Source organism: Vicia villosa, linkage group LG4, assembly GCF_029867415.1.
Source record: "Vicia villosa cultivar HV-30 ecotype Madison, WI linkage group LG4, Vvil1.0, whole genome shotgun sequence".
NCBI classification, from domain to species: Eukaryota; Viridiplantae; Streptophyta; class Magnoliopsida; order Fabales; family Fabaceae; genus Vicia; species Vicia villosa.
The window spans coordinates 48,363,733-48,507,911 of record NC_081183.1 but is presented as its reverse complement, the minus strand read 5'-3'; the positions used below and the strand labels follow the sequence as shown (position 1 = coordinate 48,507,911).

The 144,179-nt window shown below is 34.1% G+C and overlaps 8 long non-coding RNA genes across 13 annotated transcripts; 2 read left to right on the top strand and 6 right to left on the bottom strand.

Moving 5' to 3' along the window:
- Positions 1-35,411: 35,411 nt before the first annotated feature.
- On the bottom strand, positions 35,412-36,553 carry LOC131599149 (uncharacterized). Of its 2 annotated transcripts, none has more exons than XR_009282595.1 (3): positions 36,333-36,553; positions 36,036-36,246; positions 35,412-35,934 (listed from the first exon to the last, which is right to left on the bottom strand). It is a non-coding gene; the product is annotated as an uncharacterized LOC131599149 (long non-coding RNA). The 2 variants fall into 2 exon arrangements; XR_009282596.1 differs by having other exon boundaries at positions 36,036-36,231.
- An 8,394-nt stretch (positions 36,554-44,947) lies between these two features.
- Positions 44,948-46,089, bottom strand: LOC131599148 (uncharacterized). Of its 2 annotated transcripts, none has more exons than XR_009282593.1 (3): positions 45,869-46,089; positions 45,572-45,782; positions 44,948-45,470 (listed from the first exon to the last, which is right to left on the bottom strand). It is a non-coding gene; the product is annotated as an uncharacterized LOC131599148 (long non-coding RNA). The 2 variants fall into 2 exon arrangements; XR_009282594.1 differs by having other exon boundaries at positions 45,572-45,767.
- A 16,395-nt stretch (positions 46,090-62,484) lies between these two features.
- LOC131599147 (uncharacterized) lies at positions 62,485-65,139 on the bottom strand. The gene is made up of 2 exons (XR_009282592.1): positions 64,942-65,139; positions 62,485-62,700 (listed from the first exon to the last, which is right to left on the bottom strand). It is a non-coding gene; the product is annotated as an uncharacterized LOC131599147 (long non-coding RNA).
- Positions 65,140-67,679: 2,540 nt separating this feature from the next.
- On the bottom strand, positions 67,680-70,344 carry LOC131599146 (uncharacterized). The gene is made up of 2 exons (XR_009282591.1): positions 70,137-70,344; positions 67,680-67,895 (listed from the first exon to the last, which is right to left on the bottom strand). It is a non-coding gene; the product is annotated as an uncharacterized LOC131599146 (long non-coding RNA).
- Positions 70,345-72,875: 2,531 nt separating this feature from the next.
- Positions 72,876-80,552, bottom strand: LOC131594792 (uncharacterized). The gene is made up of 2 exons (XR_009281534.1): positions 78,799-80,552; positions 72,876-73,091 (listed from the first exon to the last, which is right to left on the bottom strand). It is a non-coding gene; the product is annotated as an uncharacterized LOC131594792 (long non-coding RNA).
- On the top strand, positions 74,163-75,369 carry LOC131599145 (uncharacterized). Its single transcript, XR_009282590.1, has 3 exons — positions 74,163-74,460; positions 74,593-74,745; positions 74,887-75,369. It is a non-coding gene; the product is annotated as an uncharacterized LOC131599145 (long non-coding RNA).
- Positions 80,553-81,537: 985 nt separating the features above from the next.
- LOC131594790 (uncharacterized) lies at positions 81,538-104,662 on the bottom strand. 4 transcript variants are annotated; one of them, XR_009281531.1, is made up of 7 exons: positions 103,312-104,041; positions 103,008-103,159; positions 102,797-102,852; positions 102,639-102,728; positions 96,674-96,773; positions 83,995-84,155; positions 81,538-81,753 (listed from the first exon to the last, which is right to left on the bottom strand). It is a non-coding gene; the product is annotated as an uncharacterized LOC131594790 (long non-coding RNA). The 4 variants fall into 4 exon arrangements; XR_009281532.1 differs by lacking the exons at positions 81,538-81,753; positions 103,312-104,041 and adding an exon at positions 104,065-104,662 and having other exon boundaries at positions 83,483-84,155; XR_009281530.1 differs by lacking the exon at positions 81,538-81,753 and having other exon boundaries at positions 83,483-84,155.
- A 17,137-nt stretch (positions 104,663-121,799) lies between these two features.
- LOC131599144 (uncharacterized) lies at positions 121,800-123,987 on the top strand. Its single transcript, XR_009282589.1, has 3 exons — positions 121,800-122,002; positions 122,836-123,010; positions 123,265-123,987. It is a non-coding gene; the product is annotated as an uncharacterized LOC131599144 (long non-coding RNA).
- The last annotated feature ends 20,192 nt before the right edge of the window (positions 123,988-144,179 follow it).

The window sequence follows — 144,179 nt, the reverse complement described above, 5'->3', positions numbered from 1 at the left end:
TGCCTCTCTTGTTCCCAACAGTTAAATGAGGAATGATCAGAGGAACATAATATGGCATATGCACTCAAATGTAAAATAATAACAAAAACAAAGGTTTGGTGTCTAGACATATTTAAGGACAGTGGCGACTGAAGGTTAATGAATTTTCAAGCACAAGTTCTATATATATAGTAATTGTTTTATGGTAATGAAAACACACTTTTTGACTAATAATAATGAGAAACGCATTAGAAACTAAAAAGGAGCGACTTTTGGGATGAATGGCACTAAATGAAAAAGCACTATGTCCATTTGCACCGCACCGCACTGCACATGCACATGACATTGTTAAATCTGAATTTCTAATTTTACTCCAACATGTAAATTTTCTTTCCATTTACTTTATATATTTTAGGTAAGTTAATTGGGTTCTTCCAGGATCTTTCATGGAAAAAGTATAAACAACTTAAGTGGCTTCCCTTTGGCGTGTTTTAAAAGACATGGATAGTCAAGTAACTTTGCTTTCAATGCACTGTCATTCTGCACCGTATTCACAACGATAACGACTGATCATGAAAGTGTAAACCTCAATCTAGAACTAAACAGCATCTTTCTCATTCTGCACAGACATGTTTTTTTCTTTTCATTTACTTTATATATTTTAGGCAAGTGAATATATATTGGCTCTTTAATTAGGTTGTTAGTTCTCTATTTTCAGGGTTGGCATAATTTTTGTAAAACAAATAAAAAGATCAGTGATAGTAAATGTATAAGAACAACAGGTACAACAAAGAGTCCCACAAAAATGATAGAACATGTTATGTTGGAGTAATTCAACATCTGGAATAACACGTCACATGGGATGTTACGACATCATGCCTGAGCTGAAGTGAAGAGTTTAAAAAACATGGATAGTCAGGTAAATTTGTTTTCAATGCACTGGAATTCTCCACCTTAGTCACAATGATAACGAATGATCATGAGAGTATAAACCTCAATCTAGAACTAAACAACATCTTTCTCATTCTGCAAAGACATGTTTTTTTTCTTTTCATTAACTTTATATATTTTAGGCAAGTGAATAGTTATCGGCTCTTTAATTAAGTTGTTAGTTCTCTGTTTTTAGGGTTGGCTTAATTTTTGTAAAACAAATAAAAGGATCAGTGTATGTAAATGTATAAGAACAACGGGTACAACAAAGAGTCCTACTAAAATTATAGAACATGTTATGTTGGAGTAATTCAACATCTGGAATAACATGTCACATGAGATGTTACGACATCATGCCTGAGCTTAAGTGAAGAGTTTTAATTAAATCCGTGTGATTTAATTACTACAGAAGAATGCAGAGGATTCAGGGATATTGGGCAAATCATATAAAGGCTTGATATATTATTTGATAGGTTTGAAGAATCAATAAGAAGATTTGAGAAATCATTTAGAAGAATAAAATCATAATAATTGAAGATTATATAGTTTCTAATTATAGAGATATTCTCGAAAACTAACAGATTGAAGATCTTGTTTGTAGCAGAAGTTACTGCTATATTGTAACAGCAAATATGATGTGATTGAAGGCCCAAATCCAGTTGGGTATATGTTATAAATAGAAGACTTTGTAACCTAGAAAAAGAAGACAACCACCGAGTAGAAAAGATGTAATTTTTAGGGTTTGTTGAGGTAAACCTCCCGGGTTGTGGGAAGGTTACCGTTGTGATCCTCGAAGCATGTACGCACGAGGGGTATTGTTCTTGGAGGAAAATTTGAAGTAACAATGTCATGTGCAGTGTAGTGCGGTGCGGTGCAAAAGGACATAGTACTTTTTTCATTTAGTGTAGTTCATCCAAAAAGTCACTCATTTTTAGTTTCCAACGCGTTTCTCATTATTATTAGTCAAAAAGTGTGTTTTCATTACCATAAAACAATTACTATATATATAGAACTTGTGCTTGAAAATTCATTAACCTTCAGTCACCACTACCCTCAAATATGTCTAGACACCAAACCTTTGTTTTTGTTATTATTTTACATTTTAGTGCATATGCCATATTATGTTCCTCTGATCATTCCTCATTTAACTGTTGGGAACAAGAGAGGCAAGCACTTGTTGAACTCAAAGGAAGTTTTAACGATCCATCGTTAAGACTTTCTTCTTGGGAAGGAAATGATTGTTGCAAATGGGAAGGTATAAGTTGCAGCAACATTACTGGACATGTTGTCAAAATTGACCTAAGTAATCCATGTTACTCTCGACCTTCAGATTCTAACGGTTCCTTCTCAAAAAATATGGTAGAAGCTCAACATCTCCATCCTTCTCTTTTAACTTTCAAATATCTTTCTTATTTGGACCTTAGTCGAAACAATTTCAATTCAAGTCCAATACCATCGTTTCTCCATTTTTTAAACCATTTACAACATCTTTCTCTCTATGACTCCAATTTTAATGGCATGATCCCAAACAGTTTTGGAAACCTCAAAAAATTGATCTTTCTTCATCTCAGTTTGAATCCTTGGTTATACTCTGATGAAATCTATTGGGTTTCAAAGCTTTCTTTGCTTCAATGTCTTTCCCTAAATGATGTTTTTCTCGGGAGGGCACATAATTTATTTAAGGTACTTAACATGATTCCTTCTTTGCTACAATTAAAATTGTAGAACTACAGCATAAACAAAATAGAGAGTGATTATCATCAAATTGTTAGTTACGCGAATTTATCTAGCATTAAATATCATAATCTTCCAGATAATGAATTTTATGGTTCAGATCTGAATGTTTTTAGAAACAAGAGTACTTCAATTGAATATATTATTCTTTTTAACAACAATCTCAGTTCAATTCCATTTTGGTTGAGTAATTGTGCCAAACTTAAATCTCTTTAGCTTAGAAGCAATGCTCCTCGTGGCTCACTTCCATTCCCATTTCTAATACTTGACCTTTCTCAAAACAAATTTGAATCTATTCCACATATTTTGGGAAAACTGGCAAGCTTGGAATATTTATGCCTTTCTAATATATTTGAGAGAAATGGTATGAAGGTATATTCCCCGACATTATATTCCCTAACAATATATTAGAAAGGCATAAATATTCCAATCTTTCCAGTTTTCCCAAAATATGTGGAATAGATTCAAATGTGTTTTGAGAAAGGTCAAGTATAATAAGAGGGGGTGGAAGTAAGCCATGAGGAGCAGTGCTTCCAAAATAAAGAGATTTAAGTTTGGCACAATTACTCAACCAAAATGGAATTGAACTGAGATTGTTGTTAGAAAGAATACTATATTCAATTGAAGTCTCGTGTTTCTAGAAACATTCAGATCTGAACAATAAAATTCATTATCTGCAAAACTAAGATATTCAATGCTAGATAAATTCGTGTAACTAACAATTTGATGATAATCACTCTCTGTTTTGGTTATGCTGCAGTTCTTCAATTTTAATTGTAACAAAGAAGGAATCATGTTAAGTAACTTAAATAAATTATGTCCCCTCCCGAGAAAAACATCATTTAGGGAAAGGCTTTGAAGCAAAGAAAGCTTTGAAACCCAATAGATGTCATCAGAGTATAACCAAGGATTCAAACTGAGATCAAGAAAGATCAATTTTGTGAGGTTTCAAAGATTGTTTAGGATCATGCCCTTAAAATTGTGAGTCATAAAGACAAAGGTGTTGTAAATGGTTCCAAAAATGGAGAAGCGATGGTATTGGACTTGAATTGAAATTGTTTCGACTAAGGTCCAAATAAGAAAGATATTTGAAATTTGAAAGAGAGAGATGGAGATGTTGAGCTTCAAGCATATTTGTTGAGAAGGAACAGTTAGAATCTGAAGGTTGAGAGTAACATGGATTACTTAGTTCAATTTTGACAACATGTCCAGTAATGTTGCTGCAACTTATACCTTCCCATTTGCAACAATCATTTCCTTCCCAAGAAGAAAGTCTTAACGATGGATCGTTAAAACTTCCTTTGAGTTCAACAAGTGCTTGCCTCTCTTGTTCCCAACAGTTAAATGAGGAATGATCAGAGGAACATAATATGGCATATGCACTCAAATGTAAAATAATAACAAAAACAAAGGTTTGGTGTCTAGACATATTTAAGGACAGTGGCGACTGAAGGTTAATGAATTTCCAAGCACAAGTTCTATATATATAGTAATTGTTTTATGGTAATGAAAACACACTTTTTGACTAATAATAATGAGAAACGCATTAGAAACTAAAAAGGAGCGACTTTTGGGATGAATGGCACTAAATGAAAAAGCACTATGTCCATTTGCACCGCACCGCACTGCACATGCACATGACATTGTTAAATCTGAATTTCTAATTTTACTCCAACATGTAAATTTTCTTTCCATTTACTTTATATATTTTAGGTAAGTTAATTGGGTTCTTCCAGGATCTTTCATGGAAAAAGTATAAACAACTTAAGTGGCTTCCTTTTGGCGTGTTTTAAAAGACATGGATAGTCAAGTAACTTTGCTTTCAATGCACTGTCATTCTGCACCGTATTCACAACGATAACGACTGATCATGAAAGTGTAAACCTCAATCTAGAACTAAACAGCATCTTTCTCAATCTGCACACACATGTTTTTTTCTTTTCATTTACTTTATATATTTTAGGCAAGTGAATATATATTGGCTCTTTAATTAGGTTGTTAGTTCTCTATTTTCAGGGTTGGCATAATTTTTGTAAAACAAATAAAAAGATCAGTGATAGTAAATGTATAAGAACAACAGGTACAACAAAGAGTCCCACAAAAATGATAGAACATGTTATGTTGGAGTAATTCAACATCTGGAATAACACGTCACATGGGATGTTACGACATCATGCCTGAGCTGAAGTGAAGAGTTTAAAAAACATGGATAGTCAGGTAAATTTGTTTTCAATGCACTGGAATTCTCCACCTTAGTCACAATGATAACGAATGATCATGAGAGTATAAACCTCAATCTAGAACTAAACAACATCTTTCTCATTCTGCAAAGACATGTTTTTTTTCTTTTCATTAACTTTATATATTTTAGGCAAGTGAATAGTTATCGGCTCTTTAATTAAGTTGTTAGTTCTCTGTTTTTAGGGTTGGCTTAATTTTTGTAAAACAAATAAAAGGATCAGTGTATGTAAATGTATAAGAACAACGGGTACAACAAAGAGTCCTACTAAAATTATAGAACATGTTATGTTGGAGTAATTCAACATCTGGAATAACATGTCACATGAGATGTTACGACATCATGCCTGAGCTTAAGTGAAGAGTTTTAATTAAATCCGTGTGATTTAATTACTACAGAAGAATGCAGAGGATTCAGGGATATTGGGCAAATCATATAAAGGCTTGATATATTATTTGATAGGTTTGAAGAATCAATAAGAAGATTTGAGAAATCATTTAGAAGAATAAAATCATAATAATTGAAGATTATATAGTTTCTAATTATAGAGATATTCTCGAAAACTAACAGATTGAAGATCTTGTTTGTAGCAGAAGTTACTGCTATATTGTAACAGCAAATATGATGTGATTGAAGGCCCAAATCCAGTTGGGTATATGTTATAAATAGAAGACTTTGTAACCTAGAAAAAGAAGACAACCACCGAGTAGAAAAGATGTAATTTTTAGGGTTTGTTGAGGTAAACCTCCCGGGTTGTGGGAAGGTTACCGTTGTGATCCTCGAAGCATGTACGCACGAGGGGTATTGTTCTTGGAGGAAAATTTGAAGTAACAATGTCATGTGCAGTGTAGTGCGGTGCGGTGCAAAAGGACATAGTACTTTTTTCATTTAGTGTAGTTCATCCAAAAAGTCACTCATTTTTAGTTTCCAACGCGTTTCTCATTATTATTAGTCAAAAAGTGTGTTTTCATTACCATAAAACAATTACTATATATATATATAGAACTTGTGCTTGAAAATTCATTAACCTTCAGCCACCACTACCCTCAAATATGTCTAGACACCAAACCTTTGTTTTTGTTATTATTTTACATTTTAGTGCATATGCCATATTATGTTCCTCTGATCATTCCTCATTTAACTGTTGGGAACAAGAGAGGCAAGCACTTGTTGAACTCAAAGGAAGTTTTAACGATCCATCGTTAAGACTTTCTTCTTGGGAAGGAAATGATTGTTGCAAATGGGAAGGTATAAGTTGCAGCAACATTACTGGACATGTTGTCAAAATTGACCTAAGTAATCCATGTTACTCTCGACCTTCAGATTCTAACGGTTCCTTCTCAAAAAATATGGTAGAAGCTCAACATCTCAATCCTTCTCTTTTAACTTTCAAATATCTTTCTTATTTCGACCTTAGTCGAAACAATTTCAATTCAAGTCCAATACCATCGTTTCTCCATTTTTTAAACCATTTACAACATCTTTCTCTCTATGACTCCAATTTTAATGGCATGATCCCAAACAGTTTTGGAAACCTCAAAAAATTGATCTTTCTTCATCTCAGTTTGAATCCTTGGTTATACTCTGATGAAATCTATTGGGTTTCAAAGCTTTCTTTGCTTCAATGTCTTTCCCTAAATGATGTTTTTCTCGGGAGGGCACATAATTTATTTAAGGTACTTAACATGATTCCTTCTTTGCTACAACTAAAATTGTAGAACTACAGCATAAACAAAATAGAGAGTGATTATCATCAAATTGTTAGTTACGCGAATTTATCTAGCATTAAATATCATAATCTTCCAGATATTGAATTTTATGGTTCAGATCTGAATGTTTTTAGAAACAAGAGTACTTCAATTGAATATATTATTCTTTTTAACAACAATCTCAGTTCAATTCCATTTTGGTTGAGTAATTGTGCCAAACTTAAATCTCTTTAACTTAGAAGCAATGCTCCTCGTGGCTCACTTCCATTCCCATTTCTAATACTTGACCTTTCTCAAAACAAATTTGAATCTATTCCATATATTTTGGGAAAACTGGCAAGCTTGGAATATTTATGCCTTTCTAATATATTTGAGAGAAATGGTATGAAGGTATATTCCCCGACATTATATTCCCTAACAATATATTAGAAAGGCATAAATATTCCAATCTTTCCAGTTTTCCTAAAATATGTGGAATAGATTCAAATGTGTTTTGAGAAAGGTCAAGTATAATAAGAGGGGGTGAAAGTAAGCCATGAGGAGCAGTGCTTCCAAAATAAAGAGATTTAAGTTTGGCACAATTACTCAACCAAAATGGAATTGAATTGAGATTGTTGTTAGAAAGAATACTATATTCAATTGAAGTCTCGTGTTTCTAGAAACATTCAGATCTGAACAATAAAATTCATTATCTGCAAAACTAAGATATTCAATGCTAGATAAATTCGTGTAACTAACAATTTGTTGATAATCACTCTCTGTTTTGGTTATGCTGCAGTTCTTCAATTTTAATTGTAACAAAGAAGGAATCATGTTAAGTAACTTAAATAAATTATGTCCCCTCCCGAGAAAAACATCATTTAGGGAAAGGCTTTGAAGCAAAGAAAGCTTTGAAACCCAATAGATGTCATCAGAGTATAACCAAGGATTCAAACTGAGATCAAGAAAGATCAATTTTGTGAGGTTTCAAAGATTGTTTAGGATCATGCCCTTAAAATTGTGAGTCATAAAGACAAAGGTGTTGTAAATGGTTCCAAAAATGGAGAAGCGATGGTATTGGACTTGAATTGAAATTGTTTCGACTAAGGTCCAAATAAGAAAGATATTTGAAATTTGAAAGAGAGAGATAGAGATGTTGAGCTTCAAGCATATTTGTTGAGAAGGAACAGTTAGAATCTGAAGGTTGAGAGTAACATGGATTACTTAGTTCAATTTTGACAACATGTCCAGTAATGTTGCTGCAACTTATACCTTCCCATTTGCAACAATCATTTCCTTCCCAAGAAGAAAGTCTTAACGATGGATCGTTAAAACTTCCTTTGAGTTCAACAAGTGCTTGCCTCTCTTGTTCCCAACAGTTAAATGAGGAATGATCAGAGGAACATAATATGGCATATGCACTCAAATGTAAAATAATAACAAAAACAAAGTGTCATACCCTAATTTTTGACCCCCCTGAGATGACATATCTTCAGGATTTTCATCAAGTCAAAGTAAGTACCCAGGGCAGTCTGACATTCAATCGAGGGTGTTCAAAGACAAGAAAACTCAGGCAAAGGATCAATCAATAGAGGGATTAGTCTCTAATACAATCATAAGACTCAAAAGCCTCATTATTTCACCTATGATTGATTAGACACCCAGTCATCTAAGTACAGAATTACTCAGATCAACAGACTAGGGTTTGGAGCCTATCAAGGACTAAAATCAGGGATCACCTTTGGGAAACCCTAAAAAGCCCCAGGAAACCATTCAAAGACATCAATCATCTTCAAATAACTCATATAACAAGATCCACTGGACATTACACCTCAATTCAAAGTCTACACTCATCATTGTCCTCTGGTCGACAATTAGGTTTTTTGACCTAATTCACCAAGATAGTTGACTTTTAATCAGGGCATGGATCCAAAACTCAAGACATGATTCAAGAATCTCTACTACCTCAATATAATCCATTTACATCATTCATTTGAGGAGAAGATCTTGATTCTACACAAAAATCCAAAATCTCACCTTACCAGGAAAAAGTCAACTGTATGGGATCACCATTGACTTTTGAGATTTTTGGCCAAACCATGACTTTCAAGGATCAATATCATCAATATATGGATATTAAAGTCATTTGACCAAAGAAATTCAAAGAAATTCATCAAGGAGCGAAAAGTCGGGAATTAGGGTTTTTTAAGGCATGGTGAGAACTCAAAATTTCACCTACACAACTCAAAAAACTTCCAACATGAAAGTTGTAGATCTTGCAAAATAAAACAACATCTTACAAAGGAACTTTTTTCAAAAGATCAATCATTTAAGAGTTTTGGAAATTTTGGAGTTTTAGGCCATAAACACTTAGAAATTTTTCTAAGTGTTTTAACCTAGTTTTCTTCCAAATTTGGCCTCATTTTTCACAAATTTGCCAAAAGATTTTGAAGAAACTCCAAACTAATGATTTGAAGTAGATGTTTAGGGCTTTCCAAATTGTGTTCAACCTTCTCCAAATTCATTTTGAGCTAAGAGTTATGCTTGTTCAAAGTTGGCCTCATGAAGTGAAATTATAGGTCATGCATCATTTTGAAACTTTGGAATTTTGTGCACATGACCTCAATTATGGATGCTACACGGCCCATAACACATCTGAAAACATGCCATGCATTCATTTTCCCCATGCCATAAGGATTGAAGAAGATTCTAAAAACAAGAACATGTGATTATGTAATGATTACATTTGTGAATTTATGGCAAATTGATGAATCACCCAAGGAATCTTCTCACCAACCAATTAGAGCTCATTTCTGGCTCAGAATTGTCCCCTAAGATCAAGCAAAATCGAGGGCTAGGGGATTGATCAAATGGAATCAAAATTCTCATCATTGCATAAGAGATATTTGCAAACTTCCTTCATGCTTAAGAAACCAAACTTCTTTCATTAAGCAAGCTCACTCTTCTGCAACTATACTGAACCAATTGCCTATAAATAGAGGCCTCATTCTCATTCAAAAAACACACCAAAGCAACAGAATTCTTGCTTTCTCTTTTCTTTCTTCATACTTAGTTTTTTCAAAGGTCCTTTGGCAAGAAGACTCGGATTCTTCAAACCAAAGCTCTCTCTTTGAAAATAAGTATTCAAACACATTGAGGGAGGCATTTAGAGGTGATCCAAACCTCTGGAACACTTTTGGGCGTGGAGAATCATCACCTCCACCTCTCATTTGGGGCACTTGCAGTTGGAGGACCATGGAGTAATTCAGGAGGTTTCAAGCCAAGCCAATCATCCAGGCACACTCCTCAGGTCATAGTGAAGCTAACCAGATGGCTGCAGCTCATCTGTAACTCCAAATTCAACAACCTCCATGTCTACTTGAAGCTTAAATCGAGGGAGGTCCATAGAGCAATTCAGAAGGATTCAAGCTCCAATAAGCATTCAATTAGCATCATTGAGTCTCAAGGAAGCTATTGAGATCATTCATTCAAACCCAGGTACTCTCAATCATCCTCACGACCTCCATTTTCAGAGGTAAGTTCTTGAACTTCACTTCTTTAATTTAAGCACTCTTTGAGTTAAAGCTCGATTCTATCTTGTTTAGCATCATCAGAGGATTGAAAACCCTCTATCATCATTCATTTATCTTTCAGTATAGCCATTTAATTTGATTTTTAAGTTTTAGGGTTCTTCACGATTTCTGGTAAATTAGTTAGATGTAGTTAATATCAGTCTATGTTAGTTACATATTTAGAATCGTGAGTGAATTTAGAACAAGTTTCATCTTTATATCGCTGCAAATGGTTGAGAATTGAGAGAGTTCAGAAATCCAAATCGTTGGAGCTTGAGGAAGAAGATGACAATGGTGGTGGCGCGCAAATTTCAAACCTCAGGGCAGATTTTATTTTATATTTAATGATAGGTGTTTCATAAACGACTGAATAACTTGCCCTAGTGGCCACACATGCGCTCTTAGTCTCCTCATGCCCAAAGTCTGGGGTTCGAATCCCCCTCGCCCCAGACTTTTTGTTCCTTTTATTTTTTTCATGATTTACACGCTTATTTGAAAATATAATGTGTTGGATGTGTATCACTATCACCATGCGCGCGCTGGCCCAGTGGTTTGTTTTGGGTATGTGACCTAAAGGGCGTGAGTTCAAGCCTTGGTGGAGACATTCCTAATTTTTTTATCACTTGTCACACCTATTTTCTTCACAACTTCACACAATTAATTCACCTATCAAATTAAATCATTTTCACTTCATTTTTCATACACCTATTATTTAATATATCTATTTTGTGAATAGTCAAAAAAATCATAAAAATATTATTTATTTCATGTATTTTAATTAGGTTTAAAATAGTATGTTTTTAAGTGTTATCTTAAATACTTTAAATATATATTGTCACTTTATTTTAACCTAATCATTTTGTAAATAATTTTATGATAAAACCCTAATTGTTTAGGTCTTAATTAGGTAAAGATCTTTATTTTTACCTTAATTAAGTTGACTTTTGTCAATTTTCAAAACTGTTTTCAATCTCTGAACAAATCAAATGATTAAGGTTCTTAAACAACAGAACCTTATATCATTTACAAATCATTTTCAAATTGCTCTCATAACCAGTACTGTAAAGTACTGGGCCTCTAATAGAGTGTAAGTCCCAAAAACCTTCTCTTCTTAGCTTGTTTTCAAAACTGTATTTTCAAAATCTTCTTTCTGTTTTCAAAACATTCTTCTGGTATTTGAAGGGCATTATTCCCGGTGAAACTCTTCAGATACCTATGTGACCTTTGTCCATCTTCACTTCTTCTGTTTTCAAAAACCCTTAAATGTTTATCATATATATATATATATATATATTCAACTGTTATCCACCAATAACTGTTGAGGCTTTGTACATACTTCTTCAAAGGCCTCCACTCCATCCAGGTTAGGCTTTACCAGCTTTCAATTTACAGTCTTTATTTTACTGTCAAATATAAACTGTGCATATATTAGTTTAGAACTACGTTTGAGTATAAACCCTAGGACAGTTAAACTATATATATATTATAGGAATATGACCTAGGATTGAGAATGTCTTCCCGGTGAAGGCTCTTTCCTAATTAGAGATCTGTAGTTCAAACCCCCAAGATGAATTATTCCCGGTGAAACATCTTGGTAAAAACCTTAGAATCCAAATAATAGGACACATCCACCCAAAGAGGAATTATTCCCGGTGAAACCTCTTACCCATTTGCTTAGAGCCAAAATAAGTTCAAAACTACATAGCTTTCTCTTGTGCTATAACAAGGACCCTCGATTAGCCTCCTCTTGGGCTTTGTACAAGGACCCACAGGCTTCTTAAAAGCATTTCCAGCTTCCTCTTGAGCTTGTATACAAGGACCCATCAGGTTTCTTATAAACATAGGAACAGTTCTTTAGTCACCTTTTAGCCTACCCTGGTGAGTTTCTTCCAATTTAAACCAGACTTTAAACAAGCTAAGTTTGTCTCAATTTTATATTGAGTACACCTTTTGGAATGAGAGACATGGACAGTCTCGGTCACCCTTATCTTCATCAATTTTCCTTAGTAGAGTCTAGGATCTATGTTTATTTTCTCCTCAACATGTGTCAGCCTTCATCTTGGGCTTTAAACAAGAAGTCTCCATTAGATAATCTTTTTGCCAATCATTTCAATAAAACCCCTGGAAAGGGTTAGCCTCCAAATCAATCAATCATTTCAATAAAATTCCCTGGAAAGGGTTAGCTTCCACACATTCCTCCATGTTAATAAAAACCCCTGGAAAGGGTTAGCCTCCAAATCAATCCATCATTTCAATAAAAACCCCTGGAAAGGGTTAGCCTCCAAAGTCAATTAATAAGTAAATAAAGATTTCATTTCTCTTAGGAGATAATTTCCCCAAAAGAGTCAAAACCCCTGGAAAGGGTCAGCCTCCAAAAACATGATAAAGTCAGTCTTTTACCAAACAATTCCTCCAGCTGAGTCAAAATCCCTGGAAAGGGTTAGCTTCCAAAGAAAAACAGTCTTTCAATAAATAAAATCTCCTCAATAGAGTCAAAACCAACAAAAAACAGTTAGCCTCAACCTTGGGCTTCATACAAGGCACCCAAACAATAAAACTCCCCTGTCAAGAGTCAGCCTCAACCTTGGGCATTGTACAAGGCAGATAATAGAGTCTCCCCAGTGAGTTCTTCATCACTCAGTAGCCACAACCTTGGGCTTTGTACAAGGCATATAAACCATATTTTCATGTGTCAAAGATTCCTAACACCTAGGATCTTTTCCCCATAGAGTCATCCATACTTAGTTTATTTAAGAGTCTGCCACAACCTTGGGCTTTGTACAAGGCAGAAAATAATGTTTTCCCTAGCTAGAGTCAGCCACAACCTTGGGCTTTGTACAAGGCACACAAAATAGAGTCATTCATAGTCTCAAAAATTCAGTTATCCTCAGCAGTTAGCCACAACCTTGGGCTTTGTACAAGGCACACAAATAAACACTCTCCAAATAGAGTCAGCCTCAATTCTGGGCTTTGTACAGAACACAAAAATACCCTGTAATTAATCCCCAGTGGAGCCATCTCCCAGAGTCAATAATATTAATTAATCAATCAAAAAGCCTCAAGCTTGGGCCTCATACAAGCCAGCTAAAGTCAAATCTTTTATACAGTAGATAGACATAGCTTATCTCTATAGAGAGATATTTTTACTACTCTACCACATTCAAACAAACATTTCAATTTCAATTTTAATCAAGTCTCCCATTTAGGATTTTGAAAGGCATGAGCTGGCAGTAAAACCCAGACATGTGGTAACTTTCCCTAATTTGGATGAGCATCTTTCTTTCATTTAAGAGGCATTTGACTGGTATACTTGCACATACACAAGTAAGGTCCCCCTCTTGAATGAAATGAATTCAGTTATTCTGTCACTCCTTTAAATGTTTGTGGTAGAATAGTACAAATACCTCTCTGTAGAGATGATTTCATGTCTCTTTACTGTAAACAGAGATTTAATTCAAGCTTCAACCTTGAGCTTTAAGCAAGGCACCAAAAACAATTAATTTCCCTAGTTAGTTCCCCGAACTACATTAAGCTCTGACTTCCACTAGGGATATGTAGGCATGAGGTTCACAAGGAATCTCAGCGAGCTAATAAAATACCAAAAATAGTCAGTTTGTCTATCTGTCTGTCTGTCTTTTAAAATTAATTCAATTCCTTCTCCTAATACAAAGGAGAAACTTTCCCAATCATTAGCAATAAGCACAAACACAAATGACACAGAGAAGGTTCCTGCAGAGTACTACAGATATGTAGGGTGTTTAAACACTTCCCTATGTATAACCGACCTCCCGGACTCCAGAATTTCTAGTCTAGGTGAAATCCCCACACTTAGCAAACTCCTAGGGTTTAGTTGAGATCTTTTTTCCCCTTTCCTACTCGTAGGACAAATAAGAAAGTTCGTGTGATATCGTAGGAAGAACTGAAATAAAATTCATCCCACCACGGGCGCATTCTCCTTCCAAATTTCGCGTGAAGGGTTTAGCGTGCCGTCCTCCCAAGTGAAACGGGGAGGTAAAGAAAACGACCACCACAGTAAAAATGGCGACTCTGCTGGGGATATAAGTGTTAAAAACCTTGGTTTTTCATCCAAACCAATGGTTGACCTGTTGCTGGTCCAGCCCCAATGAGGAATTAGGGATGCCAAATTCCCCCTCAAACAAGAGAGGTCCTGCCTAACCTCTGTGTCATTTCATGTGTTTGTTGCATATATATTTGTTTATTTTGTTTATTCTGTATCGGGAAAGGGCTTGATTCCCCTTTGTGGTGAGAAATCCTATACCCGGATTTGAGTGCAACATAAGATAGGATGGAGGATGTCTTCCCGGTGAAGACCCTCTAATCTTGGTTCACAATTCTACTCTTGGGATTTGCCTGGCTGGTTGTGATTAACTGCGCCACTGCATTCCGAGACTGATTTGTACCAGGAGGACCTAGAAACACATTAACCCCACTTAAAGCCTTTTTTTTTAGGACGTAGAGCGGTGATTACGGAAGTAATTGTCACGCAGATACTACACTCAGAGAAAAATCTCTTATAGATACCAATCAACGTATCTTTAAGGTTGAGCAAAAACTCTGAGACCCCTAGAACCCGTTCTACAGGTACAAAAATCCTTAACCTTAGTTTACCATTGGGGCGGGGATTGCGTTTTGACTTCATGACCACTATACCCTTCAACGCCATGTTTGTTTAAAACTCTTGTGTGTGCATTCATGCATTCATGCATCATTCATTAATAAACAACTAAAAACAAAATAACATTTTTCAAGTAGTTTACCATAAGAGTCTTTTTCGAGTCGTTTTTCAAGGAAACTAAATAACGAACGTTTTGAACTTCATAGAAAGAGAGAAACGGAGAAAGGACTTAATGATCTATACCATGGATTACGGAAGAAAGAGAGCTAGGAAATACACCTTCAAGATTCCCCAGGTCGAGGAACTGGGAAAGCTCGGAAAACTGGTGGTCAACCCCCAGGCTTTCAAGGAGAAGTATGGAAAACTTCTGCCTTTGCTCAATACCAACATGGTGGATGGAATCCTTCCCACATTGGTGCAGTTTTACGATCCAACGTATCACTGCTTCACCTTTCCAGATTATCAGCTCATGCCTACGTTAGAGGAGTACTCTCGTCTGATTGGAATACCCGTGTACGCGCAAGATCCGTACTCCGGTTTGGAAAAGAATCCTGACGACATTTTCATTGCTGCAACTACTCCTTTGAACGTAGTCGACATCAGAACTCATATGGTGAGTAGAGGAGGAATTCAAGGATTGCCCTCCAAATTCCTGTTTGATCAAGCTCGGTACTTCGTCAGCATCCAAGATATGAGCGCTTTTGAGGAAGTCTTGGCTTTGCTTATCTACGGATTGTTATTGTTCCCTAACATTAACGATTTCGTCGACATCAATGCAATTAAGATCTTCTTAATTGGAAATCCAGTTCCAACCTTGCTTGCGGATGCTTATCACTCTGTGCATTCAAGAAACCTGCAGCGAGGAGGATTAATCGCATGCTGCGTACCGTTGTTATACGAATGGTTCGTTTCGCACCTGCCAAAGTCTAGCACTTTCTGGAACATGAGGGATGGCCTTTACTGGTCACAGAAAATCATGTCTCTCACTCATACAGACATTGATTGGTGTAGTCCTGACAATGACGAAACCAAGATCATCTTCAGTTGCGGAAGTTTCCCCAACGTACCCCTTATTGGAACTAAGGGAGGAATCAGTTACAATCCAGCTTTAGCCCGTCGTCAATACGGCTATCGTATGAAAAATATACCAAGTAACATTCAATTGGAGGGTCTGTTCTTCAAGAACATCGACGATCATGGCAACATGCTGAAGAAGGAAATTGTCCAAGCCTGGCGTCTTGTTCACAGCAAAGGGAGAAGATTGTTAGGAAAACATCTTTGCATCTCCCTGGATCCTTACCTTCATTGGGTACGCGTCAGAGCATTCAAGCTCAGGATGCCATATCAACATCAAGAACCTATTCCCCTAAGGGAACCAATTTACCTTTTCTCCACCGATGTTGAAAAACTGCAAGCGGCATTAAACAAGGTATGCCAAGAAAGGAATGCTTGGAGGAACAAGTATCGAATCGTCAACACGGAAAACGTTGAGATTCATAACATCCTAAGAAGGAAGGATGAGTTACTTGAAGTACTCGATCGACAAGTGACACAATCATCACTTTCTCATCATATCCCTCCTGCTTCCTGGATCATCGATCAGCTCACGTCAGAGAACGCTCAGCTCAAGAAACAGAAGAAGATGTTAGAACGTGAAGTCGGCTCATCATCAAAGTTTTAGAGTCCTTTCTCTCAGTTTCTCTGTATTTCCATTTTCAAAGTGTGTAAAAACGGCGTTTTCGCTTAATTAATAAAGTTTGATGTTTCATAACTTAATTATGGTGTTTCCTTGAAAATATTAACTTAATTGCATATCATACATCGCTTTAGTCGTACGCACTGACACGAGAATTGTCGCGGATCTAAGAGTTACTTTCCTTTCTCCAGAAAGAGAGGAGGAGAAGGAGGTAAACCAAGACTTTCAAGCTGTCTCATCCATACAACACTCGTTCAAGTCGCAAGAAAAGAATGGAAGACTTTGAACAAGAGAATGAAGAACTCAGAGAAGAGATTAATACTCTCAAAGGTACTGTTGAAAGGCTCAATAGTATGGTAGAAGCCCTGGTAGTTGCGCAGAATCGACTAACGCCAGAAGAACCACAAAGGACTGTGGTTTCCGAGATTGTTTCTACTCCTATTCCTCAGTATACCATGCCGCCTGATCGACCTTGGGGCATGCCGTATAACTTTACTCCAGAAGGGTACATACCTCCAGCTTCTGAAGCTCCAAAAGTCACCATGGATATGCGTCCACCGGAGGGTTACAAACCTCTGGAAATTGAAGTTCCAAGAGCAACGGCAATGGGTTTCGCACAACAGAATGCTGAGATACCGAGATCTGCTGTCATGGCTTCTCCACAGCCCATTATGCATACTTTTCCCCCGCAAGGCGGACAAGTATATCATCACGCTCCAAGTGAGGATGCTGGCGTGTATGAAAGATTGGACGAGTTCCAAGAACAGTTTCTGCAAATGCAGAAGGAACTCAAGACTCTCCGAGGGCAAGATCTATTTGGAAAGAATGCTGCAGACCTCTGTCTGGTTCCAAATGTTAAGATTCCTCACAAATTCAAAGTACCAGAATTCGAGAAGTATAAAGGGAATTCATGCCCACAAAGTCATCTCGTAATGTACGCTCGAAGAATGTCAACTCAGACTGATAATCAACAATTGCTCATTCATTATTTTCAAGACAGCCTGACTGGTGCTGCACTCAAATGGTACATGAACTTGGACAGTTCAGAGATTCGTACTTTTCGAGACCTCGGAGAGGCCTTCGTCAAACAGTATAAGTACAATCTGGATATGGCTCCCGACAGAGATCAACTCCGGGCCATGACTCAAAAGGATAGAGAAAGCTTCAAGGAATACGCTCAGAGATGGCGTGAAGTTGCTGCTCAAATTTGTCCACCACTTGAAGAGAAAGAAATGACAAAAATCTATCTCAAAACTTTGAGTCCATTTTATTACGGACGAATGGTTGCAAGTGCACCAAGTGACTTTACCGATATGGTAAACATGGGTGTGCGTTTAGAAGAAGCAGTTCGAGAAGGACGCTTGAACAAAGAACCAGAATCTTCTATTGGTCCAAGGAAGTATGGAAGTTCTTTCCAGAAGAAAAAGGATCAAGATGTCAGCAATGTCTTGCACAAAATCAAGAAGAAATTCCAACCTCAAGTTGCAACAATAACTCCGGTTGTTAACTCAGCGCCAGCTCATAAACCTCAGGTTTCGCAACAACAAATTCAACAAAGGTCGCAGCAACCTCAGCAGCAGGTTCGACCTCCAAATTACAACAATCGGGCTCCAAGGTATCCTGCCTTTGACCCCGTACCAATGCCGTATGCAGAATTGTTTCCAACATTACTGGCAAAAGGACTCATTCAGACAAGGAGTCCTCTAAATCCTACAAACAGTTCCTCACCATGGTATAAGGCTGACAAATCTTGTCCCTATCATCAGGGGGCACCAGGTCACAATATTGAGAACTGTTTCCCTTTCAAGATTGACGTCCAACGATTAGTGAAGAGCGGAATGCTATCCTTCAAAGATACTAATCCAAACGTCCAAGCAAATCCTTTGCCGCAGCATAAAGAAGCTTCAGTAAATCTGATAGATCAACACCCCAACGTCATTCAAATCTACGACATTCGTCAGATAGGGGAAAATCTTGTCAAGATGCACGCTAAACAAGCGGGGTACGGTCATGTACCACCTCACAACTACTTCACATGTGAAATTTGTCCAAAGAATAATCAAGGATGTGCCGTAGTTCAAGCTGCATTACAAGAACAAATGGACTTAGGATGGATTCAACATATCCGAGTCAGAACTGAACATGACATCAACATGGTTCAAGGATGTCCAGGAGAATACAAAATCTACAAAGTTGAAGATCTTGAAGGATCGATAGTCAGGTTCCATAAAACTTTAAATGGACTTGCCTACTTTGGAACAGATTTCCACGCTTACAGTAGATGCAAAATCTGTCGAAGAAATTCACGAGGATGTTTGCGTGTTCGCAACGACATTCAAAAGCTGATGGATGACAATACCATTACTGTTCTTGCCAACAGAGAAGATGATGAAGTCTTTACTGTATCTCCTCAAATTAATCAAGATGAACCTATGCAAGTTAAGTATGATAGCAGGAAGACAGCAATTGCACCTCTAGTCATCTACTTACCAGGTCCTGTACCGTATGAGTCCAGCAAGGCTATACCATACAAGTACAACGCTACATTCATTGAAAATGGTAAGGAAATACCATTACCGTCTGTTGTCAACATTGCTGATGTTAGTCGAGTCACCAGAAGTGGACGAGTCTTCAACAGAACAACAGAAAGTGTGGAGAAAACTTCGGAGGAAGTACCACATAGGCAAGACAATCATCCGACCAATGCTGTTCAAGCGAAAGAAAATGATGAGATCTTGAAGTTAATCCAGAGGAGTGAATACAACATTGTAGATCAATTACTACATACTCCGTCTAGGATTTCTGTTCTTTCCCTGCTATTGAGTTCTGAAGCTCATAGGGAAGCTCTACAGAAAGTTTTGGAACAAGCTTTCGTAGAACCAAGTGTTACAATAAGCCAATTCAACAACATCGTTGCCAACATCTCCGCCGGAACTAACCTAAGTTTCTGTGACGAAGATCTTCCTGAAGAAGGAGTAGACCACAATCTTCCACTTCACATCTCAGTTGGCTGCATGGGTGATACACTCACAGGAGTCCTAATAGACAATGGATCCTCTCTCAACGTCATGCCTAAATCAACATTATCAAGATTATCTTTCGAAGATTACCCTCTAAGAAAAAGTCATGTCATCGTCAAAGCATTTGATGGATCAAGAAAGTCAGTTTTTGGAGAAGTGGATCTTCCCATAACTATTGGACCTCAGACGTTCAAAATCACTTTCCAAGTTATGGACATTCCAGCACAATACAGTTGTTTGCTAGGTCGCCCATGGATTCATGAGGCTGGGGAAATTACTTCAACACTTCATCAGAAACTGAAGTTCATAAGAAATGACAAATTGGTAACCGTATGTGGAGAACGAGCTCTGATCGTCAGCAACCTGTCATCATTCTCCGACATAGAACCAAAAGAAGTTGTTGGAACTAAATTCCAAGCACTTTCCTTGGACAAAGGAAAGGAGAAAGCAACGTCTATCTCTTCATATAAAGATGCAATCCAAGTTGTGAAGGATGGCACTACCAGTGGTTGGGGGCACATTAATATTCCTACCAACAACAAGAACAAAACGGGAATTGGATTCTTTCCAACATCATCAAAAGCTATCCCAGGGATTGAGGTAGTTCTCCCAATTCAAGAAACTTTCTGCAGTGGAGGTTTTCTTCAACCTGTTCAACAAACAGTCAATACCATCGGTACGGAAAACACCGATGAAGAGGAATGGTTATCCTATCTTAACAAAGCAGGATACATCTCCCTACCAGAGTCTGATTCACCTTGCTGTTATCCGACTAAAGGATCTGAAAGTAAGACTCAACCAAGCAGTGATGAAGTTACTGACAGCTTCACCACCAGAAGTCATGGTTCATCACAAGAAGTTCCTCCTATCCCCGAAGAGACTTGGGATACATTAGGAGAACCAAACGGAAAATTCGACTACATGGTGAAATACTCCGCTCCTGAAAGTTCAAGAATCTCTCTTGAAGATATTGTTCCAACTGGATGGAACATTGATTATGAGTACCTCTCTCAGCCAAAAGAGATGTATAACCCTTGCTATTCATCATCTACTGGTGAGGTCATCATTGAGGATTATATCCCCAAGTCACCTTCCGAGGCTACGGATTTAGAGTTCACATACCTGGTCAATGCCATCTTGGGAGAAGAGCAAGACCAAAATACAGAAGAGGATGATCTCGAAAGTGTCTCCGACAACGAGTCTCTCCATTCAGAAGATTGGAAGTTTCCTCAAAAGAAAAACCGACATACTCCACTTGGAAATGGGTATGCTCACACCGCTCAGTCTGCTGAAGTAGAAGAAGATCGTCTGAGTGTTGCAAAGACAGTGGTTGGTAAATCAAGACCTACCACAGGCCAGCTTAAGCCTAAGGTTCCAGATTACTTAGTGCACAATGGGGTTCGCCACTACTGGACAGCTGTTGAAGTTACAACTGTTGTTCGCACCCCTAAGTAGGAACTTTCACCGTTATTTTGTCCTCTCACCATAGCCCAGGGTGAAGAGATGTTTCATAGGGCTTTGCATTTTACTATTTCCTAGGAAAATGTCCCTCTTTGCTTCGCCCAAAGCAATAGAGTTTTGTTTTATAGGGTCTTTGTTTCAAGAAATGACTGTCCATAAATAAAAATGTCATTCTGTTCCTTCGTTTAGTTTTCCCTTTTCTTTTTTCGGAAATTGGTAATCCTAAAAAACATCCTTAAAAAACATCAAATAGTCCATTAACTGCATACACCGAGTCTTCCCTCGTTGTCTAAATAAAATTTATCACACATATGCAGATTAATCAGAAAATACCCCGTTGAAACGTGCGATCGTATGACTTCTCCAAGCTTTGAGTTTCATGTATTCGAGGCAGAGGAAGAAGAAGACGAAGAAATATCAAAGGAAATTTCACGATTACTTCAACAAAAGGAAGAGGCCATTCAGCCATACAATGAGCCTCTAGAGATCATTAACCTTGGTTACGATGGAAACAGAAAAGAGGTTAAGATTGGAGCTTCGCTCAGTTCAGAGATCAGAGAGAGTTTGATACAACTGCTCAAAGAATTCTCAGATGTCTTCGCTTGGTCTTATCAAGATATGCCAGGGTTGGATACTAGTATAGTGGAGCATCACTTGCCATTAAAAGCAGAATGCCCTCCGGTCAAGCAAAAATTAAGAAGAACTCATCCGGAGATGGCCATGAAAATCAAAGAGGAAGTTCAAAAGCAGATCAACGCAGGTTTCCTCGTCACTTCAGAATACCCTCAGTGGTTAGCTAACATTGTTCCCGTTCCTAAGAAAGACGGAAAAGTCCGCATGTGCGTCGACTACAGAGATTTGAACAAAGCTAGCCCTAAGGATGATTTTCCTTTACCACATATTGATATGTTGGTAGACAGTACAGCAAAATCCAAAGTTTTCTCATTCATGGACGGATTTTCAGGATACAACCAAATCAAAATGGCACCTGAAGACATGGGAAAAACAGCTTTCATCACCCCCCTGGGGCACGTTCTGCTACCGAGTTATGCCTTTTGGACTGAAGAACGCAGGGGCAACTTATCAAAGGGCCATGACTACGCTTTTCCACGACATGATGCATAAGGAAGTGGAAGTCTATGTGGACGATATGATTGCCAAATCAGAAAATGAAGAAGATCACATACAGAATTTGACAAAGTTATTTCAACGCTTACGGAAGTTTCAGCTTCGCCTGAACCCCAACAAGTGTACCTTTGGTGTCTACTCAGGAAAACTCCTTGGTTTCATCGTCAGCAAACGAGGAATTGAAGTAGATCCAGACAAAGTCAAGGCAATTCAAGAAATGCCTTCACCCAGAACCGAGAAACAAGTTAGAGGATTTCTTGGACGTCTGAATTACATCTCGAGATTCATATATCTCATGACAGCAACTTGTGCTCCTATTTTCAAACTTCTACGGAAAAATCAAAGTTGCATCTGGACAGACGATTATCAGAAAGCGTTCGACAGCATTAAGGAATATCTGCTCGAACCACCCATCCTGTCTCCTCCAGTGGAAGGAAGACCTTTGATAATGTACTTAACCATCTTAGAAGATTCCATGGGTTGTGTCCTTGGACAGCAAGACGAGACAAAGAGAAAAGAGCATGCCATTTACTACCTGAGCAAGAAATTCACTGACTGTGAATCCCGCTACTCCATGCTCGAGAAGACGTGTTGTGCTTTGGCCTGGGCTGCCAAGCGTCTCCGCCAGTACATGATTCGACATACTACTTGTTTGATCTCTCATATGGATCCAATCAAGTACATCTTTGAGAAGCCTGCCTTAACTGGGAGAATTGCCCGTTGGCAGATGTTGTTATCAGAATATGACATTGAGTATCACGCACAGAAAGCCGTGAAAGGAAGCATTCTAGCTGAGCACCTGGCTCACCACCCACTCAATGGTCATGAATCAACCAGTTTCGACTTTCCGGACGAAGACGTCATGTACCTCAAGATGAAAGATTACGACGAGCCACTACCAGACGAAGGACCTGAGATAGGATCCCGGTGGGGCTTAATCTTTGACGGAGCTGTCAATGCTTATGGACGAGGAATTGGGGCAATCATTGTTACACCTCAGGGTACCCATATTCCATTTACCGCCAGATTTACTTTCAAGTGCACAAACAATGAGGCCGAATATGAAGCTTGCATCATGGGTCTCGAAGAAGCCATGTAGGGATGGCAACAGGTGCCCGCGGGTGCGGGTTTCATACTACCCAAACCCGCACCCGAAATTACCACCCGAACCCGAACCCAAACCCAAAAACTATTCGGGTGACAAAATAATACCCACGCCCGTACCCGTTGGGTTCGAGTTTTTTCACCCAAACCCGAACCCGCAACAAAATACATAAAAAATATTTTTCCTATAATTTTCTTACAACTTTCCATAAAATATATATATATATATATATATATTATATTATATATATATATATTATATTATATATATATATATATATATATATATATTATATATATATTATATTATATATATATATATATTATATTATATTCGGGTGTGATTTCGGGTTTCGGGCGCGGGTTTCACACTACCCAAACCCAAACCCGAAATATCGGGTGACACCCGAACCCAAACCCAAACCCAGTCAACTCGGGTTTTCACCCGTTGACTCGGGCTCGGGTGCGGGTGGGCCCCGCGGGTTTGGGTCTGCTTGCCACCCCTAAAGCCATGGATCTAAGAATCAAACACTTGGATGTATACGGAGATTCTGCTTTGGTCATCAATCAAATCAAAGGAGAATGGGAAACACGCCAACCAGGGCTAATTCCTTACAAAGACTACGCAAGAAGATTGTTACCATTCTTCGACAGGGTAGATTTTCATCACATTCCTCGTGAAGAAAATAAGTTGGCTGATGCATTAGCCACACTCTCTTCCATGATTAGGATAAATCATTGAAATGACATTCCTCGGATCGATGTTATGCGCCTGGATAGGCCCGCTCATGTTTTCACAGTAGAAGCAATCATCGACGACAACCCGTGGTATCACGACATCAAGAACTTTCTTCAAAAGCAAGAGTACCCTCTTGGGACGTCAAAGAAAGATAAAAAGACTTTGAGAAAGTTAGCTTGTAGATTCTTCCTGAATGAAGATGTTCTGTACAAGAGAAACTTCGACATGGTTCTGCTCAGATGCGTTGACAGAAAAGAAGCAGAAATACTCATGAGAGAAATACATGAAGGTTCCTTTGGTACTCACACCAATGGACATACCATGACAAGGAAAATACTGAGAGCAGGATATTACTGGCTGACAATGGAGTCAGATTGCTACCAGTACGCAAAGAGGTGTCACAAATGTCAGATCTACGCCGATAGAATTCATGTGCCACCATCTCTTCTCAACATACTCTCTTCCCCTTGGCCTTTCTCTATGTGGGGAATCGAAATTGGAATGATCGAGCCAGAAGCGTCCAACGGACATCGCTTCATCTTGGTAGCCATAGACTATTTCACCAAATGGGTTGAAGCAGCTTCATATGCAAACGTTACAAGACAAGTTGTCGTCAGGTTTATCAAGAATCACATCATCTGTCGCTACGGCATTCCTAGCAAGATAATCACTGACAATGGGTCAAATTTGAATAACAAAATGATGAAGGAGCTTTGTGAAGAATTCAAGATCGAACATCACAACTGATCTCCTTACAGACCAAAGATGAATGGAGCTGTAGAAGCAGCTAACAAAAACATCAAGAAAATCATTCAGAAGATGGTCATTACTTACAAAGATTGGCATGAAATGCTCCCGTATGCTCTTCATGGTTACCGTACATCAGTACGTACTTCGACTGGAGCAACTCCTTTCTCCCTTGTATATGGCATGGAGGCAGTCCTACCAATAGAGGTTGAGATTCCATCAATGAGAGTCTTGATGGAAGCAAAATTAACAGAAGCCGAGTGGTGTCAAAGCAGATTCGATGAATTGAACTTAATCGAAGAAAAGCGCATGACAGCTTTATGCCACGGACAGCTATATCAACAAAGAATGAAGAAAGCTTTCGACAAAAAGGTTCGACCTTGCACAATCAAAGAAGGCGACCTTGTACTTAAAAAGATTCAATCTTTTCTCACAGATTCGAGAGGGAAATGGACTCCCAATTATGACGGCCCCTACGTGGTCAAGAGAGCTTTCTCAGGAGGAGCCTTAATACTCACGACTATGGATGGAGAAGAATTCACCCGTCCTGTGAACGTCGACGCAGTCAAGAAATACTTCGCCTAAATAATTAAAAGAACAGCTCGCTAAGTTGAAAACTCGCAAAGAGCGACTTAGGCAAAAAAGAGCGTCTCGGTGAATCGAAAACCCGAAAGGACGATTCAGGCAAAAGTTAGAGACATAAAAAAAAAATTTTCAATCCCGGTAGACTTAAAACCCGAAAGGGGTAGTTTACGCAAAAGTTAGGGATATATGGCAAGTAACTGTGTTCAGGACAAACTTGATCATTCAAAATCCATAGCGGAGTATTCATCAGCAGTAGGTCATCTTCTACGAAGCACGAATACAGCGCGACTTGGAGTGGAAGGGAAACATAACGGTCGTCACGTTTCATCGTAGCCCTTTTCCCGAAAATTACCAATTTCCAATTTTGTAAATACTCCATGGAATCAAGCATTTGGCTGATTACCATTCCATATATAATAATTTGAGCCTTGTGCTTTTCCTTTGCAATCTAGTCCTATTCAGTTTCTTGAAATGCATTTTAAGTTTAAACAGTCATTTTTCTTGAAACAAATGTTTTCATAAAAATAAAATGAATTTACTTGCAAAAATAAAGGTGAAATTTCTTTCTAAGGTTTACAAACAATAGGAAGAATGCAAATAGTTGCTCCGAGAACGGTTGAGACTCCGGGAACCAAGATTTCCCCATGAGGTCGCTTTGCGAACATCTCCCGATGACGGATCTTCACTTCACTTACTTCAGACAGCGGACAACTGATAACCAGATATTCCCAAGAGAGTTCGAACTACAAGAAGAGGACATCTTCTGATCAACAAGAATTCAAGTCGTATCTTAGGATTTTACATCCGCGACAATTCTATTCACATTCACTTTACATTTTATCATTGTCATAATATTCATGCATACATTACATCATAATTGCATAGCCGAATCAGGCTTTGATCCTGTGAATGCCTAAGTCATTGAGGCATGAACTCGAGTTTCCCCTGCAAGTTCCGGAGAAACTTTTTCCTTCGAGACAACAGTTCATACACAAGGATCTCCCTAAGCAAGTCAACAAATGGTTGTCTCCCTCAAGGAGATAGTTTGTTCACTTTTGGAATTCCTCAGCCGAGATTCTCCTGCAGAGCGACATTCAACAGTCTTCTTCAGATAAGATAGTCTGCTTCGCATTTTGGAATTCCCTACAGGTTTGGTATTTCCCCAGCAAGGTCGAGAGATGCCACTTTTTCGTCAAAGAAAATAATTCAGAATCTCCCAGCAGATCGACAAATGATTCCTCAGCAGAATCAGTGAATGGTAGTCTTCATCCAGAAGATAATTCATGATCCCCAGCGGAGTCAACAAATCGTAGTCTTTCCCCAAGGAAAGACAGTTTGTCTGTTAAATACTCAAGAGATCGACAAATGGCAGTTTCTTCAAACAGTTTGTCTGTTTCTGGGATGTTTAGTTCCCCACAGAGTCGATAAATGGTAGTTTTCCTCTTAGGAAAACAGTTTGTTGATTCCCCAGGTACAGAGTCGACGAATGGCAGTTTTCACCCCGAAAACAGTTCGTCCGCCTTCAAACAAAGTCATTAGCCCCTCAAAAGAGCGCGGGCCCATATGACAATCTTTCAAAGATGCCAAGTCAAAAGGGAAGATGTTGAAGTTTCTTTATTACCATCAAATGGTATCTTACCTCCAAGTGCTGGTGAGAAGTTTGATGAGGAAACAATCTTTGAAGTTTCTTTATTACCATCAAATGGTATCTCATCTCCAAGTGCTGATGAGAAGTTTGATGAGGAAACAAACCCTTGAAGTTTCTTTATTACCATCAAATGGTATCTCATCTCCAAGTGCTGATGAGAAGTTTGATGAGGAAACAAATCTTTGAAGTTTCTTTATTACCATCAAATGGTATCTTACCTCCAAGTGCTGGTAAGAAGTTTGATGAGGAAACAAACCTTGAAGTTTCTTTATTACCATCAAATGGTATCTTACCTCCAAGCGCTGGTAAGAAGTTTGATGAGGAAACAAACCTTTGGAAATTTTCTCTTTATCTGAGATATTGTCCAAACACAACTAAGGCCAGTTTCGAGATATGGACATCCGAAACAAGGGGGAGGTTGTTTACCTTTTTCTAAGTATCAACACTTAGTTAAAGAAGATGGATTGCGCATCCTACATTGCCATCCATTCACCAGGATCCACATCAAGTATTTCTGCAGGAGTTTGTCTCCTCATCCCCCGCCAAGTGCGACAATAGGATCAAATCATGCAAAGATTTTATCATCTCAGGAGCGCCCAAAATTCGGGCATTCTTTGATATTTAAGTCTCTTTTACGCGGGAGAGATCGAGATATCAATCTCTCTCCCTCCAGATAAAAGACACTTAAATAGGGGCATCTGTCATACCCTAATTTTTGACCCCCCTGAGATGACATATCTTCAGGATTTTCATCAAGTCAAAGTAAGTACCCAGGGCAGTCTGACATTCAATCGAGGGTGTTCAAAGACAAGAAAACTCAGGCAAAGGATCAATCAATAGAGGGATTAGTCTCTAATACAATCATAAGACTCAAAAGCCTCATTATTTCACCTATGATTGATTAGACACCCAGTCATCTAAGTACAGAATTACTCAGATCAACAGACTAGGGTTTGGAGCCTATCAAGGACTAAAATCAGGGATCACCTTTGGGAAACCCTAAAAAGCCCCAGGAAACCATTCAAAGACATCAATCATCTTCAAATAACTCATATAACAAGATCCACTGGACATTACACCTCAATTCAAAGTCTACACTCATCATTGTCCTCTGGTCGACAATTAGGGTTTTTGACCTAATTCACCAAGATAGTTGACTTTTAATCAGGGCATGGATCCAAAACTCAAGACATGATTCAAGAATCTCTACTACCTCAATATAATCCATTTACATCATTCATTTGAGGAGAAGATCTTGATTCTACACAAAAATCCAAAATCTCACCTTACCAGGAAAAAGTCAACTGTATGGGATCACCATTGACTTTTGAGATTTTTGGCCAAACCATGACTTTCAAGGATCAATATCATCAATATATGGATATTAAAGTCATTTGACCAAAGAAATTCAAAGAAATTCATCAAGGAGCGAAAAGTCGGGAATTAGGGTTTTTTAAGGCATGGTGAGAACTCAAAATTTCACCTACACAACTCAAAAAACTTCCAACATGAAAGTTGTAGATCTTGCAAAATAAAACAACATCTTACAAAGGAACTTTTTTCAAAAGATCAATCATTTAAGAGTTTTGGAAATTTTGGAGTTTTAGGCCATAAACACTTAGAAATTTTTCTAAGTGTTTTAACCTAGTTTTCTTCCAAATTTGGCCTCATTTTTCACAAATTTGCCAAAAGATTTTGAAGAAACTCCAAACTAATGATTTGAAGTAGATGTTTAGGGCTTTCCAAATTGTGTTCAACCTTCTCCAAATTCATTTTGAGCTAAGAGTTATGCTTGTTCAAAGTTGGCCTCATGAAGTGAAATTATAGGTCATGCATCATTTTGAAACTTTGGAATTTTGTGCACATGACCTCAATTATGGATGCTACACGGCCCATAACACATCTGAAAACATGCCATGCATTCATTTTCCCCATGCCATAAGGATTGAAGAAGATTCTAAAAACAAGAACATGTGATTATGTAATGATTACATTTGTGAATTTATGGCAAATTGATGAATCACCCAAGGAATCTTCTCACCAACCAATTAGAGCTCATTTCTGGCTCAGAATTGTCCCCTAAGATCAAGCAAAATCGAGGGCTAGGGGATTGATCAAATGGAATCAAAATTCTCATCATTGCATAAGAGATATTTGCAAACTTCCTTCATGCTTAAGAAACCAAACTTCTTTCATTAAGCAAGCTCACTCTTCTGCAACTATACTGAACCAATTGCCTATAAATAGAGGCCTCATTCTCATTCAAAAAACACACCAAAGCAACAGAATTCTTGCTTTCTCTTTTCTTTCTTCATACTTAGTTTTTTCAAAGGTCCTTTGGCAAGAAGACTCGGATTCTTCAAACCAAAGCTCTCTCTTTGAAAATAAGTATTCAAACACATTGAGGGAGGCATTTAGAGGTGATCCAAACCTCTGGAACACTTCTGGGCGTGGAGAATCATCACCTCCACCTCTCATTTGGGGCACTTGCAGTTGGAGGACCATGGAGTAATTCAGGAGGTTTCAAGCCAAGCCAATCATCCAGGCACACTCCTCAGGTCATAGTGAAGCTAACCAGATGGCTGCAGCTCATCTGTAACTCCAAATTCAACAACCTCCATGTCTACTTGAAGCTTAAATCGAGGGAGGTCCATAGAGCAATTCAGAAGGATTCAAGCTCCAATAAGCATTCAATTAGCATCATTGAGTCTCAAGGAAGCTATTGAGATCATTCATTCAAACCCAGGTGCTCTCAATCATCCTCACGACCTCCATTTTCAGAGGTAAGTTCTTGAACTTCACTTCTTTAATTTAAGCACTCTTTGAGTTAAAGCTCGATTCTATCTTGTTTAGCATCATCAGAGGATTGAAAACCCTCTATCATCATTCATTTATCTTTCAGTATAGCCATTTAATTTGATTTTTAAGTTTTAGGGTTCTTCACGATTTCTGGTAAATTAGTTAGATGTAGTTAATATCAGTCTATGTTAGTTACATATTTAGAATCGTGAGTGAATTTAGAACAAGTTTCATCTTTATATCGCTGCAAATGGTTGAGAATTGAGAGAGTTCAGAAATCCAAATCGTTGGAGCTTGAGGAAGAAGATGACAATGGTGGTGGCGCGCAAATTTCAAACCTCAAGGCAGAGTTTATTTTATATTTAATGATAGGTGTTTCATAAACGACTGAATAACTTGCCCTAGTGGCCACACATGCGCTCTTAGTCTCCTCATGCCCAAAGTCTGGGGTTCGAATCCCCCTCGCCCCAGACTTTTTGTTCCTTTTATTTTTTTCATGATTTACACGCTTATTTGAAAATATAATGTGTTGGATTTGTATCACTATCACCATGCGCGCGCTGGCCCAGTGGTTTGGTTTTGGGTATGTGACCTAAAGGGCGTGAGTTCAAGCCTTGGTGGAGACATTCCTAATTTTTTTATCACTTGTCACACCTATTTTCTTCACAACTTCACACAATTAATTCACCTATCAAATTAAATCATTTTCACTTCATTTTTCATACACCTATTATTTAATATATCTATTTTGTGAATAGTCAAAAAAATCATAAAAATATTATTTATTTCATGTATATTAATTAGGTTTAAAATAGTATGTTTTTAAGTGTTTTCTTAAATACTTTAAATATATATTGTCACTTTATTTTAACCTAATCATTTTGTAAATAATTTTATGATAAAACCCTAATTGTTTAGGTCTTAATTAGGTAAAGATCTTTATTTTTACCTTAATTAAGTTGACTTTTGTCAATTTTCAAAACTGTTTTCAATCTCTGAACAAATCAAATGATTAAGGTTCTTAAACAACAGAACCTTATATCATTTACAAATCATTTTCAAATTGCTCTCATAACCAGTACTGTAAAGTACTGGGCCTCTAATAGAGTGTAAGTCCCAAAAACCTTCTCTTCTTAGCTTGTTTTCAAAACTGTATTTTCAAAATCTTCTTTCTGTTTTCAAAACATTCTTCTGGTATTTGAAGGGCATTATTCCCGGTGAAGCTCTTCAGATACCTATGTGACCTTTGTCCATCTTCACTTCTTCTGTTTTCAAAAACCCTTAACTGTTTATCATATATATATATTCAACTATTATCCACCAATTACTGTTGAGGCTTTGTACATACTTCTTCAAAGGCCTCCACTCCATCCAGGTTAGGCTTTACAAGCTTTCAATTTACAGTCTTTATTTTACTGTCAAATATAAACTGTGCATATATTAGTTTAGAACTACGTTTGAGTATAAACCCTAGGACAGTTAAACTATATATATATTATAGGAATATGACCTAGGATTGAGAATGTCTTCCCGGTGAAGGCTCTTTCCTAATTAGAGATCTGTAGTTCAAACCCCCAAGATGAATTATTCCCGGTGAAACATCTTGGTAAAAACCTTAGAATCCAAATAATAGGACACATCCACCCAAAGAGGAATTATTCCCGGTGAAACCTCTTACCCATTTGCTTAGAGCCAAAATAAGTTCAAAACTACATAGCTTTCTCTTGTGCTATAACAAGGACCCTCGATTAGCCTCCTCTTGGGCTTTGTACAAGGACCCACAGGCTTCTTAAAAGCATTTCCAGCTTCCTCTTGAGCTTGTATACAAGGACCCATCAGGTTTCTTATAAACATAGGAACAGTTCTTTAGTCACCTTTTAGCCTACCCTGGTGAGTTTCTTCCAATTTAAACCAGACTTTAAACAAGCTAAGTTTGTCTCAATTTTATATTGAGTACACCTTTTGGAATGAGAGACATGGACAGTCTCTGTCACCCTTATCTTCATCAATTTTCCTTAGTAGAGTCTAGGATCTATGTTTATTTTCTCCTCAGCATGTGTCAGCCTTCATCTTGGGCTTTAAACAAGAAGTCTCCATTAGATAATCTTTTTGCCAATCATTTCAATAAAACCCCTGGAAAGGGTTAGCCTCCAAATCAATCAATCATTTCAATAAAATTCCCTGGAAAGGGTTAGCTTCCACACATTCCTCCATGTTAATAAAAACCCCTGGAAAGGGTTAGCCTCCAAATCAATCCATCATTTCAATAAAAACCCCTGGAAAGGGTTAGCCTCCAAAGTCAATTAATAAGTAAATAAAGATTTCATTTCTCTTAGGAGATAATTTCCCCAAAAGAGTCAAAACCCCTGGAAAGGGTCAGCCTCCAAAAACATGATAAAGTCAGTCTTTTACCAAACAATTCCTCCAGCTGAGTCAAAATCCCTGGAAAGGGTTAGCTTCCAAAGAAAAATTGTCTTTCAATAAATAAAATCTCCTCAATAGAGTCAAAACCAACAAAAAACAGTTAGCCTCAACCTTGGGCTTCATACAAGGCACCCAAACAATAAAACTCCCCTGTCAAGAGTCAGCCTCAACCTTGGGCATTGTACAAGGCAGATAATAGAGTCTCCCCAGTGAGTTCTTCATCACTCAGTAGCCACAACCTTGGGCTTTGTACAAGGCATATAAACCATATTTTCATGTGTCAAAGATTCCTAACACCTAGGATCTTTTCCCCATAGAGTCATCCATACTTAGTTTATTTAAGAGTCTGCCACAACCTTGGGCTTTGTACAAGGCAGAAAATAATGTTTTCCCTAGCTAGAGTCAGCCACAACCTTGGGCTTTGTACAAGGCACACAAAATAGAGTCATTCATAGTCTCAAAAATTTAGTTATCCTCAGCAGTTAGCCACAACCTTGGGCTTTGTACAAGGCACACAAATAAACACTCTCCAAATAGAGTCAGCCTCAATTCTGGGCTTTGTACAGAACACAAAAATACCCTGTAATTAATCCCCAGTGGAGCCATCTCCCAGAGTCAATAATATTAATTAATCAATCAAAAAGCCTCAAGCTTGGGCCTCATACAAGCCAGCTAAAGTCAAATCTTTTATACGGTAGATAGACATAGCTTATCTCTATAGAGAGATATTTTTACTACTCTACCACATTCAAACAAACATTTCAATTTCAATTTTAATCAAGTCTCCCATTTAGGATTTTGAAAGGCATGAGCTGGCAGTAAAACCCAGACATGTGGTAACTTTCCCTAATTTGGATGAGCATCTTTCTTTCATTTAAGAGGCATTTGACTGGTATACTTGCACATACACAAGTAAGGTCCCCCTCTTGAATGAAATGAATTCAGTTATTCTGTCACTCCTTTAAATGTTTGTGGTAGAATAGTACAAATACCTCTCTGTAGAGATGATTTCATGTCTCTTTACTGTAAACAGAGATTTAATTCAAGCTTCAACCTTGAGCTTTAAGCAAGGCACCAAAAACAATTAATTTCCCTAGTTAGTTCCCCGAACTACATTAAGCTCTGACTTCCACTAGGGATATGTAGGCATGAGGTTCACAAGGAATCTCAGCGAGCTAATAAAATACCAAAAATAGTCAGTTTGTCTATCTGTCTGTCTGTCTTTTAAAATCAATTCAATTCCTTCTCCTAATACAAAGGAGAAACTTTCCCAATCATTAGCAATAAGCACAAACACAAATGACACAGAGAAGGTTCCTGTAGAGTACTACAGATATGTAGGGTGTTTAAACACTTCCCTATGTATAACCGACCTCCCGGACTCCAGAATTTCTAGTCTAGGTGAAATCCCCACACTTAGCAAACTCCTAGGGTTTAGTTGAGATCTTTTTTCCCCTTTCCTACTCGTAGGACAAATAAGAAAGTTCGTGTGATATCGTAGGAAGAACTGAAATAAAATTCATCCCACCACGGGCGCATTCTCCTTCCAAATTTCGCGTGAAGGGTTTAGCGTGCCGTCCTCCCAAGTGAAACGGGGAGGTAAAGAAAACGACCACCACACAAAGGTTTGGTGTCTAGACATATTTAAGGACAGTGGCGACTGAAGGTTAATGAATTTTCAAGCACAAGTTCTATATATATAGTAATTGTTTTATGGTAATGAAAACACACTTTTTGACTAATAATAATGAGAAACGCATTAGAAACTAAAAAGGAGCGACTTTTGGGATGAATGGCACTAAATGAAAAAACACTATGTCCATTTGTGTCATACCCCAAATTTGTCCTACCCTTGATTTCTAACTGGCTTTAGCTTCACATTTCATCTGCATACCTCCATAGGCCATTAACATAACATGCATCATTAATCAATAAAATTGACAAGGGATCGAGGTCGTAGATAGAGCTGAGGTCTCATATGGCTTGAAGTTCATACTTCATGCAGGCTTGTTTCCATTGAGGTTTTCAACTAATAGTGGAGTAAGGTTCATTTTGTCGTGCTTGTGTCAACTGGCGGATTTTCAGGGTTGTTCCTATGATCATCTTACTGTTAGGGTTTCATTTGGTTCATCTTCAAAGTTTGGTTCAACAGATTATTCGGAATACAAGCTATTCGTATGAGGCTTCATTAAAAGGGCGTGAATTCGTTCATGTGAAGGTCGTATTAGGCTATTTTGAATTGAAAGACATTTGGCAAAATTCCAACTCTTGGTCAAAGTCAACCATGGACGGCCAACTTTGTTTCCGAAGTTCATACCGAATTGTCTTGGGCTTTTATTTTATGATAAATATTCAAGTTGCAAACCAAAAGAGTCAACAGTGAAAGTGGGTGCCCAAAAGCGATCTTCTTGATATTCAAAGCTTTATTCTAACAAGTTCAACACCGAAATTCTTCCCATCCATATTCTCCTGGAATCGATATTAAGATGGGATTAAATAAAGCCATGGAGGATTTATGATCGAACAAGGTTACATGACTATTAGCTCCATTGGTATTTATATATTTTTGCAACAAAAAAGGAGATAAGGAGGTATCATACATCTGACTCATCATTACATATAACCGTGCAAGCAACAAACCCATTGCAAAAAGAGTATAAAGAAAGTTACACAAAAATCTAAGTTTCTAGCTATCTCTATACTAATCCACTTGTCAATATGCCCTCATGTCGAAGTCTTTGAACCAAGCTGCCACCGCCACGATTCCGTCTTCATCATCTTGATTCCATGGTCATCTTGCCTAAATTGCCAAGCCATGCTTCAATTTCATTTGCAGCCAGTCACAATCTCTAGCCTGCATCAAAACAAAAAGGACCCAGAATAAATCACAACAACCAAGCTAGCAGAACTTTGTGTCATAACAGCACAGCCAGTATCCTGACGGCCCTAACAGTTACTAGCAATTTCTAACTTTACACAAAAAATAGCATAACCATATACCTTTCAAAAAACCAGTCCCTGCATTATATTTAAACCAAAGTTCAGCTCCATTGACAAACAAAATCCAAGCCACGATAGTTTGCAGTCAACACAATTTTGAACAAGCTGCCACAAAGACATTCAGAGGTTTTATTATTGTCCAAGACTCATTCAGCACATTAACACAATTAACATTCAGCCAACATCCATCACATTCAAAGCTCACTATTCATAAGTGCATAAGTCAAGATTCAGCACATACAGTTTGTGAGCCAAGACATTCAGTCAACACGGAAAAGAAACTCACAGATAAAACCATTTCAGTCCCTGTAAACCTGCAGCATTCCTACACATTGGTAAATCATATCCAAACAACACGTTATGCCACTTTCAGCATCATACACAAATTAAACCACACCTGCACATATCATACCAAGCTGCCAGTCAATATATTAGGTCTCTAACCACCAAAAACAATTACAAAACAAGTTCCAAAATTAACCACCTTTCGTGCCAACCTAACCGAATATAACTAATTCTCCTAATCATTCAATTAACTTGCTAATAGAACCTCAGCTATTACTAACTGTTTTACTAACAGTTCCGGCTTAACTTCAACTTCAATAATAGAGAATAACAGAATTGCAAACCTATAACTAATTCATTCTCCTAACAGAACTCAACTTCACAAAGAAAGCCGGTCCCGTGTGTATTCCATACCTCATGATCATGGCCAATAAGTTTCGGTCCTCCATCCACATTGTATTTCAGTCACAGCTCCAGGTTATCTACAGCACTGCCATATTTGTTTGTACCACCAAGAAACCTGCAGAGCCAAAGCTAATGTTAGTCCCACATTCAAGAAATTAAAAAAATTCATTGCAAGTTGTCATTTAGGTCCCACATTCAAGGATTTATCATCATTACCCAATCATTGCTCATATAAAAAGGCAGCTTCACACATCTAGAAAAGGCACAAGCACAAGCTTCCTCATCGTTTCGCTTGCAAACATTGAAAGAAGAAGTGCATAGTTAAAAGTTCAAACACCCACCATTCTTCATCATCTTACTCTCATCTTCTTCTCATCTCCTTCATTCTTCACACTTCACCATCACCAGCAACCTTCACCCCTCCGCACTTCAATTTCATCATCATCTCCGTGAAAAGGAACATAGGAAGAGAAGAAGAATTGTGTAACAGAAAAAAGCAATAAAGAGACTCACCGTGATAGAATTCTGAAGCTCCCCGACTTCTCTCGATTCATCGTCATCCCAAACTTCACACACTTCAGCACTCTCGATTCTCCACCATTTTTCTTATAACCTCCATTCATCATTTGCGCATATCTTGACCATCATCATCAACCACCACTCAACAACCTTGAATCTTCACCACAAAGCATCTTCATTCATCCACCAGCCTTCAACCCTCACACCATCATCAACGCGACATAATTCCAATTCTCAAGAATCTGCTAACAAGCAATTATCAACAACAACACCATAGCTCAGAATTGTTTCAAAGCAACGAAAGAGAAGAAGAAAAGAAGTGTAATATGCAAGATGCTTGTACCTAAAGAATCGGAAGCTCATTGTTTGGATTTTCTTGCTTCGACTCGCGTTTGAAGGAGACTGAGAGAGTGCGATTGACGCTGAGTTCCTGAATCAGGGAAGCGGGGCGATTCTTGCTTTCTTCCGTTGGTTCACGGCGACTGAGAGAGTTGATCGGAGTTGAAATCAGAAAATTTCCGCCGCGTCGTCGTAAGAAAGAGGAAGAAGGAGTCACGAGCAAAGTCCAATCGCCCTCAAGTAACCCTAATCCCCAAATTCTCTTCTTCTTTTATTTTTATTAATTTGTTTTATTTGTTTTATGTTTATTAAAAGTCATAACAAAAATCTGAAATGTGAATAAATGGATCAAAACCAAACCTTGGGCCTAATATGCTACTTCTCACACCCCAATAAGCCCACCACGCGCTCATTTTTTTGCCATAAAAGAAATCTGCCTTACAAAAAAAACCTCCTGGGCCTCATGGTATTCAGCCTGCGCCCCATTTGCTATTGCACCACCCAAAATCAAATTACACCTCCTGGCCCATACCACTTTCATATTAGATTTTACTCTTTTCTTAGTTTTTGCCACCACTTTTTGATAAATAAAAACAGTAAAATCAATAATACTTGTTAGATTTTTAGGCCACTTTTAGGATTAATTTTAGACATGAAAAACTCATAAAAATAAGTAGATTTTGGGTTAATTTTGACATTAATCTTTTGAGCTCATTTCTTTCATAGAATCAACATAAAAATAGTAGTATTTCTAGTCCACTTCTACTATATTTCCTACTTGTTCTTTTTCATGCTATTTTCAATATTCTACTCTTGCCTTAATTTTCATGTTCCTTTTAAATCCTAACCTTAGGTAGAAACCATGATAACATTAGGTAGAAATTCCCATTCATATTAGGCTAGTTCTCTTAGGCTAATTCTCTTAGGCTAGTTTCTTTTTCTTTTCAACCATAAAACACCTAATAAAAATGCTTGAATAAAATCCCCATAAAAAATACCAAGAAAACTCATAAAAAATGACTAATAAATACTTTGACTAATAAAAAGGGAATGGAAGCTCGTAACTTCCCTTGCTTAAGGGATGTTCGAGTGCTTGGAGTTTCCCTTGCTTAAGGGTCCCATTCAGGCGCAAGTTCCCGACTTCTAAAAAATACAAACCAAAGAGTAACTCGAGTTTCCCTTTGCTTAAGGGATTTCCTCGAAACACTCAAACTCTCTCTCTCTCTCGCTTTCTTAAGGGCACCGTTATTTCCGCTCCATTGCATCCTAGGCTGTCCCCTTGTGCAAGAGCGCGAACGTTAACGCCGCCCAACTAAAAAACACAAAAACAAACAAAACTATGGAGCCGAACTACGGCGCTCTGATTCCTGAAAAGGATACGTAGGCATCAAGTCGCGGGGCTTGAACGAGCACACTTGTAAATAATTCTTTATTTTCCCTACATTCTGCATTCATTCGCATTTAGACATAGACATAGTACACACCCTTTAGATAGAAACAGACATAGGTGGATACCATCGAGTACGATGGGCGTGAGGGGTGCTAGTACCTTCCCCTCGCGTAACCGACTCCCGTACCTTGATTCTCTGGTCGCAAGACCCTGTTCCTTCCTTTGTTAGGTTTTCTGATATTCCTTTCCCTTATGGGATAAATATATTGGTGGCGACTCTGTTCATTTTTCGCGAGCGTGCGACAGTTGGCGACTCTGCTGGGGATGTTGCTAGACCTGTTGCTGGTCCATCCTTAGTGAGTCGATCCTAGCCTATCCGTTTGTTTGTTTATTTACTGGGTGTTTATTTGTTTTTATGCCTATACCTTGTATATATGTTTGCATGTTTACTTTTCTGCTTGCATATCATGTTTATTTCTGTTTGCACATCATGCATATGGATTATATTCTGTGTTCCTTGGGGTCTTCTGTTCTGTTTTGCAGGTTGGGTGGGGATGTTCTATGAGGTAAAAGGCCCAATACCCAGGCCAGAGTGACACATAGGATACCTAGGATAGAGTGGATAGTCATGACGCCAAGAGAATGTCAGGTTCTGCTGATTGCGATCATGAGACCCACGACCAGTCGAGGTTCAAATGAGATACCGTTGTTGGCATGTATTTGCGACAATGATGGTGTTTCAGGAGAACTGATAACGCTGGAAGCCATTGACCTACCTTGACCTAGATTCACCTGTGAGTGGGGTGGGATATACATGACAGGTACCGTTGGTGACTATTCTGTTCTGTTGGTGACTATTGGTTTTCCTGGTATTCAAAAAGGTGTCGGACCTTTGATCCTGTGACATTTGACCTGTATCAGTTATTCAGAGGATTGTACAGTGGTTACTAAGATTATATGGACCGTTGATCCCATGCCTTTGCATTGCATAACATCATTGTTTTATCCACTCCATTTATGAAAGATCCTAAGGTCTATTTCCAAAAAAAAAAGGGAGGAAAGAAGGAAAAAGAAAAGAAAAGATACTCCATATAAAACAAAGCCTTGATTCCGAAAAAAAAAAGAAAAAAGGAAAAAGAAAAGAAAAGATACTCCATATAAAACAAAGCTTTGATTCCAAAAAAGAAAGATGAAAGTGTGGGAAAAGACTTTAGGATCTCTCATAAATGAAACATGCATTCATACTATCATGCATTTCATGGTTCTTTCAAAGACTTATGGGACCATTTCTATTCACATTCCAAGATCAACAAAAGTGACTTCTCACCGTTAAGTGCTCGAAAGTTAACAATGGAACAACTCCGTGAGGTTTTGACTGAGATAAGAACGGAAGTGGGGACTGACATAAATCTGTGTATGAAGGTTATTCAAGCCTTTTCTCTTAGACAAGAAGATTTGAGAACAGTTTCTTCAGAGGCCAAATGCAAATGTTAATCTCACACATGAGAAGTTCTTATGAATTAGAGTGTCTGAAGTGTGTTGAGGTTCCTATTACTGTTAAAGAGGCTCCACATCATAAGAACAGTTTGAGAATTGAAATCTTCAAGTTTCCGATTATTGAAATTGACAAAAAGATTCCACCTCTTGAAGACAAGGTTGAAAGCCATAAAAGATTGTGACTCCGTTGATTTAGACATCGTTGGATTGTGCCTAGTGCTTGATGTCAAGAGCTGCAAAGGTCATTTATTCTCTCTCTGGATAGTTTAGACATGCAAGCGAAAGTGGTATTCATCTCTTATACATACGTGGAAGTTGCTTGGGGCTCCCGCACGAGGGATAAGCAAGACGTACTCTTATCTTGAGCATTGCATCATTCGCATTGCTCGAATCCCTAAAAGTGAGGCAAAAATTTACAACTCATGGGTGACTTCGTTGGAGTTCTCTTTTGAAGTAATCTGAAGTGTTTGGAAAGAATTGCAAAAAGTATTCAAGATCAATAAGTCCAGACGGAGTCAAGTCTCCTCAACAATGGCATTCATTTAGTTTCTTTATTGCATTCTCATTTGTAACATTTCATTGTTTGTTTAAGCATTGCTAGCATGTAAAAGCTTGTTAATTTTTGAATGAAAATCATAATACATTGTTTATGTTTGTCTTGAAGTAATCCATTCGTTATCACTCATAAAATGTTTTGGGCATTACGATACCAACTTTACTAATTGCTTGCTTAGGCAAAAGCTGAGGGAGAATGATGAAAAATAAAAATACAAAATCTCTAATCATGTGTTTTCAAATAAAACCCTACTGAGGATGTACATGCATTGTTTCTAATCCCCAAACACCGGAGGAATAAGGGAGATAGACCCTCGATAACCCCTTTGAGCCTTGGAGAAGGAGTTTCTTTTGTAATCATAAAAACCCTTATTTTAACCTTGGGGCAAGGTAGTGTTCATTTAACTTGATCAAGCTTTCAAAACTCACCAAAAGGGTGTGCATATAAGGATACAACAATGGTTATCCTTCAAAAGGTTGAGGAATGTCAAAACCGCAATGATTATCCTTATTCCATCAAGAGATCAAAAGATGACGATACCACAATGGTAATCCTTCATCAAATCAAAGGAGTGAGGCAGTCGCAATCACCTTCAACGAATCAAAGACTATGCGAAGTCACACGACTTGTTCAAAAAAAAAAAAGAAAAGAGCAAAAAAAAATGGCGAAAAAATAATGAAAAAGAAAATTGGCAAAAGAAGCATGAGAAAAAAGACGATGAAATTGCCAAGCAAGAACAAAGTCATGTGACAATGAATCAGAAGAATAAAAGGTGAGTGACCGCCATGTCCAAAGAAGCTCATTGATTCCTCAAACATTTCAAAATTCCTTGTGAGGGATGAACACTCGTGTCGAGTTAACTGAACATAGGATTGGAGAACATCACGAAGGGGGTGGGTACAAATAATTTTGAGCCTAAAAATCCTTTGTTTTCTAAAAACCGTGAACCCGGCCAAATTACAACCCTTAAAAGTCCTAATTGAAGTAGGGTTTGTTTCGAAGACACACCCCGAAGGGATAGTGTTTAACTGACTCCCAATGAAGCGAGACTCATATCCATGCTGGTATCGTATGCCTACTTTATCTTCCATGTGCAAAAATCGAGGTTGTGTCAACTAGTGATTCGGTCACAAGAGGTCGCAACCTCATTTCATAAAAAAGTTTTACAACTTCAAGACTAACATAGGCTTTGCATTAGAATCATCATTCTTAGAATTAACATTCTTTTGCATACAAATATGTGCTTAACATCAAGGAAATTACCATGATGAGAATCAGTGAGTAACTTGATCATGTCAAACTACAAGAGACTTGAGAACTCCGATGAGTAAAAGGCTAATCATTTCAAATGTTGACCATCAAGGGGAAGATCCTCTAAAAACTCCGTTGGGCATGAACAGTTAATGCCTTCTTCGATTACCTTGAGGGGAAGAGTTTGAAGACTCTGTTGAGCATGGTAAAGTTGTTTCCACGTTTGTTTGACTTCAAAACAAAGAAAGCTTGAGGATTCTAAGTAAGATGTACCTAATCAGGGGCAATTGAATCGAGGTTGGACCTCTCAAATTCAGTATATCTGGGGCAATCATGTCGATAAATCTCTCCAAGCTTTGATCAATCTGGGGCAATCAAGTCGAGGAATCTCTCTTGAGCTCAACCAATCTGGGGCAGTTACGTCGAGATTCGACAAATCTCTCCAAGAATCCTTTAGGGAAAATTCCTTCATGGGTCATGAAACTTGGGGCACTATCTTCTGAGTTTTATTGTCCCCTCCCTAATCATAGGAGTTTATTTCTCCTAGAACCTTGGTCTCCCCCCAAGCATGGAGTTTATTTCTCCCGAGAGTTTGTTCCATTCCTCAAGCATGGAGTTTATTTCTCCCGAGAGTTTGTTCCATTCCTCAAGCATAGGGGTTTATTTCTCATAGGAGTTGTCCTACTTCCCTAATCAAGGCTCCTTATCTAGATTTCTCATCCCCAACATGGTGAATTAAGGGAATCTCCTCAAGCTGAAAATCCTCCAAGCAGTGGCACATGGTGAGAAGTCAGAAATCATTCTTCAAGTCAAAGAAAAGTGCATCTTACAAATCAAAGTCCAATATCTATTGGCACCTCCACATGGTCCTTAACACTAAGGGGATTCTCCCTGGTGTTTACCTCACTAATGCCTTTATTTGGCATCCTGCATATAGTATTCACCGCATATAACATTGCATCCTCAAAAGCGTAGCATATCCGTCAAAGCGGAGCATTACGCCACAGAAAAATTCAAACATGCATACAAAGCATAAGCCAGATAATACAAATCCGCACCCAGTCAAGACAATAATACATCCCCACACAAAAAGTTGTCCTTACAAATTCCGATTGATATCTGCTACTACATTTCAAATCTCTTCCAACCACGGTGCCGAGGCGAGGTATCTTCAATCTCTGATGGGTGTCTGACACAATGTCTTCTTTTGTCCCTGGTGTCGAGTCGATGTTGAGTCATAGATCGTAAGAGATCTTATTCTTTCAGTCCTGAAGATCATGCTTAGGTCTTCTCCTGGTGTCGAGTCGATGTTGAGTCATAGATCGTAAGAGATCTTATTCTTTCAGTCCTGAAGATCATGCTTAGGTCTTCTCCTGGTGTCGAGTCGATGTTGAGTCATAGATCGTAAGAGATCTTATTCTTTCAGTCCTGAAGATCATGCTTAGGTCTTCCCCTGATGTTGAGTCGATGTTGAGTCATAGATCGTAAGAGATCTTATTCTTTCAGTCCTGAAGATCATGCTTAGGTCTTCTCCTGGTGTCGAGTCGATGTTGAGTCATAGATCGTAAGAGATCTTATTCTTTCAGTCCTGAAGATCATGCTTAGGTCTTCCCCTGATGTTGAGTCGATGTTGAGTCATAGATCGTAAGAGATCTTATTCTTTCAGTCCTGAAGATCATGCTTAGGTCTTCTCCTGGTGTCGAGCCGATGTTGAGTCATAGATCGTAAGAGATCTTATTATTTCAGTCCTGAAGATCGTACGGGATCCTCTCCTGATGTCGAGTCGATGTTGAGTCATAGATCGTACGAGATCTTTTTCCTTTCGGTCATTGTTTCATACAACCATTCTCTTTGGAAACCCCGTGTCGGCACCGCTACCACGTTATAAGCTATCTCCATCCAAATCCATTGTTCACTGTAAATATATCCACCAGAAAAACAAAATCCTCTCTTTCCCCAGCAGATACCAAAGCAAAAACAAAAATAAGGATATCATTTACACCATCTTCTTTTTAGGACAAATTTCTGGTACTCTGATATTTAATCTTCTTCTACCTCGAATGTTCGAAAGGCTAACGCCAATCTCACCTTCAGGTTTAAGACGATTAAATAGGGGCAGCTGTCATACCCCAAATTTGTCCTACCCTTGATTTCTAACTGGCTTTAGCTTCACATTTCATCTGCATACCTCCATAGGCCATTAACATAACATGCATCATTAATCAATAAAATTGACAAGGGATCGAGGTCGTAGATAGAGCTGAGGTCTCATATGGCTTGAAGTTCATACTTCATGCAGGCTTGTTTCCATTGAGGTTTTCAACTAATAGTGGAGTAAGGTTCATTTTGTCGTGCTTGTGTCAACTGGCGGATTTTCAGGGTTGTTCCTATGATCATCTTACTGTTAGGGTTTCATTTGGTTCATCTTCAAAGTTTGGTTCAACAGATTATTCGGAATACAAGCTATTCGTATGAGGCTTCATTAAAAGGGCGTGAATTCGTTCATGTGAAGGTCGTATTAGGCTATTTTGAATTGAAAGACATTTGGCAAAATTCCAACTCTTGGTCAAAGTCAACCATGGACGGCCAACTTTGTTTCCGAAGTTCATACCGAATTGTCTTGGGCTTTTATTTTATGATAAATATTCAAGTTGCAAACCAAAAGAGTCAACAGTGAAAGTGGGTGCCCAAAAGCGATCTTCTTGATATTCAAAGCTTTATTCTAACAAGTTCAACACCGAAATTCTTCCCATCCATATTCTCCTGGAATCGATATTAAGATGGGATTAAATAAAGCCATGGAGGATTTATGATCGAACAAGGTTACATGACTATTAGCTCCATTGGTATTTATATATTTTTGCAACAAAAAAGGAGATAAGGAGGTATCATACATCTGACTCATCATTACATATAACCGTGCAAGCAACAAACCCATTGCAAAAAGAGTATAAAGAAAGTTACACAAAAATCTAAGTTTCTAGCTATCTCTATACTAATCCACTTGTCAATATGCCCTCATGTCGAAGTCTTTGAACCAAGCTGCCACCGCCACGATTCCGTCTTCATCATCTTGATTCCATGGTCATCTTGCCTAAATTGCCAAGCCATGCTTCAATTTCATTTGCAGCCAGTCACAATCTCTAGCCTGCATCAAAACAAAAAGGACCCAGAATAAATCACAACAACCAAGCTAGCAGAACTTTGTGTCATAACAGCACAGCCAGTATCCTGACGGCCCTAACAGTTACTAGCAATTTCTAACTTTACACAAAAAATAGCATAACCATATACCTTTCAAAAAACCAGTCCCTGCATTATATTTAAACCAAAGTTCAGCTCCATTGACAAACAAAATCCAAGCCACGATAGTTTGCAGTCAACACAATTTTGAACAAGCTGCCACAAAGACATTCAGAGGTTTTATTATTGTCCAAGACTCATTCAGCACATTAACACAATTAACATTCAGCCAACATCCATCACATTCAAAGCTCACTATTCATAAGTGCATAAGTCAAGATTCAGCACATACAGTTTGTGAGCCAAGACATTCAGTCAACACGGAAAAGAAACTCACAGATAAAACCATTTCAGTCCCTGTAAACCTGCAGCATTCCTACACATTGGTAAATCATATCCAAACAACACGTTATGCCACTTTCAGCATCATACACAAATTAAACCACACCTGCACATATCATACCAAGCTGCCAGTCAATATATTAGGTCTCTAACCACCAAAAACAATTACAAAACAAGTTCCAAAATTAACCACCTTTCGTGCCAACCTAACCGAATATAACTAATTCTCCTAATCATTCAATTAACTTGCTAATAGAACCTCAGCTATTACTAACTGTTTTACTAACAGTTCCGGCTTAACTTCAACTTCAATAATAGAGAATAACAGAATTGCAAACCTATAACTAATTCATTCTCCTAACAGAACTCAACTTCACAAAGAAAGCCGGTCCCGTGTGTATTCCATACCTCATGATCATGGCCAATAAGTTTCGGTCCTCCATCCACATTGTATTTCAGTCACAGCTCCAGGTTATCTACAGCACTGCCATATTTGTTTGTACCACCAAGAAACCTGCAGAGCCAAAGCTAATGTTAGTCCCACATTCAAGAAATTAAAAAAATTCATTGCAAGTTGTCATTTAGGTCCCACATTCAAGGATTTATCATCATTACCCAATCATTGCTCATATAAAAAGGCAGCTTCACACATCTAGAAAAGGCACAAGCACAAGCTTCCTCATCGTTTCGCTTGCAAACATTGAAAGAAGAAGTGCATAGTTAAAAGTTCAAACACCCACCATTCTTCATCATCTTACTCTCATCTTCTTCTCATCTCCTTCATTCTTCACACTTCACCATCACCAGCAACCTTCACCCCTCCGCACTTCAATTTCATCATCATCTCCGTGAAAAGGAACATAGGAAGAGAAGAAGAATTGTGTAACAGAAAAAAGCAATAAAGAGACTCACCGTGATAGAATTCTGAAGCTCCCCGACTTCTCTCGATTCATCGTCATCCCAAACTTCACACACTTCAGCACTCTCGATTCTCCACCATTTTTCTTATAACCTCCATTCATCATTTGCGCATATCTTGACCATCATCATCAACCACCACTCAACAACCTTGAATCTTCACCACAAAGCATCTTCATTCATCCACCAGCCTTCAACCCTCACACCATCATCAACGCGACATAATTCCAATTCTCAAGAATCTGCTAACAAGCAATTATCAACAACAACACCATAGCTCAGAATTGTTTCAAAGCAACGAAAGAGAAGAAGAAAAGAAGTGTAATATGCAAGATGCTTGTACCTAAAGAATCGGAAGCTCATTGTTTGGATTTTCTTGCTTCGACTCGCGTTTGAAGGAGACTGAGAGAGTGCGATTGACGCTGAGTTCCTGAATCAGGGAAGCGGGGCGATTCTTGCTTTCTTCCGTTGGTTCACGGCGACTGAGAGAGTTGATCGGAGTTGAAATCAGAAAATTTCCGCCGCGTCGTCGTAAGAAAGAGGAAGAAGGAGTCACGAGCAAAGTCCAATCGCCCTCAAGTAACCCTAATCCCCAAATTCTCTTCTTCTTTTATTTTTATTAATTTGTTTTATTTGTTTTATGTTTATTAAAAGTCATAACAAAAATCTGAAATGTGAATAAATGGATCAAAACCAAACCTTGGGCCTAATATGCTACTTCTCACACCCCAATAAGCCCACCACGCGCTCATTTTTTTGCCATAAAAGAAATCTGCCTTACAAAAAAAACCTCCTGGGCCTCATGGTATTCAGCCTGCGCCCCATTTGCTATTGCACCACCCAAAATCAAATTACACCTCCTGGCCCATACCACTTTCATATTAGATTTTACTCTTTTCTTAGTTTTTGCCACCACTTTTTGATAAATAAAAACAGTAAAATCAATAATACTTGTTAGATTTTTAGGCCACTTTTAGGATTAATTTTAGACATGAAAAACTCATAAAAATAAGTAGATTTTGGGTTAATTTTGACATTAATCTTTTGAGCTCATTTCTTTCATAGAATCAACATAAAAATAGTAGTATTTCTAGTCCACTTCTACTATATTTCCTACTTGTTCTTTTTCATGCTATTTTCAATATTCTACTCTTGCCTTAATTTTCATGTTCCTTTTAAATCCTAACCTTAGGTAGAAACCATGATAACATTAGGTAGAAATTCCCATTCATATTAGGCTAGTTCTCTTAGGCTAATTCTCTTAGGCTAGTTTCTTTTTCTTTTCAACCATAAAACACCTAATAAAAATGCTTGAATAAAATCCCCATAAAAAATACCAAGAAAACTCATAAAAAATGACTAATAAATACTTTGACTAATAAAAAGGGAATGGAAGCTCGTAACTTCCCTTGCTTAAGGGATGTTCGAGTGCTTGGAGTTTCCCTTGCTTAAGGGTCCCATTCAGGCGCAAGTTCCCGACTTCTAAAAAATACAAACCAAAGAGTAACTCGAGTTTCCCTTTGCTTAAGGGATTTCCTCGAAACACTCAAACTCTCTCTCTCTCTCGCTTTCTTAAGGGCACCGTTATTTCCGCTCCATTGCATCCTAGGCTGTCCCCTTGTGCAAGAGCGCGAACGTTAACGCCGCCCAACTAAAAAACACAAAAACAAACAAAACTATGGAGCCGAACTACGGCGCTCTGATTCCTGAAAAGGATACGTAGGCATCAAGTCGCGGGGCTTGAACGAGCACACTTGTAAATAATTCTTTATTTTCCCTACATTCTGCATTCATTCGCATTTAGACATAGACATAGTACACACCCTTTAGATAGAAACAGACATAGGTGGATACCATCGAGTACGATGGGCGTGAGGGGTGCTAGTACCTTCCCCTCGCGTAACCGACTCCCGTACCTTGATTCTCTGGTCGCAAGACCCTGTTCCTTCCTTTGTTAGGTTTTCTGATATTCCTTTCCCTTATGGGATAAATATATTGGTGGCGACTCTGTTCATTTTTCGCGAGCGTGCGACAATTTGCACCGCACCGCACTGCACATGCACATGACATTGTTAAATCTGAATTTCTAATTTTACTCCAACATGTAAATTTTCTTTCCATTTACTTTATATATTTTAGGTAAGTTAATTGGGTTCTTCCAGGATCTTTCATGGAAAAAGTATAAACAACTTAAGTGGCTTCCCTTTGGCGTGTTTTAAAAGACATGGATAGTCAAGTAACTTTGCTTTCAATGCACTGTCATTCTGCACCGTATTCACAACGATAACGACTGATCATGAAAGTGTAAACCTCAATCTAGAACTAAACAGCATCTTTCTCATTCTGCACAGACATGTTTTTTTCTTTTCATTTACTTTATATATTTTAGGCAAGTGAATATATATTGGCTCTTTAATTAGGTTGTTAGTTCTCTATTTTCAGGGTTGGCATAATTTTTGTAAAACAAATAAAAAGATCAGGGATAGTAAATGTATAAGAACAACAGGTACAACAAAGAGTCCCACAAAAATGATAGAACATGTTATGTTGGAGTAATTCAACATCTGGAATAACACGTCACATGGGATGTCACGACATCATGCCTGAGCTGAAGTGAAGAGTTTAAAAAACATGGATAGTCAGGTAAATTTGTTTTCAATGCACTGGAATTCTCCACCTTAGTCACAATGATAACGAATGATCATGAGAGTATAAACCTCAATCTAGAACTAAACAACATCTTTCTCATTCTGCAAAGACATGTTTTTTTTCTTTTCGTTAACTTTATATATTTTAGGCAAGTGAATAGTTATCGGCTCTTTAATTAAGTTGTTAGTTCTCTGTTTTTAGGGTTGGCTTAATTTTTGTAAAACAAATAAAAGGATCAGTGTATGTAAATGTATAAGAACAACGGGTACAACAAAGAGTCCTACTAAAATTATAGAACATGTTATGTTGGAGTAATTCAACATCTGGAATAACATGTCACATGAGATGTTACGACATCATGCCTGAGCTTAAGTGAAGAGTTTTAATTAAATCCGTGTGATTTAATTACTACAGAAGAATGCAGAGGATTCAGGGATATTGGGCAAATCATATAAAGGCTTGATATATTATTTGATAGGTTTGAAGAATCAATAAGAAGATTTGAGAAATCATTTAGAAGAATAAAATCATAATAATCGAAGATTATATAGTTTCTAATTATAGAGATATTCTCGAAAACTAACAGATTGAAGATCTTGTTTGTAGCAGAAGTTACTGCTATATTGTAACAGCAAATATGATGTGATTGAAGGCCCAAATCCAGTTGGGTATATGTTATAAATAGAAGACTTTGTAACCTAGAAAAAGAAGACAACCACCGAGTAGAAAAGATGTAATTTTTAGGGTTTGTTGAGGTAAACCTCCCGGGTTGTGGGAAGGTTACCGTTGTGATCCTCGAAGCATGTACGCACGAGGGGTATTGTTCTTGGAGGAAAATTTGAAGTAACAATGTCATGTGCAGTGTAGTGCGGTGCGGTGCAAAAGGACATAGTACTTTTTTCATTTAGTGTAGTTCATCCAAAAAGTCACTCATTTTTAGTTTCCAACGCGTTTCTCATTATTATTAGTCAAAAAGTGTGTTTTCATTACCATAAAACAATTACTATATATATAGAACTTGTGCTTGAAAATTCATTAACCTTCAGTCACCACTACCCTCAAATATGTCTAGACACCAAACCTTTGTTTTTGTTATTATTTTACATTTTAGTGCATATGCCATATTATGTTCCTCTGATCATTCCTCATTTAACTGTTGGGAACAAGAGAGGCAAGCACTTGTTGAACTCAAAGGAAGTTTTAACGATCCATCGTTAAGACTTTCTTCTTGGGAAGGAAATGATTGTTGCAAATGGGAAGGTATAAGTTGCAGCAACATTACTGGACATGTTGTCAAAATTGACCTAAGTAATCCATGTTACTCTCGACCTTCAGATTCTAACGGTTCCTTCTCAAAAAATATGGTAGAAGCTCAACATCTCCATCCTTCTCTTTTAACTTTCAAATATCTTTCTTATTTGGACCTTAGTCGAAACAATTTCAATTCAAGTCCAATACCATCGTTTCTCCATTTTTTAAACCATTTACAACATCTTTCTCTCTATGACTCCAATTTTAATGGCATGATCCCAAACAGTTTTGGAAACCTCAAAAAATTGATCTTTCTTCATCTCAGTTTGAATCCTTGGTTATACTCTGATGAAATCTATTGGGTTTCAAAGCTTTCTTTGCTTCAATGTCTTTCCCTAAATGATGTTTTTCTCGGGAGGGCACATAATTTATTTAAGGTACTTAACATGATTCCTTCTTTGCTACAATTAAAATTGTAGAACTACAGCATAAACAAAATAGAGAGTGATTATCATCAAATTGTTAGTTACGCGAATTTATCTAGCATTAAATATCATAATCTTCCAGATAATGAATTTTATGGTTCAGATCTGAATGTTTTTAGAAACAAGAGTACTTCAATTGAATATATTATTCTTTTTAACAACAATCTCAGTTCAATTCCATTTTGGTTGAGTAATTGTGCCAAACTTAAATCTCTTTAGCTTAGAAGCAATGCTCCTCGTGGCTCACTTCCATTCCCATTTCTAATACTTGACCTTTCTCAAAACAAATTTGAATCTATTCCACATATTTTGGGAAAACTGGCAAGCTTGGAATATTTATGCCTTTCTAATATATTTGAGAGAAATGGTATGAAGGTATATTCCCCGACATTATATTCCCTAACAATATATTAGAAAGGCATAAATATTCCAATCTTTCCAGTTTTCCCAAAATATGTGGAATAGATTCAAATGTGTTTTGAGAAAGGTCAAGTATAATAAGAGGGGGTGGAAGTAAGCCATGAGGAGCAGTGCTTCCAAAATAAAGAGATTTAAGTTTGGCACAATTACTCAACCAAAATGGAATTGAACTGAGATTGTTGTTAGAAAGAATACTATATTCAATTGAAGTCTCGTGTTTCTAGAAACATTCAGATCTGAACAATAAAATTCATTATCTGCAAAACTAAGATATTCAATGCTAGATAAATTCGTGTAACTAACAATTTGATGATAATCACTCTCTGTTTTGGTTATGCTGCAGTTCTTCAATTTTAATTGTAACAAAGAAGGAATCATGTTAAGTAACTTAAATAAATTATGTCCCCTCCCGAGAAAAACATCATTTAGGGAAAGGCTTTGAAGCAAAGAAAGCTTTGAAACCCAATAGATGTCATCAGAGTATAACCAAGGATTCAAACTGAGATCAAGAAAGATCAATTTTGTGAGGTTTCAAAGATTGTTTAGGATCATGCCCTTAAAATTGTGAGTCATAAAGACAAAGGTGTTGTAAATGGTTCCAAAAATGGAGAAGCGATGGTATTGGACTTGAATTGAAATTGTTTCGACTAAGGTCCAAATAAGAAAGATATTTGAAATTTGAAAGAGAGAGATGGAGATGTTGAGCTTCAAGCATATTTGTTGAGAAGGAACAGTTAGAATCTGAAGGTTGAGAGTAACATGGATTACTTAGTTCAATTTTGACAACATGTCCAGTAATGTTGCTGCAACTTATACCTTCCCATTTGCAACAATCATTTCCTTCCCAAGAAGAAAGTCTTAACGATGGATCGTTAAAACTTCCTTTGAGTTCAACAAGTGCTTGCCTCTCTTGTTCCCAACAGTTAAATGAGGAATGATCAGAGGAACATAATATGGCATATGCACTCAAATGTAAAATAATAACAAAAACAAAGGTTTGGTGTCTAGACATATTTAAGGACAGTGGCGACTGAAGGTTAATGAATTTTCAAGCACAAGTTCTATATATATAGTAATTGTTTTATGGTAATGAAAACACACTTTTTGACTAATAATAATGAGAAACGCATTAGAAACTAAAAAGGAGCGACTTTTGGGATGAATGGCACTAAATGAAAAAGCACTATGTCCATTTGCACCGCACCGCACTGCACATGCACATGACATTGTTAAATCTGAATTTCTAATTTTACTCCAACATGTAAATTTTCTTTCCATTTACTTTATATATTTTAGGTAAGTTAATTGGGTTCTTCCAGGATCTTTCATGGAAAAAGTATAAACAACTTAAGTGGCTTCCCTTTGGCGTGTTTTAAAAGACATGGATAGTCAAGTAACTTTGCTTTCAATGCACTGTCATTCTGCACCGTATTCACAACGATAACGACTGATCATGAAAGTGTAAACCTCAATCTAGAACTAAACAGCATCTTTCTCATTCTGCACAGACATGTTTTTTTCTTTTCATTTACTTTATATATTTTAGGCAAGTGAATATATATTGGCTCTTTAATTAGGTTGTTAGTTCTCTATTTTCAGGGTTGGCATAATTTTTGTAAAACAAATAAAAAGATCAGTGATAGTAAATGTATAAGAACAACAGGTACAACAAAGAGTCCCACAAAAATGATAGAACATGTTATGTTGGAGTAATTCAACATCTGGAATAACACGTCACATGGGATGTTACGACATCATGCCTGAGCTGAAGTGAAGAGTTTAAAAAACATGGATAGTCAGGTAAATTTGTTTTCAATGCACTGGAATTCTCCACCTTAGTCACAATGATAACGAATGATCATGAGAGTATAAACCTCAATCTAGAACTAAACAACATCTTTCTCATTCTGCAAAGACATGTTTTTTTTCTTTTCATTAACTTTATATATTTTAGGCAAGTGAATAGTTATCGGCTCTTTAATTAAGTTGTTAGTTCTCTGTTTTTAGGGTTGGCTTAATTTTTGTAAAACAAATAAAAGGATCAGTGTATGTAAATGTATAAGAACAACGGGTACAACAAAGAGTCCTACTAAAATTATAGAACATGTTATGTTGGAGTAATTCAACATCTGGAATAACATGTCACATGAGATGTTACGACATCATGCCTGAGCTTAAGTGAAGAGTTTTAATTAAATCCGTGTGATTTAATTACTACAGAAGAATGCAGAGGATTCAGGGATATTGGGCAAATCATATAAAGGCTTGATATATTATTTGATAGGTTTGAAGAATCAATAAGAAGATTTGAGAAATCATTTAGAAGAATAAAATCATAATAATTGAAGATTATATAGTTTCTAATTATAGAGATATTCTCGAAAACTAACAGATTGAAGATCTTGTTTGTAGCAGAAGTTACTGCTATATTGTAACAGCAAATATGATGTGATTGAAGGCCCAAATCCAGTTGGGTATATGTTATAAATAGAAGACTTTGTAACCTAGAAAAAGAAGACAACCACCGAGTAGAAAAGATGTAATTTTTAGGGTTTGTTGAGGTAAACCTCCCGGGTTGTGGGAAGGTTACCGTTGTGATCCTCGAAGCATGTACGCACGAGGGGTATTGTTCTTGGAGGAAAATTTGAAGTAACAATGTCATGTGCAGTGTAGTGCGGTGCGGTGCAAAAGACATAGTACTTTTTTCATTTAGTGTAGTTCATCCAAAAAGTCACTCATTTTTAGTTTCCAACGCGTTTCTCATTATTATTAGTCAAAAAGTGTGTTTTCATTACCATAAAACAATTACTATATATATAGAACTTGTGCTTGAAAATTCATTAACCTTCAGTCACCACTACCCTCAAATATGTCTAGACACCAAACCTTTGTTTTTGTTATTATTTTACATTTGAGTGCATATGCCATATTATGTTCTTGTGATCATTCCTCATTTAGCTGTTGGGAACAAGAGAGGCAAGCACTTGTTGAACTCAAAGGAAGTTTTAACGATCCATCGTTAAGACTTTCTTCTTGGGAAGGAAATGATTGTTGCAAATGGGAAGGTATAAGTTGCAGCAACATTACTGGACATGTTGTCAAAATTGACCTAAGTAATCCATGTTACTCTCGACCTTCAGATTCTAACGGTTCCTTCTCAAAAAATATGGTAGAAGCTCAACATCTCCATCCTTCTCTTTTAACTTTCAAATATCTTTCTTATTTGGACCTTAGTCGAAACAATTTCAATTCAAGTCCAATACCATCGTTTCTCCATTTTTTAAACCATTTACAACATCTTTCTCTCTATGACTCCAATTTTAATGGCATGATCCCAAACAGTTTTGGAAACCTCAAAAAATTGATCTTTCTTCATCTCAGTTTGAATCCTTGGTTATACTCTGATGAAATCTATTGGGTTTCAAAGCTTTCTTTGCTTCAATGTCTTTCCCTAAATGATGTTTTTCTCGGGAGGGCACATAATTTATTTAAGGTACTTAACATGATTCCTTCTTTGCTACAATTAAAATTGTAGAACTACAGCATAAACAAAATAGAGAGTGATTATCATCAAATTGTTAGTTACGCGAATTTATCTAGCATTAAATATCATAATCTTCCAGATAATGAATTTTATGGTTCAGATCTGAATGTTTTTAGAAACAAGAGTACTTCAATTGAATATATTATTCTTTTTAACAACAATCTCAGTTCAATTCCATTTTGGTTGAGTAATTGTGCCAAACTTAAATCTCTTTAGCTTAGAAGCAATGCTCCTCGTGGCTCACTTCCATTCCCATTTCTAATACTTGACCTTTCTCAAAACAAATTTGAATCTATTCCACATATTTTGGGAAAACTGGCAAGCTTGGAATATTTATGCCTTTCTAATATATTTGAGAGAAATGGTATGAAGGTATATTCCCCGACATTATATTCCCTAACAATATATTAGAAAGGCATAAATATTCCAATCTTTCCAGTTTTCCCAAAATATGTGGAATAGATTCAAATGTGTTTTGAGAAAGGTCAAGTATAATAAGAGGGGGTGGAAGTAAGCCATGAGGAGCAGTGCTTCCAAAATAAAGAGATTTAAGTTTGGCACAATTACTCAACCAAAATGGAATTGAACTGAGATTGTTGTTAGAAAGAATACTATATTCAATTGAAGTCTCGTGTTTCTAGAAACATTCAGATCTGAACAATAAAATTCATTATCTGCAAAACTAAGATATTCAATGCTAGATAAATTCGTGTAACTAACAATTTGATGATAATCACTCTCTGTTTTGGTTATGCTGCAGTTCTTCAATTTTAATTGTAACAAAGAAGGAATCATGTTAAGTAACTTAAATAAATTATGTCCCCTCCCGAGAAAAACATCATTTAGGGAAAGGCTTTGAAGCAAAGAAAGCTTTGAAACCCAATAGATGTCATCAGAGTATAACCAAGGATTCAAACTGAGATCAAGAAAGATCAATTTTGTGAGGTTTCAAAGATTGTTTAGGATCATGCCCTTAAAATTGTGAGTCATAAAGACAAAGGGTGTTGTAAATGGTTCCAAAAATGGAGAAGCGATGGTATTGGACTTGAATTGAAATTGTTTCGACTAAGGTCCAAATAAGAAAGATATTTGAAATTTGAAAGAGAGAGATGGAGATGTTGAGCTTCAAGCATATTTGTTGAGAAGGAACAGTTAGAATCTGAAGGTTGAGAGTAACATGGATTACTTAGTTCAATTTTGACAACATGTCCAGTAATGTTGCTGCAACTTATACCTTCCCATTTGCAACAATCATTTCCTTCCCAAGAAGAAAGTCTTAACGATGGATCGTTAAAACTTCCTTTGAGTTCAACAAGTGCTTGCCTCTCTTGTTCCCAACAGTTAAATGAGGAATGATCAGAGGAACATAATATGGCATATGCACTCAAATGTAAAATAATAACAAAAACAAAGGTTTGGTGTCTAGACATATTTAAGGACAGTGGCGACTGAAGGTTAATGAATTTTCAAGCACAAGTTCTATATATATAGTAATTGTTTTATGGTAATGAAAACACACTTTTTGACTAATAATAATGAGAAACGCATTAGAAACTAAAAAGGAGCGACTTTTGGGATGAATGGCACTAAATGAAAAAGCACTATGTCCATTTGCACCGCACCGCACTGCACATGCACATGACATTGTTAAATCTGAATTTCTAATTTTACTCCAACATGTAAATTTTCTTTCCATTTACTTTATATATTTTAGGTAAGTTAATTGGGTTCTTCCAGGATCTTTCATGGAAAAAGTATAAACAACTTAAGTGGCTTCCTTTTGGCGTGTTTTAAAAGACATGGATAGTCAAGTAACTTTGCTTTCAATGCACTGTCATTCTGCACCGTATTCACAACGATAACGACTGATCATGAAAGTGTAAACCTCAATCTAGAACTAAACAGCATCTTTCTCATTCTGCACAGACATGTTTTTTTCTTTTCATTTACTTTATATATTTTAGGCAAGTGAATATATATTGGCTCTTTAATTAGGTTGTTAGTTCTCTATTTTCAGGGTTGGCATAATTTTTGTAAAACAAATAAAAAGATCAGTGATAGTAAATGTATAAGAACAACAGGTACAACAAAGAGTCCCACAAAAATGATAGAACATGTTATGTTGGAGTAATTCAACATCTGGAATAACACGTCACATGGGATGTTACGACATCATGCCTGAGCTGAAGTGAAGAGTTTAAAAAACATGGATAGTCAGGTAAATTTGTTTTCAATGCACTGGAATTCTCCACCTTAGTCACAATGATAACGAATGATCATGAGAGTATAAACCTCAATCTAGAACTAAACAACATCTTTCTCATTCTGCAAAGACATGTTTTTTTTCTTTTCGTTAACTTTATATATTTTAGGCAAGTGAATAGTTATCGGCTCTTTAATTAAGTTGTTAGTTCTCTGTTTTTAGGGTTGGCTTAATTTTTGTAAAACAAATAAAAGGATCAGTGTATGTAAATGTATAAGAACAACGGGTACAACAAAGAGTCCTACTAAAATTATAGAACATGTTATGTTGGAGTAATTCAACATCTGGAATAACATGTCACATGAGATGTTACGACATCATGCCTGAGCTTAAGTGAAGAGTTTTAATTAAATCCGTGTGATTTAATTACTACAGAAGAATGCAGAGGATTCAGGGATATTGGGCAAATCATATAAAGGCTTGATATATTATTTGATAGGTTTGAAGAATCAATAAGAAGATTTGAGAAATCATTTAGAAGAATAAAATCATAATAATTGAAGATTATATAGTTTCTAATTATAGAGATATTCTCGAAAACTAACAGATTGAAGATCTTGTTTGTAGCAGAAGTTACTGCTATATTGTAACAGCAAATATGATGTGATTGAAGGCCCAAATCCAGTTGGGTATATGTTATAAATAGAAGACTTTGTAACCTAGAAAAAGAAGACAACCACCGAGTAGAAAAGATGTAATTTTTAGGGTTTGTTGAGGTAAACCTCCCGGGTTGTGGGAAGGTTACCGTTGTGATCCTCGAAGCATGTACGCACGAGGGGTATTGTTCTTGGAGGAAAATTTGAAGTAACAATGTCATGTGCAGTGTAGTGCGGTGCGGTGCAAAAGACATAGTACTTTTTTCATTTAGTGTAGTTCATCCAAAAAGTCACTCATTTTTAGTTTCCAACGCGTTTCTCATTATTATTAGTCAAAAAGTGTGTTTTCATTACCATAAAACAATTACTATATATATAGAACTTGTGCTTGAAAATTCATTAACCTTCAGTCACCACTACCCTCAAATATGTCTAGACACCAAACCTTTGTTTTTGTTATTATTTTACATTTGAGTGCATATGCCATATTATGTTCTTGTGATCATTCCTCATTTAGCTGTTGGGAACAAGAGAGGCAAGCACTTGTTGAACTCAAAGGAAGTTTTAACGATCCATCGTTAAGACTTTCTTCTTGGGAAGGAAATGATTGTTGCAAATGGGAAGGTATAAGTTGCAGCAACATTACTGGACATGTTGTCAAAATTGACCTAAGTAATCCATGTTACTCTCGACCTTCAGATTCTAACGGTTCCTTCTCAAAAAATATGGTAGAAGCTCAACATCTCCATCCTTCTCTTTTAACTTTCAAATATCTTTCTTATTTGGACCTTAGTCGAAACAATTTCAATTCAAGTCCAATACCATCGTTTCTCCATTTTTTAAACCATTTACAACATCTTTCTCTCTATGACTCCAATTTTAATGGCATGATCCCAAACAGTTTTGGAAACCTCAAAAAATTGATCTTTCTTCATCTCAGTTTGAATCCTTGGTTATACTCTGATGAAATCTATTGGGTTTCAAAGCTTTCTTTGCTTCAATGTCTTTCCCTAAATGATGTTTTTCTCGGGAGGGCACATAATTTATTTAAGGTACTTAACATGATTCCTTCTTTGCTACAATTAAAATTGTAGAACTACAGCATAAACAAAATAGAGAGTGATTATCATCAAATTGTTAGTTACGCGAATTTATCTAGCATTAAATATCATAATCTTCCAGATAATGAATTTTATGGTTCAGATCTGAATGTTTTTAGAAACAAGAGTACTTCAATTGAATATATTATTCTTTTTAACAACAATCTCAGTTCAATTCCATTTTGGTTGAGTAATTGTGCCAAACTTAAATCTCTTTAGCTTAGAAGCAATGCTCCTCGTGGCTCACTTCCATTCCCATTTCTAATACTTGACCTTTCTCAAAACAAATTTGAATCTATTCCACATATTTTGGGAAAACTGGCAAGCTTGGAATATTTATGCCTTTCTAATATATTTGAGAGAAATGGTATGAAGGTATATTCCCCGACATTATATTCCCTAACAATATATTAGAAAGGCATAAATATTCCAATCTTTCCAGTTTTCCCAAAATATGTGGAATAGATTCAAATGTGTTTTGAGAAAGGTCAAGTATAATAAGAGGGGGTGGAAGTAAGCCATGAGGAGCAGTGCTTCCAAAATAAAGAGATTTAAGTTTGGCACAATTACTCAACCAAAATGGAATTGAACTGAGATTGTTGTTAGAAAGAATACTATATTCAATTGAAGTCTCGTGTTTCTAGAAACATTCAGATCTGAACAATAAAATTCATTATCTGCAAAACTAAGATATTCAATGCTAGATAAATTCGTGTAACTAACAATTTGATGATAATCACTCTCTGTTTTGGTTATGCTGCAGTTCTTCAATTCTAATTGTAACAAAGAAGGAATCATGTTAAGTAACTTAAATAAATTATGTCCCCTCCCGAGAAAAACATCATTTAGGGAAAGGCTTTGAAGCAAAGAAAGCTTTGAAACCCAATAGATGTCATCAGAGTATAACCAAGGCTTCAAACTGAGATCAAGATCCATTTTGTGAGGTTTCAAAGATTGTTTAGGATCATGCCCTTAAAATTGTGAGTCATAAAGAGAAGGGTGTTGTAAATGGTTCCAAAAATGGAGAAGCGACGGTATTGGACTTGAATTGAAATTGTTTCGACTAAGGTCCAAATAAGAAAGATATTTGAAATTTGAAAGAGAGAGATGGAGATGTTGAGCTTCAAGCATATTTGTTGAGAAGGAACAGTTAGAATCTGAAGGTTGAGAGTAACATGGATTACTTAGTTCATTTTTGACAACATGTCCAGTAATGTTGCTGCAACTTATACCTTCCCATTTGCAACAATCATTTCCTTCCCAAGAAGAAAGTCTTAACGATGGATCGTTAAAACTTCCTTTGAGTTCAACAAGTGCTTGCCTCTCTTGTTCCCAACAGTTAAATGAGGAATGATCATAGGAACATAATATGGCATATGCACTCAAATGTAAAATAATAACAAAAACAAAGGTTTGGTGTCTAGACATATTTAAGGACAGTGGCGACTGAAGGTTAATGAATTTTCAAGCACAAGTTCTATATATATAGTCATTGTTTTATGGTAATGAAAACACACTTTTTGACTAATAATAATGAGAAACGCATTAGAAACTAAAAAGGAGCGACTTTTGGGATGAATGGCACTAAATGAAAAAGCACTATGTCCATTTGCACCGCACCGCACTGCACATGCACATGACATTGTTAAATCTGAATTTCTAATTTTACTCCAACATGTAAATTTTCTTTCCATTTACTTTATATATTTTAGGTAAGTTAATTGGGTTCTTCCAGGATCTTTCATGGAAAAAGTATAAACAACTTAAGTGGCTTCCTTTTGGCGTGTTTTAAAAGACATGGATAGTCAAGTAACTTTGCTTTCAATGCACTGTCATTCTGCACCGTATTCACAACGATAACGACTGATCATGAAAGTGTAAACCTCAATCTAGAACTAAACAGCATCTTTCTCATTCTGCACAGACATGTTTTTTTCTTTTCATTTACTTTATATATTTTAGGCAAGTGAATATATATTGGCTCTTTAATTAGGTTGTTAGTTCTCTATTTTCAGGGTTGGCTTAATTTTTGTAAAACAAATAAAAAGATCAGTGATAGTAAATGTATAAGAACAACAGGTACAACAAAGAGTCCCACAAAAATGATAGAACATGTTATGTTGGAGTAATTCAACATCTGGAATAACACGTCACATGGGATGTTACGACATCATGCCTGAGCTGAAGTGAAGGGTTTAAAAAACATGGATAGTCAGGTAAATTTGTTTTCAATGCACTGGAATTCTCCACCTTAGTCACAATGATAACGAATGATCATGAGAGTATAAACCTCAATCTAGAACTAAACAACATCTTTCTCATTCTGCAAAGACATGTTTTTTTTCTTTTCGTTAACTTTATATATTTTAGGCAAGTGAATAGTTATCGGCTCTTTAATTAAGTTGTTAGTTCTCTGTTTTTAGGGTTGGCTTAATTTTTGTAAAACAAATAAAAGGATCAGTGTATGTAAATGTATAAGAACAACGGGTACAACAAAGAGTCCTACTAAAATTATAGAACATGTTATGTTGGAGTAATTCAACATCTGGAATAACATGTCACATGAGATGTTACGACATCATGCCTGAGCTTAAGTGAAGAGTTTTAATTAAATCCGTGTGATTTAATTACTACAGAAGAATGCAGAGGATTCAGGGATATTGGGCAAATCATATAAAGGCTTGATATATTATTTGATAGGTTTGAAGAATCAATAAGAAGATTTGAGAAATCATTTAGAAGAATAAAATCATAATAATTGAAGATTATATAGTTTCTAATTATAGAGATATTCTCGAAAACTAACAGATTGAAGATCTTGTTTGTAGCAGAAGTTACTGCTATATTGTAACAGCAAATATGATGTGATTGAAGGCCCAAATCCAGTTGGGTATATGTTATAAATAGAAGACTTTGTAACCTAGAAAAAGAAGACAACCACCGAGTAGAAAAGATGTAATTTTTAGGGTTTGTTGAGGTAAACCTCCCGGGTTATGGGAAGGTTACCGTTGTGATCCTCGAAGCATGTAGGCACGAGGGGTATTGTTCTTGGAGGAAAATTTGAAGTAACAATGTCATGTGCAGTGTAGTGCGGTGCGGTGCAAAATGACATAGTACTTTTTTCATTTAGTGCAGTTCATCCAAAAAGTCACTCATTTTTAGTTTCCAACGCGTTTCTCATTATTATAAATCAAAAAGTGTGCTCTCATTACCATAAAACAATTACTATATATATAGAACTTGTGCTTAGAAAATCATTAACCTTCAGTCACCACTACCCTCAAATATGTCTAGATATCAAACCTTTGTTTTTGTTATTATTTTACATTTGAGTGCATATGCCATATTATGTTCTTGTGATCATTCTCATTTAGCTGTTGGGAATAAGAGAGGCAAGCTCTTGTTGAACTCAAAGGAAGTTTTAACGGGATTACACATTTCCATAAGGTAGAATACAACTTCACCTCTTCGTAGGCTCAAACGGTACGTCCAACTGATACTCGAAACCCAAGATACAAATCTCTAACGTTATTCGAATTGTAAACATCAACGTCAAGCATCGACAATTTTTATGTTATCTCCCAAACTCCTCAAATAACTTCGACGACAAACTACACCCCATCCCAACATCATCACGTCAAAATCAACTCTATTACGGTTGCAGAAATCATTCTTATAATACACTTCATCTCGTTATCTTTCTGATGCTTCCAACGGGAGTTCAAATCAGATATCTGAAACTCAAGCTACGCGCATTCTCGAGTTCCAAGTCGGATTTGCGATTCACAACACTTCACACATCGACTACGTCCATTAATCACTTATGCGAGTCTAACATAAAGTCAACCGCAGCTTTATCACTTTAACACTTGTCAAACACCGGCATCAGACGCAAAGGTTAAACACACCGACAAGTTCTCAGTCCTCAACCGTGCTGAACATCGCCACTCAGCATACTTGACCATCCCTTACAACAAAAACATCTTCAAGAAGTAAAACTTCTCCCCCACTTGTAATCGAACCAATCCCTACAACAAAGCAAACAAGTACTGACAGTGTTTCACACACATGTCGCGTACTAAGGAATAAAACACTGACAACATTCAACTGTCACACAACTCAACTGACTCGACAACTTGGCCGGACGGACCGACCTGCTCTGATACCACTAATGTAACACCCCATTTCTACCCGACAAATATATATAAATCAGAGTTTTCAAAATTTCTCAATAAACAAATGAGGCGTCACATAATAAAACAAAACAAATCAACTCGTCGCATAAAGCGGATACATAGCACCTTTGAAACAGAATAACTTATTTTATTAAAACACAGCGGAATCACTTAAACAAGTATTCAATAAAATATCTTCAGTTAACTTATCATTTTTGTTCAACCAAGATAACACAATTAAACAACAACATCATGAATGACATAAATCGTTCCCCCCAGAGTGCTACGTATCAGAGCGACAACCGACTCGAGTAACGACAACTAAATCTTCATACTTGAATACCTGCACGTTACCAATATAAGGCAACGGCGAAACAAGAGAAAAGGGTGAGATATCAAATCATATAAGTGGGCGCATGATAAATTGTATATTAGGATTCAGGCATATAAAATCATTACATCGCAAGTATCAATAGCTACTATACACATCATACTTCTACAGTTCATTAATCTCACATACTTTTCATCACACAACAAGTCATAATCATGTAAATAGTATCATCTAATAAATTTCACATATTCAAGTAAGCACAAAATTCAATAGTATAATACTCAAAAGATTCAATACTATTATCCCAAATATATACACAATCCATCATTATCACATATTCACACATTTAACCAATTATATATCAAAACATCACCAATTTCAATTATCACATCTCATGTACACATGACAATCACATAAATGCATATATTCAAACATCACTTAACCCCAATGTGACTCAATGCAAGACATGTGACTCTATGCATGTGGTACCCAATGTGGACCCAAAGTTCCACCGCTTCCGATTCATATAGAATCTAGCCACGCTTCAGATCCGGACAAGATCAAAGCCACCAAATGTAAACATATAGTTTACCGCTTTCCGAATTCACTCTAGAATCCAAGCCTCGCTTTTGTTTCAAAGCAAACCACCTTTGTTTCAAGGCACACCATGACATGAATGCATGTACAATGTTGACAAACATATGCAATTAAGATCATCTCTACCATCTTAATATTTAGCATATCACAATAATTCAACTCGATGAATTATCCACCAATTGTACACAACATTCACAACACATACATATCATTCACATATAAAAGGTCAATTAATCAATTACGATTCACAAAATCCAATTAACACTAGTAACCATACTATCTCATGTTAATTCCCATTTTGCCAATTATATATGAACATACACATTTAAAATCAAGCAATTAATCATTAAAATGAATGCTATCCAACTACCCACAGAGAATCAATATCAAAACAACATCATTGACATAATAATATATATTTCTCAACATACATATTCAAGTCAAAACACAATTACGGATAAATTCTCAAAATATCGTAATTTACCGACAAACCAAATAGTTAATCTAATTCCAAATTATATTTTAATCAATTAAACACATTGAAATTAATTCAACTATTAATTTAATCAACCAATTAATAATCACACTATATTAATTTAATTCACTTCTATTTCTACTCCATTTCCAATTTTCTAGCATTCTATTGCTCAAGACCATTTTTATTAAAAAGAATATCGCGCTAGCTTTCTAACGCCTCGAACGGAGACTCAAACGGAGTTACGGTTCAAAAGATATGAATTGTTAAAGTTCCAATAAAAAAACAAACACCGACGTTATACACTGACAACTCTAAACATGTCAGAATTACTCAAAACAAATAAAAATACGACTCTTAATAATTTAAAACAACTCTGACAACTTATTGTCGACTCTAACAACTCTATTGACAACTCTAACAACTCTATTGACAATTCTATTAAATTATTATAATTTATTTATAAAGAATATTTAAACCAAACACAATTTCAGTCGATTCGTAAAATATCACAATTTCAACAAAATAACACCACCACGTTAATGTACTAATTAAACTTAGATACCACGTCAATTTTCATTAAATTCCGGACAACTAATTATACCGTCTAATTCGGCTATTTCGGTTGCAGTCCTATTCCACTGTTTCTAATACATACTATTTCATTTATATAATGTTCATTTATATTGTTTTTACTGTTTTCAAATTATTTCATTTAAAACATGTTCCATTCTCATGATACTAAACCATTATGTATGTACCATGGCAATCAACGTGGAACAGTAAAGAAATAATTTATAGCACACACAGAAAGCTGCATCAAATGAACATAATAATGTAGGTAATGAGTGCCTCTCGGCAACCCTTCACAGCTGATGCCGCACGTCATGGCCACGCCGACTGTCAAGGTATTCTGTTCCAACTATATTGTTTTGCAGTCATTTCCAGAACGCATGGAGTAATCAATTTCTTTACAAATTAAATTCTATTTCAAACGCACAGCAAATTGGAAACAATAATAGTAACGGATTCAACATAGCAACTCAAAATCATTTACTCATGGTATAAATTCATAATTTCCAGCAATAATTGGCACAAGCAAATGCAATAAATCTACACACCCAATTTCCCACATACAATTGTTCATGAGCCCCATTATAGGAAGAGAACCCCACCCTTACCTTATCAATGGAAGCAACTCTATGGGTCTCCAATTGCATCATAAACTTGACACCATGGATGAAATCTCCAAGCTTGGAATATCTTCTTCAAGCCATAGTCTCCTTCTCTTCTATTCTTGTTTTCTCCCAAATGACAACACTAATCTTCAATCTCTAAAACCCTAGTATAAAATCCAATTTGGGCTTAGTGGTTAACAACTCTTCTTTATTTAATATCCTCCAAAATCAATTTAGGCCCAATAAGATAAATAACTCCAATTAAATCAAAACATCACTTTTATTAATATTCCAACGATATAATAAATTCCGACTTGTAAATAATATTATTCTTAATATTATTCTTCGACCGTCCGACTAAAATCCGACTTTTAACTTAATAAATTCAAATACGCTTCTTAAAATAACACCGACAATCCAAATTCGACCAATATATCATATTTCCGGTCTAATCTTAATTACTCGGAAAATTCCCAAAACTTCAAATATTATTCCAATGATATTTCTAATACTGAAAATATCAAAACTCTTGATCAAATATCGATCCGCTATCCCGAACTAATACCGACTAAATCGTCTCAAAATACAAAAACTTCACTAAAGATTCTGAACGTCTAGATTAAGCAAATAATCGAATTTCCGGGCGTTACAACTCTCCCCCACTTAGAATATTTTCGTCCTCGAAAATCTACTTGACAACACCACGCAACCAAATCCTGTATCCAAATATCAATCTCCAAATCGCGCTTGGTAACACTTCGATCACTACCTCTTCGTCACAACAATGATTCTCATGAACATAAACACATTACAGTTCTTACCAGTTTTGCAATAATCAACGACTCAATGCAGTATTTTGGCGCATCACACTTATTCCAACAGTCCATCAATCCAAATATCAAGATAACTCATCTTTACCGACTTCTAGCATATAGTTTCTTACTCCCTCAAGCCTTACAACAACAGTGTCACCTAAGGCTTCCGCTTATCAACTCTGATAATTCTCTTTTAAGTCACCATTCTCGATAAAATTCCGTCCACTTATATGGTTCACAAATTCTCGATCCAATACAAACTTTCTTCAATACTCATCCTCACATCGTTGTTTACTTGATAATTCCAATCTTTCACTTTGTGACACTCGCTTGCATAAAACGTACCACACTGATTGTTAATCTCATCTAATTCTAACTCAATCATCCCTCTTACCAATCTACACAAACTAATGGGCGACTATCTTCACGATAAAATATAGATATTCTTTCTACACTATTAAGACAACAAGACAAATCTATAACGTCCAACACGAGTTTCGTCTACCATTAACAATAGATTGAGGGTGATCAGTTCCCCAATTTGCCAATTAGTATCCGACAACCTTAGTGGAGTATAAATCGTTGTTACATCAAAATAACATCCTTTCCGAATTTCCACTTAAATCCATTAACACGACGTAATCCAGTGATTCACTTTAGGTTTTTACAATTCCTACAACATCTTACCTTATCAATCGATCTTGTCAATGAGACACCGACCTCCAAACATAATAAAAAAGTCTAATTCATAATCAGTTAGCATCACACAACAATTTTTTTTTCTGAACCGAAGTCATCCTCACGATAAACTGGCGATAGAAATTCCATACAGTCCTTTTATACACACCGCCACTTTTGGCATCCCAAATACGACTTCTATCATCCCTAAGTCTGAATTTTTCTTCACTACTACTTCACTCTTCCTTAAAAGTCATCAGTACTCAAATCATCTATAATACCGAACATCTCGTTCTCTCATCTTAATCATCAACAACAAGTTCTGCTTAACTTCGCTTCAGACATTTGCGGTTATAACCATTCTTATTCAACGGGATTACACATTTCCATAAGGTAGAATACAACTTCACCTCTTCGTAGGCTCAAACGGTACGTCCAACTGATACTCGAAACCCAAGATACAAATCTCTAACGTTATTCGAATTGTAAACATCAACGTCAAGCATCGACAATTTTTATGTTATCTCCCAAACTCCTCAAATAACTTCGACGACAAACTACACCCCATCCCAACATCATCACGTCAAAATCAACTCTATTACGGTTGCAGAAATCATTCTTATAATACACTTCATCTCGTTATCTTTCTGATGCTTCCAACGGGAGTTCAAATCAGATATCTGAAACTCAAGCTACGCGCATTCTCGAGTTCCAAGTCGGATTTGCGATTCACAACACTTCACACATCGACTACGTCCATTAATCACTTATGCGAGTCTAACATAAAGTCAACCGCAGCTTTATCACTTTAACACTTGTCAAACACCGGCATCAGACGCAAAGGTTAAACACACCGACAAGTTCTCAGTCCTCAACCGTGCTGAACATCGCCACTCAGCATACTTGACCATCCCTTACAACAAAAACATCTTCAAGAAGTAAAACTTCTCCCCCACTTGTAATCGAACCAATCCCTACAACAAAGCAAACAAGTACTGACAGTGTTTCACACACATGTCGCGTACTAAGGAATAAAACACTGACAACATTCAACTGTCACACAACTCAACTGACTCGACAACTTGGCCGGACGGACCGACCTGCTCTGATACCACTAATGTAACACCCCATTTCTACCCGACAAATATATATAAATCAGAGTTTTCAAAATTTCTCAATAAACAAATGAGGCGTCACATAATAAAACAAAACAAATCAACTCGTCGCATAAAGCGGATACATAGCACCTTTGAAACAGAATAACTTATTTTATTAAAACACAGCGGAATCACTTAAACAAGTATTCAATAAAATATCTTCAGTTAACTTATCATTTTTGTTCAACCAAGATAACACAATTAAACAACAACATCATGAATGACATAAATCGTTCCCCCCAGAGTGCTACGTATCAGAGCGACAACCGACTCGAGTAACGACAACTAAATCTTCATACTTGAATACCTGCACGTTACCAATATAAGGCAACGGCGAAACAAGAGAAAAGGGTGAGATATCAAATCATATAAGTGGGCGCATGATAAATTGTATATTAGGATTCGGGCATATAAAATCATTACATCGCAAGTATCAATAGCTACTATACACATCATACTTCTACAGTTCATTAATCTCACATACTTTTCATCACACAACAAGTCATAATCATGTAAATAGTATCATCTAATAAATTTCACATATTCAAGTAAGCACAAAATTCAATAGTATAATACTCAAAAGATTCAATACTATTATCCCAAATATATACACAATCCATCATTATCACATATTCACACATTTAACCAATTATATATCAAAACATCACCAATTTCAATTATCACATCTCATGTACACATGACAATCACATAAATGCATATATTCAAACATCACTTAACCTCAATGTGACTCAATGCAAGACATGTGACTCTATGCATGTGGTACCCAATGTGGACCCAAAGTTCCACCGCTTCCGATTCATATAGAATCTAGCCACGCTTCAGATCCGGACAAGATCAAAGCCACCAAATGTAAACATATAGTTTACCGCTTTCCGAATTCACTCTAGAATCCAAGCCTCGCTTTTGTTTCAAAGCAAACCACCTTTGTTTCAAGGCACACCATGACATGAATGCATGTACAATGTTGACAAACATATGCAATTAAGATCATCTCTACCATCTTAATATTTAGCATATCACAATAATTCAACTCGATGAATTATCCACCAATTGTACACAACATTCACAACACATACATATCATTCACATATAAAAGGTCAATTAATCAATTACGATTCACAAAATCCAATTAACACTAGTAACCATACTATCTCATGTTAATTCCCATTTTGCCAATTATATATGAACATACACATTTAAAATCAAGCAATTAATCATTAAAATGAATGCTATCCAACTACCCACAGAGAATCAATATCAAAACAACATCATTGACATAATAATATATATTTCTCAACATACATATTCAAGTCAAAACACAATTACGGATAAATTCTCAAAATATCGTAATTTACCGACAAACCAAATAGTTAATCTAATTCCAAATTATATTTTAATCAATTAAACACATTGAAATTAATTCAACTATTAATTTAATCAACCAATTAATAATCACACTATATTAATTTAATTCACTTCTATTTCTACTCCATTTCCAATTTTCTAGCATTCTATTGCTCAAGACCATTTTTATTAAAAAGAATATCGCGCTAGCTTTCTAACGCCTCGAACGGAGACTCAAACGGAGTTACGGTTCAAAAGATATGAATTGTTAAAGTTCCAATAAAAAAACAAACACCGACGTTATACACTGACAACTCTAAACATGTCAGAATTACTCAAAACAAATAAAAATACGACTCTTAATAATTTAAAACAACTCTGACAACTTATTGTCGACTCTAACAACTCTATTGACAACTCTAACAACTCTATTGACAATTCTATTAAATTATTATAATTTATTTATAAAGAATATTTAAACCAAACACAATTTCAGTCGATTCGTAAAATATCACAATTTCAACAAAATAACACCACCACGTTAATGTACTAATTAAACTTAGATACCACGTCAATTTTCATTAAATTCCGGACAACTAATTATACCGTCTAATTCGGCTATTTCGGTTGCAGTCCTATTCCACTGTTTCTAATACATACTATTTCATTTATATAATGTTCATTTATATTGTTTTTACTGTTTTCAAATTATTTCATTTAAAACATGTTCCATTCTCATGATACTAAACCATTATGTATGTACCATGGCAATCAACGTGGAACAGTAAAGAAATAATTTATAGCACACACAGAAAGCTGCATCAAATGAACATAATAATGTAGGTAATGAGTGCCTCTCGGCAACCCTTCACAGCTGATGCCGCACGTCATGGCCACGCCGACTGTCAAGGTATTCTGTTCCAACTATATTGTTTTGCAGTCATTTCCAGAACGCATGGAGTAATCAATTTCTTTACAAATTAAATTCTATTTCAAACGCACAGCAAATTGGAAACAATAATAGTAACGGATTCAACATAGCAACTCAAAATCATTTACTCATGGTATAAATTCATAATTTCCAGCAATAATTGGCACAAGCAAATGCAATAAATCTACACACCCAATTTCCCACATACAATTGTTCATGAGCCCCATTATAGGAAGAGAACCCCACCCTTACCTTATCAATGGAAGCAACTCTATGGGTCTCCAATTGCATCATAAACTTGACACCATGGATGAAATCTCCAAGCTTGGAATATCTTCTTCAAGCCATAGTCTCCTTCTCTTCTATTCTTGTTTTCTCCCAAATGACAACACTAATCTTCAATCTCTAAAACCCTAGTATAAAATCCAATTTGGGCTTAGTGGTTAACAACTCTTCTTTATTTAATATCCTCCAAAATCAATTTAGGCCCAATAAGATAAATAACTCCAATTAAATCAAAACATCACTTTTATTAATATTCCAACGATATAATAAATTCCGACTTGTAAATAATATTATTCTTAATATTATTCTTCGACCGTCCGACTAAAATCCGACTTTTAACTTAATAAATTCAAATACGCTTCTTAAAATAACACCGACAATCCAAATTCGACCAATATATCATATTTCCGGTCTAATCTTAATTACTCGGAAAATTCCCAAAACTTCAAATATTATTCCAATGATATTTCTAATACTGAAAATATCAAAACTCTTGATCAAATATCGATCCGCTATCCCGAACTAATACCGACTAAATCGTCTCAAAATACAAAAACTTCACTAAACATTCTGAACGTCTAGATTAAGCGAATAATCGAATTTCCGGGCGTTACAACTCTCCCCCACTTAGAATATTTTCGTCCTCGAAAATCTACTTGACAACACCATCGCAACCAAATCCTGTATCCAAATATCAATCTCCAAATCGCGCTTGGTAACACTTCGATCACTACCTCTTCGTCACAACAATGATTCTCATGAACATAAACACATTACAGTTCTTACCAGTTTTGCAATAATCAACGACTCAATGCAGTATTTTGGCGCATCACACTTATTCCAACAGTCCATCAATCCAAATATCAAGATAACTCATCTTTACCGACTTCTAGCATATAGTTTCTTACTCCCTCAAGCCTTACAACAACAGTGTCACCTAAGGCTTCCGCTTATCAACTCTGATAATTCTCTTTTAAGTCACCATTCTCGATAAAATTCCGTCCACTTATATGGTTCACAAATTCTCGATCCAATACAAACTTTCTTCAATACTCATCCTCACATCGTTGTTTACTTGATAATTCCAATCTTTCACTTTGTGACACTCGCTTGCATAAAACGTACCACACTGATTGTTAATCTCATCTAATTCTAACTCAATCATCCCTCTTACCAATCTACACAAACTAATGGGCGACTATCTTCACGATAAAATATAGATATTCTTTCTACACTATTAAGACAACAAGACAAATCTATAACGTCCAACACGAGTTTCGTCTACCATTAACAATAGATTGAGGGTGATCAGTTCCCCAATTTGCCAATTAGTATCCGACAACCTTAGTGGAGTATAAATCGTTGTTACATCAAAATAACATCCTTTCCGAATTTCCACTTAAATCCATTAACACGACGTAATCCAGTGATTCACTTTAGGTTTTTACAATTCCTACAACATCTTACCTTATCAATCGATCTTGTCAATGAGACACCGACCTCCAAACATAATAAAAAAGTCTAATTCATAATCAGTTAGCATCACACAACAATTTTTTTTTCTGAACCGAAGTCATCCTCACGATAAACTGGCGATAGAAATTCCATACAGTCCTTTTATACACACCGCCACTTTTGGCATCCCAAATACGACTTCTATCATCCCTAAGTCTGAATTTTTCTTCACTACTACTTCACTCTTCCTTAAAAGTCATCAGTACTCAAATCATCTATAATACCGAACATCTCGTTCTCTCATCTTAATCATCAACAACAAGTTCTGCTTAACTTCGCTTCAGACATTTGCGGTTATAACCATTCTTATTCAACGGGATTACACATTTCCATAAGGTAGAATACAACTTCACCTCTTCGTAGGCTCAAACGGTACGTCCAACTGATACTCGAAACCCAAGATACAAATCTCTAACGTTATTCGAATTGTAAACATCAACGTCAAGCATCGACAATTTTTATGTTATCTCCCAAACTCCTCAAATAACTTCGACGACAAACTACACCCCATCCCAACATCATCACGTCAAAATCAACTCTATTACGGTTGCAGAAATCATTCTTATAATACACTTCATCTCGTTATCTTTCTGATGCTTCCAACGGGAGTTCAAATCAGATATCTGAAACTCAAGCTACGCGCATTCTCGAGTTCCAAGTCGGATTTGCGATTCACAACACTTCACACATCGACTACGTCCATTAATCACTTATGCGAGTCTAACATAAAGTCAACCGCAGCTTTATCACTTTAACACTTGTCAAACACCGGCATCAGACGCAAAGGTTAAACACACCGACAAGTTCTCAGTCCTCAACCGTGCTGAACATCGCCACTCAGCATACTTGACCATCCCTTACAACAAAAACATCTTCAAGAAGTAAAACTTCTCCCCCACTTGTAATCGAACCAATCCCTACAACAAAGCAAACAAGTACTGACAGTGTTTCACACACATGTCGCGTACTAAGGAATAAAACACTGACAACATTCAACTGTCACACAACTCAACTGACTCGACAACTTGGCCGGACGGACCGACCTGCTCTGATACCACTAATGTAACACCCCATTTCTACCCGACAAATATATATAAATCAGAGTTTTCAAAATTTCTCAATAAACAAATGAGGCGTCACATAATAAAACAAAACAAATCAACTCGTCGCATAAAGCGGATACATAGCACCTTTGAAACAGAATAACTTATTTTATTAAAACACAGCGGAATCACTTAAACAAGTATTCAATAAAATATCTTCAGTTAACTTATCATTTTTGTTCAACCAAGATAACACAATTAAACAACAACATCATGAATGACATAAATCGTTCCCCCCAGAGTGCTACGTATCAGAGCGACAACCGACTCGAGTAACGACAACTAAATCTTCATACTTGAATACCTGCACGTTACCAATATAAGGCAACGGCGAAACAAGAGAAAAGGGTGAGATATCAAATCATATAAGTGGGCGCATGATAAATTGTATATTAGGATTCAGGCATATAAAACCATTACATCGCAAGTATCAATAGCTATTATACACATCATACTTCTACAGTTCATTAATCTCACATACTTTTCATCACACAACAAGTCATAATCATGTAAATAGTATCATCTAATAAATTTCACATATTCAAGTAAGCACAAAATTCAATAGTATAATACTCAAAAGATTCAATACTATTATCCCAAATATATACACAATCCATCATTATCACATATTCACACATTTAACCAATTATATATCAAAACATCACCAATTTCAATTATCACATCTCATGTACACATGACAATCACATAAATGCATATATTCAAACATCACTTAACCTCAATGTGACTCAATGCAAGACATGTGACTCTATGCATGTGGTACCCAATGTGGACCCAAAGTTCCACCGCTTCCGATTCATATAGAATCTAGCCACGCTTCAGATCCGGACAAGATCAAAGCCACCAAATGTAAACATATAGTTTACCGCTTTCCGAATTCACTCTAGAATCCAAGCCTCGCTTTTGTTTCAAAGCAAACCACCTTTGTTTCAAGGCACACCATGACATGAATGCATGTACAATGTTGACAAACATATGCAATTAAGATCATCTCTACCATCTTAATATTTAGCATATCACAATAATTCAACTCGATGAATTATCCACCAATTGTACACAACATTCACAACACATACATATCATCTACTATCTAACATTTACTAAACTATTGGCCAAACTGACTAATTTGTCCCTTGCACAAAATGCATTTACAAAGAAAAAAGGGCATTTCCGTAATCAACTAAATATAATACAATATTTTCACCTTTTTCAACAAGTGTTACATTCTCATTGGTCCAACTTAAATTAATCTACTTTCCCTCCATAACACCTTTTGACCAATACGTTTCAGATCTGTGAACCCTAAACTACTCTCTATCTCTTTCTCTGCTCATCTTCCCTTTGCAGATCCGTAGCAAGCCCCGCCGACGACTTCAGATCGGTGCACCACCCTTTCTCCGCTCCGCCCCTATTCCTTTAACTTTTCACCTCTATCCCTCTCATTTCACAAATCTGTTTCTCTCTCCAATAGCATATTTCTACCTCTCTCGTCTCTTTCTCTCCATACCCTAGAATCTTTGCTACCGAAATCAATGGAACCGAAGAAGGTGAATGTTGCAAAATATGTTTCCAATTTTTCTTCATATAGAGGGATTATTTGTCTATGGTGGTCGTTGCCCTGCTTGCGTAATCTAATGGTATATTTATTTCCTCTGGTACGGTTTATTTACTTCCTTTTTTCTTTGTTTACTACTGGTTTTCTTAAGGTTATAACAAAGATAGCATTTTGTATTGGATTTGTTGAACTGAAAATATTGATGTTGTTTTTGAATGGCTTCCCATTGCAGTTTGTGTGGAGCAACAATAAGTGGTTTACGAGGTTGCAGGTTGATGAAGAAGCTCATTATTTGTCTAATCTACAAAAGCATTTCTCTATGAAAGTTTAAACTGTTCATCATCTTCGACGGGTAGCAGTATATTTTGTTTCAAGGTTGTCTAAGGTATGTTCTATTCTCAATTTATTTGCAGAGAAATATTCATAAATTGTGAGATAAACTTAGATCTAGGGTTTTTTTTATAAACTTACCTACTTCTTCCATTTTCAACAAAAGATTTTATAGGTTATTTCTCTGCAATTCCAGGTACAATCCATGGCACAAGATACAATGTTGTTAAACTCCCAAATATTGATTTTAATTTCTTAAATTTTGATGGAGATTCAAGCTTCCTATCTCATTTGTATGGTAGAAACCCTTTAGATACTTTAAGTTTTGTGGTATTTTGATAGTACATTGTAAAAGAAAAGATGAAATGCTTTGTCAAATTACAACTGGGTTATCATCTATTCTTTTATTTTTCATTTTTTAATTAATTATGGATTTGGTTTTGATTTGAGAGCCAAATTGGAGTGATGTACTTTTTTTTACGGCTGCTGGTTTTATAGGTGGTACTGATGACTCCAACTAAGAAGAGACTTATGAGAGGTTTTAATAATTGCAACAAGATCCACCTACAGAGAGAAGTGATGCTCTTTAGGATAACAATATATTGTGGAATGCTATCATATTTGGGTGATTTAGATTGATAATTGTATAAAAGTTGCATATGATTATGTATACTTGTATAATTTAGTCACTTTTGTTTTATTTTATTTCACTTTTCCATTGTGTTAGTATGCAGAGATAAGCAATTTCTGATTTCTTGTCTGCTTTGGAGTACAGTCGGCTTTGTAGTACAATCCTGATGATACTCTATGGGATGGAGGTGAGTCAGTTCTTTACTACATCTCTTAACTAATTCTAAGTATTTTTTAACTTAGTTTTCTCATGGCATTAAAATTATGTTACAATGATCATTGTAATCCTTTCATCCTCTACAATATTTTGGGTTACTTGATATGTATCTAGGCTATCTTAAATTTGAGTTTCTTTCTTCTAAAACTGGCTTCTACTTTGTGGTTTGATGCTACTCTAAATCATATTGATTAGAACTGTAATAAGTCACACATCATGCATTTTCATAGTGTTCTGAAAATGCTTTTAATTTTTCTTAGGATTTGTGTGTCAAATGTCAGGTGGTGGTTCACCCAACATGCCCCCTTGCTTTTGAGAAATATAGGAAACGCAGGCAATTCTAAGTTCTAACTTACCTTAATTCACAAGAATCATATATTTCACAATCTGAAAGTTCTATCTGCTTAAGCTTATTACAAGCATGTGAATTGAAAGCACTGTATTATATGTGTATTCTAAATGGTATTAAATATACTTTTAGCTTTCAAAGTTGATACTACAATTAGATTAAAAGTTCTGCTATGTGGGTCTATAAATGTACATTGATTTGTTTTTATTGAGAATATGAGAGACGTACAGACTTGACATAATAAATGCAAATAATTACATGATATTCTTCTCTTACTTGCATGATATTACATCATTATTTGCACAATTTTATTTTATTCTTTAACACTTCCCCCTCATTATATTTGGTTATATGAAAGACAAGCATTCTTTTTCTCGATCAATCTATCGTAAAGTAAGTATTCAATAATTCTTTTTCAACTATAAATTAAATAAAAATATTACATCTATACATGAATCTGATTTTTTTCTAAAAGTTTTGGTGAATCAAAGATAATACAATAAAAATTGATCATATATGTAAAATATATATTAGATGATTAATTCATACTAATGATTTATTAAATGTGTTATTGATATAAATACGAAAACTATATATATTAATTATTCAAATTCGTGAAAAATAAACGATGATATTCAAAATATATTTTTATTTTTATTAATTCTCAACTAATAAAAATAAACCAAAACACTATTAGAAATACTCTGTTCCTACGGATTTGAGCTATATATCCGCTTTCCTGCGGTTTTTACCAGAAATTCTTATTTTAAATTTAAAATTTTTCTTTTTCTTTCTATCTCATTGGTCCCTTTTTATGTTTATTTAATTATAATTTTTATGATAATAAAATGTTTAATCTTACGGGTCACTATCAATACAATGTCTATTTTATTTTAATCAACAATGACCTTTAATTAAAAAGCAAAATCTTTATTTTGAATTTAAAATTTTCCCTTCTTTTTTCTTTCTCCACTGCTCCCTTTTTGTTTTTATTTTGTATGTTTATTTAATATAATTGAATTTTTATGTTAATAGTTTCTTTTATAATTAATTACTATCTCATTTCAAATTTAAAAATATTTTTAAAAATATTTTATACAATATTAAATAAATTTATCCGTCCGGGTCACTAGCACCATAATACTTAGTTTTTTTTTTTGAAGTGATCAAGCCTTATTAAATGAAAGATATGAACGAATTTATCTGTGTTGCTGCATGGGTCACTATCACCATAATACTTGTCATTTTGAAGCGATCAAGCCTTATCAAATTTTTTTGCGGATCATTATTTTAACTTAGAACCTAATTTTCATAATACTAATATCTAATTAGTAAAACTTTTTTTAAATGGTTAATTTCCATTTTATATATACAATTTGGTCAAACTTCATTTCACATTTTTCGTATCGTTCAAAAAATTTTACACTACAAATAATGCACCCGGGCGACAGCACGGGTCTCTGACTAGTTCACATATAAAAGGTCAATTAATCAATTACGATTCACAAAATCCAATTAACACTAGTAACCATACTATCTCATGTTAATTCCCATTTTGCCAATTATATATGAACATACACATTTAAAATCAAGCAATTAATCATTAAAATGAATGCTATCCAACTACCCACAGAGAGCAATATCAAAACAACATCATTGACATAATAATATATATTTCTCAACATACATATTCAAGTCAAAACACAATTACGGATAAATTCTCAAAATATCGTAATTTACCGACAAACCAAATAGTTAATCTAATTCCAAATTATATTTTAATCAATTAAACACATTGAAATTAATTCAACTATTAATTTAATCAACCAATTAATAATCACACTATATTAATTTAATTCACTTCTATTTCTACTCCATTTCCAATTTTCTAGCATTCTATTGCTCAAGACCATTTTTATTAAAAAGAATATCGCGCTAGCTTTCTAACGCCTCGAACGGAGACTCAAACGGAGTTACGGTTCAAAAGATATGAATTGTTAAAGTTCCAATAAAAAAACAAACACCGACGTTATACACTGACAACTCTAAACATGTCAGAATTACTCAAAACAAATAAAAATACGACTCTTAATAATTTAAAACAACTCTGACAACTTATTGTCGACTCTAACAACTCTATTGACAACTCTAACAACTCTATTGACAATTCTATTAAATTATTATAATTTATTTATAAAGAATATTTAAACCAAACACAATTTCAGTCGATTCGTAAAATATCACAATTTCAACAAAATAACACCACCACGTTAATGTACTAATTAAACTTAGATACCACGTCAATTTTCATTAAATTCCGGACAACTAATTATACCGTCTAATTCGGCTATTTCGGTTGCAGTCCTATTCCACTGTTTCTAATACATACTATTTCATTTATATAATGTTCATTTATATTGTTTTTACTGTTTTCAAATTATTTCATTTAAAACATGTTCCATTCTCATGATACTAAACCATTATGTATGTACCATGGCAATCAACGTGGAACAGTAAAGAAATAATTTATAGCACACACAGAAAGCTGCATCAAATGAACATAATAATGTAGGTAATGAGTGCCTCTCGGCAACCCTTCACAGCTGATGCCGCACGTCATGGCCACGCCGACTGTCAAGGTATTCTGTTCCAACTATATTGTTTTGCAGTCATTTCCAGAACGCATGGAGTAATCAATTTCTTTACAAATTAAATTCTATTTCAAACGCACAGCAAATTGGAAACAATAATAGTAACGGATTCAACATAGCAACTCAAAATCATTTACTCATGGTATAAATTCATAATTTCCAGCAACAATTGGCACAAGCAAATGCAATAAATCTACACACCCAATTTCCCACATACAATTGTTCATGAGCCCCATTATAGGAAGAGAACCCCACCCTTACCTTATCAATGGAAGCAACTCTATGGGTCTCCAATTGCATCATAAACTTGACACCATGGATGAAATCTCCAAGCTTGGAATATCTTCTTCAAGCCATAGTCTCCTTCTCTTCTATTCTTGTTTTCTCCCAAATGACAACACTAATCTTCAATCTCTAAAACCCTAGTATAAAATCCAATTTGGGCTTAGTGGTTAACAACTCTTCTTTATTTAATATCCTCCAAAATCAATTTAGGCCCAATAAGATAAATAACTCCAATTAAATCAAAATATCACTTTTATTAATATTCCAACGATATAATAAATTCCGACTTGTAAATAATATTATTCTTAATATTATTCTTCGACCGTCCGACTAAAATCCGACTTTTAACTTAATAAATTCAAATACGCTTCTTAAAATAACACCGACAATCCAAATTCGACCAATATATCATATTTCCGGTCTAATCTTAATTACTCGGAAAATTCCCAAAACTTCAAATATTATTCCAATGATATTTCTAATACTGAAAATATCAAAACTCTTGATCAAATATCGATCCGCTATCCCGAACTAATACCGACTAAATCGTCTCAAAATACAAAAACTTCACTAAACATTCTGAACGTCTAGATTAAGCGAATAATCGAATTTCCGGGCGTTACAACTCTCCCCCACTTAGAATATTTTCGTCCTCGAAAATCTACTTGACAACACCATCGCAACCAAATCCTGTATCCAAATATCAATCTCCAAATCGCGCTTGGTAACACTTCGATCACTACCTCTTCGTCACAACAATGATTCTCATGAACATAAACACATTACAGTTCTTACCAGTTTTGCAATAATCAACGACTCAATGCAGTATTTTGGCGCATCACACTTATTCCAACAGTCCATCAATCCAAATATCAAGATAACTCATCTTTACCGACTTCTAGCATATAGTTTCTTACTCCCTCAAGCCTTACAACAACAGTGTCACCTAAGGCTTCCGCTTATCAACTCTGATAATTCTCTTTTAAGTCACCATTCTCGATAAAATTCCGTCCACTTATATGGTTCACAAATTCTCGATCCAATACAAACTTTCTTCAATACTCATCCTCACATCGTTGTTTACTTGATAATTCCAATCTTTCACTTTGTGACACTCGCTTGCATAAAACGTACCACACTGATTGTTAATCTCATCTAATTCTAACTCAATCATCCCTCTTACCAATCTACACAAACTAATGGGCGACTATCTTCACGATAAAATATAGATATTCTTTCTACACTATTAAGACAACAAGACAAATCTATAACGTCCAACACGAGTTTCGTCTACCATTAACAATAGATTGAGGGTGATCAGTTCCCCAATTTGCCAATTAGTATCCGACAACCTTAGTGGAGTATAAATCGTTGTTACATCAAAATAACATCCTTTCCGAATTTCCACTTAAATCCATTAACACGACGTAATCCAGTGATTCACTTTAGGTTTTTACAATTCCTACAACATCTTACCTTATCAATCGATCTTGTCAATGAGACACCGACCTCCAAACATAATAAAAAAGTCTAATTCATAATCAGTTAGCATCACACAACAATTTTTTTTTCTGAACCGAAGTCATCCTCACGATAAACTGGCGATAGAGATTCCATACAGTCCTTTTATACACACCGCCACTTTTGGCATCCCAAATACGACTTCTATCATCCCTAAGTCTGAATTTTTCTTCACTACTACTTCACTCTTCCTTAAAAGTCATCAGTACTCAAATCATCTATAATACCGAACATCTCGTTCTCTCATCTTAATCATCAACAACAAGTTCTACTTAACTTCGCTTCAGACATTTGCGGTTATAACCATTCTTATTCAACGGGATTACACATTTCCATAAGGTAGAATACAACTTCACCTCTTCGTAGGCTCAAACGGTACGTCCAACTGATACTCGAAACCCAAGATACAAATCTCTAACGTTATTCGAATTGTAAACATCAACGTCAAGCATCGACAATTTTTATGTTATCTCCCAAACTCCTCAAATAACTTCGACGACAAACTACACCCCATCCCAACATCATCACGTCAAAATCAACTCTATTACGGTTGCAGAAATCATTCTTATAATACACTTCATCTCGTTATCTTTCTGATGCTTCCAACGGGAGTTCAAATCAGATATCTGAAACTCAAGCTACGCGCATTCTCGAGTTCCAAGTCGGATTTGCGATTCACAACACTTCACACATCGACTACGTCCATTAATCACTTATGCGAGTCTAACATAAAGTCAACCGCAGCTTTATCACTTTAACACTTGTCAAACACCGGCATCAGACGCAAAGGTTAAACACACCGACAAGTTCTCAGTCCTCAACCGTGCTGAACATCGCCACTCAGCATACTTGACCATCCCTTACAACAAAAACATCTTCAAGAAGTAAAACTTCTCCCCCACTTGTAATCGAACCAATCCCTACAACAAAGCAAACAAGTACTGACAGTGTTTCACACACATGTCGCGTACTAAGGAATAAAACACTGACAACATTCAACTGTCACACAACTCAACTGACTCGACAACTTGGCCGGACGGACCGACCTGCTCTGATACCACTAATGTAACACCCCATTTCTACCCGACAAATATATATAAATCAGAGTTTTCAAAATTTCTCAATAAACAAATGAGGCGTCACATAATAAAACAAAACAAATCAACTCGTCGCATAAAGCGGATACATAGCACCTTTGAAACAGAATAACTTATTTTATTAAAACACAGCGGAATCACTTAAACAAGTATTCAATAAAATATCTTCAGTTAACTTATCATTTTTGTTCAACCAAGATAACACAATTAAACAACAACATCATGAATGACATAAATCGTTCCCCCCAGAGTGCTACGTATCAGAGCGACAACCGACTCGAGTAACGACAACTAAATCTTCATACTTGAATACCTGCACGTTACCAATATAAGGCAACGGCGAAACAAGAGAAAAGGGTGAGATATCAAATCATATAAGTGGGCGCATGATAAATTGTATATTAGGATTCAGGCATATAAAATCATTACATCGCAAGTATCAATAGCTACTATACACATCATACTTCTACAGTTCATTAATCTCACATACTTTTCATCACACAACAAGTCATAATCATGTAAATAGTATCATCTAATAAATTTCACATATTCAAGTAAGCACAAAATTCAATAGTATAATACTCAAAAGATTCAATACTATTATCCCAAATATATACACAATCCATCATTATCACATATTCACACATTTAACCAATTATATATCAAAACATCACCAATTTCAATTATCACATCTCATGTACACATGACAATCACATAAATGCATATATTCAAACATCACTTAACCTCAATGTGACTCAATGCAAGACATGTGACTCTATGCATGTGGTACCCAATGTGGACCCAAAGTTCCACCGCTTCCGATTCATATAGAATCTAGCCACGCTTCAGATCCGGACAAGATCAAAGCCACCAAATGTAAACATATAGTTTACCGCTTTCCGAATTCACTCTAGAATCCAAGCCTCGCTTTTGTTTCAAAGCAAACCACCTTTGTTTCAAGGCACACCATGACATGAATGCATGTACAATGTTGACAAACATATGCAATTAAGATCATCTCTACCATCTTAATATTTAGCATATCACAATAATTCAACTCGATGAATTATCCACCAATTGTACACAACATTCACAACACATACATATCATTCACATATAAAAGGTCAATTAATCAATTACGATTCACAAAATCCAATTAACACTAGTAACCATACTATCTCATGTTAATTCCCATTTTGCCAATTATATATGAACATACACATTTAAAATCAAGCAATTAATCATTAAAATGAATGCTATCCAACTACCCACAGAGAATCAATATCAAAACAACATCATTGACATAATAATATATATTTCTCAACATACATATTCAAGTCAAAACACAATTACGGATAAATTCTCAAAATATCGTAATTTACCGACAAACCAGATAGTTAATCTAATTCCAAATTATATTTTAATCAATTAAACACATTGAAATTAATTCAACTATTAATTTAATCAACCAATTAATAATCACACTATATTAATTTAATTCACTTCTATTTCTACTCCATTTCCAATTTTCTAGCATTCTATTGCTCAAGACCATTTTTATTAAAAAGAATATCGCGCTAGCTTTCTAACGCCTCGAACGGAGACTCAAACGGAGTTACGGTTCAAAAGATATGAATTGTTAAAGTTCCAATAAAAAAACAAACACCGACGTTATACACTGACAACTCTAAACATGTCAGAATTACTCAAAACAAATAAAAATACGACTCTTAATAATTTAAAACAACTCTGACAACTTATTGTCGACTCTAACAACTCTATTGACAACTCTAACAACTCTATTGACAATTCTATTAAATTATTATAATTTATTTATAAAGAATATTTAAACCAAACACAATTTCAGTCGATTCGTAAAATATCACAATTTCAACAAAATAACACCACCACGTTAATATACTAATTAAACTTAGATACCACGTCAATTTTCATTAAATTCCGGACAACTAATTATACCGTCTAATTCGGCTATTTCGGTTGCAGTCCTATTCCACTGTTTCTAATACATACTATTTCATTTATATAATGTTCATTTATATTGTTTTTACTGTTTTCAAATTATTTCATTTAAAACATGTTCCATTCTCATGATACTAAACCATTATGTATGTACCACGGCAATCAACGTGGAACAGTAAAGAAATAATTTATAGCACACACAGAAAGCTGCATCAAATGAACATAATAATGTAGGTAATGAGTGCCTCTCGGCAACCCTTCACAGCTGATGCCGCACGTCATGGCCACGCCGACTGTCAAGGTATTCTGTTCCAACTATATTGTTTTGCAGTCATTTCCAGAACGCATGGAGTAATCAATTTCTTTACAAATTAAATTCTATTTCAAACGCACAGCAAATTGGAAACAATAATAGTAACGGATTCAACATAGCAACTCAAAATCATTTACTCATGGTATAAATTCATAATTTCCAGCAACAATTGGCACAAGCAAATGCAATAAATCTACACACCCAATTTCCCACATACAATTGTTCATGAGCCCCATTATAGGAAGAGAACCCCACCCTTACCTTATCAATGGAAGCAACTCTATGGGTCTCCAATTGCATCATAAACTTGACACCATGGATGAAATCTCCAAGCTTGGAATATCTTCTTCAAGCCATAGTCTCCTTCTCTTCTATTCTTGTTTTCTCCCAAATGACAACACTAATCTTCAATCTCTAAAACCCTAGTATAAAATCCAATTTGGGCTTAGTGGTTAACAACTCTTCTTTATTTAATATCCTCCAAAATCAATTTAGGCCCAATAAGATAAATAACTCCAATTAAATCAAAATATCACTTTTATTAATATTCCAACGATATAATAAATTCCGACTTGTAAATAATATTATTCTTAATATTATTCTTCGACCGTCCGACTAAAATCCGACTTTTAACTTAATAAATTCAAATACGCTTCTTAAAATAACACCGACAATCCAAATTCGACCAATATATCATATTTCCGGTCTAATCTTAATTACTCGGAAAATTCCCAAAACTTCAAATATTATTCCAATGATATTTCTAATACTGAAAATATCAAAACTCTTGATCAAATATCGATCCGCTATCCCGAACTAATACCGACTAAATCGTCTCAAAATACAAAAACTTCACTAAACATTCTGAACGTCTAGATTAAGCGAATAATCGAATTTCCGGGCGTTACAACATTCCCCGACATTATATTCCCTAACAATATATTAGAAAGGCATAAATATTCCAATCTTTCCAGTTTTCCCAAAATATGTGGAATAGATTCAAATGTGTTTTGAGAGAGGTCAAGTATAATAAGAGGGGGTGGAAGTAAGCCATGAGGAGCATTGCTTCCAAAATAAAGAGATTTAAGTTTGGCACAATTACTCAACCAAAATGGAATTGAACTGAGATTGTTGTTAGAAAGAATACTATATTCAATTGAAGTCTCGTGTTTCTAGAAACATTCAGATCTGAACAATAAAATTCATTATCTGCAAAACTAAGATATTCAATGCTAGATAAATTCGTGTAACTAACAATTTGATGATAATCACTCTCTGTTTTGGTTATGCTGCAGTTCTTCAATTCTAATTGTAACAAAGAAGGAATCATGTTAAGTAACTTAAATAAATTATGTCCCCTCCCGAGAAAAACATCATTTAGGGAAAGGCTTTAAAGCAAAGAAAGCTTTGAAACCCAATAGATGTCATCAGAGTATAACCAAGGCTTCAAACTGAGATCAAGATCCATTTTGTGAGGTTTCAAAGATTGTTTAGGATCATGCCCTTAAAATTGTGAGTCATAAAGAGAAGGGTGTTGTAAATGGTTCCAAAAATGGAGAAGCGATGGTATTGGACTTGAATTGAAATTGTTTCGACTAAGGTCCAAATAAGAAAGATATTTGAAATTTGAAAGAGAGAGATGGAGATGTTGAGCTTCAAGCATATTTGTTGAGAAGGAACAGTTAGAATCTGAAGGTTGAGAGTAACATGGATTACTTAGTTCATTTTTGACAACATGTCCAGTAATGTTGCTGCAACTTATACCTTCCCATTTGCAACAATCATTTCCTTCCCAAGAAGAAAGTCTTAACGATGGATCGTTAAAACTTCCTTTGAGTTCAACAAGTGCTTGCCTCTCTTGTTCCCAACAGTTAAATGAGGAATGATCATAGGAACATAATATGGCATATGCACTCAAATGTAAAATAATAACAAAAACAAAGGTTTGGTGTCTAGACATATTTAAGGACAGTGGCGACTGAAGGTTAATGAATTTTCAAGCACAAGTTCTATATATATAGTCATTGTTTTATGGTAATGAAAACACACTTTTTGACTAATAATAATGAGAAACGCATTAGAAACTAAAAAGGAGCGACTTTTGGGATGAATGGAACTAAATGAAAAAGCACTATGTCCATTTGCACCGCACCGCACTGCACATGCACATGACATTGTTAAATCTGAATTTCTAATTTTACTCCAACATGTAAATTTTCTTTCCATTTACTTTATATATTTTAGGTAAGTTAATTGGGTTCTTCCAGGATCTTTCATGGAAAAAGTATAAACAACTTAAGTGGCTTCCTTTTGGCGTGTTTTAAAAGACATGGATAGTCAAGTAACTTTGCTTTCAATGCACTGTCATTCTGCACCGTATTCACAACGATAACGACTGATCATGAAAGTGTAAACCTCAATCTAGAACTAAACAGCATCTTTCTCATTCTGCACAGACATGTTTTTTTCTTTTCATTTACTTTATATATTTTAGGCAAGTGAATATATATTGGCTCTTTAATTAGGTTGTTAGTTCTCTATTTTCAGGGTTGGCTTAATTTTTGTAAAACAAATAAAAAGATCAGTGATAGTAAATGTATAAGAACAACAGGTACAACAAAGAGTCCCACAAAAATGATAGAACATGTTATGTTGGAGTAATTGAACATCTGGAATAACACGTCACATGGGATGTTACGACATCATGCCTGAGCTGAAGTGAAGAGTTTAAAAAACATGGATAGTCAGGTAAATTTGTTTTCAATGCACTGGAATTCTCCACCTTAGTCACAATGATAACGAATGATCATGAGAGTATAAACCTCAATCTAGAACTAAACAACATCTTTCTCATTCTGCAAAGACATGTTTTTTTTCTTTTCGTTAACTTTATATATTTTAGGCAAGTGAATAGTTATCGGCTCTTTAATTAAGTTGTTAGTTCTCTGTTTTTAGGGTTGTAAATGTATAAGAACAACGGGTACAACAAAGAGTCCTACTAAAATTATAGAACATGTTATGTTGGAGTAATTCAACATCTGGAATAACATATCACATGAGATGTTACGACATCATGCCTGAGCTTAAGTGAAGAGTTTTAATTAAATCCGTGTGATTTAATTACTACAAAAGAATGCAGAGGATTCAGGGATATTGGGCAAATCATATAAAGACTTGATATATTATTTGATAGGTTTGAACAATCAATAAGAAGATTTGAGAAATCATTCAGAAGAATAAAATCATAATAATTGAAGATTATATAGTTTCTAATTATAGAGATATTCTCGAAAACTAACAGATTGAAGATCTTGTTTGTAGTAGAAGTTACTGCTATATTGTAACAGCAAATATGATGTGATTGAAGGCCCAAATCCAGTTGGGTATATGTTATAAATAGAAGACTTTGTAACCTAGAAAAAGAAGACAACCACCGAGTAGAAAAGATATAATCTTTAGGGTTTGTCGAGGTAAACCTCCTGGGTTGTGGGAAGGTTACCGTTGTGATCCTCGAAGCATGTAGGCAAGACGGGTATTGTTCTTGGAGGAAACTTTGAAGTAAATCCAAGTTTTTGGTCATAGTCAAGAGTCTCTGCTAGGGATTTTCATGGAAGTATGTCTTCCAAACTGCTTATCGGTGGGATCGGAATGCGTTTTAGGTCGTTACTACAGCTCCTAGTGTAACACCCCAATTCTACCCAAAGCATTTAGGCAAGAAAATATCAGAGTATTAAAATTTCATACAACACAATTAGGATGTTACACTAAGTAACCAAACAAACACCTAGAAAAACAAACGGGCATCAGCGATGCCAAAAGCATACACACCTGCCAATAACATGATACATAACACACGGAAGATATGAACATATATGTATACGTAAAGCTCTCACTCTCAAAGAGGAGTTTTCCAAAATAAAGTGTGTACAATACACAATGGCACATTATCATATATACATGTTCAAAGAGTCATATACAAATAAATAACAGCAGACTCCCGACTACCCGGTGTTACGTATCAGAGCGACCGACAAGACCAACTGGAGAACTACCTCTTCCAAAAGACTCCCAAAGCGGCTAATTTGCAGGATGCCACTCAAGCATCAAATCATCAGAAGGGTGAGAATATAATTCATAATGAAAGCATGACAATTATAGTAATGCCAACAAGTATCATCAAGAATCATACAACAAAGTAACCCACTCATTTAACCACAATTAATATATAAGTAATGTGACACATGAATGATAACACAAATTATAAAGACTGACGATGATGAATGAGACTCGACTATGCATATGCATGTGGTACCAAATCCGGAGTAAAACTCCTCCTTGTCATTATGACAAATACACCTGCCAAGCATTATTTTGGGACTTTATTCCACTCAGGAAGCCCGCAGGCTGTCGTCATCGAGCACGCAGCCCCCACTGATGACCTCTTGCCACTCAGGCTCATTCCGTTACCGAGCATTAAGCCCCTACTGGTAACCATGCCCGCAGGCCATCTGTTAACAGTATTCCGCCATTAACGTATTGAAATGTTATGCTGTGCAAATATAAGACTCTTTTACACGACAACAACATCATCAACAATATAACACGATCATACACTCACGTTACATCGTTTATATTCTATCCAAAAGGATACATCATCGATTAATAACATCGTTATCAATTACATCACACCATAATTATCACACAGGCATTAATAAGCACACAACCCACATTCACCGTCAAAACATACTAGCCACATCGGCATAAATGATCGCATAATTGCATCACATCAACTAATATTGGCCATTGGCCCACAACTCCATCAATACAGCATCAACAAGTTGTAATAACAAAAATTCAACAATGATAATACATCATTCTCATAACAACAATTACTTGCCATAAGGCCACACATCATGATTTATCATGCACTAGTTCACAAAACCATTTATGAAAATCAACCAACCACTACTACATCCTACATCATTAACAATTACAACCAAGCACTATGATTATTTACCAATCATATCGCGCATATAAACAATTATGTGTTTTCATCAACAACACCTCATAACCAATTAATAACAAGCTAACCAAGCCTATACTATCATATAGAACATCCAACTAGCTTCCTAACACTTCGAACGGCGTACGAAACGGAGCTACGGATCAAAAGTTACAAGGTTTCAAAGTTTGGATAATTGAACATACTACACAACTCATCACTTGATCCTAATAAAAATAATGGAATACTACATCCTATGAATCATTTAATTAGATAATAATATAGTTCATTGTGTTAGCTTTCCAACGCTTCGAATGGCGACAAAATCGGAGTTACGGTTCAGGAGTTACGAAGTTTCAAAGTTTTGGAAAAACAGAAAAAGCTGCTGTCCGCTTCAGCTCTGCTCAGCGGACCTTCGCAGAGAATTTTCTGCAACAGAACCTCCGCTCAGCGGACCCACCTCCGCTCAGCGGACCTGCGTAAACCCAGAAAAAACCAGAACGAACCAGAACTGTTCCAAGCCCCTTATACCCACCAAAACCACTCCCAAACATCATTATAACACCAATACAACACATACAAACCATAGAAACAATCTAACATCAAACTTTTCACGGTTGATTCATCAATCTATCTCAAAACCTAACTTTTATTCAAACTCAATCAAGCCATGGAAATGCAAAAGAAAGCATGATCAATCACCATAACACAATCAAGGACATGATTCTATACATACTATCAACTAAAACATGTTTGAATCTTGCTATATCATGAAAACATCACAATTTCTTACAAAACAAGAGAAATGGAAAATATGGAAAGGATGAAGAAGATGAACAAGAACAAAAACAAGAACAAAACTATAAGGATCATGCATCCAAGATAAATTAGATTCACCCCCTTACCTTTGTTTGATTCTTCATCTTCTCCAAAATCCCCTTCTTCACTTTCTCTCCATCTTTGCTCTTCTTCTTCTCTCTTCCCTTTCTTTCTCTTCTTTTTCTTTCCACCTTTTTTCCTTTCTCACAAATATCTCTTTCTTATAAAGAAAATATCTATTCCGCAGAAATGACCAAAATGCCCCTACGCTCAAATATCGTTCAAACGCCCCAAAACGTGGAATATTACCTTACTAATATTTCTAGTACCAAAAATATGAAAACCTTCAATTAAATATTAGTCCGCCATCCCGAACTAATAACGACTGAAACGACTCCAAAAACGGTAAAATTCCAATAAACGTCACAAACGTCCAAATCAAGTATATACTTATTTTTCCGGGCGTTACACCTAGGACTGGAGAACTGTATAACATCATTGCGATGATTGGAAGTGGGATTAGGATATTCCATATATAGGGAAGACCTAGGTAGAAAGGTCATTGGGTAGGGATTAAGTGAGGGGTTATAAATTTGGGACTAGTTTAGCTCTGAATTAATACTACTGATAGTGGACTTCATTCCTGGCTTGGTATGCCCCCAGAGTAGGTGTGATTTCACCAAACTTGGTCAACAATTACTAGTGTCATTTATCTTTCAGTTTGGCATAAATTTGTGTATATACCTTGCTTATGTTTCTTGACAGATCACATGTCTCGACATCTTTCAAGACATATGGATCTGTTACACCAGAATTTCAATTGGTATTAGAGCAGGCATCATGTTCTATCTTTGGATGAGATTCTGGGAAGATACTTTCTGGTTCGGCAAGGAAGGTGTGTGATGAAAAGATGTGTTGTTCGTCGACGTGTACATGGTCCCTAGAAGTGGAGGATGCATTATGTTGAGCATTGAGGGCTATGGTATGTCTTAGTGAGGGTTTGATTTATTTTCAAACTCAAGGTTGTTCTGCCGGTACGTGGGATGTGGTGAGTAGGTATAAAGCTCTTTACCTATGTTGCACCCTGATTTTTACCCTACAATTCCAGTTTATTCGCATCATTGCATTTTATTCGATTATTTCTTTATGTTTACTAACCTTAATCAAAATTACAAAAAAAATGTCTTGTTTCTCTTTTATTCTGTAAGACAGGGACTGAATCGAAGAGCGAGATTTGCGAGACAATACGAAGCAGTCAATGTAAAGGTCGATATGGTCGATATTTCGAGTCTATTTCAAGTCGAGGTTTAAGATTCCATTCTCTTTTCTTTTTAGTTAAAGTTTATGGTCATTTTATGATTTTATATTAATTTTAATCTTAATTTTAATTTTAATTCAAATTTAAGATATACTTTTAATTTGAATTATCATTAGAATTAAAATTAATTTTTAATATAAAATCATGTCTTTTTATTTCTTTAATCATTTCTCATTTTACTTTTTATGTTAGTTATTATTAACTATTTCTTTTTCTATTAGTATTATCCTTTTTGTTTTTTTTATGTTAACTAAAATAGGTGAAAGAAGAGTGAAAGTGGGTCCACAAGCTTCAAGTCACGTTTTGCTCTAGTAGTGATATTCGAGCATGGCAATTCCACTCAGCAAGAGGAAAGTCACGTTTTCTTGATTTGTGTTTGTGTATTCTGTTGTCGGAATCGATGAAGATTAGCAGTGAGGAGAGAGTTTTATTGTTGTGATTTCGTATGAATAAGTTTACAGAGCGAGTTTGAGAGCGTGATAGGAATTGAGAGAGTGAGAGGAGTTTTGAATCTTGGTTTTGTTGTTTTCGTTGAATCTGAGAGATAGAGAGATTTAGGAAAGCTGAGAGTGAGAGATCTCTGTTTGTTGTTGTTGTTACGTGAAAAGCAGAGGATTTGCAGAGAGTGGAAGATGTGAGGCTGAGGGACAAAGAACGTGAATGAGAAGGAGAGAGCCAACGGCGCCCCCCACTAATTATCCTAGGGTTTTTTCTGTTTTCAAAATTGATTTGGGTTTATTTTCATATTGCATGATCCAGCCCATTTTCGTTTTCCAATTTGCTACACCCTCAATCCATGCGGACCCCTCCTTCTAAACAGCTTTTGGACCCTCTCTTTGAGCCCAACTTTTTAATTACATCTCCATTTTGCTTGTTTCTATGTTTTTACTAATTGCTTTTTTATTCTCTATTATATATTAAAAAAATACAAAAGCATGCTTTTAATTTTGATTTTATTTTCATATTAAAAACCAAAAAAATATGTTAACTTGTTTATTTTCACTTTTAACTCCTTATGCTTGTATATATTCATCTTTTATGTTTTCTTTTCCTTTTAAAATACTTTGTTTGATTTTCTTTTATTTTCTTTTATGCACATGTTAACTTCGTTCCACGACAATTGTATAAGTCTCCAAAGGTCGAGCAGCAGTGGAATGCGACGTTTAACATCACACACACAAAATCTTTTGAGCCTGATTCCTTAATCGGGATACGTAGGCATTAGGTCGCGGGGCCTGAACGAGCATAATCTTGTATATATTTTCTTTCTTTTTCCCGTGTTTCTGTTCTCTTCCTTCTTCGCGCGTTTCTCTTTAGCTTTTAGGTTTAGATTTCTAGATAACACCCTCAGATTTAGACTAACAAGAGTGGATCCCGTCGAGTACGACGGACGTGAGGAGTGCTAACCCCTTCTCCTTGCGTAACCGACACCCTTACCCTTTTCTCTGGGTCGTAAGACCATTGTTTGTTTTCTTTTATAGGTTTTAGTCGATGTTTTCCTTTCCCATTTTTGGGATAAATAAATAATCGATGGCGACTTCATTGATTTCATTTGATGATTTCGATCCATTTGTTTCAACCTAGAAGATTGTTAGTGCTTTTATTGGCTGATTGGCATCTATGTTTGGCTAAAACATAATAGCAGTAAAACATAATACTATTGTGAATCTTGCATATATAAAAAGAACAAAACAGGTACAAGCAAGATGTTAAATGGAATGTCATGACATCGCGCCTGCAGAACTGGAAGAAATATTCAGTTTGTACTTAACAGATACAGAATATTCTATGTGAATATTATGTAATCCTATGTGGCGCATATTTAAAGGTCAAAAGAATAATTGAAGAATCAGATCAGAAGATTGAAGATTCGGGAAGAATCAGATCAGAAGATTGAAGATTCAGCCGTTTCTAATTTAGGAGATAAATTAGGAAACTCATGATTGAAAGACCTTATTTGTAGCAGAATATTTTCTGCACATTTGTAACAGCAAGAGTCCTGCGATTTATAAGCCCAAATCCAATTGGGATCAGATTATAAATAGGAAACTTTGTAACCTAGTTTTAGACAGATAAACCTTGTATTAAACGATGTAGTCATTAGGGTTTCTGTAGGTAGACCACCCAGGTTGTGGGATGGCTGCCATGTCCTTCTTGAAACCTGTAGGTTAGAGAAGTGATTGTCCTCACTCGAAACCTGTAGGTAAGAGTTGAGTATTGTAAACTTGATTGAAGCTGTGAAGCAAGATCAAGTATGTGTTCATTGTTAATTGTGTAAATAGTTGTTGCAGGGTTGTAACAGTTAGGTATCACTAGGGAGTGAGCAAAGGTTCTCTTGTCTTGGATGGAGTTCTGAGATAAAGATTGCATTGGGTAGTGACAAGGTAAATCAGAGGTTGTTTATCTATAAACCAGAGGTTGTTTACATAAAATAATACTACTGATAGTGAAATCTTCTTCCTGGCTTGGTAGCCCTCCGAGTAGGTAGTTAGACCAAACTGGGTTAACAATTAACTGTTTTATTTATCTTCTGCATTGTTTGTTCAGTTATGAATGTTATGACATTATTTATAACATCGGGTTTAGAAGTGTTAGTTGTTCCTGAACAGAACCATATAAAGATTATAATCTGGTTATGTTTACCAGAACGTGTGTGATCCCAGATCTCATTGGCTCCTGTTTAGGAGTAATAAATAAATGAGGGGTCTTTTTATTCTACCTATGCTACATTAATAATAGATCAAATGTCTTGACATCGGGATTGACATCCGAGTCTGTCATACCGGAATTTCAAAGATGATGAGGAACTGTTGTGTAAATTCTACTGCATGGTATCTCTTTCAAACCTTGTTCTCTTAGCATTAGGGTTTGATGTCCTCGGAAACTGCACTCATGATGGGGTATGAACAATGATGGATCAGTCAAAGGAGCCAACAATACTTGAGCCCTAGGTTTCAAGTCCACTCATAAAGGCACTTTTGTATGACTGACTAGTTGCTTCTTCAAGTAGCATGAAGAAAGATTGAAACCATTCAGGTTGGTCTCAACGAGGGTCTTCATATCTTTTGACTCCTTTCAGGAAGTAACTCTGAATCTGGCTATTTGAAGTATAGTTGGGTCGTCTATATTAGGGTTGTTCGAAGGATGATATAACATCCACAACACCAAGTTCAGATGTATTGAAGGAACTGATATTATATGATGTGTTAGAACATTACTTCAACAAATATGCAGCTATTGGTTGAAGAACAGATTATTTGGGTGCTAAACAAAATGTTGTGAATATTTTTGTTTGGAACTAACTCCTGGCCTGGAAGAAGAGACATCTGATTTGTGCAAGTTGATTAGGACACGATCTACAATCTTTCTACCTCTGTGTCTGTTTATTTTTGACCAAGGTATGTAGATGTACAATAGTCGAGCTCGTGAGAAGAACACATAAAGGCATCACCACCGAAGCCCTTATGTAGGATGAGCTCATGCATGGAGGACTCTTTGGATCAAAGAAACTAGATGGATGGACTATTCATCTCTGAAATCAAAGGATGTGGATTTCCCAGTGTCTTCGTCAATGAAGTTCTTCTTGATAAAATTCACTTATGTGGTGTCCTCGCATAATGAATTGATGGTAGTGCAAGGAATATCATGGAACCTTGTGTTGTGAAGAGGTAGACTTATTCTAAATGGTCTACAATTATCTAGAGGAGGTAGCTTAGACTGCTGTGTGTCGTGTCCCAATCTACTAAGATCTCTGATGAGGTGTGAGACACAATGTCTTAACATCATGGTTCTAAGGATTTATTTTCCTCAAAAATGTGTTGCAGATGTTGATTCTTCAATAGAATAGAGGTTGTCCACTCAAACTTGATTCCATGATTAAGTCTATGATAACATTGAACTCTTGTTATGTTGATAGTTCTGGTCACAAAGGATGATTTGTTGTATCAAAATGTCAACCCAAGACAAGTGGTTGATGGGTGTCTGCAAAGCTAGTAGCTCAAGTAGTAGTAGGAATGGATTGAACATGTACTTGAACCCCAGGGTACAGGATTCGATTCTCATGAAAGGCAAAAAATTTACTAGAGAGGGGGGGTAAAGAAGATCGTGAGGTGGTAGTACCAGGATTTCCATGCGAGGGGCCCGGGCTGTTACAGGGTACAGAGCGCGCGTAGCGCAAACGTTTCTAACTTAGCGCGCGTAGCACAGAAGTGGGCGCGTAGCGCGGCCTGCTATGTAATTTTGTGATTTTTTATTATTTGACTTGGGATCCTGTATGCTTATGATTTAAGATGGATTTCCAAGTATCTTGATAATTTATTCAATGATTTTTGGATAGGTTTTGAATTGAAATTAAATGTTTACATGATACTTGAATTAGGTTTGTGTATATGATGTATTTGGTGAATGGTGTGAATAACATGAATTGACTTGTGTGTTATATGATATGTGTAATCAATAAATGCTATGTGTATGCCTTATTGATGATAAACGTGTGTTGTGCAACGTTTGGTGGATAATTTGAATTGTCCGAATTATTGTGATATGCTTGAATAAATAAGGTTGTATGATAATCTTAATTGCATATATTGTGAATTGTTGCGAATGCATTCATTGGGAGATGATACTCCAAGTTGGCTTTGATCTTAGCGTGGAAATAGAGGCGTGGCTTTGTTCCTTTGTGGATTCAGAATCGGTGGACTAAATGTTCATATTTGAGGACTTGGATCTTGTCCGGATCGGAAGTGTGGCTCTGGTTCTTGATTATAGAATCGAGAGAGGTGAGCTTGATGTTCACATGGTACCATTGTAGCAACCTGCCCTAAAAATAAAGATTTTAGAGTCGCCACTTATTCTGAAGGGCGAATAGGAAACCCTACGCAGTTAAGAGATTCGGGTAAGATTATTATAATCACGTCGAGGGAAGGTTTTAGGCACCCTCAACCTTTCCTAAGGTTTTAAGTCTAAGGTACAATTTTATGGCTAAATATTCAGGTTTAATAGCTAAGGAAATGAGAAGGGCGAAAAGTGAGATTTGAACTGAATAGAGGTTTTAGGGATGGGGACTCGCCTTAGTTATCCAAGTGCCTACGTATCTCCTTATGGAGAATCAAAGTCAACGTAGTTCGGGCACAAGGTTGTACGCCTTAGAATTAGAATTTGTGGTTTGAAATTGTTTTGAAGGCTTTTTGAATGGCATATCGTAGTTTTGAATTAGTGTTTTGCAAGGCATTTTGAATTGCCTGATCGAAGGGATGAAAATCCGTAGTTTCGTAGTTTAGTGTGTTTTATGATTTGGGCGTACAACCCTGATTTAATATGTCACCGTTAGATGCGATGATCAATAGATTTGATTAGTATAGCTAACGGATTAAGGGGCATTGTTTGTTACTCAGATCGATAGATTGATCGTCGCGGGCAGCAAATTAGATGTATTTTAAATTATATATATTTTTTATCTCTCGTCTAATGCGACTAATAGCTTTAGTCGGGTCGAGGAGAGAATTAGTAAGAATTAATTGAATTAATATTTTTGCCAAATGGCAATGGGATCGGGCAAACCCTTAATATTTTGATAAACCTTTTTTATAGGGTTTTTTGTGATTTTTTATTAATTAAAATTAATTAAATCAATTAAGTCGAATAATCGACATAATCGAATAATCGGGGAAAATGTTATATTCCTAACCCTAATCTTAATTTGATTTTTCTAATCCTAATTTAAAAATTAAATTAAACATAATTGATTAATTTTAAATCTAGATAACTAAATAAAAAAAATAAAAAAATATATGTAGAAGAACCTGGTTTTTTTATTGTGGGTGGGCAGGCTGAATGTTCATAATATGCTCCTTTAATTCTGGTGCGTGAGATCTGGGCTAGTAGGAATCCTGTGGTGGCTGCCTGAAGGTCCATCATAAGCCTCCGTGAACTTGGCATATTGTATCTTATAGAAACACAAACTAAACAAGCCAACAAAAAAAAGAAGGAAAAATAAAATGTGGGACGCTGGGGATCGAACCCAGGTCCCTTAAGTTATCCATAACACGCGCCATACCATTGAACCACGCAGCGTTTGTTGTCTTTGGAATGAAACGCAATGGTTATATATGAAAACGAAAATTTGACATTTCAAATTCAAAAAAACTGCGCGCAGATGCTTCTTCTTCCTCAGGAAATTACAGAGCTACGGCCACGGTTCTCCTTCGTAGTGATATCCCTGCAACTTCAAATCTCACGCAACCTATGATGTACACCCATATTAAATACATAAATCAACCCCAAAACACTACCTAAACCTAAATATTCCCCCAATTCGGCCCAATTTAGCCTAGATCCAGACTTCCCAAACCGAGGCTTCAAGAACCCTAATAATGGCGAATTGTTATCTCTGTACCTAAACTCGAATCAAACAACCCAGAAAGCTTGACAACATCATTCTAAGCGTGAATATATAATCAAAATACATTAAAGATGCATAAATATATGAAAACAAGATTGAGTTTGATGTTGATAAAACGTGGCTTTATGCTCGCGATTCAGAGTGCTTCAGTTGAAGATAATGGTTGAGATAGCTTCAGAAAACTCCCAAGAACGTGTTAGAATTCTTCAAACCCTTTGAATTGGCGTGAAACCTTGAATTCGAAGTAGAGTTTTTTCCTTGAAATTTTGCATTTGGTTTCGGCTCTTGGAGGCCAGCCACCGACCCCCTTGGCATTTTCACTTCCTCAGTATATATGTGGGTTTGAATTAGGTCAACAACTTGAAGGAAATCCAATATAATCTTGTTCTTTGATGGTGGAAAATTTGATTGAGAATTTTTATCAAATCTTTCCAAAATTGCTCTTTTCTTGCCCTTGAAGCTTGTGCACGAATTTGGATTCAATTATAGTGATATCATCATGATATTTTCATCACATAATAGACCTAAAATCAAATCTTTGATTTTCTATTATTTATCTTAATTAAATTCAAATTAAAATGAATTAAAATCAAATTTTAATTAAATAAAATAATAACATGGCATGGGATTGGGCCAAGGGCTTATAACAATATTAGAATCAAGTTTGGATCAAAAAAATAAGGGCCCATTTAGAGAATTTTCAAAATTAGTCAATATCTCCTTCATACATTTCTTCAAACTTTGTCAACTTTAACAAGACATAACTCCTTCAATATTTGTCATATAAATATGTTCTAGGACTTTTCGGAAAGCTCAAAGAGTCCTCTAAATGACCCTTTTTGTTTCATCTCAATTGAAGTTTCCATGCTCAAGTTATGAGCTTTGACCCGAAAGGTGTTTTTCGTTGACTTTTAAAAGGACCTGTAGTGTTTTTTGTCCACATCTCTCAAATGAAGCATTTCTAGCCTTGGCTTGTGAGAGACAAAGTTGTAGAGGATTCAATTTTCTTCAAAATAGGCTTTGGTTGGACAATTTCTGACAAACCATGTGAGAGTTATGACCAGTCAAAGTTGAGTTGACTTTTTAGTTAAAAAAACCCTGATTTGAACCTTTGATTAGGAGAGAGTGACTTGAATAAACCTTTGAACCTTGAGCCATTGAAGATGCATAGAGGAGGGCAAATTTTGGGGTATGACAACCATATGCATGAGTCGCATTAACTGCATTTGGAGTCAGATTGATTTGCTATGTAATGTTTGGATTATATGTATGCTTATGTGATAATTTGAATTTGTGTTGTGTGCAATTATTGTGGAACTCATTTAATTATGAAGTGTGATGAATTGTTGGATTGTTATGTACTATTCCCATTGTTCATATGATGTGTATGTATTATGTGTGAATTCCCACCCTTCTGTTTGAATGATGTTCAATGCGACATCGCGTAGGTTCCGACGAGTAGTGTGCTGGCACGAGGATTTAGCCGAGGAGTGTATCCGTTATTTTTCATTTTGTTAGGTATTGAGTCAATGCTCTGGTCATGTTACACAGGGGTATTTGAACTCATCTTTGTGAGATAAATATATTAGTGGCGACTCTGGTTATTTTTTCGCGGTAGGGACATCATGGATGCGTATTCGGGGTACAACCAGATCCCCATGGAAAAGGGCGACAAAAAATACACAGTCTTTGTTATTGTTTCACGCGCACACATTTTCATTTTCATTTTCTCATTCCCAATCCATTCATAACATAACAAAACAAAACAAAACATATATGTTTGCAATAACTATTCCCACATTTCCTCAATCTCTCCAAGTTCAATGGAGATATTGAAACTTTTTACTTAATTAATATTTCGATTCTTCCCTCTATTTTCATCTTATCATCATCATTAACATCATCATCATCATCACCATTACAAATTGATCCTTATTCTAAAGCACTCTTGAATCTAAAATCTGAGCTTTATAGATGCCAACAACAACTTAGATGATTGGGTGGTACCCTGAGGAAATAACTTGACTGAAAGTGGAAATTCTTATGCATGTTTTTGGTCTAGAATCAAGTGTAACATGAACTCACTAGTAACTACCTTAGAACTTTCCATAAAGAATCTAGAAGTTACACTATGAGGTAAAGGATTTAGTGTCTTAACAAATGGTAATCATTTCAACCTTAGTAGTAATTTTTTCTTTGGAAATCTTCCACCAGAAATTTTCAACCTCCTAAGCTTTAAAAATTGTGAACATGAGGAAAAAAATTCAGGTCAATTCCCAAAACAAATTTCAAAACTAAAATTTTTTTGCTTGTATTTGATGCACTTAACGACGGATTTTCGGATAAATTTCCTGCTGTATTTTTAGAATTGGGATATCTTAGGATTCTTAACCTAATTAGAAGTTACTTTACCTGAACAATTCCATCTGAATATGATTCTTTCAAAAGTCTTGAGTTTTCTGGCTGGAAATTCTCTGTTCGAAAATATACCTCCCGAGCTTGGTAACCTTCAAACAGTCAGTCACATGGAAATTGACTACAATTTTTACCAAAGCTTCATTCCACCACAAGTTAATAATTTGAGCAAGTTGAATTATCTTGACATAGTAGGTGCTACTATATCAGGTTCTATACCAAAGGAACTTTACAACCTCATTAGTTTGCATCACTTTTTTTCAAAAACCAACTCACAAGACCGATACCAAGTGAGCTCAAAATAATTAAACCTCTCAAAGATTTAGATCTCCGTGATAACTTGCTTTCAAGGTTCATTCCTAAAATATTTTCAAAGTTAAAGAACCTAAGATTTCTTAACGTGTCTTTCAAAAACATATCAGGTTCATCACCCAAAGGAAAGTCATTCAAATTAATGGGTAGCAGTGCTTTTATTGGAAATCCAAAGTAATGCGAAGCTCCGTTAAGACCGTCTTTAGTGTCTTTGGAAATATTGGGCAGCATAAGGACTTGGAAGTTTACACATATTGTGTAACCTTTTTATGGGATTCCTAATAATCCTTCTAGTTTTGACTTTTGGAATAATTCACTTCAGAAAAGGATCCAGCAAAGAAAATATTTTTCATTGACTCTTTAATCCCTTTCTGAAGTGAAGAATACCAAAAGCCAACTCCAAAAGGATTAACAATCCTACAAAAGTAACACAATTTGTGTATGCTACCAATTCCTCATGCTACATAATATTCCTATAGACACTAAACACGGTCCAAATAGTGCTCCACATATCTCCGGAATTCCACTAAAAGCATTTCTATCAATTAATTTGAATTGATTTCCTTTTGGTATTGAACATGTCATATTGTTAAAAGACACGTTAAGAAGTCTTAAGCTCTTCAACTCTGAAAATATTTCATGAATGGCCCTGAAAGGAAGTTGTCACGAAGATATAAATGTTAGAGAGGTTTAATTTTTTTCGAGCTCACTATGTATTGATTGTGAGTTGGTTTTTGAACATAAAAAAATGATAGCAAAAGAAGCTCAAATTCGGGATTTGCGGTGGAATGAAGCTCTGATAAAAATTATAGCCAATTTCAAAGTGACTAACTTTTTGAAGGTTACCAAGCTCGGAAGGTATATTTACGAACAGAGAATTTCTAGCATGATGAAAAAAAATCAAGGATTTTGAAAAAATCATATTCAGGTGGAATTGTTCTAGTAAAGTAACTTCAAACAAGGTTAAGAAACCTAAGATATTCCAATTCTGAAAATTCAGTCAGAAATTGATCAGAAAGTCCATCACTAAGTGCATCAAATACAAGAAAAAATTTCAGTTTTGAAATTTGTTTTGGGAAATGACCTGGATTTTTTTTCTTATGTCCATGGTTTTTAAGCTTCTGAGGTTGAAAATTTCCGGTGGAAGATTTCCAAAGAAAAAATTACTGCTAAAGTTTAAATGAGTACCATTTATGAAGACACTGAATCATTTACCTCACAGTGTACATTCGAGATTCTTCATGGAAAGGTATATGGTAGTTACTAGTGAGTTCATGTTACACTTGATTCCCGACTAAGAACATGTATAGAAATGTTTACTTTCAGTTAAGTTCTTTCCAGAGGATACCACCCAATCATCTAAGTTGTTGTTGAAATCTATAAGCTCAGATTTTAGATTTAAGAGTGCTTTGGAATAAGGATCAATTTGTAATGGTGATGATAATGATGATGATGGTAAGATGAAAATAGAGACAAGAACGGGAAGATTAATTAAGTAAAAACTTTCAATATTTGCATTAAACTTGGAGAGAGTGAGGAAATAAGGGAATGGTTACTACAAACTTGTGAGTATGTTTTGTTTTGTTATGTTATGAATGGATTGGAAATGAGAAAATGAAAAGGCTGTGTGCGTGTTAAACAATAATGACAACTCCCTAAACTTAAATCGTTGTGTCAACTTTTTTAGAATAAAACATTGCAAAGTTAAATTCTGCTCTCATGTACTCCCAATTGTTCCAGACCTTGCAGCTCGACAAGTCCCATCTCACTCCTTACATAGGCTCCGAAACCACCATATCAGTCAAAGTCCAGTTTCTGGTAATAGATTGTCCCTCTCAGTACCAGTGCATCTTGGGAAGGCCCACCTTAGCGGAACTGATTATTGTACCTTCCATTGTCCACTTGATGATGAAATACTACCCTTCAAAGGGGTTTGTCGCCACCTTTCACGGGGACATTGAAGCTGCGAGGAGAAGCTACAAAGCGGCCTCAAAGGGTTTGCACACCATCAACGCACCATCTAATATTGGAGACAAAGCCCGCACGACCAAGCATCTCAAAAATGCCGAAGTAAATGCCTCACGTCAATTCAATTAACCTCGATAGTCGCTTCAACAAAGATGACTTGAAGGAACAAAAGAAGAAAGAAAAGGGAATGAAGGCAGCAACAGAAGGCTCCTCGACACCAAATGACGACGAAGATCAAGCCCATCCCAGGCGCTCCATTCCAGACGATGAGTTCGAAGTCATTATCCTCGGCAATGACCCCAACAAAAGAGTCAAGATTGGTACCAGCCTCCCCGATCTCGTGAGAAAGCAAAATTTGGTATTTTGTATTTCTCTATTTTAATGGGTATAATAAATTAACTAATTATTTTACTACACATTTTTATAAATTTTAAAAAATTTTGATTAAAAAATGAAAGAGAATAAATATTTAAATCTATAAATCAGTTTAAATTAACAAGTAATACTTTAATGTTATTTAAAAATATAACAATACTTTAATATTATTTAAAAACTTTAGTTATAGGGTTTGTTAAACTTTAAAATAGAAAACTAAAAACTCAACAAAGTTTTATATCAAATATTATTGGGACACAGGGAGCATAAACTCTGAAACACAGTGGGATAAGTACCTTGTTGGAAACATTTTCATAACTGCCTTGCTAATGAAAACGTCGGCACCAGATAACTCAAAGGTCTTAATCTGTTATAATCTTCTTGTTCTGTTTCACAAAATAAAACAATAAAAATCTAAAAGCACTCTCTACATAATGTAATTATATAACAATACCTGCAGTATCCCACAAACCCAAATTAACAGTGCTTCCATTCACAACCATATTTGCACTGAAATTGTGAAGAGATGCAAAATACTAATCATCTATCTTTTTCAACAACCAGACATATAAATTTAATTTGCATTACTATGCCATAATGTTAAGTTTCTCTAACTAATAGCTAGACTGTGCCTGAAGTTCTAAGTAGCAGAAACAAAACCATACCTTTGGTATATATCCATGGTCTTCGTTTTCGTCTCTTCAGTAGGAAGAAGTCCGAGCCCTTCCGATCTGAGTCAAACTCGCCGTCAGAGACCCGATCCATTTGAAATGACGCAGAGATTCCAACGCTAAATCATCTGATAAACTCAGAAGCACTGAAAAGGTTAAAGCTTTTGCAAATCAAACAGTGCTAGGGTTGAAGAAAACACCAACAACAGCAATAACAAGTATCAGTCATGAAAAAGTTTTATAAGTTGTTTTATAATTACAACTGATATGAACTCTTGTTGTTCAGAATATTTCTTACCAAACACCGCCATTAAAGTGAAGGTATACATCATTGAAATAATTGCTTGAGTGAGATTGAATTCTGTTCCTTGGTTTGAAGAAATATTTCTTAAAAGAGAGTTGGTCTCTTTCTCTCTTACAGGCCAAAGAGTTTAGTAGGGCTGTTCAAAAAAATCTCTAAGCACAAAATCATTTTTAAGAGAGATTTAAGAAAACAAAGGATATGCATCAAAGGTTATAGTTTCTGATGTTAATGGGATTGAGTGTTTGAAGCCAATTAAGGCTAATAGTTTGGTTAAAGGGTTGAATAGCAACGAGCTTCAAGCAAGGTTCATTAGAGATAGGATACTGTTTGAAGAAAATGTGACAAATTCTGTGAAATAAAAGGAGCAATGGAAAACGACGGATGATGATTTGTCAAGAATCACAATAATTTTTTTACTAGTTTGAGACACAAACACTTTAAATTATTAATAATAACCACTTTTTTCCTTCAAAAAACACACTCTCGACTGCCACCGCCACAACTTCCAACCGTTCACAATTATTCCATTTGTAAGGAACAGCCCTACAACTGCGGTGATATACATGAAGTCTCTTATCCATTCTATGGTCAAAAAATAACATAGTCCTAATTTAATTTATACTTTATCTTAAATATTTGATCTATAACAAAATAAACACATGAAAATCAAACAAGATTGTCTAACTTGAGCAAACAAAACCAAAACTTAGTAGCATAAGAGATAGAGAGAGATATAAGAAAACATACTATTGTGATGAGATGGACAGTGTGTGGAAGAAGTAATAGAACCATCTGGATAATACTCATAATGGCAAGAGGGCATAACATGTTTCTCAATATCATTATTATTCTTGCAGCTGCAGTTTCCTTGTTGATTTCCCAAACACGCTAAACATTCCCTACTTATCACACTGTAACTCACCTCAAACCCATTATTGAAACCTTTTTCAAGATCATCTCAATCAATATAACCAGATTCATAAGGTTCATCTATATGAAAATCTGCTTCTGTTGGCACTTGTATATGTTTCTTACAATCCGTGGTTTCTTCAAAGAGCTCGTCAGAAACATAAGGGTCGCTAGCGCCACAGTAATATGGAAGTTGTGGCGGTGGCAGTAGAGAGTGTTTTTTGAAGGAAAAAAGTGATTATTATTAGTAAGATGAAGAAGAGGAAGAAAAAAGAGGTGTGTTTAATGTTTATGAGCTTAAGAATATTCATATGATTATTCTTCATTATTTTGAGATTGAGAGATTGAGAACCATTTATTTTTCATTATGCTGAGATTGAGAGATTGAGAGTAAGGAAGAAAATGCTGAGATTGAGAGATTGAGAGATTGTGAGTAAGGAAGAAAATGCTGAGATTGAGAGATTAAGCTCAACAAATATGATTACTTATAGGCCAATATTATTACTCTTATAGGGGGCCAGTAACATGATTACAAATGCCATTGGAATAAATTGCCGGGTTAAACCCTTACGGTGAAATCGTGACAGTTAATGGTGTAGAATTTTGATCTATCTGTGAATGTTTCAGACAGAGCAAAGGTTAGATTTCTTGTTCATGTTCTTTGGTTTATCTTTGTATGCTCCCCACCTTTTGATTTATCTCTGTATGTTCTTATTTTTCACCTTTTGCTCTTTGGGTATACTTTTTATTTAATAAACTAGGAGGAAACCCGTGCTATCGCACGGGTCTGGCGGGACTTTACATTACATGTATCTAATTATGACTTGAAAAGTTCCTTTATATATATCAAACACATATATTTAACCAAAATGCAACCCAAACTTAGTCATGTTAATCCCAAAAACTTAATAGTTAAAAACAAAAGTGCTAATAATACATCTAAACTTTTAGCTCTTTAAATAAAATAATAAAATATATAGATGGTACAATTTTCAAATGCTATATTCTTAAATTATCATAACCAGTTAGTAACAAAGCTTGCAACATATATCTGCATAGTAAAATGCATAAAATAAGATGTATATTTATCAAAACTTTGGAAACAAATAAATAAAGTGTAACATATATAGATACAAAGAATGGGTAACATTAATATATTTATAACTTATAATTATTTATCAAATTTTAATTCACGTGTTAGGATTATCAAACATAATATAACTTATTATGTCGTTCATAAATATTTACGTAATTTCAATTATATATTAATAATAAAAGGAGCAATGGAAAACGACGGATGATGATTTGTCAAGAATTACAATAATTTTTCAGCTTTGCTAATCATACACCATAATTGAGTACACCGTATATCATCAAAGCAAAATTTTCTTTCACACAAACCAATGCAAAATATACTATTAAAAAATAAAATGTGTATATATTTTGTTGTGTTTTACGGTGTAGGTGTTGAAAATGGGTGTATAAATAGCTTTTCTCAATCCAATAATTTGTTTCGTTTTCTTCAAAATTTTGAAAAGTAACAAAGACTACTTTGTTTCTTAGTAACGTTACGTTGTGAAGTTAGTCTAATTCCATTTGAAATGTGATAACTAAGGATTACTAGTAAGAGTTACTAATATTGCACCACTTATTTCCATTCATTTCTCTCTTTTAATATGCTATAAATATTCATTCATTCATAACCGAGTAATATTTCGTTTTTTCTCAATAATATAAAATATTATAACATCTTTGATTTTTTCATTATTAAATTTGATAAAAATTATTTTGATTAAGGGTTTAATGATTATGCACTATGATATAAAATCGTTTTATACTAACCAATATGAATTAATTATTCTATCATGTCATACCAGTACTTAAAATTTACATATTGATGTGGCGGAATATGCGGTGTACTATGAGTTCATATGTCTTTTTCTCTTTGATAAAATTCATTTTAATTTTAAATGAACTGTGTAAATTAATTTAAGTTTGGTTTTTTAATATTAAATATAATTATGATTGGTTGATATTATTAAAAAAAAATATTTAAACTCAAAACAAAAATGAAATTTCTTTCGAATCAATAATTAATAATGCTCTCAAGTTTAAGATCAACGTGTCTAAATCTTTCAAAGGTACTTTATTAGATACCCATCAAAATTAAACTAGATGTACACAACACACTAGTTATATATTATTAGGATATTTTTTTCATATTTGAACTGAATCAATATAAAAATAATGTGTTAGCTTTCTAAATAAATTAAAATCAAAGTTAAACTAAAAATAATTAATTTTTCAATTTAAAATCAAAATTTTTTAGTCCACCGTGTCTCATTGTAATTTAAATTTACTTGGTATATGTAAATATAAAGATTTTTAATGTATATTATTGTACTTCTAATAATTCTTAATAATTCTCATACAGCTCTTTTAAAAAATATATATGGTAACTCCTAATAAATTCTAATAATATATATTTTAAATGTCTTCATTCTTCCACAGCTTGTGTTCCTGTGTTTTAGATTTTGTAGTAATTTGAGTTTCTACCATGTCCTTAACAACAGACACTTATTTTCTTTGGTTTTAGAGTCAATAATCATTCTTTCCAGATTACCTTTGAAACCAACAAGGCCTCTAGGCCTAAGTTTCAAATATTGGAATTTACGCTTTTCCAAACAGGGCACCATTCACAGATTTACTTGTCCCCACACCCATCATCAAAATGGGTCTGTAGAGAGAAAACATAGGCATGTGGTTGAAACTGGCCTGACCTTGCTAGCTCATGCATCCCTACATCTAAAGTATTGGGATCATGCTTTCTTGGCTGCTACTTTCCTTATCAATAGGATGCCTACTACTGTGTTAGGAATGAACTCACCTTTCAAGGCTTTGTTCAAATCTGAACCTGATTACAAGTTCCTTAAAAATTTTGGGTGTGCTTGTTATCCACACCTTAGGCCTTACAGTTCCTCCAAATTCTCCTATCACACTAAGGAATGCTTATTCTGAGGTTACTCCACTCAACACAAGGGCTACAAATGCCTTGCAGCTGATGGAAGGCTTTTTATTTCAAAAGATGTCTTGTTTAATGAAACAAAGTATCCTTATTCTGACCTTTTTCCAGTTCAGACTTCAACATCTAGTTCTTCTTCCAACTGCCAAGTACCAGTTCCCTTCAGTTTCCCATATTCATCTACACCTTCAAGTACTTCTCCTCTCACTTCAGCTGCTGTTTCCTCTCCTTCTTCCTCACTGGCAGCCTCTGTTTCTGAACACCTTCCCTCTTCTTCACCTCATTCTGATGCTTCTCCTACTGCAGCATCTTTTCCAATCAATTCTCCTTCTCCATCACCATCTTCCTCTCCTCCTAATTCACCATTGGTTCCTAATCTTCCTGTGAACACTCACCCTATGGTTACTAGGGCTAAGGATGGAATTGTGCAACCTAGACTTCACCCTACTCTTCTCCTCACTGAACTGGAACCATCCTCTTACAAGGTTGCCCTTAAAAATCCCCATTGGCTGGCAGCAATGCAAGATGAACACAATGCTTTACTCAAAAATCAGACCTGGACCCTTACTAGGCTACCTCCCAATAGAAGAGCAATTGGTTGCAAATGGGTGTTTAGAATCAAGCAAAATCCTGATGGCTCACTTCAAAAGTACAAGGCTAGACTAGTAGCCAAGGGCTTCCATCAAGTTCATGGATTTGATTTTCAGGAGACTTTTTCTCCTGTAGTGAAACCTGTCACAGTGAGGACTGTTCTTACATTGGCTGTCTCTAGAAAATGGAAACTCATTCAATTGGATGTCAAAAATGCCTTCTTGAATGGCATTCTTACAGAGGAGGTTTACATGCAGTAGCCTCCTGGTTTTCAGGATTCTGACCCTACTCTTGTATGCAAACTTCATAAAGCCATTTATGGCTTAATGCAGGCTCCTAGGGCCTGGTTTGAAAGGCTCACTGCTGCATTACACAGTTTTGGATTTGTCACCAGTAGGTGTGATCCATCCTTATTCACCTTGAATACCCCCACTTATTCTATCTACATGCTAGTCTATGTAGATGATATAATAGTTACAGGAGATTCTCCCTCTCACATTCAGCAGCTAGTTAACAAACTCAATGACCAATTTTCCCTCAAACAGTTAGGACTCTTGAACTATTTTCTAGGCATTGAGGTGACTCATCTCTCAGGTGGATCACTCTTCCTCTCTCAGTCCAAAAACATCAAAGATCTCCTTGCCAAGACCAGTATGAGTGAGGCTAAGAGCTTACCTACTCCTATGGTTTCAAATCTGAAACTGACCAAAATGGGGACTGATTATTTACCTGATCCTACCTACTATAGATCTGTAGTAGGGGCTCTTCAATATGCCACTATTACCAGACCTGAAATCAGCTTTGCAGTGAATAAAGCCTGCCAGTTCCTATCTCAACCTATGCAAAGTCATTGGGTTGCTGTCAAGAGGATTTTGAGGTACCTTAGAGGTACCCTTCATCATGGTCTTCACTTTATGCCAGCTGCTTCTCATCATCCTATCTCCATCACTGCCTTTTCTGATGCTGATTGGGGGTCAGATCCTGATGATAGGAAGTCTACATCAGGCCCCAATCTGATTTCCTGGTGGTCCAAGAAGCAGACTCTAGTCGCCAGGTCAAGCACAGAGGCTGAGTACAGAAGTTTAGCCAGTACTGCCTCTGAGGTTCTTTGGATTCAATCCCTCTTGGCTGAACTACATGTGCCTACTGCTACTCCTCTTCTCTACTGTGATAATCTCAGCACTGTATCCTTAGCTCACAATCCTGTGCTTCATGCCAAGACTAAGCACATGGAACTTGATATCTTTTTCCTTAGAGAAAAAGTCCTAAATAAGACATTTTCTGTGAAGCATATTTCAGCTGAATTCAAAAGTGCATATATCCTCACTAAACCGTTGTCTGCTCAAAGGTTCTTAATTCTAAGGGATTATCTCAAAGTTCTTGACAAAGCATATCTCTCACAAAGACCTCTCAGAAATGGCAGCACCATTTGAAAGGGAAATATTAGAGTATATAGTATTTTATAGAGTTAGATTAAGAGATACAATGTAATAGTCTGCTGGTAGTGAGCTGGCAGTGACACCTGTCGCTGCAGCCACATATATATACCTCATCCTGTAACTGACTCAGTTAGAGTTTCATTACCAAGATTATAACAAACTCTCTTTCTCACTATTTCTCTCTGCATTTCTCTTTTTCTAATACAGCTCATGTTCACACCAGTCAACTCATCCGGAGTTTAGAACTACCAAAACAACAGGTTGCCAAAGAACCTGAGCTTTACCAGTGTGATCCAATCATAGTACAACACCAAGGATCAAAATGCGGAGGTCTAACCTAAGCACAAAACTTAAATAGGACAAGAAATGGAAACACTTTTTCTTCCGGAATAAATCAATCTACCAGTTTGAAGAATTTCCTCGAAAATAAAAATGGTGTTCTTCAGCAGCAATGCCATTTCCTTGACATATCTTTGTCTCAGGAATCTCCGACACCTGCAAAATATGTTCCTCAATCGCAAGTAAGCTTATGAATACTTTTGGTAATGATGTCTCTCCTTGTCCCCTCATCATTATGCTCTCTGATGATTATATTATATTTTGTACTCTGCAGAGTTTCAACTTATTGTCCTTGTCGGCTGAATGTAACAGGTTGAAGGTTGATGATTGTTTAATTAAAGGTGGAAGTAGGTTGGGACCATTCTCAAAATCACAAGTTCCTTATTTTTGGTCTATACAACAACAACAACACGGACTCATGGCAATACCTTCAACTTCAAATCAATATACACCCACTTCTTACCTTGATCAGCTTCCTACTGCAGGACCACGAGTTTTAATTGTTTTAACCATAGACTCCTACGATGTTGTGTTAGTGAACTTCATAGTGATTTATATTATTGTTCAAACATGAATGAGGCAGGTAAAGTTTGTTTTTTATGATAAACCTACCCCACAACACCAAAAAAGAGGGAAAATTTGTAGTTCATATAACTGTTGTAGGCTTGTAGCACCTAATATCTTACTGTGATGATAATAAGTTTTGTAACTTTGTTCCCTCATGCTTTGATTGAATGCAGGTTCGGTTGCAGGAACCTTATTATTATGGTCCAACATTGTGTGAAGATTTATTTCACACATGAATGTCTCTCCATGGAATCAAAAACACGGACTGGTTCCCTGGAAGATTTATTTCACGCAGTGGTGGTTCAAATCATATTGGTTTTTCATTTGTTAGTTTTTGTGTTGTCTGCTGCTGCAGAATTTTTGTGCAGATGCGGTGTCAAAGCGTCTGAAGCAGTCATCCTTCATTCGTCTCATCCAGCCGTGGAGTTCAAGTTTTCATCTTGTGCTTCCTACAGCATTCAACTATGGTAGTTTCAAGGAGTTTTGCGTCTGACTATTGTCAACATTATCGACCAATTTCAATTCTTAGTTAGGGGCTTGGGGGAGTTTTCAGTTGGCATGTTAATGTATTTATGCAGTTGTTTTCTTAAATTTGCTTGTGGTTGGATTTGGTTCTAGGGGTCTATTGGTTCATTGCTTGAGGCGATTCCTATCGGTTGCTTAGGTTGGTTACGTTGGATCGTATTCTCATTGGAACGGTGAGGCGGAGGGGCTGTATCTCAAGTTACTGGTGTGTTTAGGGGATTGGTGGATGTTTAGGGGAAATATATTTCATGTTTAGAGCTAGACTTTAATTTCAGGTAGCACATCTTCTGCCAGTTTTTAGTTGGCAGACTATAATTTGTTACTATTAGCACATCTTCTGCCATTTTCTATGATTAGTTTTTGTGTTCATATTTACAAATTACATTGAATTATATTTTATGATAAAAATTCAACTTCTAGAAATATGTATAGTAACTACTACTACTTTTCATTCAGGAATCTTTCTGTTCTTACAAACTATCAGAAAGTTGTATTTACTCATACTAAATGTTCAAAATCACAATTGAATTTGTTAGTTATTAAGATAAATTGTATCTCATGGAGAGACATTAATGAAAGGAAGTATATAATCAAACTTAGCACTTCTAAGAATTGATGATTTATAGTATTTATTTATTGGTTATGGTTGAGTCTTAACCATGTGATGTTTTTTTTTCATTTCAAACTATTATAAGTTCTGATTGAATGGTATTACCAATTTTTTTTCTTTCCTTCTATTCTGGTAATTAAAAATATTATGCAAAATTTGCTTACATTTAAATTGCAAATGGTATAACCAATCACTTTATATCTGTTATGCAGAAGCTAATTGGTAAGCATTCTTCTAATGAACGTGTTGGTGATGAAGCTACATAAGTAGAAAAGCTAAGTGTTGATGATGATTGATGAAGCTACATAAGGTGGAAAAGCTAACAGGGAAAAAAAATAATATAAGTGATTTTGATGTGGCTGCTTGTAAAAATGGTCTTGATGGAAGAAGCTCTTTTTATTAGAAGTGATTTTTTGTTGAATGAGTGTGACATGTTTGCTTAGAGAGATGCAGACAAACAACCACTTTTTGTTTGATTCACAAATTTAATTTATTAATCTATGATGTATCTGTAGTTATTTGTAGTTAAAAAATATATTCACTTTTCATACTTGGTGGTTTGTTATTTTAGACTCTCATTCAATTGTTCATATAGATGACATTTCATTATTATGTAATACTTACGTTCTCTCTAAAAATTATTTGTCTCAAAGTACCAATAAACTCAAGGTGTAAGAAACGGGAAAAAAAATTATATTTTCTATTATTTAAACACCCTAAAATTGACCGCAAGTATTATTTTTTCGTTAAACAATATAAATTTATTTTCTTTTATGAACTTTAGTAGAATTAAACTATTCTCAATTTTTTATGATTTCATACATCATTACATAATGTTTATTTCTAAAGATGTATAATTGATTTTAAGATGTTTGATTATTATTTTAAATATATCTTATGGTTAAATTTAAAAAAATTAATTTAAATTATCTACAAAAATAAATTTATTATTGATTCAAATATTTTTTTTAAATATTGTCAAAACAAATAAAAATATTTATATGCGAGAAAAAATCTGAGTGATTAAAATATTTGTATATATAAAAAAATAATAAACTCATTTGATTAAACAAATTTTTTTTTATGTATATTTTATAAACAAATGCGCGTAACACATCGGTACCCGTGCGAATGTACGGGTATCCGCTAGTTGCATTAATAACTTTGTAAGTAGCACAGAACTCAGACGGTAAAAGATGAATTTTCCAATTGTTTTAGACGTAGGCATAAAAGGAGTAGTAAACATGTAGGAGTATTTTCTAGAATTATCATAGCTACAACCTACAAGCATTAATATTGCCATGTGTTTTGTGGCTAGTTTGTATCCAAGTATATTAAATTTAATAAATTACAAAAGGAATTAGTTTGTTTTTCAATTTCTTTAAAACATTACAAAGAACGTGTAAAAAGCAGTTAAATACAAATCTTAATCTACTTAATATAAATCCAAAGTTGTCATGATAGCAACCTTGGACACAACTCTAATCCTAATTCTTACGTGTCATCATATTATGATCCTAATGCTTATGTGGCATCATGTTAAAATTTAGAATTTTTATCACTCTTATTTTAATTCTTCACACCAACTTCAATTCAATACCACAATTAATAATAATATTAAAATAAATAATATTAATAATATTAATAATAATATAATAATATCAAACCATCACTATTAATAATAATAATAATATAATAATAATATTAAACCATCACTATTAGGATTTAAATATTAAAAAATATGAATATTATATAATCTTTTTATTTATAATAAATAGTTATTAAAATAAATAATATTAATAATAATATAATAATATCAAACCATCACTATTAATAATAATAATATAATAATAATAATATTAAACCATCACTATTAGGATTTAAATATTAAAAAATATGAATATTATATAATCTTTTTATTTATAATAAATAGTTATTAAAATAAATAATATTAATAATAATATAATAATATCAAACCATCACTATTAATAATAATAATATAATAATAATAATATTAAACCATCACTATTAGGATTTAAATATTAAAAAATATGAATATTATATAATCTTTTTATTTATTATAAATAGTTAAGACAAATTTTTTAGCCTAAAATATTTTAATTCAATATAAAGTTATAATAACCTTTGACACTATTTAATTTAGTCTTATTTTCCCCTTATAATTGTTAAGGAAAAATTACAAAATAGATACTACTATATAAAATATCATTTAAATAATATAAATACTTATATTTCCTTATAATAAAGAAAACACATTAAAATATAAAATACATAATTCTATAAAAAAATAGTAACATTTTTATGTTTTAATTTTATTTCTAACTTTAAATATTGATCCAATTCTAATAGTAATAATGTATTTTTTTTATGTCTTATTTTCCTTTGCATTTTTGTTATGACTAAAAGAATATAGAAAACTATAAAAAAAAATTAAGTTAGCCATAATTAAATTGAAATATTGAAACATTGAAAAAAACATTATTAACATCTTTTAGTTTAAAATATTGTAATATAATATAAAATTATAATAGTCTTTGGTATACTAAATAAAATTATAATACTATTTCATTTGGTCTTATTTTCTGTCAGATTTTTATTAATGAAAGATTAAAAAAACAGTTGTTTCTATATAATATATAATTTTAGGTAATATATAGATTTAGATATTATTATAAAAAAATAATATATTTTTAAGAGTAATAACATTTTTTGATTTGAATTATTATAAATAAATATCATTTTTTTTCAATCCATAACTTCCTATCATTATTAGTTTTTTTTCCAGTTTTTAATCTCCATTAAAGATACCATAAATAATCTTTTATAGGTCCTTGTGCAATACTTATTCCTTATCGGTTACTATTTTGATAAATAAATGATAGGCTAATCTTTTTTAAAATATATAAATGTATAATATAAATGCTTTCCAAAATTAACTATTAACTTTTTTGGTTCAAAATATAAAAAGATATACTTTAATGTACATTTTTTATTATTCAATCAGTTTTTATTTAATTTAAATTATATGCATTCATTATAAATATTAAAAAAAATGATCTCCATTCTCTTTTTTTTTTCATTTCTCTTTTAAAACTTTTCTCCTTTTTTTTTTTATGAATTGACAATGCAAGCTGAATATAATTTTAGGTGATATATAGTTTTAGGAATTCTTATATGAAAGACAATATAATTCTAACAGTAATAATGTATTTTCGTTTGAATTATTATAAATTTATAGCAATTTCTTTTTTATTCCATAACTTAATACTGTTATTAGTTTTTTTTTTTAGTTTTTAATCTTTATTAAAGATATCATAAAAATATTAAATACTATTTGAACAGGTCCTTGGTGAAATACTTATTATTATTTATCCGTTACTATTTTGATAAATAATGGGTTGACTAATCAATTTTTAAAATATATAAGTGTATTAATATAATTGCGTTACAAAAATAACTATTAACTTTTTCCGTTACGAATATAAAAAAATATACTTTGAATGTTTTTTACTATCCAATTAATCTTTATTTAATTTAATTTTTATGCATTCATTATAAATACCTAAAGAAATGATCTTCAATCTCATTTTTTTTCCATTTCTCTTTTAAAAACTTTCTCTTCATTTTCCTCAATTGACAATGTTAACTATGAATTGGTCGAATATATTATTTGAATTTACATTCTCCTTCATATTGTTAAAGGAAGAATATGAAATTTATGTAATTTTGAAGGTTTTTTTCCTTCTTACTTTATATAGTTCATTTTTATTATCTCATGTATGTGATTTGAATAGTTATAATTTCATTATTTGTTGAATTTTCAGGTTGAATCACATTTTTATGGAGAAAAAAGTTAGTTGGTAAATCACATTTGATTATAATTAAAATTTGGATTGACAAAGGTTAAAAGATAATTAGACTAATATATTACATGAGTTCACTTTTCTTTTCTATAATTAATTGGAACAATAAAAAACGTATGAAATTTCTTTATTTTTACATTATGAGTCACATATTTTGTCAGACGATAAAGAGATGTTGAATCACATTTTTTATCGAAAAAAAGTGAGTTGATAAATCACTTTTGATTATAACATTGAACTTTGGAATGACAACGGCTAAGGGAGAATTAGGATAATTTATTATTTAAGTTCACTTTTATTTTTGTATAATTAATTTGAAGAATTAAAAAGGGTAAGAAATTTCAAGTCTATTCCATTTTTCGTCTTTATTTTTCATTTATCTTTTTTAATTATATATCAAATAGGAGATTTGATCAATTTTTTTTTTCAAATTAAATCACATATTTTGTCTGACGATAATGAGAGATTGAGCCACCATTAATTAAAAAATAGAATTTTTAATTTGCAAAGACTAACTTTTGATTGAATCTGTGAGGAATATTATTCTAAAGATTATAATCATGAAAACAATATATTTATAACTTTTGTTGTTCTTTTGTATAATGTTAATTTTCAATATTAATTTTATACATGTATATGAATTTTGTGAAACTTATAATTAGTTATAAGTGAATGTAATTATATTATATGATATTGCTTATAATTAATATATGTGACTATGTTTTGTATTTGGTAAAATAACCTATAATAAAATATTTTTTATAATTTTTATTGAAAATTCAAATTAAGGTAGAATAATTTTTTTATTATGGTGTATGGTAAGGTACACCATATTTTTTTTCTATTTTAAAAAATATAATTTATCTTAAAGTATTGTTTGATTTCTACATATTTTAATATAAAATTTAAAAACAATTAAATAGGTTAAAGTTTTATAATTAAAATATTCCACTTCAAATTCAAACATTAATAAAAAAATTGAACAAGTTGATCTCAATATTTTAGTGTATCTCTATCATTCTATTTTTATTTGCAAACATGTTATTCTATAATTTAATTTATGTATATAATGTTTTAACCCTTCAGTGTTATAATAATGTTTGAAACTTTCAATTAGTATTATATTTTATCATTATTATTAATATCTTTCTGCACAATTGTTAAATTTTATAATTTTAAATACTATTAAAATACATAATGAATCATATTATTTACTCTAAATTCTTACATTTAAACTAAATATCACAGTATATTATGAAAAAAAATGCAACAATTTTGTTAAGATAATTAATTAGAATATATGGTTTTTTAAATAAATTAGTTATCCGCGCATCGCGCGGGTCAGTGTCTAGTCTATTATTAATATATAAAAACAAAAGTATCTGGAAATTCCATTATAAGCCCTCTGATAAAAATACTAAAATTTTTCTTATTCTATGGGTAAAAAAGACTTTTAATAAAATAACTCAATATTATTGATTTGACATTTATGACAGGTGATGTGTCACCCTCTTAATTTTTGTTGATATTTTATATTTATTTTTATTACCAAAATACATTGTAAAACCCTAATAACTATTTAATGCGAAAGTTTAATACAAAAGTTGGAAGCCGTCATTTTTAATGGTACATGGCATGAAAGCGTTTTTTGAAAATCAAATTCACACTTACCGAAACAATCTATTGGCCTTCCATATTTCTAAACCATTTCCTTATTATATATCCACTAAACCATGCCATTTTTACTTTTCATTATATCTATTTCTCCATATCTTCCTTTCTTCTTCATATCAGTTTTTAAAGTTGTACGATTATTTAGAAAATTCTATTCTTCCATCATATGCATGTATCAATCCAACTTTTCTTTCAAAACCCTATTTTTCCAAAAATCCCAATCTTCATGTTCTATAACATTTCTCTTTCTATTCATTTTCGATTCATCCGTTCATAATTTTCTATTTGTTCATTTCAGGATTAAAAGTGTTTGTGAAAAGTGAGAGTCTGTGATGTCTGAAAAAGAAGAGATAATCAAATCTTTGTTGGAGGATTGGGTTTGGACGTTACCGAACATCATCTGGAACATGCTTTTTACCCTATTTTCTTTGTCTTTTTGGAATACTGAATATGGGTTGTTTAAGTGATGTTTTAGAAGAGTTACTTCTTCGTGTTCGAATATCATTTTCAATTTGCTGAGATAAAATAGCAGATTATGCTAAAGGTGTAGAGTTCAAGCTGGAAATTAATATGGGTTAGATATGTATCAACCCAACCATTTCAAACTCACAATATCTCATCCTCCAAACTTCAAGATTCCACTACGCAGATAAAACTTCCATCATCTTAATATGGGTTTTCAACTTATATAATTGTTTTGGATTTTCTTTGTTGTTCATGATATGATAATTTGATTCAATTATTTTATTATGTCTTATTTGTTTATTTAATTTTAAATTTGTTGCTGTTAACTGCTATGAACTTATTTAGTTTGAGTTATGCAGGGAAAATTGGTGTTCAATGGAGAGGTTAAACTGATGAAGAATGATTTAAGATGTTGACCTGCATAAATATTTCATTTGATACCTATAGCAGATGCTAATTAGATTGTTGAGCCTATAGTAAGAAATGAGGATAATCCTTCAAAAAAATTAAAGGATAACTTCAAAGTAAAGACGCATAGATGAAAGGCAACATCAGTTTAATATTTTATAGTTATCAACTATAATGTTAATTGTTTATCCTATAAACTATAAACTTAAGAAAGAAATAGTGATGTAATGTACTAACTTCTAAATTATTTCAAATGCTGATATAATGTTGTAGTCATTTTTTTAGTTGTAAAAATGTCATTATTATTCTAATATATATATTTAAATTATAAAAACAGTCCCTTATATTAAGATATTTTTGAATGTTTTAAAACAACATTGAGAAAAAACATTAAGATAACTTTGGCACTGTCAAACAGTGTGTTTTCAATGTATTTCTTTAATTTTGATGGATATTGAGTCAATTTTTGTTTTAATTTTTTTGTTGGTAAATCGAATTAACTACATAATTAAATTTAATTAATGAGATTTAATTGTGTTGAATTGTATTATAATATGTTATTTAATTAACTTTCAGTGTAGTGCTAAATGGTTATTTTAATTTTTTTCTTAATTACAATTTTATTACCAATTTTATTGTAATTTAGTATAACATATATTTTAAACATTTAAAAAAATATTTTATTTCTCTAAATTATTTATATAATTATTTTTAATTGATAAAGCCACTTTATGTGAAAAATATTATCACATGATTTAGCTTTATTTGGAGAATGAAAAATCACACAATTTTAATGCAATATTGAAATTTGTCTTTTCATTTACGTTATTAAATACTCTTTTCATTTACCAACACATTTAGAATTTTTTTTATCTCTCTTAAATGTGTTGGTTAAAAAAAGAAATTTAATTTTTTTTGTGAGTCAATTTTATCTCTCTTAAAAATTTAGTGTGAAAAAGGGTTAAATACGTTTTTAATCCTTATAAATAAATATGCGACCCTGCATTTTTAATACCTATAAAATCTATTATAATATATAAAAAGTAAAGTATATAGAAATTACATCACAAGCCCTCTGACAAAATAACTTAATCTGATCTTATTCCTTGGATAAATTAGTCTTTTTGCAAAATAAGTCACTATTATTCGTCTGGCATTTATTACGGACATTTATAACTCGATATTATATTATATTTTTATTTTTTAAAATATCGTTTTCATTTATTACGGAAATTTTATATTAAATATTTAATTTTTTAAAATTTAAATAACTATTACTCCCTCCGTTCCTTTTTAAGTGTCGTTTTAGAAGAATTTTTTTGTTCCTATTTAAGTGTCGTTTTATACCTTAATATTATAATTTGTCATTTATACCCTTATTTTCTCAATAACTCCACCTCAAATTTTTCAATTAGTTATTGGAAAAAGAGAGTTTATGATTGAATTTATTTGGAAAGAGAAAAATAAATAAGGGTATAATAGAAAAAGTAACTCAAATAATCCACTATCTTGGTTGAAGAGTTTTTTGCTAAAACGACACTTAAAAAGGAACGGAGGGAGTACACTTTAATATTGTGTGAGAAACGTATTATGCATTTGGCATTTAATAATTTGATGTGTAACTCAATTATTTTTTTCTTGCAATTTTATTTTCACGTAAAATTATATATGTAGCATATAGAAGGACTCATATTCACTATGTTCAAATGAATCATTGAAATTTTAGTGGCTCAATGAACCTTTCATTTTTCAATAAAATTTGAATTTTCACTTTTGTCAATGCATGCACATGACATAAAAAGTCATAAGGAGATGAAAAGACATCCAGGAAAGTGCATATATAGGAGATGAAAGGACATTCAGGAAAGTGCATATATTTTTATAAACAGAAATAAGTTATCAATATTTTTATAAACGGAAATAAGTATATTGTTGATACAATTGATTTATAAAAAATAAACTGTATTCTCGGTGGAAATGAAGAAGATGCAGGTGATTTTTAGGAAGTTTATTATAAATGATGTGAAAAAAAAATCATATAGAAATAATGGAAGTGTGAATAAAAATATGAGATTCTATTAAATGATATATTTTTTTATTCATTGTGCATTTCGATGTATTATTCCATATATATATATATATATATATATATATATATATATATATATATATATATATATATATATATATATATATATATATATATATATATATATATATATATATATATATATATATATATATATATATATATATATATATATATACTTTAATTATTGGAGAATGTACACAATATGATAAATATGTCTTAATTATTTAAAAATATAGTATTTCCTTAATCATTTGTGTACTAATTTTTACATAATCAGAATAAACATTGCTTTTATAACTATTTTAAAATCATTAAAATAATAAAAAAATATATTAATTATATTATTTATTATAATTTTAATAATATTCAATATAATATATTTGTTAGAAAATATGTGAAAATGATTTTTTAAGTATTAAAGAATAAAAGGAATATTTTTAATGGGAGAAAATTTATTTCTTCTAAGAATTTATCTTAATTTATATTATATAAAAACTAAAGTACTTAGAAATTACATTCCAAGCCCTTTGACAAAACAATTAAATCTGTTTTTATTTGTTTTTCCTAACTTTTAGTTGTCCTATATTAATAATATAGCATTAAAAATACAAATGACCATATCTATTAAAACTCATATTTTTTAACTTTTAAATGCAAATTCAATTCTTTTTTGATCAATGCAACTAAACTGAAAGGTCGTACGGGGAGATAGAAAGTCTTCTAATACATATTCGGGGAATCCAATTTTTTGCGCTTTCAATTCAATTTTTTTTATTCACATAAGTATTAAAGACAATTAAATGATAATTACAAGAATAATTGTCAAATTATCATTTAATATAGATTTGCGAAATTTTATTATTGAATGAAATAATTATTATTGAATTGAAAACTAAATTCCTCATAATTATTATTTATTTTTTAATTTCATAATTTTAAAAGTCAAAAAGAGTTTTTTTTTAAATGACTTTTGCTTTCATCTAACATAAAAAATACGGGTGACTTTTTTATTTTTTGTCCTATATGAATAATATAGCATTTTTGAAACATTAAAAATCGTCTTTTTAACTTTTCAATGCAAATTCAATTTTTTCCTGCTCAATGCAATTAATTTGAAAGGTATTTTAATGCAAATACGGAGAATCCAAATTTTCGAGTTTTCAATTCAATTTTTTTATTATCATAGATCTTAAATGCAATTAAATATGATAACTACAATAATTACATTTTAGATTTGTAAAATTCGTAAGTTTGACGAAAGCTGTCGTATATTTTTGGTTTGAAAAAATGGAATAATATTTAAAATATGTTTAATAAATTTTTAGAATTAACTTATTTGGATTCAATTGAGTTTTTTAACGGGTAGATGTGAAGGTATATATGAGATATCATTTATTGAATAAATGTTTGGTATATATAAAAGAACTTGAGAAAATTGAATAATATTTAAAATAGGTTTAATAAATTTTTAGAATTAACTCATCTGGATTAACGGGTAGAAGTGAACGTATCAATGAAGCATAAATTTTTTATATATATAAAGGAACTTTACAAGTCAAAACTAGATAGAAGTAATGTGAAATCCTGACCAGACCCGTGCGACAGCACGGGTTTCCTACTAGTATATATAAATGGAAGATAGTCATGATGGCAACTCTAGTCACGTGTCATCATGATAACCATTTCCTAGCCACGTGTCATCATGATAGTCCTTCTTAACAAAAACCATAATGTGTCATTTACTAAATTAACCCTATATTAAAAATCAACTACCTAACTAAGATTATAATATGCCTACTAACTCCCTTAATTGCCCTTTTGCTTTTTTTAATTTGCACTAAGATATGCCCATTTTGGTAATTTGCTAAATCAAACTTCTATTAGACCAATCAAATGTACTCATTATTCCAAGTGGCACCCTTTTCTCAATTTTGCTAAATCAAACTTCTACTATTTGTTTCTATTAACCATTGGCTTTTGCCCAATTTTCCCTCACTCTTTCTTCCTCTTTCTCGTCTCACTCTCTCTCTTTTTTCTCTTTCTCATCTACCCCCTTTCTCTCTCTATTTTCTTTTTCCTCTGCAGTCACAAGTTCTCTCTCAACATTCAAAATCCAAACCCCAATGCCTCAGTCTTCTCGTCTCCCTTTCACCGTCGAAGGTAAGACTTCTTCTTCCTTCCGTTTTTCGTAAAGTTTCGATTTTGGTCAAGTTTTAAGATTTATAACATATCATTTTTCTAATCTGTAGCATTTGTGTTGTTCATGCTGGTTGATGTTTCAAATCAAGTTTTACATTTTTGGTTTTTATAAATCAGTAAGTTTTTTGCAGTTTTGATTTTAAAGTTTTGATTTTCATATAATCTTGAGATTTTAAAGTTTTGATTTTACAAAACGATGAGATTTCTGCAGTTTTGATTTTAAAGTTTTGATTTTTATTAAGTCTTGAGATTTTTAAGTGCAGATTTTATAAATCGGTGAGATTTCTGTAGTTTTGATTTAAAAGTTTTGATTTTTATAAAGTCTTGAGATTTTGAAGTGCATATTTTATAAATTGGTGAGATTTCTGTAGTTTTGATTTTAAAGTTTTGATTTTTATAAAGCCTTGAGATTTTAAAGTTTTGGTTTTTATAAATCAGTGAGATTTATGTAGTTTATATTCAACTATTGATTCCATAAAGAAATCTGAAGCTTTGACTATTATTTGGTTCGTTGTACTTAGGTGATTTCATAACTCTGTTAAAACCGTTGTGATTGCTTAAAACAACTATCATAGTTTAAATGTTTAGAACTATTGATTCCAAAAGTTTATGTTTTTTAGTTTAAATGTTGTTTATTGGATCTTTATATATGGTTCTCTGTTGATATTTGCACCTGATGTTGAGTTTATTTCAGTAGCCTAAAAATCATCATTATGATTTAAATATGCATAGTTGATGTAACTGTCCTTATTTATTCCAACTTTTATGCTGATTTTGATTGATATAATTCTTAGGATTTTGCTATAATGGTTTTGGACTTTTGTATAGCACTTTGAAAAGAGGAAGCGGTGGCCACCTACATACAGGGTCTTGCTGCTGAATTTTATATTCACAACATCCATGATCTTGTATATTTTGCAAATGCATTAGGAGCATCATGTTTTAGTAATGAATTGGATAAATACAAAGGTATGCACTTTTATATGTTTGCGCGCATCGGTGGTTAGGTAGTGTCGGTATCTCATCTGTATATTTCTATATTGATATATACATTTGAATGAAACTTCTCTTTTTACATGTTATCATGTATGGTTCTCATGAATGGATAGTGATAAGCCAGAGATAGAAAGAAAATAGTTTTATATCAAAGATAGCATGCTTGTATTTTATGTTCAAAGTTTGGAAATTTGGCTCTGATTTTTCATTCTAATTGTTTTTCACAGAATTTTGTTGTCTGACATGGGGAAGAAGAAATGCAACATCTTAAACAAGCAACCAACTCCAAGATGTTTACCTTCAATTATTTTTCAATTCTGGTTTGCATTTCTGTCGCCGGAATGCAGCTATGGCATTTGAAGACATTTATTATTGACGAGAACTAACCAAAGATATTAACCCATAAACAAATAAAGGATTAGATTGATAGAAGAGAAAGACTTGAGATTGTCGAAGTCAAAAAGAGAGGCAAATCTTGGGTGATGGTGAAGATGATATATTAGTTATGAAACAATGTGTTTATTCTTGGTGTCAAGAATTAAAGGGTGAATCTTGTCTAATTATTTTTCAACCTCTCTTTTGAAAACTCTTGGAGGGAGAATCAAAAACATATTCTCCAAACAATGTGTTTGTTTTGTAATGATTTTTCCATTTTATGGAAAAAAAATTTATGAACCTTTCTATGGTTTATTCTGCTTGATCAATAAAAAATAAATATTAGATAAAAATGAACTGTCGTGTGGTTTATTCTTACTATCTTATTACTCTGAAGTTTGGTGCTATAATTTCTGTCATTGTTTTTTAACCAGCTACAAATCAGTTTCTGCAAAGGACACCACTTTTACACGCTGTGATTTAAACTTATTTTGAAATTGCCAATATGACACTATGCTTATAACAATAACTACTATGAATCTATGATGTCAAATATAATTACAAACTTTCTCATATCAACCAAAAACAAATATTTGTTTCATGGCATAATAAGTGTAGCTCTTTTACAACACTAACCGTAGTACGTTTTTTAAAAAAATATCCTTTGAAAATGAGATTTATGAAAAATGTAATAAAATGAGTTTGACAATTAGATTGGACTTCTCTTACTTTATTTATGCTTAAAATACCTCATTTCATGTGCAACATCATCAACACTTGTACCTTATTAATATTATATATGCCTCTGCACTCAAAGCCAGCTTGCTTATGGAACTGACTGCAACCTTAGAATTGTGTGCAGGTACTATGTTAGCATTTTTTTATTATCCTGCCCTTAAAACGCGTCTGCTACCCATCATAGTTCCTGCACCAGATACAAATAAACAACTTTTCACATTTTGCCTTTTAAAAGTACATTCGCAGAGAACTATATCTTGGGAACCACATATCTTGGAACCAGTTTAGTTCTCTTGGATGTGTTACGCACTTAGTTCGGTTTGGATTGAAAATAACTTACTTGTCTTTTATATTAACTAAATAGATTTTTAATATTATTAATCTTAATATATAAAGTTATTATTCTTAACAGAATAATAATATATACACTTTGTTTTACAAGTTCATAACCCTACTGAAATGGTTGTTCGTTTCCATCAACAGAAAATTATGTCATGTTTCAATGTAACTGCTATATACTTTCTACTTTATTATACGGCTTCTTAGCTTATGTGTGTTGTGGACTGAATGGTTGGTTTTTCGACACACCTGAATAAAAGTGAATAGGCCCCGTTTAATAACATATGTATTAACAATATTAATAACAATAACCGTCCCTGTTTAATGTAGTATCACATTTTACTAAAAGTAGGTACGTATGTAATTGGAGGTTTTAATTTTTTTGAAAAAACAAAAGGATAAATATATAAAACTAAGGCATCATAAATGCCGAAAAAGAAATATTGTACAAAACAAACTGTTCCACTTCCACCTGGTACAGATTGACAAAAACACAAAATGACATCCTATTTAAAACCAACAATTAACATCAGACAAAAAACCCACCTATACGAGCATCTAAATGAAGGGTTTAATAACACAAATCAGTACTATTTATAAAATACACTAAATTAAAAACATAATTTAGTCCATAAAAATTCAAAGACAATAAACTTTATTCGATTTAAAATCCTGAATGCTAAATGACCTAAATAAATTTTATTGAAATTAATTTATTCCATGACAATTTAAGCACATTACACAATAAACTTTTTTCTACCTGATACAGATTGACAAAAACACAAAATGACATCCTATTTAAAACCAACAATTAACATCAGACAAAAAAACCACCTATACGAGCATCTAAATGAAGGGTTTAATAACACAAATCAGTACTATTTATAAAATACACTAAATTAAAAACATAATTTAGTCCATAAAAATTCAAAGACAATAAACTTTATTCGATTTAAAATCCTGAATGCTAAATGACCTAAATAAATTTTATTGAAATTAATTTATTCCATGACAATTTAAACACATTACACAATAAACTTTTTTCTATACCTCATTAAACTTTATTATACATTTAAAAAATAGTATAAGAAACTTAACTATGACCCAAATATTTATAAGTTGTCAATTAAGTATGTGGACTATAACAGTCAAATTTAGTTCACTATTGTTTTCATTATCCTATATTGTATATATATTTTTGGACTAACTCTAACCTCTAATTATGTTATTTTTATTACTATTTTTTTAGGTGATACAAAAGAGTTTATGAGTAGTGATTTCATCAGTAAATCTATCCAGTTTATGAACAATACATTTTTTTAATCAACAAAATATTTATAAATATTTATAATTAGTAATAATATTTATAAATATTTGTAGTTATTAGATATATTAGATTTATCATGTTGGTGATTTGTAAAATATTTATTTTTATATATTAATAATCTTATATTAACAATATATATCAACAACAACCAAATCTTATATAATCAACCTTATATTAAACTACTTAAATTGTGTTTGTAATATATTATTCATCTTAAGAATTAAGTTACATGTGCAAACACATGGGTCTTCGACTCAAGGTTGTCTCAAGTTTTTGGAAGTCCTGTGTAGATTAGTCAGAGTTTCACAATAAAAATATAATGGAGGCCCTATGTACCCACGAATTAACCTATCAGATATTTTTTTGAGGCCCTATATAGCTATTATTTAACCCTGTAAAATTTTAGGCCTTGTGCAGTAGCCCGCTTTACACGCCCTCAAAGACGGCCCTGCGACGGCCCTGCTTCGACTAACTTTAATTAATACTCATAGTAACAAGTATCTCTACTATTTCTCCTAGCCATTAAAAGTATAACATCACAAAAGTTTGTAATGTAATATCATTTAATGGATACAGGGCCGGTCCTGAGAATTTAGAGACCCAGGGCAAAAAAATAAAAGTGAACCTCTAATAAAAAATTTTTTTAATAGAAAAAGAACGTCAATAATATCGACAACATCAAAATTAGTCATATATCTATGTAACTAACATCAAAATTATACAAATTTAAATATATATATATATATATATATATATATATATATATATATATATATATATATATATATATATATATATATATATATATAAATTACAAATTAAAAGCATGACAGTTTTTTAAAACAAATTAAAAAATTATAAATGCATATAATATGGCAGTTTTTTAAAACAAATTAAAAATAAATAATTACTTATTATGTATGCATAAAATATTGCAGTTTTTTAAAACAAAAAGGTATGTATGTTGTATACGAAATTACCCTTTTCACGTTCTTGTTTGGCATGAAAAAAAAGACAAAAATAAAATGGCTGAACCAGGAGTTGAACTCCCATCCTCTCCATTAGAAGCATTAGTTTCCCACCGCTGCGCCATAATTAAAATACGTTTTATATTTCCAATACAAATTATATATCTATAATATTTTACTTTTAATATTTAAAGCTCATTACAAATAATTTGAGGCCCCATATTTTTTTGAGGCTCTGGGATGTGGGCCTGGTTGCCCTGTCCCAGGGCCGGCCCTGAATGGATACATTCCATCAACATATAATTCATGTGAATTTTATCATTCAAATTCAATATTTTCACGGGCCACTACCACAACAATACCTTTTTATTTTAATTAATAAAAATATTTGTAAATATTTATAATTATTAGATATATTGAATTTACCATGTCGGTGATTTGCTACATATTTTTTTTATAAATATTTATAGTTATTAGTGATGATTTTATAATAACAATTATATATCAGCAACAACTAAACCTTATTAAATGATCTAAGAAATAAATGAATTTACCCGTGCGGGAGCACGGGTCTTCTACTAGTAAATAATAATAATAATAATAAATATATAACAATAACAATAATATAATATTTTAGCACTATTATTAATAATAATAATATAAATAATATAATATATATATAACACTACTATTAATAATAATAATATAAATAATATATATATATATATATATATATATATAATAAATAATAATAATAATAATAATAATAATTACAATAGTACTAAGAATAACAATAGTAATAATAATAATAATAATAATAATCATAATATATATATATATATATATATATATATATATATATATATATATATATATATATAATCAATCATAATAATAATAAATATATAATAATAATATAATATTTTGAAAATAATATTAATAATAATAATAATTTAAATAATATATATATAATGAAATTTATTAAATTAATAATAATTGTATAAATATTACAATTTTCAATTTTATATACAAAAATATTATAAAATATAAATATTTTATATATATATATATATATATATATATATATATATATATATATATATATATATATATATATATATATATATATATATATATATATATACATATATATATATATATTATGATTATTATTAATTTAAATATTACAATTTTCAATTTTATATAATTCAACATTTCAATTTAATTATAAAATATATTAAATTATTATAACAGAGTAGTTAAAAATTAAAACTATCCAAAATCTTGACAACATTTCATATTAATAATTAGTTGACAACATATTTAAATTAAATTAAATTATTAAAAACCCAAGGATTTCATTCACTACATGATAAATTAGTAAAATAAAGTTTATCTTTGATTTTATTGAAATTTGACTTTTTAAATAATTTAACTCAAATTTATATTTATAAATATAAAAGCGTTCAATTTTTAAAATCTTGATTTTATATTTCGAATAATTTTATCATAATTAAATATTATTTTCATGTTATCATTTAAATATTAAATATTATTTTCATGTTATATTATAGAAAAAATTATTATTATTATATTTCAGTTATTATTATAACAATAATTATTTTTATTGTAATTACTAAATATTAAATTAATAACAATTAATATTATATTTCTTAATAGTTATATTATATTAAAAGTAATTATTAGTATCTTTCAGTTACTATTATAGTAATAGTTTAACTCAAATTTATACTTCTTTTTTTTACAAGAACTCAAATTTATACTTATTAATATAAAAATGTTTATTTTTAAAATCTTGATTTCATAGTTACAATACTTTTATCATAATACATACAGTAATTAAATATTATTTTCGTTCTATCATTTAATTATAATTAAATTAAATATTATTTTCATGTTATATTATAAAAAATATTTATTAGTATATTTCATTAGTATTATAACAATAATAATTATTCTTATTGCAGTTACTAAACATTAAATTAGAAACAATTATTATTATATTTTATAATGGTTATATTATATCAAAATGATTATTAGTATATTTCGGTTACTATCTTAATAATTATTATTCTTATTGTAGTTACTAAATATTAACTTATTAAAAATTATTATTTATTTCATTATCCATGAAAATAAGCAAACGGTCCATTAACTTTCATTGTTCTATATAAAAAAATAAACAAAGTGTCCATAAAATTTTTTACTAGAAAGAGTGTCTCTATAAAAAATCTCCCCACAATATCTATAATATAAGAAAATACTGTTTAATTATTATTTTCGTTCTATCATTTTTTTATACATTCAATCATTACTTTTTTACGGATACCAGACATTTTTCTATACATTCAATTATTATTTGTTCACAGGTACTAGACATTTTTCTATTAAAAAATAAACATCTAAAACAAATGCGCGTCCCGTACCAGAACTCGTGCGAACGCACGGGTTTGTTACTAGTTTATAATAATTCTCTTTTGATTATTTTATGTTTAATTTTTTATCAATTAACTACACAAATATTTAAAATTTTTATTTATTTGACGTTATAAATATACATAAATTACTTAAATAATATTTTTATAAAAAAAATTCATATGATTTTAAATTAAAAAATGTTATTAAATTAAAATATTACAAAAATAATAATTTAAAAGTAGAATTAATGAAATAAGTATATAAATATAAGTATATCACATAAATATTTGAACGTTTTCTTTTATTTTATAACTGCCATTATTTAATTAGGACTATTCACTCACTTATTACATTGATATGAATTGTAATTAATAATTTGATTAACTATTATTTTAATTATTAATTATTATTCTATTCATAACCACGTGTCTATAATACTGGATATTAAGTTTTCACCATTTTCTACGAACAAAATTTTTGGTGGTGTTCTTTGAATTTTATTATATTACCTCTCCTTTTTTAATTGATATAACTTTTGTTAGTTTACTGGGATCTAACCTTCTTTATAACTATTTATTGTTTGGTTTGAAGATAATTTTTTTGTATATGTGAATTACAGGAAGATGCTACAATTTTATTTATTGTTTGGTTTGAAGATGATTTTTTTGTATATGTGAATTATAGGAAGATGATACAATTTTATTGCACTATTGTTGTTTAGGAAGTCTATGAAATATAAGTACATCTCTTTGGTCCACTTCTTTTTATTGATATAATTTGTGTAAGTTTGTTATTCTACTTTTCTTTGTTATTTTTTATATTGGTTAATAGGAATATGACCTCTTTTTTTTTTTTTATATTAACCAGGAGAATAAGAAATAAGAGATTTTTATTTATGTAACTGGTGCACTATTACTGCAATGGAGGTCAATGAAATAGTCATTCACATAAATACATGTCTTAAACCCTAATATTGGAATCACATAAAATTCTTCTTTTTATTTATATATTTTTTGTAAGTTTGTTATTCTACTTTTCTTTCTCATTTTTTGTATTGGTTGATAAAAATATGTCTATTTTTTATATTAACCAGGAGAGTAAATACACCATCACTTATCCCATTTCTATTACATTACTATGTTATTGTTGTATTTATTAATAATGATTTCACTATAAATATTATACCCAATAAAAATATACTCTTATACACACTTAATGTATTCAAAATAACTTTTGATGATTTCTTATTCTAAACTTTTTTAAAACAATTATCCTATGCTAATAAAAAAAAAAGCTTGCTATATTTATAGACATATGGAATAAAAAAATTATATTTAAACTTTTATGTTATCTTTCATTTTCCGACTCTTTAATTTTCATTGGACAATATCTTAAGTTTTTTTTTTATAACAAAATCAATTAATTAATATTCTTACTTTTTCTTACACAAGAGAAAATCATTAAGAATTAAGTATGACTAATTTTTACTTATTTTATGTATTGTTTAATTAGTTATAAAATAATATTTAAAAATTTAATTTAAAATAGTTTTAAAAATTCCCAAATATTCATTACGCATATTTGAATTTTTATAATTAATATAAATACAATGCAGAAAATTAAATTTATCAAAAAAAGTATTAGTTATCTCAAGTTTTAAAATTAATATTAAACTTAATTACATATCAATATTTTAAAATTTATTTATTCATTGAATTATATTTATAAAAAAATATCAATAATAAATTTAAATTAGTATTTAATAAAAACCGTGGTTCCTACTATACCTTTTGTTGACTCTATATTAATATTTAAAAATAAGAATAATATAGATAATAACAATAATAAAAATAATTCAAATATATAATTTGCAATTACTTAACAATTTTATTTTATTTTATTTACATAGGTTATTATCTACACGTACTATATTAATTTTTAAGAGTCAACTTAAATAAAGATTTTAAATTTTTTAATATTTACAAAATAAGTTAAATCTATTTATCTCTTTTTAAAGAATTAAATTTTTTTAAGTAATAAAATAATAACTCCTAAATAACCATTTTTTTAATTGTTAAAATTCAACATATTTTCAAATGTTATTCTAAACTCATATATAATAATTATTCAAATAAATTTATTAAATTTTTTATATAAACATAATCAATTGATCCTCTATATTATTCTTAAAATTCACCTTTTTCTTAAATATGTGTTTATAAAACTACATATAATAATTACTCAAATAAAATTATTTAAAAAATATTCCACAAAAAAAAATACTAATTTAAAATTTTGATAAATTTAAAATTTCATAAACAACGCCAATAATATATTATATGTTAACCGCGCAACGCGCGGGTTATATACTAGTGATTAAAAAGGTATAGTTGAATGATAATTATATATTCTGTTGAGATATTATTAAAATTTGTTGAGATATTATTAAAATTTGTTGATATTATTAATATAATATCAAAAATAATAATATCAAATTATATTTTAAGTTGTGTAAGTCTAAGTCCAATCAATGTAGTGGAAATCAAAATAAAAAATACCCAATCAGATATGAGATTTTTTGCCTAGTCAAATTCTCTTATGATCTTTTAATCTTCAAGTGGGAGCAAATACATCCACAATATGACTTTCGCTGATAACGGCTAGTTTTTCACGGCTGTTTCCCGTTTCTCCTCCTCTCTTCCTCTCCTCCATGGATCCCTCTTTTCTTTTTCTTGAAACACATCTCCAACCTTTGCTTTCTGATCCACCTTCTAAGAAAGCCACGATCCAACCTCAAGGGAAATCTTTCGCCTCAGCGGTTGCAAACAACAGTGTCTGTGATATTCCACTTAGTCAGCTCCTTATCCCTTGTCTGAAAGGGGACAGGCTAGCCATCACGATTCCAGAAGATGAATACAAACTGGGGGTGGATGCTTGCAAACATCACCTTCATGGAAGGGTTGTCTGGTCTAAGGGAGCTCCTCCATTGACGGTGGTTAATCTGAAAAACAAGTTAATGCAAATCTAGCCGTCGATTGGGAAATGGGGGTGTTACTTCCTTGGGAAAAGGTTTCTTTGAGTTCTCCTTCTCCTCCTTGGAAGATGTTTATAGGGTTAGATCGGTTAATGCTTGGTCCATTCCTCAAGGAGTGCTTAAGTTGTTCCCCTGGACCAAGGACTTTGTCCCATCCACTTTAAAACAAACCTCTGCCCAGGTCTAGATACGAATCCATGGCTTATCTCAGGAGTATTGGAGACCGTGTATTCTTTTTGCCATTGCTAGCAGCATCGGAACACCCATTTGCATTGATTCCGCTTCCAATATGTCTGCTTTTGACAGGCCTTTTGGACATTTTGTTAGGGTGCTGGTTGATTTAGATCTTACTAAAGATCTAAGTTATAAAATTCTTGTTGAAAGGTTGGGCTTCGCCTTCTTTGTAGACATTGAGTATGGAAATATCCCGGAGTTCTGCTCACATTGTTCATGTATCGGTCACTCTGTGGCTAATTGCAAAAGGAAAGAGATGAACTGTAACACCCCGAATTTAATTAATTAGTTAATTAAATTATTTAAGAATTTAATCATTGGATTTAATCGAAGTTCGAGGATCAATCGGAATTGTCGGTATTATTTTGGGAAGCGTATTTGGATTATTAAGTTAAAGTTAGATTTTATTCGGTTAGTCGGAGAATTAATAAAGTTGATTTCGTTGAAGAAATAATATTATTATTAATATTGGACTATTTGTATTTAATTCGAATTTTATCGACGAAGTCGGAATAATTTAATAAGTTGGCATGATAATTAATCGGATTAATTTGGTGAAATAAAGTTGAAGTGTTATTTTATTAATGAGCTTAAAAATAACTTTGGATTTAATTTGAGTTGTTGTGAAGTAAGGAGGGGGTATGTAACTTAGGCCCAATTATGTTGGATTTAGAATTGGAAGAAGGAAGAACTATCATAACACAAAGAGGAATAGGGTTTGGAGGAGAGGTGAAGAAGAGAGCCATGGCGGAAGAGAAAAGCTAGAGGAAGTCCAATTTTCGCAGCAAGTTTCTGCAGTGAGACACCTTAGTAAAACGGACGTTTCTCCCAATCCAACCGTTGGATCGTCGCGGTTCTTGGACATAACGTTCCAGACTCGTAGAGGTAACTTCTGACCGGAGCGATTTTCGTTTTGATGATTTTAAGTCCGTCTGACAAAGCGATTTCCGAACAGGTTTTTGTTGCGTCTTTGCACGTTGTTAGAAAAGATTTTCGGAGAAAAGATGGAAGCGGCGGCATAAGCTATGGCAATCAGGAGAGTAGAGAAATCTCATATCCAAGGTAAGGGTGGGGTTCTAGCTCTATAAACAGGATTATGATGAATGATATGTGGGGGTTATGGTTGTATGATTGCCCCTGTTTCGTGTGTTGTGATTGTATTGTTGAATGTTGAAATTGATTGACGTCGGTGAATAAGGTTATAAAAGTTCAATCAATGGTGGTGGAAAATTAACCTAGGGTTTATAATTATTATTATTGAGGAATTAGTTGCAGAAAATTGCTAGATGTTGTCAGTAGAGTATTTTTTTAGCACTTTAGAGTTGTAGAGATTATTATAGAATTATTTAGAGTTCTTGGAAACTCTATCGAGTTATAATTATTAATTATTATAAATTTTCGCGAGTTAAGAGTATAGAATAAGTTAATAAAAATATTTTGTTAGAGTGTTGAATGAGTATGAAATTATTATGACGTTGTTGTATATTAGTTGTTTCGTGCATTATGTTGAATACGATGGGCTGCTATTTTCTTTGGGATTTATCAGTGATGTGTATGTTGCTATATTTTGTTGTTTTATGCGAAGTTGCAGGATGTTTCAGTGACGATATTTACCACTAATTATTGGTAAATGAATTGGTGATATAGGCTTATGCCTGGCGATGAGGATTTGTTGTTTATGTTGTATGTTGTGTGATGTGCATTATCGAGTTGCATACATTGCATCTTTTGGCGACGGCCTGGATTGGCAAATTAGCGACGAAGGCTTATGCCTTGATGCCTCTGTTTAACTGGCAATTGGCGATGGGGGCTGAAGCCCTGGGTACCACATGCATATGCACAGTTGTGTCTCATTTGAAGTGACATGAGTTGATTTTTGCAATGTGAAGTGATTTATAGTTTAATGACTGTGAAGTGATAATTTTGTATGATTTAATCCTAATATATTATTTATCATACGCTTGTTTATATTGTTGGATATCTCACCCCTTCTGAATGATGTTTCCCTTACCGTGGGAAACGGACAGGTACTCAAGATAGCAGTGAAAGTTTTGAAGTGATTTTATGAAGTCTTTAGTTGCTGTTAGTCGAGTTGGTGTCTTGCTTTGATACGTAGCACTCGAGGGGATAAAACGATTGTTTTAATTATTATTTCTTTTGCTGAATTTTTATATGGTTTTGGTTTAAATTGTAACTTAAAGTTACCGTGGAATGATGCTACGACTTAAATAGAATATTTATGAAGTTTGTTGATTCCGCTGCGAGTTAATTATTGAATTTAAACAAAGTGATTTTTAGTAATGATTTGATTATCGTTTTAAATTTCTGTGCTATGTATCTATGTGAAGGCAAATAAGCCGTAACTGTTTTTGAAATGACGAATATGTGATACCTCAAATGAACTTGTTTGGAATTTATACTCTGATTTTCCATATAATTTATCGGGTAGATTTGGGGTGTTACATGAACCAAGGTAAAGGTAAAGATTACCCTGCTAAAACTGATAACACTTTGAATGTTGCTGCAGGAAAGAAATATGTCACGAAAGAAGGCAAGATTCAGGAGGGCACGAGTCAAAGGACGGAGCAGTATGCCAATGATGAAGTCAATGAAGATGATACTTTGCACACCTATCACTCTGATCCCGTTCTCTTGGAAGTTTTAAAAGAGAATGCTATTGTTCTTGTATCTCAGAATAATATTGATCAGTCTAATTCTGATGTTCATATTGATGTCACACAAATGATTGATCTGGTCCCTGAAATACAAGTGGATCGGATGGGAGATATTATGGTGAAAGAATTTCTTCAAAATTCTTGGGATAATATGGCTGATGGCATCAGTGAGGAGGAGATTGGCTCAGACTGCATCCCTGAAAAGGAGTTCCAGCTGGTAACTTCAAAAAGGGGAAGAGGTAAGAAGCCCAAGGCAACAGGTAATACTAGGTTTAGATCTAGTTCTAAAAACTTAACCTTATGAAGATCCTCTTTTGTAACATTAGAGGTATTGCGAATAAGGCCTCTAGGTTGGCCCTTAGGAACTTAATTCAGAATAATCACCCTGACTTAGTTTGTATAGCTGAGCCTTGGATGGATTTTGAGAATTTCCCTCTAAGATGGCTTCATAGGCTTGATTTTAAGGCTTTTGCTTTTAATAAGAGAGACAATCTCTTGCCTAATCTCCGGTGCTTTTGCAAATCTAACTTAAATCCTAATGTCCTTGATATTGATGATCAACATATTAGTTTCACTTTAAATGTATCTAACAATATCATGGGATTCTCTGTGGTTTATGCCTCCACCAGTCATGTGATTAGAAGGAATCTCTGGAATGCCCTGAAGCAGACCCCTGCTAGTGTTCCTTGGTGCTATATTGGAGATTTCAATGCCATTATTAGTGCTGAGGAGCATAAAGGTAGGTGTGCTTCTGCCAAGGTGCCTATGGCAGAGTTCTTTAACTGGTCTAATAATCTTAATCCCATCCATCTTCCTACTATTGGTAATCAACTCTCTTGGAATAATGGTAGAAAATGCCTTTTCCTGATTGAGAAAAGGCTGGACAGATCCATATGCAACATGGATTTGTTGAACATTTGTAATTTAGTTGTTTGTAACACTCTCACCAAACTTAGATTTGACCATTATCCTATTATGCTAACTTGTGATTTTGAAAAAGTGCATTACAGTTCTCAATTCAAGTTTCTTAAGATGTGGACCTCCAGCATGGAGTGTCTTCAGGTGATCAAGGACTCTTGGAGCACTAATCTTGTGGGATGTCCCATGTTCATCCTTGACAAGAAGCTCAAAATTCTGAAGAACAAACTGAAGGAATGGAACAGGAATAATTTTGGTGATGTTAAGGTCAAAGTTAAGAATGCAGAGGAACATCTTCAGAATATTCAAAAGGAAATTGCAAATTCTGGCTACACTGATGATCTAAAGGAAAAGGAAACCAAGGCTCAATATGATTTGGAGGCTGCTCTAAATATTGAAGAGGAATTCTGGAAGGAGAAGGCTAGAATCAAATGGCAAAGCGATGGTGACAGGAATACTAAATTTTTCCATACATATGCCAACATAAAGAGGAAAACAAGTCTTATCTCCTCCCTCAAGATCAATGACTCCATTGTCACTGACAAAAATATCTTGGAGAATCACATTGTGGAACATTTTCAAAATCTTTTCAATAATCATGCTGTTCTTCAGGAGGGCATCTCCTTGCATAATGTGATCCCCAACAAGATCTCTGACCAGACCAATGTCTTGCTCACTATGGTTCCTACTGAAGAAGAAATCAAGCATTATGTGTTTAGCCTCAATGCTGACTCTGCCCCTGGTCCCGATGGTTTTGGTGGTTCTTTCTATCATCACTATTGGGATATTATTAAAGTTGATGTTACTAATGATGTGTCTCAATTTTTCCTGCAGGGTTGGATTCCTAAGGGCTACAATGCTAACTCAATTGTTCTCATCCCTAAATCAAAGGATGCTGAAGCATTGAATGACTATAGACCTATTGCCCTTGCTAACTTCAAGTTCAAAATCATCACCAAAATCCTGGCTGACAGGCTTGCTTCCCTCCTCCCCTCTTTGATATCTTTTAAACAAAAAGGGTTTATAAAGGGCAGAAATATCAGAGATGGCATTTGACTAACCTCTGAAGCTATTAATTTGCTTAATAATAAGAGCTTTATTGGTAACATTGCTCTGAAAATTGATATATCTAAAGCTTTTGATTCCATTAGTTGGCAGTTTATTCTTAAAACTCTTAACAGCTTTGGCTTTAGTAGTACCTTCTGCAATTGGATTTCCATAATCCTCCACTCTGCCACTCTTTCCATTAACTTCAATGGCAAATTGGCTGGATATTTTAGTTGCTCTAATGGGGTGAGACAAGGGGGCCCCTTGTCTCCCTTGCTCTTTTGCTTGGCCCAAGAGGTGCTTAGTAGAAACATAACCTCTTTGGTTAGCAGTAATCAAATCAATAGGATACATGCTTCTAGGAACATTTATGTTGACTCTCACACCATGTATGCTGATGACATTATGATTTTCTATAGAGAAGATCAAAAGTCCCTGTCTAATATCTCCAATCTTCTTAATTCTTATGCTGAGCATTCTGGTCAGTTTTGTAGTAATCATAAAAGTCTCATATATGCTGGAGGGATGTCTAGTAATAGGCACAAAATCTTGTCTGATATTGTTGGTTTTAAAATGGCTTACCCCCCCTTTTTATACCTTGGTGTTCCTATATTTATTGGTAAGCCTAAGGCATCTCACTTTCTTTTCTTGGCTGACAGGATCAAATTGAAATTGGCAGCTTGGAAGGGTAGTATGCTGACCATGGCTGGGAGAGTCCAGCTTGTAAAAGCTGTTATCCATAGCATGCTGATACATTGTATGACTGTCTACTGCTGGCCCTCTAACATTATCAAACTAATTTATAAATGGATTAGGAACTTTATATGGAGTGGAAGCCTGGACAAGAAGAAGCTAGTCACTGTCAAGTGGAAGACCTGCTGCTCTGGATACAAGGAGAGAGGTCTTGGCCTGAAGTCCATCAAAGTCTTCAACGAAGCCACCAATTTGACTCTGGGTTGGAGTTTTTTTCAGAATCAACATAGTTGGGCTTCTGTGCTGGCTGCCAGAGTTAGAAGAAAAAACAGATTCATTAAATATTCCATCAAATCTTCTATTTGGAGCAGCATTAATGGTAATATATCCATGATTGTTGACAATTGCCAATGGATGATAGGTGACGGAAGTAACATTAATTTTTGGCTGGACAACTGGAATGGGGAACCTCTTGTTGATGTGTTTAAAATACCAAGTGTTTTCACCCATTCCTTAAGATGAAGGTGAAATACTGGTTCTTTAATGACAGGTGGGAAATCCCTGGGAATGTGCTCCTTGCTTTCCCTGATCTCATCAACATCACATCTAAAACTTCCTCCTCTGCTGAGAAAGATACTCTGATTTGGAAGGCTGCGGAGGATGGTTTGTTAACTGTCAAGCTTGCTTATGATTATATCTTGAAGCCTCATCAATCTCAATTCTGGATATCCTTCCCTTGGCATCGTGATATTCCTCCTTCTCAATCCATGGTTGTTTGGAGATTGATTCACAAGAAAATTCCCTCTGATGACAATCCCAAGATTATAGGTCTTTCTTTCCCATCCATGTGCTCCCTGTGTAAGTCTTCTGAAGAGAGTGCCCAACATATTTTCTTTGACTGTGTTTATGCGAAGAAACTCTGGAATTGGTTGGCTGCCAAGCTGCATTCTCATAGTTTTGGCAGCATTGATGATTGTATGAACTTGATTCAAAGAAGCTGCTGGTCGAACCAAGCCAAGGTGGTGTCTCATGCCATCATTGTTAACATGATCCACCATATATGGAAAGCTAGGAATTCTGCCAGGTTTGAGGACAATCTGATCTCATTTGACAGATGTTGTTCCAATGTTTCTGAAGGATAGAAAAACACTTAGAAAGGGGGGGTTTGAATAAGTGTAGTTTAAAAACTTGGACGATAAAAATAAATTGCACAGTTATTTTTATCCTGGTTCGTTGTTAACTAAACTACTCCAGTCCACCCCCACGGTGTGATTTACCTCACCTGAGGATTTAATCCACTAATCGCACGGATTACAATGGTTTTCCACTTAGTCCGCAACTAAGTCTTCTAGAGTATTCTGATCACAACTTGATCACTCCAGGAACAACTACTTAGATACCCTCTAAGACTTTCTAGAGTTTCCTGATCAACACGATCACTCTAGTTACAACTGCTTAGACACAAGCTAAGACTTCCTAGAGTATTATGATCAACACGATCACTCTAGTTCCTTACAACTTAATGTAATCAATTAAGAGTATTACAAATGCTTCTGAAAAGCTATAATCACAACTGTGATATTTCTCTTAACGTTTAAGCTTAATCTCACTAATATATTACAACAGCAATGTAGTGAGCTTTGATGAAGATGAAGTTTCTGAGCTTTGATTTGAACAGCGTTTCAGCAAGTCTTTCAGAATAATTTCGTTCAGAATTGGTAACCTTGTTTCTCATCAGAACTTCATACTTATAGGCGTTTGAGAAGATGACCGTTGGATGCATTTAATGCTTTGCGTGTTCCGTACAGCATTGCATTTAATGTTTCACGCTTTTGTCAACTACCTCGAGCCTTGTTCACGCTGTGTCTACTGACGTTGCCTTTAATAGCCTCAACGTTCCTTTTGTCAGTCAGCGTAGCCTGCCACTTGTACTTTCTTCTGATCTGATGTTTGAATATAATATTTGAATATCATCAGAGTCAAACAGCTTGGTGCAAAGCATCTTCTTGTCTTCTGACCTTGAAGTGCTTCTGAGCGTAATACCATGAGAACTTCAGTGCTTCTGCTTCTGATCTCAAGTTCTTCTGATGCTTCCATAGACCCATGTTTTGATTCTGCCTTGACCATCTTCTGATGTCTTGCCAGACCATGTTCTGATGTTGCATGCTGAACCTTCTGAGACAAAGCTTCTGAGCGCTGATTTGTGCATACTCTTTATATATTTCCTGAAAGGGAAATTGCAATGTATTAGAGTACCACATTATCTTACACAAAATTCATATCCTTGTTATCATCAAAACTAAGAATATTGATCAGAACAAATCTTGTTCTAACAATCTCCCCCTTTTTGATGATGACAAAAACATATATAAATGATATGAATTTGCGATCAGAAAGAGCAGACGGCTAAAGACAAATTACACAGCTATAGCATAAGCATGTGAATATGTCTCCCCTTGAGATTAACAATCTCCCCCTGAGATGAATAATCTCCCCCTGAAATAAATACTCGAAGAACTTTAATAATAAAAGACTTCCCTGATTATTTCGGTAGAGACGATCACATAAGCTTCTGTCTTTTGAGAATTCATAGCTTCTGACTTCTCCTTCCATTGGACAGCTTCAGAACTTGAATTTCTTTAGATCCCTAGAACACTCACAGCTTCTGATTCCTGCTTCCATTTAGGACAGCTTTAGAACTTGAATTTCTTTGATCTTTAGAACATTCACAGCTTCTGATTCCTGCTTCCATTTAGGACAGCTTCAGAACTTGAATTTCTTTGATCTTCAGAACATTCACAGCTTCTGATTTCTGCTTCCATTTAGGACAGCTTCAGAACTTGAGTTTTCTGGATCTTTTAGAACATTCACAGCTTCTGATTTCTGCTTCCCTCGGATAGCTTCAGAGCTTTGAATTTCTTCTTACATCACTTCATGCCAGATTGTATCAGAACATTGTTGAATGTACCAGAGCATCATCAGAGCATCTCTACATCCTGAAATGTTACAGAACAACACTAAACGACAAAAGTCAGCATGAATGAGTTAGAACATAAAATGTGTATCAGAACACAAAATATGTATCAGAACCATATAAGCCATATAGAATATATTAGATCCAATAGACAATGTATCAGAGCAAATAGACAATGATTTGGATCATATTCTATTATCAGAATATCTGATCATTCTTCCTTCTTGCTTCTGATTCTGAAGCTTTCTAGCACTAAGCTTGCTTCAAGAATCCAAGAGCTTGATTCATCTTGTTGCTTCTTATGTTGATCTTGAATCTTTGATTCCTGCAACAACACAACTTAAAAACATAGAACTTTGCAAGTTCTGTTAGTAAATGTGGAGTCTTTTTACTCGGTAACTGATAGTATTAATCAGATCATTTATCATATATTTTCTCCCCCTTTTTGTCATAACATCAAAAAGCATAAAAGATTCAGATGTAAAGCAAGAGACAAAAGGAAAGAAACATAAATAACATTTCATTGATTTCAACAAGAAGAAGTACAAAAGGTGAATGCAGGAAACAGATGCAACAAGGAAAGAAAACTACAAAGACTTAACGAACTACAATCCTAGCCTTTGTCCTAATCTAAGCCAGCACATCATGAGTCCCAGCGTTGTTCTTGCTCTTGCTTGGCCATCAAATCTTGACACTCTGCATGCCTGAGCAGCTCCCAGAGAAAGAAGTAAATGAATACAAAAGAGGAACTGAGAATAGTTCACCAGGAGAGAGCGTATTCTCAGATGGGCTTTCCCTTAACATAGAAGTTAAGTCCTTATTGGAACCTAACTTCATCCAATATCTCAAGAAAGTCTTCTTCCTTTGGATAAATGTGGGTAACAGCATCAAAGAAGAGATCTGACTTGAGAAAAACTTGGAATGCCATCCCGAGAGATGTTTCTCATCCTGTAACCGATTAACCCTTCCATCCTTTCTATTCAAATAGATCATCCACTTTTGAGACTTAGTATCTTCAACAGGTTTAAAGTTTTGATGAAGGGAACTGGTCGAAGGATTCATGATGAATGCTAGATCGATGAAGAGTGAACTAGGGTTTTCGCAAAGATATTCATAGAAAAGTGAGAGAAAGAAGGAGAGGGAGCGCAAGGATTGATTGAAGAATGCAAAGAAATGAAGAAATAAATAGCGGGAATGTGGGGAAGGAAAACGTTCTAGGGAAAGGAAACGTTTGACGGATATAAAAAAGAAAAGACGGACAATAAAAGAAATGATGAATGGCATTTATTGTTACGTGACGTGAGGAGAGATAATAATGACAAAAGACGAGATTTGCACAGTTACCTAAGTAGACGTCCCCTCAACTGCACGCACGCTTGTCCAGAAATAGTGAACACGTGTTTACCATCTGGATAGCCAGTTACAGCTGTTTTGCTTTTAAAGAGATTCTGAATCAACTTAGACAATGAAACGTTAGTAATAACTGAATCATAATTTCTAATTGATTTCAATCAGAACTTCTTATTAAAAAAAATCCAATTTCATTTCAGAAGATACTCATACATAAGATCTTCTCATCTTCTCATTCTGGGCATAAATCCATACTGATATTCTTCAGAATGAACTTAAACCTATCTTCGGCAAGGGGTTTTGTAAAGATATCAGCCCATTGATGGTCTGTATCCAAAAAGTTTAAAGATATAACACCCTTCTGAACATAGTCCCTTATGAAATGATGTTTAATCTCAATATGTTTAGCTTTTGAATGTAAAATAGGATTATTAGATAAACATATAGCAGAAGTATTATCACAGAAGATAGGAATGTTACTCTCATATATATGATAATCTTCCAGCTGACTTTTCATCCAGAGCATTTGTGTGCTACAACCAGCAGCAGCAACATATTTTGCTTCTGTTGTTGAGAGGGCAATAGTAGCTTGCTTCTTGCTGTACCATGAGATCAGATGACTTCCAAGAAATTGACAACTTCCAGAAGTACTTTTCCTTTCAATTCTATCTCCAGCATAGTCAGCATCACAGAATCCTACTAAGTTGTAATCTTTGGATCTTCTGTAAACTAAACCAACATTAGTAGTACCTTTCAGATACCTTAGAATCCTCTTAACTGCAGTTAAATGAGATTCTCTCGGATCTGATTGGAATCTAGCACACAAGCAAACACTGAATAGAATGTCAGGTCTAGAAGCAGTTAGATATAGAAGAGATCCAATCATACCTCTGTACAACTTCTGATCTACCTTCTTACTCACCTCATCCTTACCTAGGACAGATGTTAGATGCATAGGAGTTTTGGCTTCTTTGCTTTCAGAAAGATTAAACTTCTTCAGAAGTTCTTTCACATACTTCGTTTGATGAACATAAGTTCCATCAGAAGTTTGGTTGATTTGAATCCCAAGGAAATACTTGAGTTCTCCCATCATGCTCATTTCAAATTCAGTCTGCATAGACTCAGCAAACTCCTTTCCAAGTGTAGCATTAGATGTTCCAAAGATAATATCATCAACATATATTTGACAAATTAAAATATCCTTTTTAAAGGTTTTACAAAAGAGAGTAGTGTCCACTTTTCCTCTAGTGAAACCATTTTCCAGAAGGAAGGAACTTAAACGTTCATACCAAGCTCTCGGAGCTTGCTTCAATCCGTATAATGATTTATTTAATTTAAAAACATGATTTGGAGACTTAGAGTCTTCAAAACCAGGAGGTTGATGGACATAAACTTCTTCATCTATATAACCATTTAAGAAGGCACTCTTAACATCCATCTGATAAAGAGTGATGTTGTGTTGAGTGGCAAAAGAAATTAATAGACGAATGGATTCTAACCTGGCCACTGGTGCAAAGGTTTCTGTATAATCAATCCCTTCTTGCTGACTATAACCCTGAGCAACCAGTCTGGCTTTGTTTCTTACCACTTCTCCCTTCTCGCTTAGCTTGTTTCTGAACACCCACTTAGTGCCAATGATGTTAAATCCTTTTGGTCTAGGAACCAAGTCCCATACGTCATTCCTTGTAAACTGATTTAGTTCTTCTTGCATGGCAATTATCCAGTCTGGATCTTCTAGAGCTTGATCAACAGAAGTTGGCTCGATCAAAGAAACAAGACCTAATTGACATTCTGCATTGTTCTTAAGGAATGCCCTTGTTCTGATAGGATCATCTTTCTTTCCAAGGATCACATCTTCTGAATGAGCTGAGGCAAGTCTAGGTGATCTTCTGATAGTTGGCTCTTCAGAAATCCTAAGATTCTCTAAAGATGCAGCAACTTGATCTTCTGATCCATTGCTTCTGAGACTGCTAGCTTCTGCAGCATTGCTTCTTGGTTCTACTGCTTCTGATATATCAATATCAAAATCTG